This window comes from Dipteris shenzhenensis, chromosome 8, assembly GCF_047967505.1.
Source record: "Dipteris shenzhenensis isolate YYH24624 ecotype China chromosome 8, Dip_SZ_1.0, whole genome shotgun sequence".
In the NCBI taxonomy this organism is placed as follows: Eukaryota; Viridiplantae; Streptophyta; class Polypodiopsida; order Gleicheniales; family Dipteridaceae; genus Dipteris; species Dipteris shenzhenensis.
In genome coordinates this window covers 30,467,733-30,606,495 of record NC_141603.1, presented here as the reverse complement: position 1 = coordinate 30,606,495, position 138,763 = coordinate 30,467,733, and the positions used below count along the sequence as shown (strand labels likewise).

At 41.9% G+C, this 138,763-nt stretch overlaps 3 protein-coding genes across 5 annotated transcripts; 2 read left to right on the top strand and 1 right to left on the bottom strand.

Annotated features, from left to right (window-relative positions):
* Window positions 1-35,442: 35,442 nt before the first annotated feature.
* On the bottom strand, window positions 35,443-35,991 carry LOC147899370 (disease resistance response protein 206-like). The gene has a single exon (XM_087377713.1). The coding sequence runs from the start codon at window positions 35,989-35,991 to the stop codon at window positions 35,443-35,445; it is 549 nt and encodes a 182-aa protein (XP_087233839.1).
* Window positions 35,992-47,738: 11,747 nt separating this feature from the next.
* LOC147899369 (uncharacterized) lies at window positions 47,739-57,565 on the top strand. 2 transcript variants are annotated; one of them, XM_087378545.1, is made up of 8 exons: window positions 47,739-47,999; window positions 48,329-48,573; window positions 49,511-49,602; window positions 50,055-50,169; window positions 50,253-51,057; window positions 51,203-51,368; window positions 51,523-51,624; window positions 57,260-57,565. In XM_087378545.1, exons 1-8 carry the CDS (start codon window positions 47,856-47,858, stop codon window positions 57,400-57,402), a joined length of 1,812 nt encoding a protein of 603 aa, XP_087234671.1. In that variant the 5' UTR covers window positions 47,739-47,855; the 3' UTR covers window positions 57,403-57,565. The 2 variants fall into 2 exon arrangements, with proteins under 2 accessions (XP_087234671.1, XP_087234670.1); XM_087378544.1 differs by having other exon boundaries at window positions 51,517-51,624.
* Window positions 57,566-67,488: 9,923 nt separating this feature from the next.
* On the top strand, window positions 67,489-117,251 carry LOC147899368 (uncharacterized). 2 transcript variants are annotated; one of them, XM_087378299.1, is made up of 9 exons: window positions 67,489-68,307; window positions 68,756-69,068; window positions 69,345-69,490; window positions 87,475-87,768; window positions 87,886-88,574; window positions 93,576-93,813; window positions 105,827-105,997; window positions 115,937-116,160; window positions 116,398-117,251. In XM_087378299.1, the coding sequence occupies exons 1-9, from the start codon at window positions 67,981-67,983 to the stop codon at window positions 116,663-116,665; spliced, it is 2,670 nt and encodes an 889-aa protein (XP_087234425.1). In that variant the 5' UTR covers window positions 67,489-67,980; the 3' UTR covers window positions 116,666-117,251. The 2 variants fall into 2 exon arrangements, with proteins under 2 accessions (XP_087234425.1, XP_087234426.1); XM_087378300.1 differs by lacking the exon at window positions 105,827-105,997.
* Window positions 117,252-138,763: the final 21,512 nt, after the last annotated feature.

The window sequence follows — 138,763 nt, the reverse complement described above, 5'->3', positions numbered from 1 at the left end:
TTATTATGTATTATTTATTATTCATCATTTATTGTTTATCAATTTTATTCATCTTTCCCGTTAAAGTGCTGTAGCTTTAATTTAAGCTCTCACTATGCTATTTACATTATTTCCCCCCTTATTTTTCATCCTTTTTATTATTTTCTCTAGTACTGTATTTTAAGCTCTCACTTAGGTTATTTTCCACACTTTAATTTTTGCTCTCTTAGGATAATTCTCACACTCTTCCCTTTCCTTTTTCCATTATTGGTGCCTTTATTTAAATGCTCACTTAGGTTTTTTTTTTGCATCCTTCCCCCTTTTTCATTACTTCTTCTAATGTGCTCTCTTAAGTTTCTTCCTTACTCTTTTTTAAGCTTATTTTCTCCTTCCTTCTTCTAACCCTTACCCTATCATAGTATGTATCACTTCTATTTTTTAATTTTCATCTCATTAATTAAAATCTCATTGACTATTGTTCTCCTCTTAATTACTCCCCTCCCCCCTGTGAAAGTGCAAATCATGCTCTCCTAGTGCAACGTGGAATTAGAAAAAGATCAAGGGGGATCAAACCAAAGAAGAAATTCCATGAGAGAGACATATGGTAGGCAATACTCAATCTATTCAAATGTGTGTACTCAACAATACATGATAGGCCTCTTATATAGAGAGTGCCCTTAGAATAGTCAACACTTGTGGGATCCTCTGATCCATATCTCTCCTTGTGGATATCCTTGATCCATATCTCCACATCATGTAGTCCACATCCTAGGGTGGCTACTTTGATTCTTTCCTATACCATACCTTAGCCTCTAATTATGTGCTCATGGCACCATATCTCAACACCTCCCCTTGGTGCCATGATCCATTGGCTACTGCAAGGTGGTCAAATGTGATTTTACATGTCAATACCTCCCCTGGGTGCTTTCATAGCTACTCTCAGGTGGTCAGGCTTGATTTACAAACATGTGGGCTAAAGGTGGCAAGGTTTTTGCTTCTCAATGCTTGATGTCGATAGCATCCACTTCTTTACTTAACATAGCTTGATGCATGATGCTTTGTTCTTCATATTCTTTTAATGCTTTATGTGTGGATGCCATGTTCTATGCTATGGTCATCTTATACACTTGTGCTTTTGGCATGCTTATGACCGCAATGTGTGCATTCATGCTTTGATTTGTCATTTATTGCAAAGGTCTTACCAATTGATTTCTTTCAATATTGGCAATGTCTAATTGCATACAATGATTCTGACTTGACAAGCGCGTAGAGCTCGAAAAGACGGTCACTTTTCCTTTTTGGAGCATGTCCAAATTCTTCCTGGATTACAAGTTACATCTTGTCAAAAGAAGAGGGGCAATTGATGATGTGGCAGAGGGATTCACATGTTGCACTCACATTGTGCTTAGCAAGAGGTTACTGTGCTAAGGTGGCCCTATGCCATGTGGTAATTTTGTGACCCAAATAGTATTTAAAGCCGGTTGGGCTTTAGTCAGTTGTCACATAAGGGGAGGAGACTGTTTGTCATAATGCACAAAAGGTGAGGGTTGGGGGAGCGAATAAGTCAGAGGGCCAGGGAGTTAGTCGCAGGGGGGAGGAGAATGATTAGGAGAAGTGGGAAAAGGGGGGAGAAAAGAATAAACAGGGGAATAACTAGGGGGAGGGGGATAAAAAAGAAAGGCAACTAAAAATGGAATAAATAGTAATAAATTAAGGGGAGAAATAATAATAATAATAATATAAAAATTAAGGATAATGGTAACATTAAGGAAAAAATTAATGAAAATTGTGGGATTAGTTTAGATTTAAAACATGTAGTTAGGGAGAGACATGTAAAAAGGTTATTAGTGAGAGGGAAAGGAAAAATAAGAAAGAAAAGAAAAAATTAAGGTAATTAAGAAAAAAAGGAAATATAAAAAATAAGAAAAAATTAAGGAAAAACAAGAACATTTTAAGGAAAAGAAGAAAAAATAAGCAAAAATTAAGGAAAATTAGAAAAGTTAAGGAAATTTACAAATTAAAAAATTAAAAAAGAAAATTAAGGGAAGAAAGGAAAAAAGGAAAAGGAAAAATAAGGGGAAATTAAGGGAAATAAGAAAAAAATTAAAAAAGGGGAAATTAAGGGGGGGTCAGGTTAGGTGGGTTTTGTAGAGTTAGGTTAGGAAGAGCAATTTAAAATAGTGAATAAATTAAGGAATCAAGGGAAAGAAGGGAAAGTGGTAAAATAAGGAAAATCTTAATGAAAATTAAGAAAATTTAGGAAAAAGTAAGGAAAAGTTTAGGAAAATCATGAGAAAATAAGGGAAATAAGTAAAACTAAGAAAAAATAGAGAATAAGAAAAAACAAGAGAATTTTAAGGAAAAAAAGGAAACAAATTATGAAAAATTAAGGAAAATAAGAAAAAATTCAGGATAAAAGATGAAATTTAAGTATCTAACCTAAGGTCTATGAGGGATTAGGAACAATGGTGTCGAGACGTTTCATGGCAACAGAGATCAAGGGGTGATGGTGTAGTTCATTTGCCTTTGAGTCAAAGTAACTAGTCGTCTTGGCGTTCCACTATGTGCTTAGTAATCCTCCAAGTTATTTGTTGTTGATCTATGTGATGTTGATGCATCTTGTTGAGTCAACTACTGCTTCGTTACCGTATGCTTTAGTTGCTAGCTTGTAGCTGCATCGCTACTTGTTGAAGCTTGCATGTAGATTGTGGCACCCCTCTAGAGCGTGTCTGTCATCAATTTTTGTGGCCCCATTTTGCGCGCTGTGTTGCTAGTCTATCGACCAGTCTAGTTGTAGGCAAGAAAATATTAAGGAGAATAAGGATAATTAAGGAAAAATAGGAAAATAAGAAATAATTAAGGAAAATAAGGAAGATAAGAAAAAATAAGGAGAAATTTAAGGGAAGTAAGGACAAAAAAATTGGAGAGGGGGGGGGAAGGAAATCAGAGGAAGGGATAGAAAGTGTGTGTGCATGTATGTGTGTGTGTGTGTGTGTGTGTGTGTGTGTGTGTGTGTGTGTGTGTGTGTGTGTGTGTGTAAAATCACCTTTGCACCACTAGAGGTACATCACACTAGTGTGATGACCTACTGTCTACCCAAAAGGGAAAGAAGTGTAAATAAATATAGTTTTAGTTGGGGAAAGGTAACGGAAGAGATGTATAATTTCGTGAGGTTGGAAGCCATTGCGTTTGAAAATGTCAATAAGAAAGGATAAGTGAAAAAAGGCTTTAAAACTGTTTGAACAAGAATAGAGTATGGGGAGGACAAATTAGGTAGACTTTGTAGGAGGAGGAAAGTGGTCGATTACTATGACTACTAATGAGGGAAACAATGGGAAAATTAAGAAGTTTTTTCTTCCAAACAAATGTGGTAAAGAATTTAGCAAGAAAGGGAGGAGAAAGAGAGATGTGTGTGCTTAGAAAGTGGTAGAGAGGCAGATAAGATTTTGATTAGTGATGACAAAGGAAGAGGAAAGACTACATTTTAGAGAGAGAATGTGTAGTGGATAAATGGTAAATGGGTCATCTTCCTGGAGTGGCCTAGAAGGGTCAAGAAACTTTGTAATGATAGGATTGTTAATGAAGAGGATGTTGTCAACATATCTAAGGTTAGAAGTAAGAGGGCAAGGAAATGGGAATGACCAAGTCGTCATGCTAGTTTTTTAATGAATTCGAATTCATACAAGGTAAGATAAAGGTGACACCAAAGAGGAGAACAGGAGAAACCCATAGGAATACCTTTAGTTTGCGTCCAGCAACGTGGGCCAACCTGAATGATACAAGAGTCAAGTAGGAGGTGGTTGTAACTGAGAAAGGTGTTGAAGCAATAGAGGGTTTAAACATTTTCTGATTTAGTGACAGTTGTTTTTTAGGAAGAAACCCTTGAAACCTAGTTTAGTAGCAAGCTTGTAAAAGTAAGAGAGACAATCCATGAGACTAAAGGTGCCATGGTGGGGGATGGCTTCATAGTTGTTTGCAATGTTAGCAGAGTAAAAGGAGTGGATCCCTTGGGTAAGTTGACAACAAATTGTAAATTTGAATGATGCCCCACAACATATTGGTGTTAATATTGAGGAATTTTTTATAGGTGGCATGGAGTTTATCTCATTGAATGGAGGTAATGTTTTTCAATTCTTTAAATCCTGAAGCAATGAGGTGAGGGAGGAGAAGATACAATTTTGCACATTGGTAAGCCAATGAAAACCGTGTTTATGTGCCTTATAAATAGATATTCATGTGCTCACTCCAAAGTAGAAAGATGCTCGAAGGATAGGACACAATGCTCTAATACTCGTATCTTGGCCGGGTAGTACAACCATCGTTGTCTTTTTGTCGATCGTCGTGGTTGTGTGTCAAAGGGGAACCCTTTTGACTACCTGGTTGCTCGAAGCAAAATTTTTGACAGACATGGATATGTTTTGTTGTCACCAATTCACGCAAACGGGCTTGCAATGGATCCGAGCCATGTGGATTTCTAGCATCATCCCATAGTAGATTTGAAGAGCTAGCATCATTACAACTAGCACCTTTTGAGTGAAAGAATACTTCTTTGGAGAGGCCGCATTTTGAATGGTTGTAGAGTTTAGGAAAAAATGGGTTTTAAAGAAGTATTTTGGGTTAAGATGTTGATGCCCTTAGTAGGCATCTTCCTTGCATTGATCAACCTCTTTAGATGAGAGGTTGCAAATGAAGGCAAGGGATTGGATGGAAAAGGGTGCAAGAGATCTGAGGTTATCTAGGCAACAAATCTTATGATCAATAGATGGAACTTTCATTTTGATGTGTCTGGGAGAAAGAAGGGGCACACAAGAAGCCAGATTTTTGAGTTCTCTATTGTCCAAAGGTTTGGGAGGCTACGAGAACAACTGGGAGAGGGTTTCAAAGGAGGATTTATCTTCAGGGGATAAGAGATCAAGGTTAATGAAGCTATGAAAATTGCTATTGGAAGGGGCTAGAGGGAAAAGGCATCATTGAGAATGAGGATGTCATTTCTAAGGCCAGGAATGATAGAACGATACTCGTGTAAAGTACTACTATCATTGAGATTAATGGCGGCAAGGTTTGAGGCAACCCTTTCAAATCTCGCAAGGGCGCTATCACTTATGCTACACGACAATTTTAGGAGTTTAAACTAGTCATTGAGGGAGAGGGTTTTGATGAGCAACGAAGAGTTTTTGGAAAGAGCTTTGAGGTCGTGAGTTCTAATAAAGGCAAAGAACTCAGGTTGTTGACAACAAGAAAGTACCACTTAGGAGGCAGGAGAAGGAGTTAGCAGCGAGCTTTTGAGAGATTTGGACTAGAGCGTTGCGTCCCAGGAAGCAAAAAAAAGGCCTTAATGACTTAAGTATACTGTGTGCAATTGTCCAGAGTTGCAAGGGAAAGGACGTGTATGGAAGACAAGACAAAATCCCTTTGCATAGTGAAATGACAAGAGTGAGGACAATCAGAAAAGAAAGAAAAACTTTTAGAATTAAGGGAAAATTTGAACAAGTACTAAACACGTACTAATATTTATAAAAAGGCAACAAGAGTTTTGGTAAGAAAGTCAAATTGTTTTTGCAAAAATTTGCAAAAAATTTGAGCTTCAAAAGTCTTGGCAAGTGTCACTTTTATTGAAGAGAAGAGTATGCATATCTATCACGATCCAACAAGAAAGACATGGTGAGAACCTGCTTAAAGCTTAGTTGGGAGGACAGGTGTCATAAACACCCCCTCCCTTGTTATCGGGGTCACAATTAAAATTAACACTTAACCACAAACTTTTCAAGCTTAACTTAAACTTTATGAGTGTCGAGTAGAATGGAGAAGCCATAAGTGAGATTTGGGCTTTAGAGAATATAGACGATGGTTTTGGTAAACAAGAAATTGGTAAGAGGGTAAGTTTTTAAGTCATGAGAAAGAAAAAAAAGGGGTTGGAGGTGATTAATGAGATGAACATTACAAAATAGAAGTGTAAATACTATGATAGGGTAAGGGTTAGAAGAAGGAAGGAGAAAATAAGTTTTAAAAGGGTAAGGAAAAAAGTTAATAAAGAAGATTAGAAGTAATGAAAAAAGAGGGAAGGAAGCCAAAAAGAAAACCCAAGTGAGAGTTTAAAGAAAGGCACTAGTAATGGAAAAAGGAAAGGGGAGGGTGAGAATTATACTAAGTGAGAGCTAAAATTAAAGTATTAGTAATGGGAGAGTGTGGAAAATAACATAAGTGAGAGCTTAAAATAAACTACTAGAAAAAATAATAAAGACGATAAAAAAAGAGGAACGAAATAATGTAAATAGCCTAGTGAGAGCTTAAATTAAAGTTAGAGCACTTTAATGGAAAAAATGAATAAATTTAAAAAATAATGAATGATAAATAATAAATAATAAATAATACATAATAAGGTATATATTGAAGGGACAAAGAGGGAGGGTAAAAGGATGTTAATAAAAGGAAGGGGGGAGGGGGGTTTCAAAAAGGATTTTAAGAGGTGGGTGGGGAGGGTGGCTAATAAGAAATTAAATACAAGAGAATAAAGGGAGGTCGAGGCAGGGGGGAAGGGGAAGGATCACGAGTGAAGAAAGAGTGAAGGCCACGATGCACAAGGTGACAGAGTCGAGGTCGATGAAGCAAAGACAAGTAGGAGACCGCGAGGCACTGCAGTCGAGGCACATCAACAGGAAATTCATCCGGATGGGTATGGGAGCAAAAGGAAGGGCCTCTGAGGGAGTGTTGTACAAGGGTTGAGAAGTGGAGTAGAAGTAACATAGTACTGGGCCGGGCCATAGAGTAAACTAGAGGTCGCAGAGTGCTGGTAGAGGCTAAAGGCGGGTAGATAGAGCATAGAGCAGTCACTTAGGAGGCCAGCTAGAGGGGGCAGATGGGTTGGAGGCAGGAGGAGAAGTAGGTAGGTAGGAAAGAGAGGAGGGGGTAGTATTTATAGCATGTTCGGCTTTCGGTTACGCTTTAGTATTTAAAGCTGGTTGGGCTTTAGTCGATTGTCACATAAGGGGAGGAGATGGTTCATCATAATGCATGAAAGTCGAGGGTCAAGGGAGTGAATCAAGTCGGAGGGACTGCGAGTTAGTCGGGGGAGCAGGGAGAATAATTAAAAGAAGTGGGGAAAAGAGGGAGAAAATAATAAATAGGGGAATAACTGGGGGGTTGGGGGGGATAGAAAAGAAAGGCAACTAAAAAGGGAATAAATAGGAATAAATTAGGGGGAGAAAAATAATAATAAAAGATAGAAATTTTGAGGATAATGGTAAGAATTAAGGGAAATTTAAATGAAAATTGTGGGATTAGTTTGGATTTAAAAAATATAGTTAGGGAGAGATGTGTAAAAAGGTTATTAAAGAGAGAGAAAAGAAAAAATAAGAAAGAAAAGGAAAAATTAAGGAGAAACAAAAAAAAATTAAGGCAATTAAGGAAAAAAGGAAAATTAAAAACTGAGAAAAAATTAAGGAAAAATAACAAAAATTACAAGAAAACAAAAAAAATTATGGAAATTTCAAAGAAAAGAAGGAAAAATAAGGAAAAAATAAGGAAAACAAGAAAATTAAGGAGAATAAGGAAGATGAAAATCTAAAAAAGGAAAATAAGGGAAAATTAAGGGAAAAAGAAAAATAAGGGAAATAAGAAAAAAGTGAAAAAGGGAAATTAAGGGGGGGTGAGGTTAGTTGGGTTTGGTAGAGTTAGGTTATGGAGAGCAATTGAAAATAGTGAATAAACTGAGTAACTAAGGGAAAGAGGTAAAATTAATAAAAAATAGGATAAAATAAGGAAAAGTTTTAGGAAAAAAGAAAAAATTAAAAATTAAAAAAAGGGAAAAGTAAGGAAATAAAGAAAAAAAAGAAAATTTAAGGAAAATAAGAAAAAATTTCAAAAAAAAGTGAAATTAAAAAAAAAGGAAAGAAAAGATTAAGGAAAATAAGGATAGTTTAAGGAAAAAATAAGGGAAATAAGAAATAATGAAGGAAAATAAGGAAGATAAGAAAAAATAACAAAACTAAGGAGAAATTTAAGGGAAGTAAGGTAAAAAGAAAGGGGGAAGGGGGAGGAAATAAAAGGAAAAAAGAAGAAAGGGATAGAAAGTGTGTGTGTGTGTGTGTGAGTGAAGACTCAACAAAACCCGTTCATAGTGAAATGAAAACAATTTTGGTAATGGACATAATAGAGAAAATTTTCTATGAAATATTAAAAAAACAAGAGGTGTGCGAGATTGCAAAAGGTGCATGATTGTACAAAAAAGTTTTGCTTTGAGAAAGTCATAGAAAGCATCACTTTAATTGATGAAGAGAGTCTGCATAGTTGCCACCATCCAACAAGAAAAACATGATAGAAACAAGCTTTAACTTTAGTTGGGAAGAGAGGTGTCATAAACACCCCTTGCTTGTTATCGGGGTCACAATAAAATTAAAAATTTACGACAAACTTATTAAGCTAGATGTAAAATTAAGAGTATGAAATAAATTAGAGTATCTCTAAGATTAGGAGAACAGTGTAGGGCAAAGGGAATTATCTTGGGATCATTATGGAGGTAATAAATGGAGGAAAGGTAATATGGAAAAAAAGGGGGCTGGTGAATTAGGTATGAAAATATATGGAAACTTATCAGAAGTATCAATTCTAAAAGATGGAGGTAGAAGAGAAAACAAGCTCTATAACTAAATTTAACTACAAAAGGCTTTACAAGGGGTATGAGAAAACAAGGACGTGGAAAATTTTAAGTATTAGAAAATTATTTAAAAAGTATTGGGATCAAAGAATAATTTAAGTATTAGAAACTTATTTGCTATTAATTAAAAAAATGAGAAGGGTGAGAAGGGGTGATTAAAAATGAAACATTAGAAAGGGGAGGGAAAAAGGTTAGTGAGAGTGAAAGGGTTAGATAGAAATTAAAGGGGAGGGGTTATATAAAGGGAAGTAAAGAGGCGGCCAAGGGGGGGGCGGGGGCATCACCTTTGAGTCCCGAGGTCGCACAAGTGGTAGGGATGAGTTAGGTAGGTTGTGGGCTAAGCGCTAGAAGGAAGAGGAAAGGCATAACATTGTGGCAAGTGGAGGAGTAGAGCCGGCAAGTGGAGTACAAAGAATGTACATAGAGCCAGTGGGAGGAGGGGAGGTGTAAATGCAGAGGTGCACATGGGGTAGAGCCACAAAGCAGTTTGAGTGGCAACTCGTGGGGCGAGCTGAGCAACGGGATAGCCAAGATAGAAAGGCTTATGAAAGTAGAAGGTGACACGGCCATGGAGAATGGGGCATATTAAATAGAGGGGGAGGAAAAGGAGTCGGGCAGTTGGTTAATAGTCGGGGGGGTCAAATGAGGTGAAGGCATTAGTTACAAGCATAATATGTTGAAAGGAATACAAGATGCAATTGCACTCAACAAACCCCATCAAGAGCCTTTGAAGCAAAAACACTTTCTCTAGCCAAACTTTACATTACATGGTAGGACTATGAAGGATCTTTGCTTGTTGTAATAGAATGAGCTGCACCCTTCACTATAGCTAGGTGTGCAATAATGAATTCTTGTTTGAAAAAAATATTGGAGCATGGCCAATACTTCCTGACATAGCAGAAGCTCACAAGATACAATATTATCTATGGTGATAGGTACAAACCAAAAGACAAAAGCGGGAATGGGCAACTTTTGTGAGCTTGACTTGTTGATCCTTATGCTCTTGTGTAGTGTCTCTTCCACTATCTCCTCTCACATGTGAGATTATTCTCTTTTGGGCACTCTCTACTCTTTTTCAACATGGTATCAGAGTGTGCTCTTCTCACTTTTCTCTTTCTTGCCATTTGAATCCTTCCTCTTCCTTTTTCCAGTTGGTCATCTCCTTTTTTTAATGTGTTGTTTTCTACATGTCGATGCTTATGAAGATGTTCCCATATTTTGACATGCTATTTTCTCCCAAGACACTCAACTTTTATGTTGCCACTATTGTTGAATCATGCACCTTGCTGGAGGCTCTAGTTCTGTTATGGTTTACTTATTGCGATTGGCAAGTTCTGAGTTTTTTTCCTTTGTTTAGGGCAATCGTGTTTGATGGCTATAATTGTTAGGATAGTTTGTTTCAGTTCTAACGTTGGAACTTGATTGAGGGTTTTCATTGGTATTAATATTAATGCTACCTTAGAGTAGCTGTCGTAGTTTTACTTTACCATATGTTCCATCAGCTTTGTTTCTAGGAGTTTTCCAATCGTGGTCTATAGGTTTTTGTTGCAACACTATCAATAACAAGTTGAGTACCAAATTTTGGGGAAGGGCAGACCCCATTTTGATCGTTGGTTCTTATAGAAGTGGCTTGCTAACAATTTTCATCAGTATATTCTTGGATGCTAGAAGTTTTTCGCAAAAGGACTTTTAAATGTACTTTTTGTCATAGTTTTGCAAGTAAAGTTGATGAAGATTGTTAGAAGGTCTATGGGTCTATTGTTGCTATAGTCTCCTACAATTTCTCTATTTGCAGAGACTCATTCTACTCTTTCTTTGCTCTATGCTCAAGATGCCTACTTACATAGATCCACCATGACATTTTTCCTTCAATGACGTTGCTTTTTAGGCCTAAGTTTTGGGTGAGGTTTTCAATGGACCTTCTAATGCTAACATGTGGTAGTTTTTTAACCTTACCTTATGCCTCCCTACAATTGGGTGACTATGTTATTACGGCCTTTTTCTGGTCTTGTTTGGCCAGTTGAACGGAGGCTCTTTTGCCCTTTTTAGTGGCTAATTTTTTATTTTACTCCTTTGGTTTCAATTGGTTAGATGTTTCAAATATGGCACACATTTATTCATAATCTCTTGATAATTAAGAGCATATTGCCAGATGTTTATGGGAGGAATTTGATCCAAAGAGTACATTTGAATGAAAAGAAGATGAGTGTGCTTGTGCTTATGTTTTGCTTTGCCTAGATGATAGACTCATCCATCATAGGCAAATAATTATGGGATTAAATGGAGAAGTCACTACTCTCATATGTGTGTTTTGCACTTGTACTATTAAACTTTATGGGTGTTTTTAAACAAATGCCTTTATATATTCTCTACATTTGTAAAGGAGTAAAGACTATCCTTGCCTTCATGTAAGATAAGCAATAAGACCATCCTTCCTCATACGCATCTGCCATCACTCAGAGGAATCCCCCATAGCTATACAGAGGAGGGGATGCTATCCTCATGAGTCAGAGGAGGTATAATATGTAGAGAAGCCCTTAAGCATGTCTGTGAAATCCTGACTATATCCTTGTGTCTATACATTTAATCAAGGGTGGTAGCCTTGTAGAAATGTTTGAAAGCACAATGGGGAGTGCAAGGCGTATGGATTCAAAGAGGCCAAGTAAGTTTAAAGAGGCCAAGCAAGTTCAAAGAGTAATTTCTTTAACCAATACTCTACCCTACTTTTTTAGTGTGTCATTCAATTAATACCATGTCTCTTAGTAAATCCAAAACCTTGTAATAGCCTAGTTGATAAAGGCTTCTCCTATTTTTTGATATCATCTAATGTAGTGCAATACTGCTCTCTCATATTGTATTGAGGGGGCATGTTGAGACTTTATTATCAAGATCATTGGAGGATTGTATCTTGGATAGTGTTGTGGAGACTTGGCTGCCTATTTTATAGGTGGAATCATGAGATGATCAATATGACGATGATGTTTTATTGGAATTGATGGTTGCCTATTTTATAGCTGGGATTGTGTGATGATCAATTTTATAGGAGCCTTTCGTTTACAAGGCTGATGATCAATATGATCTTGATGTTTTGATACTTATCCTCTTGTGTAATCGCTCTTCCAAAATCTCCTCTCCCATGTGAGCTTCTTCTCTATTGAGTATTATCTCCTCTTTTTGTTGAACTTCTTCTCTATTGAGCATTCTCTCCCATGTGAGCTTCTTCTCTATTCTGCATTCTCTCCTCTTTTCTATTGAGCATTCTCTCCCATGTGAGCTTCTCTCTATTTAGAATTCTCTCCCCGTTTCTAATAGTAACAAATAGGGTAGAGAAATTGCTATACTAGTCCATGAACAACAAATCACTTAATAAGCTTGAGTATAATGTGTATGAAAAGACTAGGATGGAATGCACAAAAAGAGATGTGTGGGTCGCATTCTCATGATGTAAAATTGTACAATAGTTCATCTCCATATCTTATGCCCCATGGGGAGATCATTGATGATGATGACAAAGTTCTAGCCTAAAATTTATAGGACATGATGATAGAAGAAAGTATGGTGGGATATATAAAATATTTGGGAAGGAGTACTCATGGGCTAAGAGTTCCATAGGTGCATGAGTTAGGAAATCTTTATTGCATTTTGGAGTTGTCATATACATTAAAATAGTTTTTTGGATTATTTTTAGCCTCTGAGCCTTGATATACTAATTGTCATCATGATAGTCTTTGTCATTGATGACAAAGATCAATGACAAAGACTATCTTGATGACAAAGTCTTTGTCATTGATGAAAATGTATTGAAATGATCTTTTTTGACACAAAGAAGTCCCTATGACCTTTGAGATTATTCAACTTATCATTAGTTTTGAATCTTAGTCTCTCTCTCTCTCTCTCTCTCTCTCTATCTATCTATCTATCTATCTATATATATAAAATTCATGTGAGAAAACTCCATCCATAAATTGAAGCTAGTAAACATAAATGATGTAATAATAAATTTCCAAATATTTAGAACAAAGTCACAACAATGAGATTAATAATGTGTGCTCCTTTCATCAATAAGAAAAGTACAAATTTATTGGAAAAAATAGATTCTTCGTTGATAAATGCTCCAAAGAGAAAGTGATTTACAAGATACAACATTGGTTGTCAGGATTGCAACATTAGATGTTAGGATGCTCTCAGATTGGGCTCTTTTGATGAGCCTTTAGGAGGCCTTTGGATGTTTATCTGAACTAGGAAGGACAAAATAACTAATTGAAAAGGAAAGAAGATTTATTTGGCACCAGTCTCCAACCTTGAAGCACTAACTCACAATGCTCTAGTTGGAGGTCATGGAAAAGAAGTTTGTGAAGATTCTTAAAGAAGATGAGGAATATTGGAGGTTGACTGCTATGCTTATGAAATGGGAATTTGAGCTCCCCCTTCGATTATTGGGAATTTGAGGTTGTTCAATTTCTACCTAGGACATTTACCTTTTCTTTTTTAGGCAAACCCCATCTGTTTTGACATGGAAAGATGGATTTTGCATGAGCTGGGCTTCCATATTAACTCTATTTCTTATTAAAATGTGGGTCATGGTGGAATTAGCATCTGACTTTGCTCAAAACTCCACTCTTACCAAGTCATTGGACTTTTATGATGATGTTCTTCTTTCCATTATGTGCTTTATGTCTCTCCATTGAGGGGTTTTGCATACTAAATGCCCAGTTTGTGCAAAGTTTCTTAAGAGATATTTAGAGATGGCAAATGATGGAATCACACACACACTTACTATCCTCTTTTTTCCTCTTGAACATACTAATTACTTTTCTTCCCTTTATAATCCCTTGAAAACCCTTTTATCCTGCCTTTCCCTCTTTCTCCCTCTCTCTAGAATTTTCCCCCACTCTCTTTCTACTCTTTTCTCCCCTCTTTCTCCTAAACTCCCCTAAAACCTCTCAGTTTACCCCACTCTAGCACCTAATTATTTCTTAAAATTTTCCTAATTCTCTCCTAATTTTTTGTATTTTTTCCCATTCTCCCTTGTCTTTCCTTAATTTCCTTACTCTCCCAATCTCATAATTCCCCCTAATTATTTCCTGTTTCTCCATATTTCTCCATATTTATCCTAAATTGTTTCTAATTTCTCTCTATTTCTCCTATTTTTAAAATTTTCCCTAATCTTTTCTTTATTTTTCCTACTTTTCCTTTTCTCCTCATTTTTCTCCCTTTTCTCCTAATTTTTCCTAAATTGTTTCTAATTTCTCTCTATTTCTTCTATTTTTAAGTTTTTCCCTAATCTTTTCTTTATTTTTCCTACTTTTCCTTTTCTCCTCATTTCCTAATTCACCCTACTTTTCCTTAATTTTATCCTAATTTTTAATTTCCCCAAATTATCTCCTATTTTTTGTTTTAGAATGTCCTTTTCTTTTTGACTTCATTTATTTTAACGTGTCCTTATTTTACCCTTTATTTTCACAATTTATTACTTCTTAATTCTCTCTTTTTTTCTTCTCTTTCTAATTCTCTTAATTAATTTATTATTATGTCATTTTTTTCTCGATTTATTTCTTCATAAATTTTTATGTAATTCTGCCTCAATATCCCTTATTTTTCCTATTTTCTCTCTCTCTCTCTCTCTCTCTCTCTCTCTCTCTCTCTTTCTATGTATGTGTGTGTGTGTGTGTTACTTTTCATCACTACTACCTTTTTCTCTCTCTCAAAACCCCCTCTTTTTCCTTTCCCTAAACCCCCCTTGTTTGATCTATTCATCCCCTCTACTAAGAATTATTCCTAATCTTTCCTAATTTTCCCTAAATTTACTTAAATATCTCTCTAAAACACCCCCCCCCGCCCCCTTGGTGTTCTATCTTTCTCCCTCTCCCATTACTCTTCCAATTCTCGACTTTTCTACTTCCCCCTGACTATTCACCCTATATAAGTTCCCCTACGTTCTACTGCTATTCTCACCACTCCTTCACTCCTCTTTGCTCCTCCTACCGCAGCCTCTGCACTCTGTAGCGTTCAACTATGCTGGCCCCTCACCCGCCCATGTACCCTTAAGCAGCCTCTTTAGTATTCAACTGCTGTTGGCCCTTCACCCGGTCGTGTCTCGAGGTAATTGCACGCCATTAATTACTTAACTTCCATGCTCCTTCGTAGCCTGCCGTCACCTCCCTTCTTTATTCCCGTTAAGAGCATCTGACACCCCTCTCTGCACTATGCTCGCTACTCAGACCGACGAATTGGCAATTGCTTGTGGACCCCCATGCCCAATACCTACGCAGACCATAGACCTCCTCGTACCTCGACTGCAGTGCCCCTTTACTCACCGACTTCTATGAGTTCCATGGACTCTCAGGTCCCCTCATAAACTCGAGCGTCCCGCTACATTTTTCCCACGACCTCCTCGTATTTCTTTTGAAAAATATCCCCTTTACCTCTATTCCCTTCCTCACGGGGGCCCCCCACCTTATTTCTCTCTCACCTCTCTTTTTCTAAAGTTTACCCTTATATTTTCCCTCTTGTCTATTTCCCTTTTCTTCCTCCTTTTTCCCTTGTTTTCCCTTTTGATAATTTCCATTTAAAACATCCCCTTATCATTTCCCTCTAAAAAACTTTGGTCTTACTCTAGGTTCCCAATTTATTTCTCTACTTGTGTTTCTCCTATCCCCCTTAATTTTTCTTATAGTTTTGCAAGTACTATTAGCCTAATTTTCATCTTAAGCAATGGATCTATGATTCATTAACCTATCTACTGAACTTTACCAATCTTTTTTATCCTATCTTATGATTTATTAGCCTATATATAAAAAATGTTATTTTTTCCACCCTTCTTTGAGCTTCGTGTGCCGTGTTGTTAAAAGGTTTTATTTTTCACACACACACACACACACACACACACACATCGCTTTGGGGACCCTTGTGTGATTTAGGCTTGTCAACATACTGAAGGACCATGAAAGTAGGAAATCATATTGGAGTCTTTCATGTTGGGTGATGATGTGTATGCTTGAACATTGGATGCATTTATACTCAATGGGAGAATTTTGCTTTTGGCAATGATCGGATATCTGACATGAATTTGGATTGTTGACATGCACTTTGAAAAAATTATCTACATGTTTGACAATGAAAAGGGATTTTGCCTTGGAACCAAAATGGGTTGGATATAAATGGTGTATGATTAGACCCTATAGATTTATCATACCTTGGGGATCTTTATAGTTTCCTTGTATGGGGACTATGTATAAGACATAATTGGTCTTCCTATTGCCTCCTCTTTGGTATTGACCCCAAAAGTAAAAATATTTTGAGACCACATCATCTATAGTTAATGAGATGGATGACCCCACATATATTGCTTGGACAATATATGGATGACCACAACTATATAGCAATTGTCCTCATGGCTTGGACAATATCTATTTTTCCATAATGGAATGAATTAATTGAGAGGAAATCCTATATGCAAAGATCACATGTGGATACTTATTTAATTGTTATGGAAGGACATATTGTACTCAAGGGGGGGCCACTCCAAGTTATAATCCACTTGAAACACCCCATGTGTCAATAGCCAGTAGGAAGTCATTAAGTAGAACATGACATTTGTTAGACGTACTTTAATAGCCAATTACCCTTGGGGACCATTGCAAACCCTTGGGACCTTATGAGCATTCTATATGGACTAACTTGATAAACCCATTGGATCTTTTAGAGAGCAATCTGTACTTTGGATCCTCTTATAGACCCTCTATTTCATTTTTGACTATTGGGGATGGAGCATGTACATATGGATGTACATGCATTATGATATGAAGCGTGACAAACTGCAAAGTGCCATTGTTGGGACCACTACATTGATAATGGTGAGCAGGTATAGTAAAGAAGGAAGTGTGAGGACCAAGGACATCTACTCTCCTTCACCTTGAGAGTGATTCGCCCTTCTAGCAACTCATTTTGACCTCTTCCAAGACTTCCCCCCCTTTCAGAATGGCTTGCAGACAAAGCGAGGAGCTCAAAAACTCTTTGCAGTTTGGATAGCCGGCCCTCACCAGTATATTTCCTACGGGTTGGGGACTAGTAGTTTATCTAACCAGTATATTTCCTACGGGTTGGGGACCATGGACGGCCAAGTTCTTTTTTTATTTTCGTAATTCGACTTGAGTGTGTTCTCTATTCTGAACTGCGCAAATGTCCATTTAGCATCCTTCTCCCAGAGTTGCGCTAATGTCCTCTACGGGCAACATTGAACGCCTTTGTCTTGCGACATAATCCTCTGGTCCAGAACTGTTTCGAAGACCCGTGTATAGCTGCTATTAGCAAGTGTTGAACAATGGATTATCAAGCACTCGCCTTCTCTTTGATGTTCTTGGCCTGGGTAGCTTGGTGACCTCTCTATAGCTCTACTATGGCTCCTGGATAATCCATTAGAAGTCCACCATTTACTTGTCTCGTGTATTGGTGGGATCTCGAGACCTTCATAAACCACTATGTATTACACCTTGCTAAACAATGACATGATAACTATTCCCTAGGATCTTGAGCTTCGACTCTATTTGAAACACCCTCCCATATACGTATGTTCGACCGGACCTATCATTTGCTAATCATAGCATGAGGAAGATTGTCGCTTCACTTGAGATAGATACCTCCTCTATATGCACTAGTCTGCCATTCTCCTTTGCTTGATACTTCAATTCTTGCTTTGTAGCATGCTAGTGTTCTTCCAATTTCTTAGAGATACATGTCTCTAGCATGGCGATCATAAAAGCAAATCTCTAGCATTCTACTATGTGAGATTCGAAGCCTTGAATTTGCTCTCCCGATCGAGTGCATTCGAATTTGCACAAGAGATCCCTACTAACACATACCAAGATGCTGCTAACACTTATCGAGACACTGTGTATTCGTGTATACACTTCCCTACTAACACATACCAAGATGCCGCTAACACTTATCTCGAGACACTGTGTATTCGTCGGTAACACTTATCGAGACATTGTGTATTCTAATGGGTCGCTAAAATTCAAAAATTCAGAGCTATCAATCTACGAGCCATTCTCAGCCGAAATCAATTGCATGCGATTCGTAGTTTTGTGGAGAAAATTCTGAGCGCTAAATCAAAGTCCTCTGGTCTCCTCCATGCGCCTCCACTTCTCATCGGCTTGATTTCTTTTGCCATATCAGGCGATGAGATTATGGACAAAACCCAATCGCAAATGCATCAAAGGCCCGTAAGTGCGAGACAATCGGTAGAGAGACTAGTGCGAAAACTCGCCCAGCAAGATAGATGACCCACGATAGGGAGGGGGAGAGGACTTGGAGGAAGAACTGGCTGAATGTTAAGCATCCGAGGAGGCACGAAATGCTTAAGGTATGCTCTCAAGCAGCATGCTCTGTGTTGCCTCTCCCAAACTGAGGGGCGGCTGAGGCCAAGGTAGCAGGGGAAAGAAGGGGAGGAGGACGAATCGGCAATGCAGCTTCGCCCTCACTTTATATACGTGCTTCGGGGCTCGACAAGAACTTTTTGGAATTCACCAGAATGCGTCGTTAATTAATGTTAGATGCTTAGGTTTTTTGCCATACGAGATGCTACTAATACGAATTCAATTTTTCCAATATCGGGGTGACCTATACACTTCCCTAGAATTATTGATAGTAATCTTTACGTTTGTAGAATTCCATGTTTCTTACTTTTCCAAGAACAGTTTGAAGTGCAAGAAGAACGATAGCTTCGATTATGAAGCCCAAGAAACTTCGGAGCATACTCTATAGCGAATTATCTCCCAAGTATTGATAGATAAGATTGAACATTGCATCGGAGACTAGTCGTCAGTATTGTTGTAATTTTTGCAATATACTGACATGAATGTGAGTATAAAAATTGACTCCCATTTTGACACTTTGTCAGAAGGAACAGTATGATATGGATTTTTCTCACTTATGCAATATTAAGAGGTTGACTACTAATGGACTACTCTCACTAGGTGTTTGAAAAGGGCAATAGTGGATGTTTGCAATTGGTTTACTTTGACATTGGAAATCGGTCTAGTAGTGTAGTAGCATAGATTGTTTCATAGAACGAACACACACACACACATGCACGCACACGTGCATGCGCATGCACACACACATACACATGCACACGCACATGCCCACGCCCATGGCCACGCACATGCACTCACACATGCGTGCACACACACACACCCCCCCCCTTTCGGGACCCTCACTTTCTATCAGTGTGCCTACAAGCTAGCTGGGATTACACTTTGACCACACTTATAGTGAATGGAAGAATATGCATGGTGTGGTTTGTAACCATGCCACCACACTTGGACATATTACAAACTTATAAGATTGTAGCGAATGAACGGACTTAGTTCACATCTATGACTTGGAGCCTAGGCCCACTTACTTTTACTATACTGGTGAAGAATTACTAGGGCTTTAAACTTGGATGACCCTGACAACCTTTATTGGCACTTGCCCCAAGTTGAATATATTGAAATGGTGATGTTATAATGAATTAGTGAGATCTTTATAGTGCAATTTATATATTACGGGGTACCATAATGCAAAGGTTGCTCAAGTTCCATTGGAGGTAGTTCAACCTTCATTTTTCACTCAAGGTTGAAGCATGGGGCAATTTAGTGACACAACTTAGGAGATATATAAAGAATCTACATTTTGATTCTATGGTACTCCTCATGTTAAGTGATCCTCTTGGAAGTGATGGGGCTATTTCTTAAAGATGATAAGGATCACTTGAGTTAACTAGCATGACACAGATGCATCAAGTAGCCAATCTTCTCTATCTTTTACATTTTGTGTGCAGCTACGTCCATGGGATTCGGATCGAAGGTTGTCTCCTTGTTTGGGTTAAGTAGGCCATCTCCTTGTTTTTGAGTTTACGCCATCTCCTTGTTATGTTATATCATGGAAATAGGAGGCTATATGGTGAGAACAAAAGATTGGTGTCCAAATTGGTAGACTCTACACTTTCCAGTTGCCATTATCCCTAAACTTTGTACTTCTAGGATTCTTTGTCCTTTACTTACAATTAAAATCACTCCTAGTAATTTATACTCATGGGTTTATGGATTGATGAGTCCATTTCCTCTCTTTGATGAGGATATAAGTAGGACTCTTTGAGTTGACTTTGAGGTAATTAGTTTTTCATAAAAGAAAATGCTTTGATAGAGTCGTAATGCCCAGGTTGGACTACCAATGCTTTAAATTAGTAATTGTGTGACGCTCCAATTTTGTATATGAAATATTTTGGAATATATATCACAGATAGTGTTCAAAAAGGATGGTTTTGATGTTTTGAAGGTTTTGGGAAAGTTTGGTGTTGGTCGAAAAATTTTGGTTTTTGTCCATTATGATGTCAGCTGGATTTTGCGGCTTGATTTTGAGTTGGTTAGAGAAATAATTTGAAGAAACTCTGTATGAGAGAGTTTTAAGGACAAAGTTTTTCTACTCAATAAGATCAGTAAAAAATTTTTGGTTCACTCGTTTGCATGCCTGTATGGAGGTCAGAAGTTGCTAACAAAGTGGTTTTGAGCTAAAAGTGCATCTAGATTTCCGTGTCAAGAGTTGCAGGCATTAGACGGAGGTCGAGATGGAAGAATTAGCCATGAAAGGTCATATGCAAAGGGAAAGAAGAGGGTCCGATCTTTGAGATGAGCTATTGAGCTTGTCCATTGGATGTACGAGGCAGGCGTGGTGATGCTCCGAACAGGGCCGTTTTCATGCCTTTATTATTAAAAAAAGAGACGTCGAAATTCCATACGCGTTTGCTATCATAAGCGCACGCTAAAAGAAGGTGAAAAGCACACACATGCTTTTCGAGAAAAGCTGTTTTTGGTTGATTTTGGAGGTTTTTGGTGGCTTATTTTGGAGTCGTGAAAGGCTATAAAAGAAGAGGAGGTCGTGAGAAGGAGAACACAATCCAACGCACGCATATCGAGGCTGAGCGAAAGAGAAGAGAAGGCACGCATCTCGAGGTTGCTCGAGTGAAGAGAAGGCATGCATATTGAGCACTGCGAAAGTGGCAATAGCGCACGCGAATCAAGGTAGCGCAAAGAAGAAGATAAGATCAAGATATTTTGAGAGTGAGAGTGAGAGTGTGATTGAGATTTGATCATTTGATCATCTGATTTGAACATCTTCATGCGAGTGAGAGTGAGAGTGAGATAGCTCGGGGGTGGACGGGTGGTATCGAGCTCCTTCACGGAGTGATTCTTCTCCAAAATTATTGTAAAGACTCATCAGTTTGATTCATACTGCAATCTCTCTTCTTGTTCATTCGTGATTATTATCTTGCTACAATTTTGATCGTGATTGTGAAAGAACGGTGCGTGACAAATTGTTATGCCTCTATCTATCCTTCATCTGGGATAGAATTTGTCATTGAATAGAGTTTCTTGTGGGAAATTAGTAGCATAGATTCCATGGAGTTGTTCCCTTGAAGGATGAAAAGATTAACACGAGTGGTTAAGAGAATTTCTTTAACTAGTATAGCTTCAGTTGTGGCCACGTCAACTGTGACTGTGGAAGCTAATGAAAATTATATTTTAGGATGCGCTTTAGGACAATAATTAAAAATCAAAGGAGCATGCTACGTGCCTATTTGGATTGGATGTGTGGATGCAGTTGCACCCCCACCTGCACTGTTGGATTGAGGGCCAACTACGGTCCCACTTGACTACTTTATGTCGGTAATTTGTTAAGCGCCTGCCATGTTGCATCTAGGAATTCAGCCACATGAAGCTTCTCCCCACCTTGATCTCTGCATTGAGCTTCTCCCCCTGTAGCTCTTGTTTGGGTGCTTCCAACTTGTGCAGCTAGTGGCTCTGTTTTTGCAGAAGCTAATACATTGCCAATTATTTGAGGCCCTCTAAAAAATAAGAAACAACATCCATGTGACTCTTAATCCAACTCGATTTTTGTCACAATCTTGTCTCTACCTTTAGGTGTGGGACTTTCCACATCTATCAGGTTTATCTGGCCTCCCGATGTTTTTTCTGCCCCCTCTTTCTTTCAATCACTTTCTTGCCCGCTCTAGTAGATGTATGCGCCCCCACCTTGCTTGTTGCTTCACTTTCATGTAGCGTCAAGTACTTTGTAAGTACATAAAATAACTGGAAGATAAGTCTGCTTGGGGACACTTGATACCGTCGTTACAGGCTTCTGTGGTTCTTTGGCCCCTCGTAGTTTGTTGTATGTCATGTACATTTCTTTCTACTCCCATGGGTGCTCCCCTTCCAAGGTAGTCCAAGGATAGTGGGCACTTCTTGTACACTTCTTCCGGCCACTTTTGATCCAACTAGAACTCTTCATACATTGATGCGTTCGGATCATCTATTGTGGCCCAATCTTTGCACTCGCCCAACAAATGGCTAGCCGCAACTTCTGCAGACATGAAATACATCCAAAAGGCCGAGCTCGCCAAGTTAGTCTCTCCACTATGAAACACAAATACATCTCACAAAAAAACGTACACCATTAAAGCATACTGATACATATGTCTCCAGCTTGCGAGTTTTGTGCCTTCATGGGCTGTCAAGGTAGTGCCGGGCTTGAAATTTTTCTGGATGTGCATGAAGAGGTACTCCCTATGTTTGCACTTGATTTTATGCATGTGTCTGAAGAACTTATCCTCGTCGCACTAAATTGAGTAGAAATTTCTCCAGCATCATAAAATGTGAAGTCCAGCTTCATGCATTTTGGACCACAATGTCTCTCGCCTTAGCCAGACCCTAAAAACCACACTTCCATCTGCAAAAAAGTGCCCAAAACAATGATAACATGATTCAAAAGCAAAGTATCCTATTCATCGTGGGTTTAGGGTGTGCTCAGCATACACTTAGGAATGCCCATCATGACACGGATCTCCTTGTCGTCGCTTGCTAGAGCTTCCACAGACCTTACTTTATCATCCTCGGTCAACCCCGATGTTGCGAGGCTATATAGCCTCTCCTCGTTGATCGCCCCCAGGGGGCTTCATCCCCCAATCCATAGTGGTGTGACAGTCCTGCAGACCAAAAGTGGTTTCAATAAACAATCGCAAGCTTGTCATCTAATTGTTGTCGTTCCACATCTAATCCCCACAATTCACTTGTACCATCTTGCTCCTAGTGCAGTGCCAGGCAACTTTAGGAGTTGACATGTATGCTTCAAGAGCTTTTTTTTCACACTGTAGTATGCTTTGCTCCATTTCTTTTGAAAGTCGACATCCGACAACTTGCTACGGCTGTGCATGACTGGGCGCAAGTGTTTGTCATATGTGTCCTACACATGAATTCGTTGCCTTGTCATCAAACATATTTTGAAAACTAGAGAAGGAAAGGGAAAAGTGTCCCATTATTGATCCTTACCTTCTACACCACCTGTGTGATGATTGGAAGAGGGTTTTTGTACCGGTGCTCTTTCATAGCTACCTTCTTCCTCTAGGTGTCCAGCCACTCTTTCTGCTCGGTTGACAATCTTCGGTGGATTGCCACATCTGATGCAACACCCAACACTTTAAACTCGCAAATGAGGTGTGGAAAAGTGGTGGTGACAACCCCCTTCTGCACTAGCCTGGTGTCGAAAGCAACATATTAAACGGTCCTTCAGCGAGGGCGAGGCAACTAAAGACACAGTGTGTTCATCATGAATCATTGAACCCATGTGTTCTCGTCCTTGATAATGCTGACAAGAACTTTCTTCATCTTCTAAGGGCACCTCCACTAAATGGCATTGGACGTGTATATGCCGGCGCTCGTCATTAGGAAAGGCTGCCACTCAAAAGAAAAAAACAGAATTCACGAGTTGAAAGCAAATGAAACATGGCTACTAATGTTGAATCACCTAAATCAATGGACTACATTACTTACATGTCCTTATCCCACCCTGTATGGTGATGTTTCCCATCCCAAATGCAAAACAAGGAATTGGACAAGAACCCTACTTTGTGCTCCTAATTTCTTCCTTGAATTCTTCGTGCTTTTGGAGCCAATGCACATTCCACTCCCTTTTCACATCCTCGTCCACGTCTCTCTTTTGCATCTTTGGTGTGGTAGTGGACATGATGAAGACACCCAAACCTAGCAAGTACTCACATGAGAAGACTGTTTCATGCACCTCTTGGGTGTGGGATGTGATCTGGCGGCAGATAGTGGGCATTGGGAGCAATTGACACAAGGGGATTGGGGGCAAAGGGATATTTTTTCCCATGTACAAAGGAAAAAAACATATTTGGCCCAAACATTCATTCTCACTCTATGCCTTGAGATTATAGACCTTCAAAAGATTGAACTACTCATAGTGAATGATTGTAGCTGGTCCTTGATGCACTCCCGCATGATTGTCTTATCACAGGAGGGGCTAAGTGCTGTCTCCCTAAGCATACCCTCCTAGTCATCATCCTCGAACTCCTCTCTGGCTGATCGCTTTGGTGCACATCGACCTTTGCCTTTTCCGCATCGCCCTCGAGAAGAGGGTGTGCTCACACTTTTGCTATGCTCACCGGAGGAGCTATCCTCGTTTTCCTCCTCCTCCTCTTCTTTCACTGAATGCTCTTACATCACAAGTTTCCTCTTTCCTTTGGAATCTCACTTAGAAGTGTCGGTGCTAGCCCCAGCAGATGTCACCAAGGCTCCATGGAGTTCCGAGGATTAGGCCTCCCATTGATGATGCACTGATAGAGCCTGCTCGTCCAAGGGATTAAGTCGCATTGTCTTTCTTCGTCTACCTTCCCCTTGTGTTGAAGTAGCACCCTTAGGACCATGTAATCTTCCTCTCGCCGAAGTTGCACCCCTCATCGGAGGCATGTCCTCATCATTGGGCTGGGCTATATCATCAAGTCTCTGTTCACAGAAATTGGTAAAATGGGTTCAGGTTAATCCAACAAAGCCCACTCTAAGCTAGTGCAAAGGAAGAAGGACATGATAGAAGAGCTCACCACTTGTTCAACAAGCCACATGAGTAATGCGTTCTCTTTGAGGTCCACTTAAGCCCCATCCTTTTGATTCCTTTCAATACGGCCTTCTCATACATGCTCGAAATGATGACACCAACATCGCTGGATTGAATGCCTTCTGACTCATGTGTCTGACGGATGTGCACCTGAGCCATGGGATTGCGTTTGTCATCAGATGATGATGTCATCTTGCTTGAATACAGGTGATGCCATTCTTGCTAGGCTGCGGATTGAGGATACGGTCCAAAGTTAGGGTTTGCAAGACCTGCATTCATGGCACAAAAACCCTCATTACAAGACAAAAGTGGGAAAGATAGGGGGAGAAAGATATAGGCCTTTTTGAGGCAAAGAGAGAGAGAGAGAGAGAGAGAGAGAGAGAGAGAGAGAGAGAGAGAGAGAGAGAGAGAGAGAGAGAGAGAGAGAGAGAGGAGGGAGGGAGGGAGGGAGGGAGGGAGGGAGGGAGAGAGAGAGAGAGAGAGAGAGAGAGAGAGAGAGAGAGAGGAGAGAAAAGGGAGAAAGCATAGGAGAGAAAGGGGGCACCTTGAATACTCACTCACAGAGCTATCATGGGGGGGGTCATATAGCCAGAGGGAGGGGGGGGTAGCTTTTCCCAAGAGCTTGTTTTTTTTTGTTTCTTTGAAATAATTATTTTTAAACATCCCCCCCTAAAAAGGGAGAAGTTGGTGCCTAGACAAGGGTGTCGGTGCCCTCCTCTAGGTGCCAACTTCACCCTTTTTTTGGGGATTTTTTTGCCAAAAAGGAAGTTTCTAATTATATATATATATATTAAAAATAACAAAAAAAGGGCAAAGTTGGTGCCCACAGGAATTCTATATAATTTTACTAGTTTTCATGTTTACTAAGGACTTGCTTGCCTTTCACACAAATCACCTACACTTTCTAATTGTTACATAATTACGATTGCTATGCCAAGAGCCAAGATGCTCATTTTTTGGGGGGTTTTATAAGCTTTTTTTTTTTTTTGGGTGGAGGCGGGGGGTATAGCTGTTTTTTTAAATATTTGACAACAAACAAATTACAAAAAATGGCATTTCACCCTTACACCTATTCTTGCATTAAATACTTATTAAATGCTATTTGTCAGACATCAACTATATAAAGAGCACCTAAACCCCCCCCATCTCTCTCAAGCTCTCGTTCTCTGTCAACTCCTCCTCCATACCCTCGCCCTTTGTCCATCTCTCTCTCCCCCCTATCTTACACCTCTCTCTCTCTCTCTCTCTCTCTCTCTCTCTCTTCCCTCTTAAAATGGTTGGCCCAACTGGTGCAAGGTCTAGCAACCTCAATGAAGTGCGGATCTATTTGTACTCCCTCTCGTCAGAGGCGATGATACGATATGCAAATGGCAGAACTGTTGTGCTAAAGTGAGGATGACCTCGTGATCGGCAATGGAATTCGTGTGATGGCCATCACACATGTGAATGGCCACCTGCAGACTATGCAAGTGGAAGCCATTTAGGCGAGTGGATTGGGGTAGTCGTACATGTTGAATATGGAGTTGTCACTTGACTATGTGCTAGAGAGAGTTAAGAGAGCACTTGCCCACGCTCCACCCACAATAGATCTCACCCAAAGCCTAGCCAATTTGAGGCAGAGACCGTGCGAGTTGGATCCATCATTCCAAGCGCGAGGGAAGGTAGCAATTGCACAAGTTACACCCATAAGAGGTCTCACGGGGCTAGCCCAAGAAGCCTAAGCTCGAGGCCGAGTTTAAGCCATGTTGAACAACCATTAGAAGGCCATGGCACGGTACTGATTGATGATGACAATGATACAATAGCCGCAATGGAGGGTCCTCAAGAAGTCATTAGCATGTCGTCGTACATCAGGTCTTCTGGGGGTTGTCATCAACTGCTTCATCAACTATTGCACAATTCAACCATAGTGGAGAAGTCAATGGAAGTTTCAACAATGTACAACGGGAACGTTGCATTCGAGCTACTGCCCACGTTGCATGGAGCGAGTGCAATGGAGTGAGTGCAATGGACGGCATGGAGCAAAAGTATGACAGCCATTTCTGAATGAAACCAATGTCAACAACAATGACATTTCCTGGCAAAGTTCGCTGCAATAGTTGTGTGGGGGAACTAGAGTGTACAAACCCTGTTTGCTCTAGCAGCTCGATTAACGGATTGTCGAACCACACTGCATGGATAGTCAGTCCATAGCACACCCATTGCCAAGAAATTGAGTTAAAGAACGTTGACTGTGTCTCTTTGATTGCACGTTATAATCTTCTCTTGTCTGGTGTAGGAAAAATGAACAACATTCCGGGTGTTTGAATGTCTGCTACTGGCTTGGGAATATTGGCCTGTTTCTTTTGCAAAAGGTCCCCCATTCTTCTGAAGCAATGTGAATGTGTGATGTACTGTGATGGTGGGGCCCAAAATGATGAGACTCTTTTTCCACGTGGGCACACACAATCATGAGGTGCAAAGAGGTACTTGTAGAGCCCATATAAAAGACCTTAGGTGCACGGTCGAAGAGATGGTGAAGGACTTTAGTGCAGCAGGTCCCAGTCACCTACAAATGGTAGTCGCAAAAAAAAAAGAAGTCTCAAGTGTCCTCATCCGTGACCCAGGCGTCTCCCTTACGAATAATGAGTTGATGGCATTACTTGAGGAGTCCAAAGCCTCTTGTCCAAAGGCACAAGGAAACCATACAGGGCAAACCCAATGGCAAGTACATGCAAATGTGTTTTCTTTGCATTCTTAGAAGCAACATAATGCGTAGTTGAATGGACAACCTGGCTCACGTTCAAGCATATGGTACATGGTGCTCACACTGAAAGTGATGAAGGCATGGAGTCCAGACTCCTGAAGCTGAAGCAAAGATGTGATTATAGATTTTTCCATGGGAGCCTCTTCCCCAGTCAAGCAGTCGATGATGAAAGCAGATGCTTTATCTTCAAGATGTCAACAATAGGGCCTACTTCGGGGGTAGATCTGGTGAACTGCATGTGCCGCAGTGGTGGTGGAGATCTACGAAATAGCTGGATTGACCATGTAAGACACATATGCGGGTGGACAACCGTGGCTGCTCACGTATATGATCGGAGGTAAGGCAAATGCTAGTGTTCCTACATTCCCTCTAGCACCGAAAGGATGATGCTTATGCCTAACTTTAGTTGTATGATGTAGTGTCCAAGAGTTGATGACTATTGCCGTGTGCGAGATGAAAGAGGACACAGAGGCTTAGATCCTTTTTTGGTTGAAGCTAAATGATGTCATGGAGAAGTGTGGGCACCCCACTGTGGACTTTAAAGTTTTTCATGGCATACAAGATTGGCGCGAATGGAGGGTAGTACAAATAGTCTTCAATAATGGACCAGAGAATGTGATGCATGGATGGGAAAGGTCTTTCCTTTTCCATTGGGAGCAAATCCTATAGGTACACACCTCCCAGTACGTGCATAGGAGCTTCCAAGACGAGCACTTGTAAACACCTATACCGATTGTGGAGGTGTGCATCGACAGAGGATGACACAACCACACAACAAAGGTACATCCAGGCTTGGTGGGCCATAGGGAAGGTTTCTAATTCGAACATCCCTGTGATGGATTGTTGGCTGAGCTGGTGGCATGTTCGATATCCATGTTGGTGGAACACTTTGTTGGTGTGAGTATCCACTAATACAAAATTTTATTTTCACATCAAATTTTGCAAACGAACCACTCACTATACTTCATTCTTGATAAGACGTGGAGGACATATCGCACGTGCCCACATGACAAATCTTGTTGAGCCTGTACATGCAAGTTGGCTGGCCACACCAAACGCTTCAAGGTCATGTTGAATCTATATGATGCGTGTGTCAGTGACTTGGCCAATGCATTGTTGCAAAGCACCAAGAGACACGCATTCATTGGATGGAATTACCATGGTGTCGGCCCTAATGTAGAGAACCTTGCGAGGTGAACTTAGCAAGGGAAAAGCCCAACCCCTGTAGTAACGTCGAGGGTGCTCGAGGGTGGCATAAGCAGCACTCCTATGCATCAAGAGCTTAAATTTAGGGGCGACAACATAACAGTGGCTCGTAAGCATAAAAGCATCAATAAGGTGACAATAGAGGAGGAAAATGCCACTCATAGGCCATAATTTGTGGAAACAAACCGGCCTCGCAAGAAAGGAGCAAGACAACTAAACTTTGAAAGCACAGTGGAACAAGTGGAAACGGAGCTCACGACGGTCGATACATCCCTGGAGAAGGTGGTGGAGACTGAAGTTCACAATACCGTATGGGAAATTAGAAGGATTCCGCCGTGTAGAAATGGTGCAATGTCAAGGATGGCTAGGGGCACGATAGGGGAAGTGCAAGAAAAATATCATGAACACAGTAGTAGGAGTGCTAGCTCCATCCTTTTGGGGGATGATTGAGTGGTCCACCTTGCAAGGGCAATTAAGAAATCAAGCGGGGGCTCTCAAAGGCAATACATGGGGTTTTGCAATGACAACGTAGACCATACCTGGAATATATGCTCCTCGATGAAAAATTCCCTGGCCAGAGTTTTGTGAGTATGGCCAGTAGCTCGTGGAACAAATCTCACTAAGGATGAGATAAATTCCCTAGAGACGTGAGGATTTGTTCTACCACAAGGTGCTGATAGAGTGTCATTCGAATGCATCTTCACCAAGATATCAATCGGGAGTATCGGAAGCTGCAGCTATACAAGGATCAATTCCGCCCAACTCTAGAAGCAACAATAAAGGACCACACAAAGACTTGAAACATGAAGTTTTCAAGATAGAGACTAAAAAATGTAGAGTGATGGGGGAAAATTATAATGTTGACATTGCCAAGAACCCAGTATGTAGTTGTTGGGATTTCATGGATCGAGTGACAGAGGGGAAGGCATTCCTTGCATGCAAGAATTTGTATTTTGTGTACCTCCGCGTGTTTGGGATGGATGCCAATGTGAACATGTTCATACACCAACCCATGCTTTCAGATGACAAATTGCAAGTGATTTTCGACAACAGGAGATTATTTCCCAGAACCCCAAATATGTAGCAAAACTATTTATTTTCTTTTTTCCTTGGAACATAATTCCAAGCGCAATTATGTATCATACACAAATATCGTGGAGAAATTTGGAGTATTTGACAAAGTGCGGATCGTACTAGCCTAGTGCACACAAGATTAGCGGAAGAACTAAGGAGGCTCAAAGCACATTGAATAAGACATGAGAGGGAGATAGCAAATCTATATCTCTTGCAATGTGTGTTCTCAACAATACATGATAGGCCTCTTATAGAGAGTGCCCTTTGAATAGTCAACATCTGTGGGATCCTCTCATCCATGTCTCTCCTTGTGGATATCCTCAATCCACATCTCCACATCATGTAGTCCACATCTTAGGGTGGCTACTTTAATTCTTTCCTATACCATACCTTAGCCTTTAATCTATGTTCTCATGGCACCACAACTCTCAACACCTCCCCTTGGTGCCATGATCCTTTGGCTACTGCAAGGTGGTCAGATGTGAGTTACAAGTCCATCACCTCCCCTTAGTGCTTGCATTGCTACTTAAGGTGGTCAAGTGTGGCTTTTACGTGTCAATACCTCCCTTGGGTGCTTTCATAGCTACTGTCAAGTGGTCAAGCTTGATTACAAATGTATGGGATGAAGGTGGCAAGGATGTTGCTTCTCAATGCATGTTGTCGATGTCATTGTCTTCTTTGCTTGATGTCGCTTGATGCATGATGCTTTGTTCTTCCATGTACCTTGATGCTTTATGTGTGGATGCCATGTTTTTTCATATGGTCATCTCATTCACTTGTGCTTTCGGCATGCTTTTTGCATTCATGCGTCGCTTTTCCATTTGTTGCAAAGGTCTTACCAATTGATTTCTTTCAATATTGGCAGTGTCTAATTGCTAACAATGATTCTAATTTGACAGGCGCGTAGAGCTCAAAAAAGCGATCACTTTTCCTTTTTGGAGCATGTACGAATTCCTCCTGGATTGCAAGTTATGGCTTGTCGAAGTTTTGATCAAGAAGAGGGGCCTTTGATGATGTGGCATAGAGATTCACATGCTGAATTCCAAACTATGCTTGGCAGGGGCTATGTGCTTAGGTGTCACTTGGTGATGTGGTAGTTAACCAACCCTAACCCAAACTTAACCATGGCATATTGGGTTGACTTGACTGGGGTTGGCTTGACCAACCTTATCCATTGGTTGACCCAAGGTCACCCAAGGTCAAATACACCTAACCATGGTTAGTTTATCTTCCACATGGCAGTCAACCAGGTGGCCTAAGGTTTGAAACCTTAGGTTACTTTCAGAGGTTGAATGCGACAGAGGTTTTGAAGGCGCTACGCCATAGGAGATGCGGTGTGCAGGAGCTGCTCGAGGTCGTTGGGTTGTAGAGGTTCTTTGTTGTAGGCGCTGCTGCCTGGTTCTGCTTTCACATAATAGAGATTCAGTCACAGAGTTTCGTCATTTGTTGGAGGGCACAGGCATCGTTGGAGAGGTTCCGTTTGGTTCTGAGAGGTCTAGGGAATCCAGGTGCACGAGGTTAATGTTGCAGCTGCTTCCGTGCTACCAAGTGGCATCAATGTATTTGGAAGCCTACTTGCTATCCCATTTGAAGCTTTTTGACAGCATTAATCTACTATGGCTTCTTCTAGCAATAGTTGATGAGGCTGCTATACATAGCTCATGTGTGCCATGCATGCTTTTGGCTGTGCACAGTGAGCTCTCGCTTTGTATTTTCCTTGGCTTGTGGAGCTGCTGAGGCACTGGAGGTCTTCGGTCCTTCTTTCTTCTCTAGTCGTGGTTGCTGGATGTGTTGGAGTTTGCCCATGAGATTGTCTTTCCCGTGAGAAGGCAGTTGTGGAGAGTAGATGGCGTATTGAGCTAGAGGCTCATTGAAGTTGTCATTGGTCTATGAGAAGGTGGCGCTAAAGCATATGGAGGTCTTTGGCGGTAGCGCGTGGGCAGAGGCATTTGGAGCCGATGCAAGCTACGATGCGTGTCTAATAGAAAGACCTGGAAAGGTCAAATAACTCGAGAGTAACTTGAACAATTCGACTGTGTCAAATGTGCAACGAAATGCACCAGACTAGCATGGCTGTCCCTCATGCTTCGGCTAGCGGGAGCTTGCCACTTTGATGAAGGCCCACCTGTGTTGTTTAGGAGGGCACAATAGCTGAGTTGACACTCATTTGGTCGTTGAGGGCCCATCAGCTGAGTTGAGTCATTGTAGATGACAGTGGTGGAGCTCGCTTCTCTTTGTTGTTGATGTTGCTTGCCGTGAAGCTTTAATTGTTGAAGGAGCTGCCCTTTGTTAGTGAGGCTTGAAGGAGGCTTAGAACTCTCTGTCTCTCTCCTTCTCTCTCTCAAGAAAAAAGTCGAATCTCTCTTCCTCACACAGTTGCCTCATAGTGAAGGGAAAGCTTACAATACTCTTGAAAATGGACCTTCCACATCACTTAGACTTGCTAAATCTCTCAATCAATTTCTCAAGAAATGAAGGAGCATTTCTCTCTCTCTCTCACATCGACGGAATTGTTTGACGGAAATTTAATAAGAACTCTCCTTCTAAAACTAAAACTAACCTAGCAGAACTCATGAGCTCCTAAGGCATGCCTAGATAACTGATCTAGGAGACTAGACCTATGCTCTGATACCATGACAAAGTGCGGATCGTACTAGCCTAGTGCACACAAGATTAGCGGAAGAACTAAGGAGGCTCAAAGCACACTGAATAAGACATGAGAGGGAGATAGCAAATCTATATCTCTTGCAATGTGTGTTCTCAACAATACATGATAGGCCTCTTATAGAGAGTGCCCTTTGAATAGTCAACATCTGTGGGATCCTCTCATCCACGTCTCTCCTTGTGGATATCCTCAATCCACATCTCCACATCATGTAGTCCACATCTTAGGGTGGATACTCCAAAAAATAAGTGATTAGCATGGACTTCAATGCATTGCTTGTTCTTCTTTCATAAAAGTATTTATGTTCTTAATGGTTTCTTCTTCTTACACAAAACTGCAGCACAAACCCTAAACCATCATTATTAATTGGCCAATGATTGCAAAACCCATCATGCATAAATATAATGCAAGGCTTTTGAGTTTACAAACCACATGCCATGTACAATTGCTAACAACCAATGAGAGAGAGAGAGAGAGAGAGAGAGGGCGGGTGGGAGTTAAATGCGCGCACGCACACAGAGAGAGAGAGAGATGCGCGTGCGTGCACACACACACACACACATAGAGAGAGAGAGAGAGAGAGAGAGAGAGAGAGAGAGAGAGAGAGAGAGAGAGAGAGAGAGAGAGATTCACACACACACACACACACACACACACACACGCACACACATAAGAGGTTTGCCAAAACAAATTCGCTCCAAAACTCGCTCCTTGCACACACTCTTTATTTCAATAGGAGGCCTTCATTGGTTGCTGCACTATTACCAGCTTGGGATATACCCACAAAAGCTAAGTCTGAGCGATACGTAAAATTGAAGTTTTTTCTCTATCCATGGAATTGTGGAAAGATAGCATATACTTGTCGGTCATGCCACTGTAGGCTTGCCGTGTTTTAGCCTCAAGTTTCCTATGGCCATCTTTTAATTATATGCATTATTAACATGGTTGACAATCTAATCACAACTGAATAGGGAAGACACCATGGTAGACTAAAATAAGAAAGGGTTATGCTTCCAATGTCGAGACAAGCAGATTGCTAATCACATAAAGTTTGCAAACGTTGAACATGATTATAGAAATTTCAGAACCAGAGGATGAGTCTACCTCCAATGGTGATGAGGGTGCTGAATTTCAAGAATGTGCCAAGCCTGAAGGATGAGAATCATATTTTCAACCCAGGTGGGATGTTTGCAGGTGGAGTTTTTCCAATTTTGAGAGTAAATTTCAGGTATGTTTTATCATATTTTCAACCCAGGTGGGATGTTTGCAGGTGGAGTTTTTCCAATTCTGAGAGTAAATTTCAGGTGTGTTTTATCTCTACAACTTTTAGCAAATCATTGATATATACAAATCATATCATATGGAATATATCCAAGGATTCATCCATGACTATAATAGAGACAGCAGTGGTAATTTCTTTGTTTGAAAAGGCACAATTAGTCTGGGATAATCAGTTCAATGGGTCCTCGCACCAAATACTCTTATAATCCCAAGGGAATAACACTGATTGTGATGAAAGGAATATGAGCAATAGCATAGGTACAAGGGGTTACTGAGGCCATGATCAATCTTCACATTAGAGATAGGCTGGAGATTTGCAACGAACTACCAAACTTAAGGGAACAGACATTTGGATAACAAAACTCTCACCCCAACAAAACTTGAACAAAAAGCAACCAAATGAGGGAAGATGCTTACTTACCAATTTAAACAACCAAAATAACATAGATGCCTCTTGAGTCAGTTAAACTGAAAGCATTAAGGATAACTATAAGAGTAGCAATACTCATATAAGCCATAACATGAGCCTATTGCTTCTTATGTATCCCTACTTGGAGTCAATATAACATAAATTATCTACATACATGCTTTTCGTACTTTACATTCTGATAAGCTTTGTGTAGAACCGAGAACATCTCCAACATGGGAGAAACTGATGAAAGGGGATATTTGTATGTTATAACTACACCATACATGATGCTTCTTTGGATAGAGTGTGTATAGGTAGTATTGAATGGCTTTCTACCATATACATGGCACATATTAACATTTTTATTACCTGCATTATTTCAGTAAGACGGCTTGGGAGAGTACATGATCCTATAGAGGAGACAAATTGGCTTCATTTTGAACTAAAGAGGCTCACCCTATTGTTTTCAATTTTAAGGTATCATCATTCGCAGTATACGTACCATACAAAAAATGGTTTGAAATGTTCCTACTACATGGTATAATGATGAATGATATTTTTCAGAGAGGATAGAAAGGAAGTGCCCCACATATTGAGCATTTGGAAGTTGATGAATCTATTACAGAGGTGCCTCACGAGGCAGTGCTACCAAGGTGGTTGGAGTTTATTGAGCTTACATAACATATGCTATTGCGACATCGATTACAAGTGGAGTTGTACTTTGAAGGCTGCAATCCCACATTAAAAGCCTGCAGTCCCACATTAAAAGGTGCTTGTTTTAACATACCTTTTTTTTGGATGGATGCAAGTGAGTGGAGCTCCTTTGATATCATGTGGTATTTGTGAATTATCTTCTTATAACAATCTTGGACCTTCTTCATTGAGCATGACATGTGCCCTCATCCTTTTATATGTCTTGTAAAGATTTGAATAGATAATGTTGGTTTTGTGTGGGAACAGATACACATGCGTTAAAGGAGAGAGAGAGAGAGACGGGGGGGGGGGGAGAAAAAGTGTTGGAATTTAGAGTGGAGAGTTGCACCAATGATAAAATTCAGTACTTTTACAAAACGAAAAATTCCTAATTTTGCTTCTTAACAGAACGGCAGACCTAGCCAAGAGCAGGCAAAAAAAGGAAAATAGGGGCAGGCCAAAAAAGGAAAATAAAGAAAATTACAATGCACCTACAAGTGCTTTATGAACTCAGAGTTCTTGCGTGAAATATATCCGAAGCATCCCTTTGAAGACGATGGACGATGTCGAAAAACCAAAGATTTGTGAAATTGCCACGAATGTTGGAGGAAACCCGCTCGCAGAAGCTGTAAGAAGCACAATTTTCTATCGCAGCAGCGGTAGATGTATCTATGCACGCGCCATCCAAGCAAATGATTTCCATCACAAACTGCGACAAAGTTGCAAGACCAGAAAAGGCTTTTGGACCTCCTCTTTGCATAATTGGGCAGACGATGGCACAATCTTTAGCGAGCATACGCTGGCCAGAAAATATCCAAATCAACTCGGTAAGTTAAGTTGAACGTCTGAACGTGAACTGGGGTCATGGTGGCAGTTCCGAGACTGAATTGGAAGCTACCGGTGCCAGCGACGACTGGAATAGGAAGCGGTTCGAGCGCTCCGTTTGGGCCCATGAAGGAAAGTGAGCCAGAGTAGTCACTGGTGTTAAGAGTGATGGTGAAGGAGCTGAAAAAGGTGAGGCCATCAAAGGAGGCAGCGATGGCGGTTCCGATGAAAGAGCCGATCTGGGGAGAGTCAAGGTCGGGAAGCAAGGTGAGAGGGTCATTGTAACAGAAGAGGGTACCGAAGGGAGAGGTGGTAGGGGTGTCGATACCGGGAAGGCCATGGAGGATAATGAAGTCGGTATAATTTAAGGCGTCGTGGAAGTAGAATTGAAGGTGTTTATGGGTGAGGCGACCAGAGAAGAAACTATTGGCGAGGAAGGCAATGAGAAGGAGAGGGAGGGAACTGAGAGCCAGGCGAGAATTCAGAATGGTGCTAGATTTCTCTGCCATGGCAAACGAGAATTCTATTGCAATAGCCACACCGTCATCCCATTTATCTATCTATATATCACCTTTGGCAGCTCCTTTGGACAGATTCCATAGTCATTTAGATACCCTTGCTCTTTGTCACCTCGTTCGCATACATGATTCTCTCCTCCTCGCTCTCTATTCTCTCCCCATGTGCTTACACGATTGCCTATTTCCTATCACGAAGTCAAACCTTACCCAAAAAACAAAACAACACTCTTCATATCATTCCATCCGCCTCCCCACTAGGCTCCTCCATATGTTAAGAAAGGGTGTTTGACTCTCTTGAGTGGCCATTCGTTTTTTTGCCTTGCCACGTCTCATGGGGAAGCCTCATTGACGGCGGCCTAGCTTGAGAAGTGAAAGTAATTTCCGGTGTTTTTTTAATCCACTCCCCCAATTTCCACGTGATCTCCACCTCCACGTCCCAGCTTAGTATTTCACTCCCTAGTTTTTCTCTCTCAACTATTGGTGGACTGCCAACTTACCATTTCACCCATAGGGCAGGCCATTTGAATGACAAAAATCATTCAACTTGTTTTGTAAGGGGTTTCTCTTCGGGAGTTCCCCCTCTTGTTTTGCAATATAAGTCACCTTTTTTTATTTAAAAAAAGAAAAAACGAAGGAAAAAAGAAAGGGTTGTGTTTATTATTGAATGGTTACACCAATATGTGTATTGCATTCCCATAAGTGGGTTTTCGATAAATGTATTTATCCAAATATGATCCAAGGTGGAACCGTGAATTGTATTAGATTCACATATTAGTTGTTTCATGTTATAGAGTTCCATGAATATGAGGAGTTTGTCCATGTTGGTTATTCTCATTTTGTAGTCAATGTTAAAGTCTCCTAAGATATATGTGGGAATGTTTGTATTGAAATTGTTTAGTATGCATTCTAGTGAGTGGATTAGACTATATGATTTTGTTGTTGGTGGCTTATATAAATGTGTTATGGCTATGTTATGAGAGGTTTAACGTTGGAAAACTATTAGAAGGCATTGGAGTCCATCAGTCAAGTAATATTCTTTATTTATTAAATTTAGTTTGTTTTTGTAATAAGTTGAAATTCCAATGCCCATTGTCTCGATAACATGTTTGAAGTATGGAATATGAGGGTTATGACAAGATGTGGGGTGTGTTTCTTGTAGGCAAAATATTTGTGAGACAAGAATGTTGGCATCACAAAGTATGTCTTCTTTGTGTTTATCAAATGTTCTTGTGTTTAAGGATAGTAGAATTGGCAAGTTAGTGTATTGTTGACTGAGGTTCACGTAGTCAAATTTCTATGTGCGTGTAGTTTTCAAGCACTCAATTTCTTATAGCACAGTCATGTTAACTTTGATGTGTTTCATATCTAAAGTGTGCCACATGAAGAGGTTAGATGGATCTCGCACACGCGAGAGTGCAGTGTAAGCAAGGCCATGTGATTTTATGTTGGTAGGATCGAACGCCAAGGTGTCCATGGAAAGACCTTGTGAACAATGAATTGTTCAAGCATTTGCTGGTTATATCGGGAATTGATGCCTACAAACTGTAAATTTTAGAAAGTTGCTTCCTATTTGGTGCATTTCAATGAATATGGTAGCAACTTTCTAGCACTTAAGTGAAACTTGTTATGAAGAATTAACACAAGTTGGCTTTCATGTTCTTTACTCCAAGGCATGCATGCTCGTTTACGTGGAATTTCAAACAATGGGAAAATTTGCATTGGTATGGTAGTTTCATCAAGCAAAATTGTGTGCAATCCAATATTGTCGGTAGCGAACATGGAAGCTTTTGTATGCATGTGTAGGAGTTTTGCAAATCAATTTGAATGAGCAATGTAAACGCTCAGAGAAGTTAGTCAAACAACTATATAATAAAGATCTTGAGCTTGAAAGAGTGGTAGCCATTCTCTTAACTTCTTTGGCATGAGCAACATCATTATTCCAATCAATGTCAACATTGCGAAGAACGTTCCAAGGTGAGTTGATAAAGGTTGCATTTACTTGAATGCATTGAGTAATGATTTCTAGCAAAGATGAATATGATTGTGAAGGAATACGCTCGATTATACATTTTATAATGTTTGTATTATGAGCGTGCCGTTGTAGGAAAGCAAAGTTAGAAGCAAGGTCAATTACATTAAGATAGTCAAGAAGTTGTTTTTCAAAAGAGATGTCCATATTTTTTGTAACAATGAATAAAAGAGAAATGGGTTTTTTGTTCAAAGAAGCCAAAGCAGTGATGTCTTTCAAAGCACTTTTTTTGTCAATATAAAAGCATTACAAATGCCTTATTACAATCAAACATTTCCCTCAAAACCTATGACATGGCCGAAACTATTCACAGTGATAGTGCCACTACACTTAATGCAATGAAGCATTGAGCACACATGAAGAACAGTTTAAACTATGAAGATCCAAGAAAAGGGCCTCCAATGGTAGAATATTGTCTACATGATACCCACACAAGTGGATGGCAACATTGTCATGTACACGCTGCACTATCTTGCTTATCAAGCTACGTGTTAGGAATAATGGGTCGCAAGTGTAGCAATAATGATCTCGGCTCATGCTCCTACTAGTGCAATCACCATAGGAGTACTCCACAAGCTAAGAGTTGAGGTTCGTGAATTGGAGCACTCTGCTAACCTGCAAAATAATTTATATGACAATATCAGGCTCAAAATTCAATGGTCAACTATAGAGGCATAAGTTCAGGAATTACCATACGACCATATTGAAGATTTCCCACTTGGGTGACAAAAACTTGTGTAAGCTCTTCTTTTTCTAGTCCCTCTGGAGTGTCCGCCAAAATTGTGAAGTTGAACACACACAAGGTATTTCTCATGGACATGTAGGAGACATTCTTTAGTGTGTACATCACAATGCCTTCCTCATTGTATTCTTAGACTAGGTGTGCAAAGAGGCCCTTGTGCTAGTTCACAAAACTGAGCTGCAAATTTGAGAGCTTTAATATATAATTTAAAACAAACAAAATGTTTTAATGTGTTAGAAATTGCTCTTAAAGGATTTTACATACGTCAACACGATCTTCATTTCTTGGCCGTCCACAATAATTAGTTGGCCTGTCGCTCCTCCATCCATGTCAACTTTAATGACAACAAATGATATAGTGCCCATTGCCATATTGAGGTGCTTCAAGGACCTACAATTCTTTGCCACATAAGACACATATGTTGCAAGCTTGTGGTCATTCAATAGAGTGATAGTTCCTTCAAATGGTTCCCCTTTGAGTACACTTGTTGTGGCATCAAGGTTAATGGAGTACTGACAAGTACCTCCTTCGATGGCATATCTCTTTATCACTATAGGCCCTTCTATCCTATAGAAGGAATCTACTTCCAACTTGTCTTTGTATTAATCTACAAAAGAATGAGGCACAACAAATGTGATGGTATTGCACTTGTGCCTATTGAAATCAGCTCTGAGTACAACTACATAGTCAAGATCTTTAGCTTTGTAGGTCCCATACTTAACCAAGAGTTTCCCTTTGAATGCAAATCTATGGCTGATACAATTCGTGAGGTTCCATATATACAGCAATGTGAGTGAGTTGGGATCTTTTAGGTTGTACTTATTCGTAGGATCTTTTAGGTTGTGCTTATTCATAGGAACTATGGCTTGGAGGTTTCCTTCATCATTGGCCATAGGCAAACTTTTTTGACCTTCTTCATTCAATGAGTTACCTTCATCTTCACAAGTTTTGATAGGCGTTGCAGACAATTCGCTACCTGCAAATACTTGTGGAGCTTAGGTAAGACATTGAGTGTTCTTTTGAAGTTGTAATATTCCTAATTAATAGGAAAAAAATTGTTCTTATGTTAAGTGTTATAGAGACGACATGTGCTTAAAAGAAAGTCATGTTTTGATAATTCATTGCATTTGAATCATTCTATATCTTGCATGGAGTTTATGTTTTTGGAAAAGTAAATGACAATGCACTCTATTCAATGATGCATGTGCTTTGCAAGCCCATGCAAGGTTTCACACACAACATAGTGTAAAAGAAAATCATTAAAAGTTAACTAACTTCAATATCGAAGCAAGTCAATCAATGAGACATATCTTCTTGGGTCTATCAAAGAACAATTAATAACAATGACAAAGTAGCTCACTAGCAATATTGAGATGCAAGAGAATTTCTTGCAAGAGAAGTCATCCTAAGCTCTAAGTGTTACAAAATAAGAAGCCTTATATTCCATGGTAATATCATCATGGTTCCCAATTGTTCATCAAATCTATCACACAGTAGGCAAAAAAAGAAGTTTCCTGGATCTGGAAATTAGATTTCTGGCAGCCTATGCATTTTGTTTGTAATCACTAGTTCACTCAATCCCGTTAATGTTAGAACAATGAAAGTACAGAAAGGAAGACATGCTCACACATGGCAACGGAGGCAGAAGAAAAATTCAAAAGCAGCTAATATAATTTAGTAGAACACCCATAGACGCGCACACAGATGTGTTCTCTTAACTTTTAAAAAAACTTACAAGCACGTCTATTTGCATGTCTATTAGCTCATCTATAGACGTGCATCTATATAACAGAAAAACACTCATATAGATGTGCCTATAGATGCGGTATTAGATGTTATGTGGAAATTTTAAAAAAATAGAAAGACACGTTCATAGACGCGTTTATAGATGCTCTGCATATATTTTTTAATTTTAAAAGAAGAATTTTGTGTGGTTGAACATAATGCTGTGTATGTTGTGTATGCTTGAACATAATGCTATGTATGTTGTGTATGTTGTGTGGTTCCAAGAATCCCATTTCCACAGTGTGCAATTCAATTCTTACAATCAACCGCATTTTAATTAGCATGGTTGGCATTTTAATTAGCACGATTCCAAGTAGGTCTATAGCCAATGATTACAATTCCAAATAAAACATTACAACTCCAAAATGTTTAGTTCACAAGGCATTCATGATAGAACATTGCACAAGGAAATTGAAAGCCAAAAAAACAAAAGGAGTGTATATTAATTCATAGCCCAAAAATTGCTTCTATGTACATATATCATGAAGCCAAGCCACATCCTGTGGCTTCCAAGTACAAAAAATAAGAGGAGTGTATATACAAGAGAGGCACGAAGCCAAGTGCATGGCTTCAAGTACAAAAAGTAGTAGCTAGCACTACTTCTATGACTAATCTAAGTCATCCACATCCTCGCTCCCTTCTTCACTCCCTTCTTCGTCACCTTCTTCCTCTTCAATATCCTCACCTTCTTCCTCCTAATCAACCCCAAGGGCCTATAAATGAGGGACAACATGTATCATGGTATGAAAAATCAAATCTTTATTTAGAATATTGACATTATTTAAGTACTTTCAAATACCTGGGTGGGTGCTAAGCAAAAGAAAAATTCCAATGTAAGTACCAGGGAACAGACAATGATTTAGTACCAGATGAAGTAATACATAAACAAACTGACGTTAAACTATCACATCATCCAACAATCATTTGGCATTTTAGATACCAACTATGAGATTCACAAGGAGCCAACACAAACAAGTAAAGAGAAGCTAAATCCAATTTACTATGCTCCTTAGGAATCATCTAGAGACAAAGATATCATTCTATTGCAAATATTGTAAGTGCAATAATAGGTGCAGATTCTCCGATTCAAGTAGAAGACACTCATGAGAATCAAATAGAATCCCAAAGGACATGCAATCACAAATCGTATTAACCTTTACTGTATGCCACTTTCACAGTAGCTTGGAAGGCCTTTTGCAACAATGACTTCTTGGCTGATTTGTTAATAGTAGATTATCTCACCAAGTGCCCATCTTTTGGAGCTTTTCCAAAGGTTGATGCCAACATAGGATTCAAAGGAGATGCAATGCATCCAATAGCTAATGCAATGTTCACTTTGCCTGAGGTAGCACCATCTACATGCACAAAAGACTGAACAATGAACAACCGCTTTAGTATTATGCAATCAAAATATTCTCAAGCAAAGAAAATCCTATGATTAGCATAGACTCACCAGACAAATTTCTTGTTTCATCTTCCCCTTCATTTGCACTCTTCTTTTCATAAACAATCAATTAATTATGAAGGCACAAGAAGAATTGAAAGATTGAAAGATGAAGTTGTAGATGGAGGAATTGATTGGGAGTGTACCCTTGCCAAAAGTGTTGCTTTCTATGTCCATTGCTTCAGATAAATACTTCTTCTGAGCCATAGCGACACAAAATGAGAAAATAGATGGACTACACAGACGAAACAATACCTGCATGGTCTTATAGCTCATGGTGCATGCACTTGAGCTAAGACCTTGTCGTAGGAAATCTCTCCCGTGAATAAAGAAATACCTTCAGGTCCACAAGAGTCCACTATACCATGAATCGCAGGAATAATTGTGAGGGTAGATAGCCATTGAAGGAGCTCATCGCACCCAAAAATAGTGATGCAGAAGAGGAATTCCTAGAGCCTTAAACTAGCTATTAAACCTTCTTGGAATCCCCAATACAAAAATGCCACATGGAAGTCACATAAAAATCTTAAAAAAATCATTTTACATTTGCAAAGCACCTAATCATTCCTATAACCTTCTGAGAGGATAGGCAAAAAATAACATGAGTGGAGTCAACTCTTAGGTCACCAAATTTTCAGCTTGGCCACAAATAATATGAGTACAAATGGCAATATGAACAACGTAGAAAATAGGATCCAAGTTTCATGTGATGGCCTGACATTAGGATCCCTATCAGCGAAAGGATTATGTGCAATCTCACCATCCCAATAATTTAATGAGATATACTAGATATGGATTAATCATATGATCAAAATATCCATGAGTCTCATTCCTCAAATTGTTGCCTAGATAATTGTGTGTATTGATGTTGTAGAAGGCATACCTAGTGATAACAATGCCCACAATTGTGTTGTCATGTGCCTATGGATGCACCTAGAGGAGTGTTACAAGTTAGAAAAAGCCTCTTGAGTGGTGAATCTAGAACAAGATTATCTATTTCAAAGGTGAATGACCTTGATCATCTCATAAGATTGCTCTTTACATTAATCATAATCTCATAGTATATTTGCCAATTCTTGTCATTAGCCTCCCTTCTGAGCCATTTATTCAAGTGGATCTATGAAATCAAGGTAGCTTTGAAGAGCACTATATCCACCCTAGATGGCATTTCAGCCTTTAAATGAGTGATTGCAATGTATCATCCCTCCTTGATTCATATCAACTCCATTGCCTATGTATACAAGTAGTCTCGCAGCTTGCTTTTTGCATGTTTTTCCTCCACCTTCTTGTAAACAACATCTCTTGGGTGATGAAATAGTCTAGGGACTTTTTGGGATCCTTTTTTGGGTTGATCCTATATACAAAATAGAGCCAATGATTATAGCATCAACTAAATCGTTGCAAAGATGGGATGCTTTATATGTCACAATTTTGGAGAAAGAGGGCATTTAAAGATTTAGTGTGATAGTGTGCATTGTGCAACTTCCTCACGTGCACACCATCAATCTATGTCCTACTATTCATCAAAAGAAAAGGAGGGAAATTTGCACTATTGAGATTCCTTGTGGCTAATTCATAAGAATAACATGCATAGAATCAATAACAAGGAAGAAAATATTAATGAGTTGGTACAAGGATTGTAGAGTTATTGCTCAAATGGCCTTGGTCTTGGTGTGTGTGGCCCTATTTCAAGCTTGCATATTGCAAACTTGCTTGGCTTGATTATGTTTTCATTGATCTTGAATTCATGTGTATAAAGACTTGTAAGCTTTATATTTCCATGCATTAATGCTTAAGGTTCACAATGGTGGCAACTCAGAGAGTAACATCCCCATTAAGCACCCTATGGATAAGAAGGATGGTCCGGTTCAAGAGATTTTGGAGGAAGATATGCATGGTGCACATCACCGTAAAAGAGGCCTGGTGGAGGAAAGCCCTCCGCATGCCAAGTTGCTTGGTTAGTCAAATTTGAATGTGCCTAATCCTAAAACATTTTCAAAATGCCTCAAGGATGTAGCAAGAAGCATGGGGAGTGGCAAAGAAAACAAGTTTAACTTGCCAATTGATATTACCTCAATGATGCATACTAAACTAAATGTCAAGACAGTCTCGGTACTGTCCTGGAATATCCATGGGTGTTGTGATGCCTCGAAGTAGAAAGAAATTGTCTCTATGTTAGCGAAGCCTAGGGTTGATGCTGTGATGCTTCAAAAATGTAAGTGTGGTCAAAATGAGCCATTCTAGTTCATCGTGTGGAAGATGGGATGACAGATCACATCCGAGTAGGACGACGTCACAAGCAGAGCACGATGCCTGGGATGAACTATGCCTTTATCGTGGATTAGTGGACTTCCTACAAATCAATCCGAAAGGGATAGGAGGGTTATCCTTGAGTAATAGGAGAAAAGGAGAGGAATTTTGAGCAGGCAAGCTAGATAGAATGTATGTCTTGCGTGATGGATGGTGGTTACATGCTCCAATGAAAGGTGAGTACATCCTCGGTACTAGTATCTCAGACCATGCTCCACTCCTCTGGTCTTTTGGGACATCTATCAAGATGGAAAGGTCCTACGACCTTCCTTTTAAGCTCAATACTAGGCTTCTAGCCTCTAAGGATTTTTGTGTAGAGATAAGGGTAGAGTGGTAGCGTATAAGTAGCCAATATGGGGATCCTTGCTTAAGGTGGGATCATTCCATTCGCACCATTGTGTCGCTAGCTAAGCATTGGGTTAGAGATGTTTAGGCGAAGAGATGGAGGATGAATGATCTCATAAATATCAAAGTTGGTCTCAGGAAAAGAGTGTGTGAAATGCCCGATGATTTCACTTCGAGCACATTGCTTTCTGAGGTTGAGGAAGAAATCCATAGAAGGCAACTTGAGTTATGGCCTATTGTAAGGAGAATCAGGTCAGTGTGGACACTCTTAAGAGGATAATATCAGTCTTCTATCAAGCATCAAGGTCAGTCTGTAGCAACTGCCAAAAATCATTTGCCATTAGGTCATCATCGGTTACCATACTTGATTGGTTGAAGGAAATGCCAGTGCAGTGGATCCATCATAGATCACTTAGGAGCCCCTCTTGGGCTGAATGTTTAAGCAAGAAGCTTGTTTGATTGGTTTAAAGATAAAATAATCGTGACATTGAGGGCTTGGTGCAACCTTCCTTTAGGCTGGAATAAGGAAGAACTGGTTCTTCTTCATTTCCTGTAATGAACTCCCAATAGCCTTTTCCCATAAGAAAATTCATCATTCTAAACTTCCATGCTTGGAAGTCGTTCTTGTCAAGCTTTTCAGTGACAATCTGTGAAAGAGAATCAAATGCCATTATAGAACACTGCAAAATATTCTGTGATTGCAAAAAACACAGCTTCTGCCTCACACGAGCAAATCTGCAAAACTGACGAAGTGGTATTTGACCACATAGTCACTTCCCAGTGATGATTTTGCATCAACAGGCAATAAGGATGATTCTGTAACTCCCAGTATCTCTGCGCACAGGCATAAGATACAATTTCTGCGGCAACTTTTTAAGGGTTGTGTTTCTTACACTTTCTCAATAATAGGAGACATCAAGCAATTATTAAAAGCTGTAAACTGATATGGTTAAGCATAGATATGGTAGCTCAACAGGTATTCTTATTCCCATCCATGGTTTGGATTTCTTGTTTATGCATTTCTCATTCTTAACAAGATAGCTTTGCTGAAAATTGGAATTAAAAAGTAAGCTTTGTGTGAGAAAACGTTGAAGGTAAACTATTTTATTAGTTGGTCGAGTACAATGGCATTGTGTGTGCGATGATGTGGCACTAAGTGCTTCACATGGGATTTGAACCCATGTTTTGTCTTTTTGCAAAATTATTAAGCCACCTCCAAGCCAATTGAATTTTGATGAAATTATAGGCAAAGTTAGCAATTTATTGTCATAATTGTGAAGATTGGAGAGGCCATAACCTTCGATAGGAGATGAATTTCAAAATGTTGTAAAAAGGAGAAGTTTTCATTTTCTCGAGTTCTACAAGCCAAGATAGGTAATTATTGGGTGTTGTGGGAGAGATTTGTTGCGTATTCTGCTTGACAACTCAAGAAATAGCCTTTTGTAAGTTAATCTTATTTGGAGCTGGAGACATTTGGCCAACAAATTGCATCGAGGCTAAAGGAAGGAGAGTCTATCATTGGTTTATTGAGAAGGTTCATCTTAGAAAACTGTTAGAAAATTAATGGAGGGGAAAATGGAGACCGTAGATCTTAACAGATAATGAAACTTATGGCGTGCTCCGAGATGGTGGCATGGAAGATTAAAGAGATTTGGGGCAAGGGCATGCCAAGAAAATTTAGTTTTCTCCTTTGGAAAGTGTTAAATAAGTGGCTGCCAGTTAGAGCCAACCTGGCAAGGAAATTTCTTGCTAATCCCCTTTCCACGTTATGTGGTAGTAAAGAGGAATATATTTTGCATTTATTCTAGAACTGTCCAGTCTCGATGCAGTTATGGCTAAAGATTGGGTTGGCTGTAAGGAAGACACGTCTTATATCAAATTTGCAGTTAGGAACTAACTCGAAATTAGCAATCCTCAGGGACTCTTACAGAGTCCATTCAAAGAATGCTGGCCGTTTTTGAGAGGTGCAAACTGCTACACCATCTGGATTGTTAGGAATCAAATAGCATTTTGGGATAATCCTGGCCTTAGTAGTAAAGAGCCTTTGGCTTTCTTTTTTGCCAAATCAGTCATTCTCGACACAGCCAAGATTGTAGAAGTCTCCATCATCTGGTTAGCCAATATCTCATGGATATTGGACTTTTTCTCTAGTAGGAGCGTAAGTACACTGTCATAGCGCATGCCTAAGGCTATTGCCTACATTGTTGGCCACATTTGTAAGGGTCTTTTGGGATTGACCCCCCACTCGTTTGTAATATACTCGGTAGTTTGATTAAAAAAATAAAATAAAATCAAATTGCATTATGCTAAATGCAAATTGATATGAACCCAAGGAAGGGCACGTTCCTTTGGAGAGGAAGTATGCCAACTCTCCCCCCACACCAATGCATGGTTATGTGGTATGCAAAGTATCATGTGCAGAATACAAAGTGCTATGTGTTGAATGCAAAGTGCTATGTGCCAAATTCAAATTGTTATGTGCCAAATTCAAATTGTTATGTGCTAAATTCAATTTTGTAAAAATAGAACTTGTAGTTATATGCTAAACTTGCAAAGTTAAATAAAATTGTCAATATAGCTACTTGACCGGATCTAGTTTTTTTGACGTGACCTGTGTGGGAAGAAGGGGATAGTAAAGGCATCGACTCGGGACTTCATGATCGCCTGTTGCCCTTTTGTTTCACATTTTTTCCTTCTTTTTCTCTTCCTGCTAGCTATTTTTTTTGAGACTTCTTCTTGAGAGCAAGCCATTGGTATGCAAATTCAACGTGTTCTTGGGGTGAAATCCTTCATTAAACACACACACACACACACTTATTATTTTGGGTTGAAATCCATTACAAGAGAGAGAGACACACACACTGTCTTTACTTGGCCAGCACTAGAGCGTTTTATGAAACTCTAAAATCCTACGAAGCCATGTGGCACATTCAAAGCGTTTTATGAAACTCTAAAATCCTACGAAACCATGTGGTACATTCTAAGCGGGTAGATGAAGTGGCCTATGATTAACTACTTAAATAGAAAGTGGGAAAGAATTCTAGTTTGTAGCTTTGGAAAGACTATACTTTGTACGTTAGAAATGGAGGACGTTAAAAAGTTCAAAAACACAAGAAGAAAATCTCTTCTTATGTTCTTCGAAGTTCGTCGTCTTCACCAATTGCAAATTTGCTTGTTCTGAGCTCTGTCTGTGACTGGCTATGGCGATCGCTGTGCCTTCCGCTTCCTCTCCTCCCCCTTCCCCCGCTCCCTTCCCCTTCGATCATACCTTCCCCATCCTTCACCACCACAGCAACATCATCGACCTCGATTTCCACGACGTCCATCGCTTATTATCCCTTGAGGTACCCTCCTTGAGGCATCGCAGAGCATCTCAACGGTGAAGAATGCTGCTGCCTTTGCGCTTGTCTCAGCACTATTGTAGCTCGGGCATTCGTGCGACTCCAATCTCTTTTGAGTTGTCAACAAAGATTTCGTGCTGGAATTCCATGCGCTCTAAGATACATTTGGATTCCGGAACTTGACGCGGGCTTAAACATTTGAAATGCACGTGAATTTCGCTTCCGCTCTCCATCGCTGTGCTAACCAAGTTTTACCGTGCGGAAGATATTGCTAATCCTTTTTTTTTGCCTTCCGTGCTCCATCATTTGCTAAAGTATTAGCTGTTTCGTAGACATCCAACGATAACTTGCTCAAGGGCACGAACCAATCCTTGGCAACATATAGCAAGCGGAAGGACGGAAAAGTTGAGAAAGAAGGACAGAAAACATCAGATAAACCACATCTGTTGACTCGAAGGGAATGCCCGGATGGAAAGGAAAATGCGATTTCCGGGAAGATTTCTCGAAGGCACGGATCCCTGAGGCGGGAAGGGAGTCACCGGATTACCTCTCATCGTCCTTTCAAAGTAGATCTCAGGTACAATGTTTGGCACTTCGTTCCATATCGGGCTTTGCACTGGCACTCACATGGATTGTGGTATCGGATATATTAGATATTCGAGATTCAAGTACAGAGAACATCGAAGGAAATAGAGAATTCTTTTTGGACCAAAATTTTAAATAAATTAGACGCTGACAGTATTCTTTTTGAGCTACAAAACGAGCCTTTCAAGAGCGCACGAGAAAGTGGCTAACGACTACGGGTAGGCCTCTCATTTTCCTGTAGGTAAACTTTTGTAGTGGTACAGCTATCGGGTTGTTTATGACATACCTGCAAGGATAAAAAGACGTATAAATCATGAGCATCATTTGCTGCCGACTACTCCCACTCCGTCCTCATCGACCATCCGTAGTCTGAAGATTGGGCAGTGTGTTGCATTTATACACCACCAGTCCACCTTAGGTACAGAAACCTATCATGATAAGTAAAACGGAAATAACGTCTCCTTGTCATCATAGGCCTGCCGCCTGATAATCTATCTTGGAGCGTGTTCTTTGTAGGACATGGACTACTTGGACAGCTCCAATTTTAAAAAATTTGTCAATTGAACAATACATAGTCTCCCTCTAATCGATAGGAAAACCAAATTAGGAACCAGTATCAGTTTTTCATTCGCATGCAGTCGTCCTCAATGCCTTGTTCACCGAGTTTTTTGGATTATACAACTCTGTAAATCATTATCTGCAGTTAAATTTCACAGAAATTCAGAACATTACAAAGGCACACACATCCAAGCAAAGGAACGTTTCAAACACTTAAGGAATTTTGCACACTATAAAGGCGTGTCATGTAAGCAAGCCTGAAATCGTTAGTATATGATCTGATGTTACTCTGTTCTGATATGTTGTATGCGGCTGCTTGTTCTCATTGTATCTACAGCTTCTCACGTCTAGGGTTTTGTTAATTTCCTCAGAAGTTTTGGATCGATGAGCGAAGGTATGTTGGGAGACTTGCAAATTCCCCATGATGTCCATGCATTTTGGGAAGCTGAAGATGAAAGAGAAGGTGAATATTTTCCTTCTTTTATAACATGGAAGGAGATGCAATTTATCTTACTAGACATTACAGCAGAATTGTCATCCCTAGTCTAAGTTGTATCCATACGGGCCTCCATTTAGGCAGTGAATTATCTCTAGTACGTGAATCATCAGGATCAATGTGGCTTTCTGAGACACAAAGATGTTTGTCAATAGATCTATTTGCTAAGCATGTTTTAGATAGCCTTCAAGTCTGCAGTTCAGGAGGGCAAGATACGTATTAAGGCGTGTACTGCTTTGGGGTTTTAGGGGTTGCGTGGATTACGATCTTGAACCAAACATGCATAAAATTGTCTGTATGATAGAGACAGACATTTTTTGTGCAAGTGGAATGTATTATTTTGCTATGAAGAAAATATCTCAGAAAATGTGCCCAATGCTCTGAAGTTGATGTGTTGGAATTTATTTTGAGGGATGCAGCCTCAGAAGCTATCATGCGCAAAATCAGGGGAGAAGATGAATCCTGTAGTCAACAATCTGTGTCTGGAAACTCAAGATCACGTCGGCAATGTGCTCGTCGTGCAGGAAGCCAAAGGTGGTATACGGTTTCAGTGATATTTAAGCGATTCTGCATCAAACATGCAAAGAAACCTGATCAGTGAGCTATCTACTTTGCAGGAAAACAAGATCCAGGTGTATTACTCTTGAGCTTCCCTCATATGTGAATCAGGTGCAATCACTTGATGAGGAGCAGCTTGAAGAGGAAGAGGATACAAATGTGGAGTCCTGTACTTTTGTTAGAAGTTCAGAGTTTACAGAAGGAAGAGTTCGTGACATGCCTCATCAGGAGTCCCAACATATTCATTCACAGTTTATTCACTCCAATTCCGTGAGATCAGACACTTTGCATCAAGATGGGACTGGCAAACTGTTAGATCATGTGGATAACACACCTGACATGCTGATTACGATGTCTGAGGGGGGGTCTCCCGTTTCACCTACTAAAGATAATGGCCAGTGCATATGCAATCCGACAGACATGATTGCTTCCAACAGTGGGCCAAGTGGAGATTTGAAAGAAGTGCCAGAAATATTGCAGGATTCTGACAATGTGGTCACAGTCAAAGATCACGTTTTTTTGTGTGTAGACAGCTCTGCAGCTGATGAAAAGGCAGGACATATCAGCGATACAGCTGAGGTTAACCTTGAGGATGGTATGAAACTCACACCTTATGATAAAAGTGCAGCACTCAAGAGAACCCCTTACAGTTCCCCAACCCCACCTTCAAACCCTCTGGCAGCACCTAGCTTTGAAAGGGATGTGATCATGGAAGGTAATGGCAAGCGGAAGCTCAATTTTGACAATACAATGGGCTGTGCAATTTTAGAACCGTTGGCTGCATCAACAGCCAGTATAGAAAACGTTTCACCTTGCCTTCAGAAGTCATCTGCAAGCCCAGTGAACCCAGTAAAAGCAGTTCAGGTGGACATTCTAGACTTGAGATCAAAGAGGTGGCCTGTGTATTGTAGCACAAATGGCTGAAAATGACTTGTGAATTCAAAACACTCTTTTCTTGAATTGTTTTTGTTTTTATTGACTTGAGCAAACATAATGTTTATGATGACAGGGAAAGAGTCCACTGCTGTTGAGGGAAGAAACAAATTCTGTTTCTTTTAATGAAGCATGGAAAGTTACCAACGATAACATGGATCAGAACACACAATCAAGGAAGCTTCAAAGCAAAAACAGTTTGAGGAGGACGAAGGCCATGAAGACACGAAGTAGCCTTGCAGGTTTTCACTCAGACAAAACCCTTTGCTTTGAATTTTCTCGCCATCTTGCTGACCACTTTTGAACGTCTTGGAGTGTAGCTTAGTGCATATGCTGACTGCATAAGATGCATTGAAAGTGAAGAAAAGCAAATTTTAAATTATTTGGCAGGTTCAGGGACAGTATGGAAAAATGGAGCAAGGTGCAGCACCAGAATAAAATCAAGGCCGCTGGAGTTTTGGAGGGGCGAAAAGTTCTTGTATGGCCGAGTACATCAAAGTATGCATACGACACCTGTTTTTGTTAGTTAATTTATTAGTTGGGTTGTCAACCGCATTTTTTCAAGTGCTGATTCATTCCCAAGGCAAAGCTAAAGTGGTTATTAAGATCCAGACATAGTTATTTCTTGGAAGGGTCCAAAATTTGGCTTTGACCATTTTTGAGAGCTGTTTGGATGGATTGTGTGTGGATATGTGTATATGGGAGAGCATATATTTGTAGTATGGTCTATACCCACTGGTGGGTGCTGTAACATCGCTGAGGATGTCAGTCCCTGCCATACTTAATGAAGTTTATAGTTTTTAACCTTGCGGGTGGCTGTTATAAGGTTACAACTTTTTTGTTTTCAAAGTTTGTTGTAGAGGATGAGTTAAGGCATGCTGAATATGATTGATGGTTTTTCCTTAATGACTTCTCCACCCTTATAATCATGAAATTTCTTGCTCCCTTTTGAAAATTGATATTCAATGCGGAGGATATTCTTGTGAGACAAAAGCAAGACCATTTGAAGGGTCATTTGATCATACCTCTTTAAAACCGTAAACCAATTGACAACATTTTTCGTTTCTCTTCCATCAATATGAAAATCTGCTGGCATAGGGCCTCAATCACCTCCGTATATGATCATAATTTAATCAAGTACAGAGGATTATCGAGCAGTGCCAATGCCCTGGATACCCAAGCTACGGGATCCTGTCATACAGGATGTGCTTCCTGCATAACAAAGGTAGGTTCATTGTGTTTTGATCCGAATGCACTATCTTGGCAATCTACCACGAGGGTCACCTTCTTCCATGAGAGATAGAGCGGAGGGAGAGGAAAATGCTGAGAGTAAGCAGAAATAGGAATGTTTTCAATGCAGCGGGAGAGAATGACGAGGAACATGACCCATGATGGTGGAGACAGCTCAAAGTACCAAGCCAAAGGGGAGGGCAGTTGATGAGTCAGGAAAAGGGAGAGTAGGGGATTGGAGAGTAGGGAGAGCGCCTTGAGGAAAGCTAACTGAGAGGGTTCTGCGAGGGAATTGAAAACTTGGCGAAGCTTGTCATGAGAGGGCAAGAATTGTAGAGTTGTTTCTCTTATCACCCCCCATTGGATATACAGGCCTATATCGTCCATAGACTTGATCTTCCTTATTCATCACAGATTGCTCTCTTTTACTTATGCTATTGTATCAGGCTCCTGCAATACCTCCTTTACCCTCCTTCCACCTTCAAGCTGCATGCACATCCCCTTCCTGCTCCCACCATCTTCAACCTGCATGCATATCCTTCCGGACCAGGCACACACACTACCACTCCACCAAGCTAATGCCGTAAGGGAGGAGGAAACCTTTGCCCAGAAGGCCAGCGTGTGCCTTACACACTGTGTGCGCAATTCACAACTGTGAGATTGGAAATTTAGGATTGTGTATAATTTGCACTTCATGTGTGGACTACACACGCAACGAAAATCACTGCTTTGAAAAGTTTCAGCTAGCAATCGGTAGTAAGATTATTCCAATGCTTCAACATGTTTCTCCTCAACCATTAAATTCAGCCATTCAGTAAAATCTCGAGTCACCCCAAGGTGGGGAAGTTTACCTAGTCTACGCCAATACTGTTGCAGAGCCATCAGCTAGCAACCACATTACGAGAGGATCACAATATAGAACTTTTCCCAAGAAGTTTGCTCCCCAGCAAGCATCTATACCGGCTCAATAAGGCCATGGAGGAGTTTGAGATACATTTGGAGGAGTTGCTTCCAGCAAGCTTCATCAAGCCAAAGAATTTCCCATATGCAACCATAGTCCCTTTTCGTCAAGAAAACCGACAATATAGCCAAGATGTGTCTATTTCAAGGAGTGAAGATGAAAAATCAGCCTATCCGTTTTACTCTAGAAGCATTTACAAACTTTGATTTATTAAGGAAGCAACAACCACAATCTCATGCTTGGCCTTGGCTAAGTGAAATCTATCTTTTCATGTATAAGACCGATACTAGTGACTATGCTATTAGTACTAGAGCAGCACAATGATCCCACAGGGTTCAAAGGACAAGTTAATACCAACCTAAACCGAGTATTATGTATATGATAAAGGACTTTTTGTGATTATTCACGCCCTTAAAACTTGGAAGCATTTTTTTGTTTGTGCACGAGTTCATAGTTAGAACCCTATCACCAGGTATTTCGGTGGCTTCAAACCATGCTACTTGCTCAATGGTCGGATAGACAAGGTCAATGGAGCCAAATGTTCTAGCGATTCGAGGAATGATTACGTACCTCCCAAGAGCAGAGAAGAAGGTTGGAGATGCTCTTAGTCAAACTGGCATAGTAACTGCGAGTTGATTTTTCAAGAGTCCATGATTCCCAAATAAAGAGCCAATATCACGACTCCAAAGTTCAAGAAGTATTGGGCACAAGGTGATGTTGGATGACCAGCCCAATAATAATGCCTTACATGATGGGTGGTTATTCTACGAAGTCCCCCACATGTCCTTAGACATATGTAGATGCCCTTCAAGCAATTCTAGAGCTAGAAGCCTAAGGGAAGGTCCATCAAGCTGCTTAACTAGCAAAAAGTTTAAAGGAAGCACTGATCATGAAGTGTGGAAGATCATGACAATGTTGAGCGAGGATCAGAAGGCAAATCAGAGGTTTTGTGGGTGACAAGGATAGAAATAAAGTACAAACCTTTGTTAACAAAGTACCATCTACATTGTACTTGACTTTGTAAACCCTCTTGTTGGCATTTTCCTTATTTCTTGGTGGCAAGTTGCATAAATCCCCAAGTGTTTTTGTACAAAGCATCCACTTCTTCATTCATTGCAGTTTTGTCATTCTGCCTTGTCAATGACATTCTCAAAGTACCCTAGCTCTTTTATAGTCATCAAGATAGTCGTAAGAGCATAGTTTGTACTTTCAACTTGAATTGCTTTGCCTTTCTGAACATATGTCAATTCGGGTGGTGGTCTCCATTCCCTTGTAGACCATCTGACTTACTGGGATCTTTTAGTGATTCTTCTATTAGTGCTCATCACGTAAAGCACGTAAGGCTACTAGGTGGAGCAACGTAGTCTCATCCTACATCGCCTTGAGTGAAAAGTGCCATTTCTAGACATCCAATGATGGTGTGGGTGTTTGTCTTGTAGGCGTTAGATTACATAGGAGAGCATGTACCGTAAATGGTTTTGGTCGTACTTTAGCGTCCTGTCTTGTTCTTGACAGAGTTGACCACAACATTCATATGTTTTGTGTTGCAGCGTTAATATTTGATCTAACCAGGTTGACATTGCTAATAATTCTTGGGTAATCTGGGATTGTGATTGTTGATTTCCAATTGGAGTTGACTACAGCATTTGTGTGGTTAGTGTTACAGTGATGATATTTGACTGAACCATCGTTGATAAAGCCAAAATTTGTGTATGCACGTGTGTGTCTGTGTGGTTAATCTTGCAAGCTTTTATTTAAGAGGAGGGAACTACTATCAGTGTTACAGCATCAAAAAGAAAATCCTAATGCATTCAACCATCCTCTCTAGAACGAGATGGAGCAAAGTATTCTGAGCAGACATTTAAGCGGTTCTAAGAAGATGATCTGGTGTCTCCCCAGTCACTTGAGTATGCTTTCCTCTGAGCCCATCACTCAACTGTATATAGACGTGATATGATCTTAGCCCAACTCTGATCATGGGTTACAGCTGACACATGGTGAAAGGTCCACTCATTCCAGGCTGACTGCATAGATGAGGACAGTGTGCATCCATCTCCCAACAACAGTTTCATGTTACAGGAGGTTGGTCTTCCCCGCCCAGGTGCTAGTAACACCTTGATAATTGCTGCCACACACTTTTGGCGAGTGGGCACACCCACATCACATGCATAAGACTCTTTGCGGCCTTGCACATATGTCACACGATATAGCCAATAATTGTTGGGTAATCTGTGATATGGGATCGTCGATCTCCATTTTTGGAGTCGTCATGCTCCATGTCCTTTTCCTAAATATAAGAAGAACATAAGGTGAGTTTTGGAAATAAGAAACACTGATCTTTAATAAGATGGCCCCTACTAAGGCGTGTGCACCCCCCAACCCGCCGCGAAACTCCCCGCACGCACTCCTTCCCCCCCCCAGCCATTGTGTGGTTTCCCCTGCTCACTCCTTGATGAGTTTACGCCCATGGTCTAGACCAGGGGCGTTGGTTAAGGGATGGAGGTTTTATAGCTCAATGTCAATGCCCAGGGATACTGCTGCTTTGGGAGATTTCGCTAGAATCTCTTGAAATGTCAGTGGCTCCTTGCTCTAGTCGAGCATAGCTGAGAGCATAGAATTTTTGTTTGGAGCTTCATTCGCTTTTTGTTAGATTCTTTGGGAGCACTCACTCATTGAGCACAATGGCTTCATCTATATAGATTGACAACAAGTTCGAGGTAGCATTCTTGGTCTTGTTCAAGAACAGACTGTCTGCTTCTGGTACACTATAGTTGTAAGTGGCACTTCAAAGGTTCGACGGCGGTGCTTCTCTTGTTTTGAGGCTGCATTCAAGCTTGTTGACAACAACAATTCTTAAACGTTCCATCCATCTTGTTTGATAATGACAACACTTCGACACTGCATTCAAACTTGTTTGATAGAGACATCTATTAATAGGCACAAAATGACTTATTCCAGCCCACCACAGGTTGTTAGTAAGAGCAAACTCTATTCAAGCTCGTTCGTTATAGGAAGAGCAGTTCATAACCGCAACAACAGACACTTTTTCCCACTGTAAGTTAACATTAATAGCGATAGCTCCTCCATAGGTTTTGTTAATGCTCTATTTGAATTACTTCTTATTAGGTTCGTATATTTGAATTACTTCTTATTAGGTTCGTTTGTCTTGTTGATTCCATCAACAGATAGCTCAGAGTTGGCGCTGGCATATTTGATATTCAGGCCTCTACTTATTTTGTTTAAGTGCCATCAGTGGTTTGGTGGTGTGGTTGTTTGGAGATGGAGCACGGTTGCCGTTTAATTTTACAAATGAAACCAGAACTCTGGCAAGACACAAAATGAGACCCTCTTCTTGACCTGCAAAATTGTAGCATGCTTGTTCTTGATATCATTTAAATCACACAAGCATTCTGGTAAAGCCTTGACAAAAGTCTCTTCCACTCGAAGTGGAAGTTGCCATTTTGTATTGAGATTTCATATCCAAGTGTTGATGGTGAGGGATGTCAGAGGGAGAGGTTACATGGTGAGGTAAAATAACAAGTCAGATTCACTATGTTTATCTAAGTTTGCATGTCATTGTAATACAACATTGCTGTTTAAAATATGGATGCTGGAAGGGTTTTGAAGCCTCTGAATAAACGTATCTAGTGTCTGTCTTGAGGATGAATGCTGTACTTTGTGGACCTGGAGTACAGGGAATGTTGTGTGAGTGATGCTGAGCACCTGGCCTCTACTTTCTGTCTGGGCATTTTAAAAATACCATGACTGTTGAAGTTCATATGATATGCTGCTGCTTGTCCAATTTTTCCAAAAGGGGTCCCATTCTAGGTGAGAGCAACTGTCAATGGAAAAGGGCCTGTCAAAGATTCAATGTAAGCTATGTACCTTGTCACTAGAGTTCATAATTACTCTGACATTGCTTTGTATCTATAATTGACGCAGGCTTAACCACAGTAATTGGCATCAAATACTGTTCACCTACGCCATGTAGGCCCAAGCGCAGAGCTGCTGTACGTGCCAAGTTTAAGGTGGAATCATTTGTATCAGAAAAGTACGCTGATTATGTACGGTTTGCGGCGCTTTGAAGTCAGGTGATGGCACTTAACCCCTGAAGACAAACCGAGGATAGATTAAATGATTATTCTGCCTCTGGTTGTATGATAGGTTTACACTGTAACGTACAAAATGCAATTTATCCAGAAAACAGATGGAAATTACACAATATTCAGCTCGGATATTTGAAGCATAAGTGGATATATTGGTCTTGGATGTCGTCTTTGCAACTGCCTTTGCATCTCCTAGAGCAATTATTTTGAGTAGGATATATTTGAATAAGATAGCCTTCATGTTGATTCCAATAAAGTCGCTAGGCCTGCAAGCACGTGAAAGTTGCACATGTCTTTATCTAATAATAAATTATAGTAAATCAAAATTGGGGGTAGGTACACAAGCTTTTCATATGCAATGGCTCGCCTACATGCAACATTAGAGCACTAGGGAAAAATAATACATAAATTAATGCTTTCACATGTCCTTAATCCAAGCATAAATTGCAATAAGTCAAAAGAGGTGGTGAAATACAATTTGGGATACATAAATTGATCTTGAGAAGCACTTGAGAATAATTTGAAAGGTACTTGCAATTTCAAATGACCTCACTTCTGAAAGGGTTTCCTTATTTGAAAGCAAGTGCAAGTGTATTTTCATGGCATTCCTTCGATACAAATCATTATCGAGGCATACAAAACAATAGAGCATGGAATGCCTATTGGCAATTCGTTGTGTTTTTTGGGAGCAAGCTTGAGAGTTGAAGAGATTGTTGAGGCATACAAAACAATAGAGCATGGAATGCTTATTGGCAATTCGTTGTGTTTTTTGGGAGCAAGCCTGAGAGTTGAAGAGATTGTTGAGGCATACAAAACAATAGAGCATGGAATGCCTATTGGCAATTTGTTGTGTTTTTTGGGAGCAAGATTGAGAGTTGAAGAGATTGTGTGTGTGTGTGTGTGTGTGTGTGAGAGAGAGAGAGAGAGAGAGAGAGAGAGAGAGAGAGAGAGAGACTTTGGTAAGTGAGGCCATTTCTAACATTAATTGCCAAGGTGGAAGGTAAATATACAAAAGAACAAATACACAAGTTCCAATCTCCTAAATCACTAAGTAATGAGGTAGCCCTCGTAACTTGGGTAATCCTTAATTAGTGATATTTTGGAGATGTGCCACCATTATAGCCAAAGTGTTTCTTGAGTGAATCGTGTAACAATAATAAGATTTGGAAATGCTCAAAATGTACTCGAGCAATTGAGCACCTTGTTATCAGTTTCAAGGAAAACAAGGTTGATGCTAAGGTCTACACACATCAATAGTGGAGTTGCTCAAGAAGATATGCCATGCTTCATGGTCAAGTTGTTAATTTGCATGGTAAATGGATGACATCCACCTGATTAGTGTTGATAACTTTGGTAATTTCTTGCAACCTAGGATAGGGAGTGAGGTGGATCCTCTTTGGCTTTACCCCCTCCAATTCCTAGAAATAAAGGATACTACAATTTCCAATGCAATTGATGAAGAAGAAAAATACTTTGGCATAAAAGCTAATTTACTTAATGTGAGAATCACTATTACCTGTAGGAAAATGATGTAATAGTCACGATCAGTTTGATAAGACTATATCCCTAGACCACCCGGTTTGTAAATTGTAAAGTGAAGGTTAGGGAAGAAACGAATAGGAAGTGTGTGTGTGGGTATGTTTCCCATCGTTCGCATTCTCATAGGTCCAAATGCAATCCAAGTGTGGGCAGCAATCTGCCATCGTTTAGGGTTGGGTCAGACTACTGCCCTATTAAAATATCAAATCATTGCACAAATTAGAGATTCAGCTAGGAACTCCACGCTTAGCACATCTCTCTTATCCTAAAAAACGACCAGGGTTCTGCCTCAACACACCACTCTAGCACAACGGCTCACCCATAAGCATTGAAGTGCTCTGATATAATGTCAAAGAAAATAGCATAGCAGAACCGAGAACACCTAGGTATGAGGAAGAACACTAGGAGGGCAAGCAGCCTCCAACACACAGTCTATTCCATACTAGAAGGAAAAAGATAGTACATCCACCAAGTGAACACACTAAAAAGAACTAAAACCACAAGATAAGACCTAACTGGACTGATAAGAACTAACCATGGGTATGAACCATGGTCTAACTACTACTAACTACTTACACACCAATCATTAGTGCTGATAGGCATATCTAGCTATCCGTAACATATTTATGGGATAGCATACCCGAGCTTGTGTCTTCCAATAGTAGATAGGTTTCATTCAAGATGTAATATATTGGACAATATCTTCACTTTTTGGAACGCACTAGATTGGGCCCAAGAGGACTCTGAGCCTCTTATGGTCCTTCTTTGGATTTCAAGAAGGCTCATGACAAGGTGGAGTGGTCCTTCTTGGAGGGCACTATACAGAGTTTAGGCCTTTGAGACAGTTGGATTAGAGGAGTCTTGGCCTTATGTGGCAGAAGTTATTGGTGGCCACACGAGTGAGGCTTTCTCCCTCTCTCGTTCAATTTGGTAGGGATTCCCCTTTGACCCCTTTTTGTTCCTTTTCATAGAGTTGAGGTCTACGACTACCGGCCTCTTCCGAATGAGGCTCTCAATCCATCAGGAGGAGGAGCTTCTAGATTCAAAGTTTGTAGATGACACATCCCTTTATGTGGAGGTGTCAGCATAGAGACTTGAGATGGATAGGGGGGGCATAGATGCTTACTATGAGGCATTTAGGGCTAGGATCAATTAGACAAAATCAACCGCCTTCCTTCCAACAATAGAGAAGGTCTAGGAGATCAGGACTGGGGGTCTGTGCCTTGGGTTTATTATGGATTCCATGGGGGCAAATAGTGAGATACTTAGGTTTCCAAGTGAGCATGGATTCATAGAAAACATGGATCAAGGTGCTCAAAGGAGAGAAAAAAGACTCAAAGAGGGTGGAAAAGTCTCAAAAGAAAAAAGCTCTCAAGGATGAAAAGGAGAACACATCAAGGACTAGAGAACCACCTGATATCCAACTTCCAACTAATGGATTTCTCTTCCACACCGTACACTTCACCCATGTGTGTTCTTATACATAATTTTGGATCAAGGCCCTCATCCTCAATTGACAAACTTGCATCTCATTGGCTCCTCACATGCTAAGCCAAAACCCACTCTCCCATGCACTCTTCTTGCTTATGTTTTAAGGAGATTTCTAACATCCCCTCTCAATGCCAACATGTGGCACCCACATGTTGAGCATTGCATATAAGATTACATAGCATGTAGCATGAACAGGTGTTCTAAAAATGCCATGTTACAACATACATGTTCCTCCTACTCTTAGAAGATTCCATCTGCATTATCCTTTGAGGAGCTTACAAAGTTACCTGCCTCACGTGGTTCTTGGAATATCTTGCAAGTTGACTTGTTTCACCACAATTATGACATTTTTTTTGTGAAGGATCTTTTGAAAAAGAATGTGCCTCGTCATGATCCTTCTTTCTGCAAAAATTACACTTTTTTGACTCTTTTTTCACCATTTTACTAATAAAGAAACACCATCTTACAATTGTTTTGGTGGCAGATTGCACAAAGCCTTGTGCTCTTCTCCCCCTTCTATACCCTTGTCATTCTTACCTCTCCCCTTTTTTAGCCCTTTTAATTTGCATTGTTACGTGGTGTTTGAAGGTTGGCAAGGAGGTTTTATATGCTTGTTCAATTCGCTGCCACAAGGTATTTATATTGATGTTCATCTTGTCACTACAGCCTAGGTGTCATCATCTTCAAAAAAAGAACAACCAAGTTTTGCTTGTTATAGTTTTATCACTAGAAATAGACTGAGATATTTTTAGTAACTATTGAAGTTTCAGTAGAGAAGTTGATGGTATTGTTTGTTCTCAAAACATTTTACTTGCAATAGCAAAACTTCTTGTACAAGCCACTTATTGCCAACAGAAAAGCTTTTTATTGATGCTATCATGTTTATTCAGAAGACCTGTGGTCTTTGTACTACAGTTTGTTTCAAGTGACAGTTCAATGTTTATATGGTGGAAATAATTTGGTGTGCCTTAAGTTCTTGTTTCTTCAAAAGTTCATTACCAGGCTTATGTATGTTCTTCAGTCTCACAATTCTGTAGAAAGTCATGTACTATTGTAGTTTTTTTCTAGGACTACATTTCAATAAGCAATTCTCTCAACAATTATTAGAAGGTTGTTTATATGATGTTGTTTGATCGTATTTTAACTCAAAGTCAATATTAACTACTAAAGAATCTATTTGATCCAAGGTTTATCTTACGTGGTCAAACATAGTGTTGACTCTATTATTAAAGCTCTTTTTGATCTCATTGGCCACTTTATTTGGAGTTGTTTTTGCCACACATTGTCCATGCGTTATTTATTTTTTGAGTCCAAGAAAGTAAATCATCTCTTTATACTTTATTAGTCACATTATTGACTTTTATAAGCATCCTCCAAGTTTTTAATAATGATCTATAGTTTTTAATGGATCTGTTGAGGACTCTTTTCTTTCATCTTGGGCTCCAATGGCCAAAGATATATTTATTGGCAATAATTTCCAAAAATGGAAAAAACTTAATCACAGGCTCTTGTTTATCAAGGGTTAATTTTTGTATCTTCATGGGAGAACATCTAATCTGGAGAGTACATTTTGCAAGGAAGATGAGAATTTCTACACTTATGTTTTTCTTCATCTAGATGATATAATTGTCCATCATGTTGGCAAATTATTAATGGCAAAATGGTTATGGGATTAGTTGGAGAGATAAGACCATTGTGATTATGGTTATGGGATTAGACCTTTGTGTAAGGCAAGTGGTAAGACCATTGTTCCTTCTCCACTCCCACCATCACTCAAGAGGAATGCCCTCATTGCCAATGTTCAAAGGAGGTGTTTCTATCCTCTTGAATCGGAGGACGTATGGTATGTAGCGAATTGCTAGGCATGTTTATGGAAGCCAATTATATCCATGTGCAAATCATTTGGTCATTGTGTGAGGATGGTCGAGCTATAACACATATAGAGTATGAGGAGGTTAAGCAAATTTACAAAGTAATATTCATTAATAGATACACTAGAAAATTTTGCCTTTTTATAGACCATGCCTTTCTCTAGCATATCATTTTGCATTTCTATAGATCACTACTTTTATCTACCTGACAATTTCACAATTTTCCTTACTCTTCGCATGTAGTGTGTTGTATCATTTAACACCCTGCCATCTATTAAATTCAAAACCTTGTAATAAGCATGTTGATACTGTCTTCTCCCCCCTTTTAATCATGTTATATCACCTTTTGATAGTGCAATACTCCTCCCATTTTGCATGGAGTGGGATTGTTGAGACTTATCCATCAAGGTGCTTAAAGGATGTGTGTTGGAGAAATCATTGCCAAAGAGCGTGTGTTGGTGTGTTATACTAGGAGTTCTAGTAGTGGTTCATGTGTGAGTGCCACGTGCCATCTTGGGAGTTATCCCATATGCACTTAGTACTAGAGTGTGTGTGCCTAGTCTATAAAGCCTTGTACTTCACTTGTCACATTGATGATGATGAGTTAATGAAAGCCTTTCATTATGTCTTCATTTGAGTATCATTTTATCTCACCCTAGCACCCCCCCCCTCTCTCTCTCTCTCTCTCTTTCTAACCATGTTTCCATCATGGTATTAGGTCGGCCCTACCCTAAATCATCACATCATCTCCCTCTTCAGCCCTAACTCTAACTCTACTCAAATGCCTTCTCTCAAGAGGTTCATCTCGCCTATATTCTATCTCCTTGTTTTAGCCATTTGCTTCTATTTTTCCCTCCATAACCTATTGGCCTTCATTCAGTCTATCTAGGAGTTGTCCCCAAGTTCTCTAAGTGCTCTTGGCAGCCTATTAGCTTGCTTGTTGGCACACTATTTTAGACGTGTCTGATGTGTGGAGCTCTTCATCTCACCAAACTCGAGGTTTATGTGCTAATGCTGCATAGTCGCCTACATCAGAGCTACCTCCAAGTTGTTTCTAGGCCTCAAGTACACCTAAAACAATTGACTTTCATATTGGTGACCTACGATAGCATTTCAGAGTGCCTTGGTGAGTCGCCTTGCAGAATTCGGACTTGCCTTTTCATTTGGAGCACCTACACACATCAATCATCCTACTATAAACATCTACAGGAGCCTGCTATTGTGCTTTGGAGCTCTAAACCATCATCTGGTGTTGCATGTTTTTTAGCTCAGTTTGCTACCGGTCTTGCACACATGGAGCCTCATCCTTGTGGTGAAGACCAATCAGCACAAGTCATAGCTTGGGATGAGAAGAATGACAAGGCATTGGCACTTATTGGTTTGAGGTTGGCTGACAATCTACTTCATCATCTTGACCTCAATAGTTCATCCAAGACGGCATGGGACAAGCTCTAGAGTCTTTTTGCCACATCTAGGAGCAAGTTTTATATGCTATATTGGATGATCTATCCCTCTTTGAGGTGGTAGATGATGTTTAGTGCTACTAGTCCTTTTGTGTTGAGTCGATAAAGGTTCATAGCAAGTATTTTGGAAGAAACCATAAGGGAGATGGCCCACAAAGTTGTGCAGATCATCATGGATAGTGCGAAGAGTTGTAAAAAGGCTAGTATACTATTACAAAGAGAGTCACAACATTGTATTCTTAGTGTGTTGAAGTAACATGTTGAAATTGGTGCTGAAATATTGGAACAAGGATGTGTCATGGTTTGAGGTTATTATACATGATGCTTGTGAAATTTTAAGTTCATACAATCATGTCAATGGCTTGAGACAATATATAGTTCATGATTTGAGTCCACAAGATTACAATTGCCAGCAAGAACAAGATATTGCACACACTTTTGCACATTACAATTATTGATAAAAAAGAATATTTTTAATTGACACATCCGATTGTTACATTTTTCAAGGATGGATGTCTGAGGTAGGGAATAGAGAAAAGATAGTGTCACTAGCATTATGGACGTCTTTTGAGATCTCTAATGTTGCTTGTCACGATTGCACTAAGATCTCTAGACTGAAAGGCAACGGAAAAGCTTATATGCACTTTTGGAGCATAGAGCAAGCACTCTTTGCTAGAAATCTGCTGATTCATCTAGTTGAACAAAATGTTGTAAGGCTTGTTAATGTATAAAAATGGAGAGATCCGTGGAATTTATTTAGAAAGCGATGGAAGAACGCTATTCCTTCATTGCATAGTGTTGGGTATAGAGTGGTGGAACATGAGTCATGATGATTTCCATAAGGTGGTTTAAGCATATTATCCATCAGATGGTCAATTTACTAGGTGTTGTCATGAGCTAGCTAAGTATCGATTTAAGGAGGGTTTATTTGCATCTGCCAATTTACAAGCACTTGTCAAGGCTACACTTGCATGGAAATGGTGGATGATCAATGTGCCAGGTGTGAACTCCTATGTCCACTTGCCATGAGGATTTTGACATAACATGCTCCAACTTAGGTGTTGAAAGGAATTGGACTAGAACAAGTACATCCATAATACTTTGAGGAAAAAACTCCTAAAAGATAGAACTAAGAAATTTGTATATATTTATTGCAATCATAAAATGTTAGCCACCTTAGGAGTGTAGGATATGAGGAGCAAACCCGAAAATGGACGTATGATGTTGTTCCCAATTCCACTCCTTGCTAAGAGGTTTCTCCCATCATTGAACCTAGCATTACAATCCAAACAAATGAGGAGGATCAAGAGGTAGAAGGTGATACTATCAATGAGGAGGACGAGGAAGACCTTATCGGCCTTCCAAACCATAATGATGAAGAGCATAATGATGATGACTTTGGTGCTTAGAGCCTTGATGATTTGTGAAAGTTGAGTAAATCTTCGAATACTTTTGAAAAATGATATAAATGTTTTGAAAGTTGAATCTTCTTTTGGGCTTTGTGGGCTCATTTGTTTTTAAAGTTAAAACTTTATACTTTACTTTTCAAAAAATGTTTTTTGTTAGATGTTTTAATGTATCGCATTCTCCTATACCAAATTGATTGTATTATACACATTATCACTAGAGTCAACCTTGTGACTTGCAAATAGTAGCTCAAAGAGTCACGTGGCAATACAATTTCGATATTTTCAAGGTATATGGTTTGCTCTAGCGATGCTGTGCACTAGCTCAATGTTAGAGTTGTGTGTTTCGATGCATTGTATCTGCATTGGTTTAATGTTGAAATATATGCTCTAATGGCTTTCTCTGGAATGTACGCATGTTGGCTTTGATGGGTTTGCCTCAACAGGTTGCTTCGATGCACAATAATATTAAACTTGGAATATGTTAGACAATTCAACATTAACTCAAGAGTGAAGAAACATTCTCAAAAAACATATACATGGTATATATTCAAATATTCAAAGGTGTACAATTTAAACGACTCATGAGCTAGCGCGGCAAAAATGCCAAGTCCCAAAACAATACAATTATGGTGAAAACTCATGATAACAAAGTGGAGACAGCCTAGTTGCTCACATGGCTTGTATCAAACAAGTAAAGTGGAGACAACCTACTTGCTCACATGGTCTGTATTCTATTGGACACATCCTGAGAGCATGGATCAAATGGTGCACATAAGCACAAACGAAGTTGATTCTCTGTATCACGTCTCCTCCTATGATTGCATCCTCTAACTTGACTTTTTCCTTCTCATCTTTGGGCCCTTCAATCATAACACGTGAAGGATCTTGTTTCATTAAATGGCCCTCCATAAAGTCCTTCCTTCGATCATAACACTTGAAGGACCCTTCATTAAATGGCAAGGAAATTTCAAGAAAGGATCCCACCATTGAATTATGGTGTGTTGGTCCAGATGAGCTCCTTTAAGGTTGCAGTTATAACTCGAACGAGGACAGGGTGTACTATTTGCATGGCCACCTAAGCATCATGCTTCTCATTATGAGTCCCAACAGTGCCTTTGTACCACTTGCCAGCATACCATTTGTGGTTAAAGAGCTAATAAAGCAAAAAGGTTTGGGAAAGATATGTAGGAACTAAGGAGAAGATGCCTCTCACACGCACACACACTTCCGTGCATGCCAGACGCAGTGCGACCATGCACATATAATGCGCATAGGGCATGTTTTCATGTTTGACAGGTGTGATGCGAATAGGAGTAGCAGTGGCTCGATGGACAGCTGCAGTTCAGGCACACGAAGTTCAAAAAACCTTTGAGTGCAGTGCAGAAAATGACATGGGCAGCCACACAGAGCAGGGAAAGGTGAACACAACAAGCTTTAGAAGGCTGAGGCTGTTGGGTGCACAAATGGGTCCTCCATTTCTCGAAATATCCAATTTGCCACTCGAGTGCTCACCTTGCTACCATTGATTGATTAATCATCATGGAAACTGGTGCGAGGGCTTATCGCAGACACAAGGGCATGCATTTGAGCCCCATGGAAACATGTCCATATACGTGCAGTCCTTTTGACAAGTAGTTTAGGCATGGCTTGTGATTTTAATATGGGGTGGGTTCACGCCACCCACCTGACCATTGAGGAGGAGCTAGAATTGGAGGATGGCATCCAAGCGTGGTGGTTCACACGAGGTAATATATGTTACCAAGGTGCGATTGATGGTCATTGGAGGAGATGGAATGGGCCAATCATGTAGTGATTGGAGGAGTTGACCACAGAGAGGGTGGGCTTCGAGCTTGTCCTTGCAGCCCAGATGCGTGCAGGTGCGAGCTCCAACTGTAGTTCACATGATGGGTGGCGGTGGCGTGCAAAGCATCCGGGTGCTAGTTTCAATCCACCTCTTTTGGTAAGGCCCGTTTGAACACCCGGGTCCAATCGACGAAAGTCTGGAGTATTTGCGAACGTCCTTTTCCACCATCTCCGCAAGCATGTAGCTTTGAATACCCTCCTGCCACTCTCATACTGCCATCGGTGTGAAATCGGCCATCGCACCCATGATCGCGGAAGCAAGCCCTGGATACAAATCTTTTGCGTCAGTGTGCGGGCGCGTCCCTTGTGAACTAGGACAGCAAGTCCGGCATGGGGGACCCTTGGGAGGCTGGTGTGAACGCAGCCTTCATATTTTAATGATACACACTGGATTCCGTCAGAATTGCAACGCTGCAGATTCTAACGAGGATCGCAACGATTCTAACATTTCGCGAGCAACCCAAAATTGCATTTTGATCTGATCACTTGAGCCCTTCGAATGATTTGCGCACCGCAACTTTTCACGATTCCAATCGCTTGCCCATAATTAGTTGCAGATTCCAGGACCATTGTAATATTTCAACGATGGTACCATTGCTTGCGGATAAAGGGCAATGCTGCCGGATAACATGACAACGAGTAACGATAACATGACGAATCATAATTCGCTGTACAACATTTCGTTTCGAAAGATTTCGTTTGGACGTAATGTGATTTCTCTTTCGTCTTCATCGTCCAATCAACACCTTCATGGCGATTCGCTACCTCTCAGTATCTCCAGATACCCATTACAGAGAAATCATGAAATGCTCAATGGCGATTAGAGGAAGGTGCACAGATCGGGAGAGAAGGAAAATTCGAGATGTAGGCTCTTGTGAACGAGGGGGCAGAGTCTGATATAATCGAGTTGCACAGGATAACATGGCTCCCGACTCGCAATCATACGGTTCTGTGGACTTCCCTTTCGATGGAGGGAAAGCTTCCAAAGAGAATCAGTACACCGTGAATCTGCGAGAGGATCCCCTTCTCGCGAAAGCTCAGACAACTCTTAAGGAGCAGCTCCTAGAGAGGCAAAGGGATTTGGAGGAACGCTTGCGCGAGAAGCGCTTTGTCCTCAAGAACGCCAGAAGGAAGAGGGAAGATGCGGGCGTGAAGCTATACGGTTTACAAAAAACTCTAGCCACCCTGCAGATGAGTTTAAAGTCTGCTAATGAACATCTTGCTGTCATCAATTTGGGGCACTTGAAGGTTTTGCTTTTGCTCAAACCCCTTCCTATCTTTTTTGACCGTAATCAATTTGGACGTCCTTTGCACTGATCCTCGAATTTGCTCATTCCATTCTGCTCTGTGTTCTTGTAATGTTGACGTATTTGAGAAAAATATATCTTCCTTACGCTTGTCTCCCTTGATTTATTTGAAAAAAAGCCTTTCCCACCTGCCCTGCGTTGCAGTTTGTACATAAAAAGTTATTACTCACAGGTCCACCCTTTTTTACGCCACACTACGTCAACAGAGGGACTCTGTAGCCGATTCTGTCAAATCTGGGGGCATTCAACCTTAAAATCTATCGTAGAACAAACTTTTTGAATGCAATCAGACATGGTCTTTCCGTTTTTACAAGCTTTGTTCCGGTCTTGTCACAAAGAGGATACCAAGCGACAAGTTTCAAACTTCCAGTTTCTTTCCTGTCCTGTAGGCAGACGAGGAGCTTTCTCAATATCAAATGCAACATAAGGATAAGAGTACGGAATTGAGTCTTGTTAAAGAGAAGCTGGAAAAATCGAAGCACGAGCTGAATGGCTTTGGAGAAGCATTGAGGCAAATAGAGAACCACAATGAAAAGCTGAAAGGTGATATAGCTGTAAGCAGGAGAGTGACTTACGCAACTGAAGAACACATTGTGAAGGCAGAGAAAGAAAAGAAAGATCAAGATTTTCTAATTTCCCATCTCCAACAACAAATCAAACATCAGCTGGAGAGAAAGGCACTATGTCAAGCCAAACTAGCAGGCATATAATATGTTCTTTAGCTCTCTCATTTGCCCATGCTCATTTGTGAATAGCATGCAATTTCATTCTTCAATGCGAAAGGCCTGGTTACTCTTTATCGCCAAGAAACAAGTATTTCTGGCTCTTGTTTATCAAGATCATTGTTATAGATTTTCCTGTCTCCTGCAATAAACTGACTGTGTATACTTCAATTTGTGTGATTGTGGAGGTCTCTCTCTCTCTATATGTGAAGAAGAGCTAAGTACACATCATGATTATCTTTTGACCCCTATGCAGCTCAACAAAGGGAGACACAAGTTGCTCGTGATGCTCTCACAGAAGCTGAAATTGAGATGGAAAGTATACAGTCAGAGAAGAAGCAGATTATGATGCAATGGAAATCATCTCTAGTTGTGCTTGGACGTTGTGATGAGGCCTTGCAGGTTGGTGAACTTTCAGATAATTGCCACTTACCTTATGAATGAGATTGATTGTCTGACGTCATGCACATGCACAGTTCATCATAGCTGCACGTGTGTGGGTGGGTGCATGCATGTGTGTGAGAGAAAGAGAGAGAGAGAGAGAGAGAGAGAGATGCCAAGAACAAACCTTTATAGCTTCAAAGGAGTTAAAGCAAACTTTGAAACTCCAATGCATCTAGCTGCTGTGCTAAATTTTCTCCTGTGCGTGTTCATGTTAGTCTCAAAGAGAGGAGAAGAGAGAGTGTCTTGTCCAAAGACCAAAGACAGCCTATGGGACCCAAAAGCACAGGGCATCCATAGATACCTCCTCTTTCGCTTCTTTCTGAAAAGGGTCTGGTTCAGTGAGTCGAAAAGACGATAGAACCCCCACCCAATGGTCGGGTCTCCTCCTGGAAAAGATCTGACAATCTCATCCATTCTATGTGTGAGGAAGGTCCGCCTCTTACGACGTGTCAATCGTTGAAAGATCCTCTGCGCCTCAGATGATGTCAGATAACCCAAAGCTCACTCTTGTGTGAGGTGGGCTCTCGCCTCTCTGCACCCGTCGTTGAACCAAGGGTTTTGAGGCATCTTCCCATCTCAGATCCGCATGGATTGGGTTGTGGGAAATGATCTGGTAGCAGCGTCCTATACCACTGAGACAAGGCACGGACAAGGCCTATATCATCCTTGAGTAGGGCCGGTAGCTCCCTGGCTCACGTACACGGGGTCGAGGGCATGGTCAAAGCGGATTTGGATACCTATAGGTGTGGGGGGAGCTCTCCCTATGGCTCGCATAGTGGTGGCAGAGATATGGAAGGCCAAGTATGAGTGGTCAGCTCCGAGTGGGGGGGGGGGGGTATATGGCGAAGTCGTGTATCCGTGAGACAAAGTCTTGTTGGCCTAGTAGGTAGTCCACTATACTAGACCCACCACCATGCGGGAAGCAAGTGAGTCTTCTAGATGATGGCCATCTCTGAGACCATTATAGATGATCAAGTCGTGGACTGCCCCCAGCTCAAGTAGATGTCATCCATATCCTTGAAGAGACATGGTAGCTAGCTAGGAACAGAATGGAAATATGGAAAGCATAATGAAAGGTAAAATGGAAAGGAAGGAAAGTACAAGTGCAATACATTGAGTACAAGTGCAATCACAATGTATTGATAGCTTAATGTTGACTGATATATTAGATAATAGACAAGTACAACAATATATAGTGTGCCACTAGACTCTAGAAAGTCACAATGTCTATGGGATATCTCCCAATATGACACGTGGCATGTCTAGGACTCACTACACTATAGTACACTCATTTTTTACTCCCTTTGGCTTCATATTCCAACACCCCCCCATGAAGGCAAGGTGAGAGACTACTGGAATGGAACCAAGAACAGAACATGACAATGACGGTCTAAGGTGAGGGACTATTGGAATGGAACCAAGAACAGAACATGACAATGATGGTCATCAAATTGTGCACCCTATGTAACTCAGAGGCTAAAGTCTGAGCGTGCCAAGCACTCTCATGGCTTGAGACTCAACATGCTCAGAGGCTCACGTTATAGCATGGCTACATGACCAGCTCATAGGTCTAGGAATACATCAACATCCTGGAACTCGGCCAGGCCTGATAACGAGACCTATCAAAGCCAATACATGGCTCCCACAATACATCCCCCTCTAAACCTATCAAAGCCAATACATGGCTCCCACAGTACATCCCCCCTTGGCTTCATAACATGACATGTTAGGAAGCCACACACCAAAATAGGAAAAACAACACATCTTTTTTAGGAGGACTATCCAAGGCAGAGGAGCTTTAGACTCAATGATAACCAAACACTCAATACATATCATTTTAGGGGGACTACCCAAGGCAGAGGACCCCAAAATACATCAAGCTGCAGGAATAATAAAAATAGATCTCTTAGGAGTAAGAGATGTCCTCCAAGTAGCCATTGCACATGTGTGCACATCCCTGCGAGTCGATGAAGCACTAGGAATGGATGCCCCAAAATATGTGTTGGTGAAGTCCATGGGGTAGCTACATGGAGGGGTCATGGCATGACTCTCAAGATAGAAGATGGAGTGTCACCTAAAAATTGATGTAGAGGCCGGAGGTGCCACAAGGACTAGTAGAGTCTCTCAATGTGCAAGCCTAGCACCACGGGCAATCAGAGAAGTAATCAGAGAAGCCGGGAAGTAACCGTACCTCACATCAAGATCATTTCTTTTAATCTTCTTGCTGTAAATTAGTGTGGAGTCTACACACCGTTATAGAAGGCGGATGAGGTGTGCAATGTGGTAGCTCAAATGGCGAGAAGATAGAGCTTCGTGGGCAATAGGAGAAGCGTGAGTAGCAGGAGCAGCAGCATGGGCATCTAGAAGCAGTGTGGGCAGCTAGATGGCAGGCAGAGAGGATAGCTACATGGGTAGCAAGAGAAGCTGCGTGGGCAGCTACAGCTTAGCTTCGTGGGCACCAACTGGAGCAGAAAAAGATGGAGGTGGAGATCAAGATAGTGACAGTAGGCTGGAAACTATCATCCCGTGAACTCAAGAACAAAATCTGCGCGCAGGAATAATTTGTTGGGGTAAAGGCACTGGCCACCCTTGTAACAGTATTAATCTAGTACTACTAAGTACACTAAGTACATATTGTACTTAGGTACTTAGTGACCCTAGTCTTATCCATATATATATACTTGTGTGTACTTGGGGAGGTACCACTCAATCTTTTATCCCCACCTACTGGTGTGTGACTACTGTGAGTGTGTCTCTCTACTCCCTACTCTATCTCTCCCTCACACTCTCCGTCAACTGGTATCAGAGCCTTGCGGGCTCTCTCCCTCTGCTTCCACTCCCTCTCTCCCTAGCCTACCCCTACCGTACGGACAAGTCCGTACGGCCGTACACCGTCCGTACAGCCGTACGGACGGATCGCGGGCATCGTTGCCAGGACGTGGCTGCAAGACGGATCGCGGGCATCGTTGCCAGGACGTGGCTGCAAGGCGGGATCGCGACAGCCAACGCGTGGCTGCACGTCGCAGCCAAGGGCTGCTGCAAGGCGGGAGCGCGTGCGGTGGCTGCAAGGCGGGATCGCGACAGCCAACACGTGGCTGCACGTCGCAGCCAAGGGCTGCTGCAAGAAAGAGCGCGTGTGGCGTAGCCAGTGCGCGACTTTGCACTACGCAGCCAAGGGCTGCTGCAAGGTGGGAGCGCGGGCTGTGTAGCTGGACAACATAGCTGGAGCGGCGTAGCTGCGGCGCATCTGCAAGTCACAGCGTGCGAACGACGACCAACAGGTCGACCAGAGCCAAAGCTGCAGGACGTAGGGCGTGGCTGCACATCGCAGCCAAGGGCTGCATCTGCGCAGACCAGAACTTCAGGGATTTGGCATTAGTGACAGCCTGTGAGAGCTGTGTGACTGAGTTGGGCTTCCAGTAACAGCTCCGGGTTGTGTGCAGGCCTTTTGTGTCTGGGAATTGATGCTGGGACAGCCCGAAGAGGGTGATTATGCTGTGAAGGTTCTTGTGGATTTGCAGAGCAGCTTACCAAAGTTTCTGTGCTAGAAGTGTGTATGCTTGACACTTGGGCAGAGGTTTATGCTTTTGTCAGTGTGTACCCGCACATGCCTTGTGAGCAGTAGCAGTTGATGCCATTTACTGTGTTAATGCACGGAATGTGCAGCAAATTCAAGGGGCTTTTGATGCTATTATGCTTGGGACAAATGCTTTAGTTTGTTGCTGCAAGTACATCCACATTTGGTACAGATTTAGTCGATTTTGACCAAGTTTGACTTTAGTCAAATTTGGGGCTTTTGTAGCCTGACCAGAAATCTGTCAAGTGGGAGCACTCTACATGCATCAGGCTATCTCGTAAAGCACTACTATGCTTTGAAAGTGCAAATTTGACTTACAGTTTTTTTTTTTTTTGGTCAAAGGTCAATCTTTTAATTGGGGTCAAATCTCTGATTTTCTTCATGCTTTTAAAGGGCTTTTAAGCAATCTCACTTCCAAACTGTGAATTCAGTTGGGGGGAAGTTTCTGGAGCATATGGAGGTCTAAAATCAGAGATCTTCATCCACAATCTGAGATTCACTGTTTTTTTTTGACAGTCCGGGACTGTCAACCAGCAAGTTTGACCAGATTTCACTGTCAAAAAGGTCAAAAAAGTACTGCTATTTTTTCCGAAAATAGTTCTGGGATTTTTCTGGAGCATTTTGAAGGAGCTGTACCGCACTTTCGCCAGCAAAAAGACAGGAACAGATTGCTGTACTGTTTCTGCAGCAAGTGGGAGAAAGACTTTCAGTTGGTTTTATGCCACTGAAACAGTACCCAGTTCATTTTCTGATCGTACTTCCGCTGCGGGGGGAATTTTCTTGGAGTAACTAGTGCTTAATTGCACGACTACAGGGAGTCAAACTCTATTCTCTTTACCATGAGTTCCGGCAGTGATGTGTCGTCCTTGTTTCAGATAAAGAAGCTCGAAGGAGCTAAAAATTACGACATATGGAGGACACAATGCTACAATGTGTTGATGCAGAAGGACCAGTACAAACCTATAAAGGAGAAGGGTGTTAAGCCCTCCAACATTACTGATGAGCAGTGGGAGAAGATGGACGGCTTGGCCAGGTCGACCATTATGCTTACAGTTATTGATTCACTGGTTGTAGGCATCAGGGATGAACCTACTGCGTGGGAGATGTGGCAACGTCTTGAGGATACTTATGCCAAGAAAAGTGCCACGGGAAAAGCTTACTGGCTAAAAAAGCTTGTTGGTCTTCAAATGAAGGAGGGGACAGCTATGTCCACTCATATTATTGAGTTTAACAGCATATTCAGCCAGGTGATCAACCAGGGGTTGAAGCTCGATGATGAGCTGAAAGCTACACTCATCCTATGTTCTCTACCTGAGTCATGGGACACATTTAGGACTTCTACCAGCAACTCAAAAACCATTCTGGTATTTGCAGATGTGGAGAGTGCTCTTCTACAGGAAGAGATGAACAGAAAGAACAATGCTATTGGGAAGTCAAATGCTTTGAATGCACGCAGCAGGTCCAAAACACGTGGTAAAGACAAAGAAAGAGAGAGGAGCAAGTCCCGCTCTAAGAGTGATCTTGTATGCAACTATTGTGGCAAGAAGGGACATATTGAGAAAAAGTGTTTTCAAAAGAAGAATGACCAGAGAGCCAAAGAAGGCAAGGCTCAAGGCAAGTCTAAGGGCAAAGAAAAAGAAGAGCTGAATGTTACTTATGTTAGTGACAGTGACAGTGGACATGAGATATGTTTCACCTCTTCACTGGAGGCTCATACACTTCATGCTGGTGATGGATCAGATATGTTTTCCTGGATTATAGATTCAGGTGCTTCCTTTCATGTGACATCCTACAGAGATCTGTTTGTCAGATATGCAGGAGGGCAGAAGGGAGTTGTCTTTCTTGGTGATAACCATGCATGTTCTATCATTGGTATAGGTGATGCCAGACTTGTTCTTGAAAATGGCCAGCAGTTAATGCTTAAAGGGGTCAGGCATGTTCCTGAGGTGAAGAAGAACTTGATTTCCACAGGGTTGTTGGATGATGATGGTTATCTTACCACCTTTGGTAATCAGAAATGGAAAATCAGCAAAGGGGCAATGGCTATTGCCAGGGGTCCTAAGGTTGATACTTTGTACTCACTTCATGCTGGACATTGTCCGCATTCTGATGTAAATGCCACCGAGCTGCCAAAGATTTCATTGTGGCATAGCCGGCTTGGCCATATGAGTATTAAGGGAATGGAGCAATTGGCTCATTTTGGTTACTTGCCGAGTCTAAAATATTCAGATTTGCAGAAATGTGAATTTTGTCTCTACGGTCGTCAAGTACAAATACCTCATAAGAGAAGGTCAAATCAGAAATTACAGCTCTTGGAGCTAGTACATACAGATGTGTGTGAGATGCCTACACTCTCTTTAGGAGGTTCAAAATACATACTATCATTCATAGATGACGCCACCCGCAAAGTGTGGGTTTACACTCTCAGAAAGAAGAGTGATACGTTCAAGGCTTTCACTAAGTTTGTTGCACTAGTTGAAAATGAGACAGGCAAAAAACTGAAAGCCTTACGATCTGACAATGGTGGCGAGTACTTGTCCAAAGAATTTCAAGAATTCTGTGAGGCAAAGGGTATCCAAAGGGTTTTGTCTGCACCATATGATCCTCCACAGAATGGTACAGCTGAAAAAATGTTCAGGACCATTCAAGAGAAAGTCAGATCCATGTTGTCACATGCTGCATTGCCCCACACATTTTGGGCTGAAGCTGTAAAGACAGCTGTGCACCTTATTAATAGGTCACCAAACAAGAGACTATGTGGTGGTGTGCCTGAACAAGCATGGACGGGCAAGCCTCCGTCTTACAAACACCTACGGGTCTTTGGTTGTGTCGCGTATGTGCATGTACGCAGGGAGGACAGAACTAAACTGGATCCAAAGTCTCTTAAATGCATATTCCTAGGTTACGGTGACAAAGGTGAGATGGGCTACAGGATTTGGGATCCCAAGAACAGAAAACTTATACGCAGCAATGATGTCGTGTTTGATGAAACCATCATGTTCAAGGAACCTGTTGTACAGCAGGAACCTTTAAAAGTAACTATTGATGATGACAGGCATCATGGGCAACACAGACAGGCTGTAAATCAGCCACAACAGCAGCATAATCAGCCATTAAATGATGCTGCAGCAGATCCTAATGGACAGCCAGTTATGGCAGAAAACATCCCAATGGATGAGGCACAGTTAGGTAATCTTCCTGACATGCAAATGCAGCCAGGAATCATGGAACAGCCACCTTATCTGGGTGATGAACAGGCTGGACAGCCAGCTCAAGATGATGGTCTTTGGGTTAGAAGGTCAACCAGACAGACGCGGCAGCCAGAAAGATTTGTTCCAGGCATTGATTATTTGATGCTCACTGATTGTGGAGAGCCTTCATGCTACAAAGAGGCTAGGCAGAGGGTAGACAAGGTTCAATGGGATCTTGCTATGAAGTCTGAAATGGACAGTCTTCACAAGAATGGCACTTGGGAATTGGTACCCTTGCCTCCTGGTAAGAAGGTACTGCCATGCAAATGGGTTTATAGACTTAAAGTCACACCTGGTGAAAAGCCAAGGCATAAAGCCAGACTGGTTGCCAAAGGGTTCAAGCAGGAATATGGTGTTGACTTTGAGGAGATATTCTCTCCCGTTGTCAAGATGACAACACTCAGCACTGTATTAGCATTGGTTGCACATGCAGATATGGATTTGATCCAAATGGATGTCAAAACAGCATTTCTTCATGGTGATTTACATGAGGAGATTTTTATGCAGCAGCCAGAGGGTTTTACAGTGAAGGGCAAAGAGAAGCTTGTATGCAGACTGAAGAAAAGTCTTTATGGTCTAAAGCAGGCACCCAGGGAATGGTATCATAAGTTTGATACATTCATGCGAACCCAGGGTTACAGGAGAAGTGACATTGATCACTGCTTATATACCAAGAAAGCTTCAGATGGCAGTTTACTTATCCTCATTTTGTATGTGGATGACATGTTAATTGCTGGAAAATCTCATAAGGAAATGAATGCCTTGAAAAAGAGATTGCACCAGACCTTTGATATGAAGGATCTTGGTGATGCCAACCATATATTGGGTATGCGCATACTTCGGGATAGGGAAAAGCGGTTGCTATACTTGTCTCAGAAGGAATACATTGGCAAGGTCTTGCAGAGATTTCACATGGAGGGGGGGAAGAGTATTGGTACTCCATTACCTCCTTATGTGAAAATCAGCGCTTTGGACAGCCCTCAGACAGATGCTGAGAGAGCTGAGATGTCAAAGATTCCGTATGCATCAGCTTGTGGCAGTCTCATGTATGCTATGGTTGCAACCAGGCCCGATATTGCGTTTGCAGTGGGAGTGGTTAGCAGATACATGGCTAAACCTGGCAAGAAGCATTGGAATGCAGTGAAAGGTGTCATGAGATACCTAAAGGGTACACAGGACTTGTGTATATGTTTCGGCAGTCAAGATGCAAAAGTGCAGGGTTATACAGACTCTGATTATGCCGGTCACCCTGATACCCGGAAGTCTACTACCGGCTATGTTTTCACTTTCACTGGAGGTGCAGTGTCGTGGGTATCTAGAATGCAGCAATGCGTTGCTTTGTCTACTACAGAAGCTGAATATATTGCAGCCACTGAGGCGTGCAAGGAAGCTATATGGCTATCTCGGCTAGTGGCAGATTTGGGCTACTCTAGTGATACTCCATTGTTGCATTGTGACAGTCAGAGTGCCATACAGTTGGCACGAAATCCTGTTTTTCATGCAAAGACGAAGCACATCGACGTGAAGTATCATTTTATCAGGGAGGTGCTTGAGAACAAGCAACTTCAGCTTGTGAAAGTTCACACTGATGACAATCCAGCAGATCTGTTGACAAAAGGATTGGCTGCTGAGCGGTTTGCACAATGCAGACGGCTTATGGGTATTGGATAAGTAGACCAACTGGTCCTGTACATAATGATGTATATTGCTGTTTTTTCTTTTACTCTCTCTTATGGGCACACTGCCTTTAAGTGGGAGGTTGTTGGGGTAAAGGCACTGGCCACCCTTGTAACAGTATTAATCTAGTACTACTAAGTACACTAAGTACATATTGTACTTAGGTACTTAGTGACCCTAGTCTTATCCATATATATATACTTGTGTGTACTTGGGGAGGTACCACTCAATCTTTTATCCCCACCTACTGGTGTGTGACTACTGTGAGTGTGTCTCTCTACTCCCTACTCTATCTCTCCCTCACACTCTCCGTCATAATTTTCGTCACTTTTTGCAGGAGCTATATCTTTTCATAGAAAACTTGGATTGCAATGATGTAAAAACAAAAATTGTAGTACTCAAGGTCCTCTACAACTTTCCTGAAGACACAGTCGTGATTTTGCTTCCAGATCCAGATAGAAGTGTCACATCGTTCGCAGGTCACAGAGAGAGCAACAGAAACAACACCACTTTAGGACGACTTTGTAGCTGAAGGAAGGAGAAGAGCTCACCAAGGAAAGGGAAGAGAGGTGGCAGAAGCTCAAGTTGGAGAAGACAACATTGGAGGAGAATCCCAATGTTGATGAAGCCTTCAATGGAGAGGAGTAGGGAAGGGGAGCTCCTCCAAGAGAAGAGAGGGCAGCTTCTCTTTCTGGCCACCCTCTACCTCATGGAGAAGCAAGGAGGAAGGGAAGGGCTAGGAAGGAAGGCTCTGATACCATATGAAGAGACATGGTAGCTAGCTAGGAATGGAATGGAAATATGAAAAGCATAATGAAAGGCAAAATGGAAAGGAAGGAAAGTACAAGTGCAAGGCAATAACCAAAATACTCACAATGTATTGATAGCTTGATGTTGACTGATATATTAGATAATAGACAAGTACAACAATATATAGTGTGCCACTAGACTCTAGAAAGTCTCAATGTCTATGGGATATCTCCCAATATGACATGTGGCATGTCTAGGACTCACTAGACTATAAAACCACTAGTACACTCATTTTTTACTCACTTTGGCTTCATATTCCAACAATCCTGTCACCCGTGGGGCATCTGCAGAGTGTCTCAATATCCCGAGCTCAGCTGCATCTAGCTCCGAGACTATATATGTGGATCTCTGTTATCTGTGAAGTCAAGCACGCCCACCTGTCTATTTTCTGTCCGTGCATTGAAATCCCCCAATAGGAGGGTGTCTCCCTGTCTGAAGAACTCCATGATGTGATCATGGATCGTCTCATATGGGCTGTGTCCATCTGTAGTGACCTCAGGATCCCGTGTCTGGAGGAAAGTAGCACACCACAATGAAGAGAGGTCGAGCATCTGGCAGCTGAATTCGTATCCACATGTGTCGTGCATGCTCCTCTGTCCGTACCACAAATATGAGTGGTCTCAGGTGTGATTTGAAAAGGACAACCACTCCCCTGAAGCCTCGTACTCCTCTATCTCTCCTCAACTTCCTCCTATGAGCTGACTCCCATGTGTATCTTGCTACTGTGGGCAGCCCTCTCTCTGGGCTCTCGTGCGTCTCGGTGTAAAAGATCATATCTCTATCATTATATGTTTTTAAGAAACCTCCTAGGTTAAACTATAATGTGCCATTACAATTCCATACTACTATTTTCAGTCCAGTATGTACACACATCCCATGGGCTCGACACCGTCATAATTGTCCCTCTTCCTTCTCTTCCTTATCCTCCTTGTCTCCTCTCTCTCGGATGATCACCTTTCCATCCCTATATGCAGCCCATTTCCTTGCTTCTCTTGCTGCCATTACCCGTACCATACCTTCCCTTCGGTGCTTCTGTTGTAGGAGTGTGAGGTCGTCATCCAGGTAGGTCCTGGTTTCTTTCAAAGTTGCTCTCGTGCTCATGAGGGTCTTCCTGTCCATAACTGTCCGGAACTTCAGCGTTAGTGGCTTTGTAAGTGCCTCAGGTTTGCCCAGCCTCCATGCTATATCGCAAGGGGATCATGTAGTTGAAATCTGCCATTGGTAGGCCCCTCACCAAGACATTTAGCGCTTTGCTGGTCCTTTTTTTCCTCCTCAAGTGCTTTGGAGATAAATTCTTTCTTTGGGGCTGTTGTGCCCTTTGTGACCACATCTTTCTATTCCAAACATCTTAGCTTCCCCTTTGCTGATTTGTTGTTTAAGCTCAGCATGTGTGCCTTGCATTAATTCCTCCATGGCTGCAATCTCCTTCATGAGAGTGGCATTTTCTGTTTTCAGCTCTTCCATTGCTTTGCAATTTCCTTCCGGGATCGCTTTCATGTCCTTTATTTGCTGCAATTTAATCTTCAGAGCATGCACCTTGTCCTAGAGCTTGTTTTTTTCACATATCCATTCAGCCTTTTCTTTCTCCCATTCCTCCTTTTTGCCTTTTCTTTTTTCCACTCTTCTTGCATTTTCAGCTCCATGTTTTTTCACTTCAGTGAGTGTCTTGTCTACATGTACTTTCTCTGCAAGGAGGGCCACATTTGTAGATTCCAAAATGTCAATTTTTTCGATCAATGCAAGGCATATCTTTTGGAGGCTACTGAATGGGGGAGATAAATCTAAGTATATCCTGGAGGATCATAAAGCCCTCATTGGAAATGGGCAAACAATGACTCTATAGAAGCTGAGCTTCACTAGGAGCTCACTCAGTCCTGAACATGTGTAGTTGTAGAAGGTCCTCGTGTATGACCTGGTTGACCTCATCATATCCAAGCAGGAGAAATGGCGCATCAATGCTGTACTGGAAGGGGGGTAATCTGTCCATGGGGAACCCCAATCTCTCAAACCACCCACATGTGTGTGGATACTAGCATGTTTGATCACCGTGAAGGTCATAGTAGAGGATAGTGCTAGCCATGGTAGTCTTCGTTGCCTTGAAGTGCAGTCGCCGTATCCTTTGACTAGGTATAGATGAGCGATGACCTAGAATGCCACATCAAGCTACAGTGGAGACGACCCAAACTCAGCCTGAATGATTTGATGGGGGACTGGCGGCTTATTGTGTATAAGCCTCAACAGCATGAGAACCTGGAGATGTTCCACTCGAGCCCACTCTGCATAAGAGAGATCCATAAATGTCTCAAGCTCGTCTATATGGAAGCCAAATAGGGTTGGTGAGAGAGGGAACCCCTGTTTGACCCTGATAGTGCTCATGATCTCCTCTATCTAGCTAGCTCTTGTTTGGACTCTGCCCAGAACCCTCTCATAGAGTGCCATAACAGCCCACATGATCTCTTGCTCGTAACCCAACTCTTGTAACTGTCTAAAAAGGCAAGCCCTCGGTACTGTATCAAAGGCTTTGCGGAAATCCACAACGCAACAATAAACCCTATGTCTCCATGCCCTAGCCTCCTCAATGATACCTCTGAGTGTGAGTATGTGATCCATGTCCTGTGGTCACGTCGGAAGCCGCCGGCCTGCCCCTTTGCTGTGAGTCCTTGCATCTCTGTGAATTGACTTACCTCATATTGAGTACTGATGGATATATGTTAGACATGACATGTCCGGTCATGATGGTCCTATAGTTTTTCGGGCTCATGAAATCCCCACCTTATGAATGGCTGCGATGGTGTTAAGAGTCCAGGTGTGTGAAAGCCAAGACAAGCTGTCTCATTGAAGAGCTTTTCTAAGATCCGGGCTAGGATGTCAGTCTCGTATGTATTGAATTCAGTGCATAAACCCTCCTGATCTTTTGTTCAGCCATTATGAAGCTTTAGCACTGCATCTTTGACCACCCCCCTTGGTGAAAAGAGTGTAGGAGGTAGGACAAGGTGAATGTGAGAGATCAGGAGCGGGCTGGTGCGGAATGTCGCATAATGTGTGTGCATAGGTGTGCCAAATCCGGGTGCCTGTGAGAAGTGATGGGGATCGCTACTGATGGAATTTTCGCCAGAAGTCCTTGGAGTTGTTGCTAAACAAAATGTTTAGTAACGCCTCCTCATTGCGACGGACAAAAGCTTGCTTCTTCTTGCGTACCAAACGGCGGTACTCATGTATCGTCTGTGGCTTACTTGGAAGGTTATGCTTGGTCTCGAATCTAAGTTGACGGCAAAGGGCCTTGCACTCATCATTGTACCAGGAATTGTAGGGGACATAACAAAAGGGTGGAGGTTGTGTGGAGCAAGTGGTGTAGAGAAAGGCGTGAAGGGCAGCCTCGTGCAGTGGGCGAGTGATCAAAGCGGCACGGTCTATTAGTAGGGGTATGTGATGGAGTATGTAAGCAGTGTGTATAGGTGGGCATAATACTTACGTGAGAGATTGTGGTCAAAGTGTATCTCATGGAAGGTAGTGTGAGTGATTGGTGATGTAAGTGGTATTGTGAGACAAGGGGTGGAGATGCTAAAGAAGAGGTAGGTATGGTCTTCCCTTGGGGGAGGTGGTGCAACAAAAAAGTTAGTGATACGAGATGTGAAGGCGGGGGATCCGATGACGTAGTCAACAACGTTGGAGAGTGCATGTCCGTATGAAGTAACGGGGGCCCACCTGTTAGCGGAGACTCGCATCATACCTGCATTGTCTATGGGACTTGGCATACGCCTGTCCTTGCATTGAAGTCCCCCATGAGAAGGACTTCTCCGTGGCTGGCGAAATCGTCAATGTCTGGATGAAGGGCTGCATATGGTGACGTGTCGGCCTCCTCATGAACATCTCTGGCAAAGTGGAACGTCTCAAGTGGATAGTGGCATACCGCAACAAATAGGTGCTGTGATTGGCCGTACATTGGATTTGGACCCAGAGAAATCTGAAGTGTACGTTCCTTCTCTCTACTGAGATCGCCCCAAAAAGAGATGATCTATAAAGTACTGCTACTCCTACTTGTACTCCGCCTGCATCCCTCGTCTCATCTCTATAAGATGCCTCCCAATTGTATCCACTAACTACCGGTAGTGGGTGTTGTGGACTTAGTGTGTCTCTATGTACAAGACTATGCCTTGTCCTGTGTAGGACTCCGAGAAGTTCCCTCGCTCTGACCATAAGGTGGACAGGGTCTCGGTGTCTTGAGTCTCATAGACCCCGGCCCCCTAGGTGGGAGGATGGGCCGGTGTTCGACATGGGCCAGTAAGGAGTCGTCCATCTTGTACAACCGCCCACTTCCCCTTCTTGCATGCAAATATTCTGTTGCTAAATTAGGATGTGCTTCTCGTCAACCTATAGGCGTGTTAGATCCTCATCCATGGAAATCGATGGATGGTCCTGCAAGACCGATCTACGATGTAATGCTGCTAGCCAAGCGTGAGTGTCTTGGAAGTGTATGACAAGGGGTTGTTCACGGTTGGGGTCTCTCCCCATATGCCAAGCTCCCTCGATCGCGTGCTTTGCGACCCCCAGGGTGGTAGCTACGAAAGTGGTCACATTGTCCATCGGTGTAGCCATTGTGCGAGGGATCCCACGAACCATGATATGAGCCTTACTAGCCCTCTGCTCTGCTGCTCCAAGAAAGTGGCCGAGACAGTTACCTTTGCAGGTTCCTGTTTTGCCACATCCACCCATCTGGATGTCTCCTCGATCACCGATTGCATGGTGGCTATCTGGGTCTCTACTGCTGGTGCACTCCCCAAAGCTGTCCATAAAGCAGTCACCGCCTTTCAGAGATGTAAGAGCTCCTTCTTGAGCTTTGTATGAGGCCAGCCTGGTCATGTATAATATAGGCCTGCTTCTGGGTGAAGCGGGCGGGCCTGCTCTTGTGCGAAGCTCCACCTCACGTGCTCGTATGTTATGCACCTCCATCACGAGGGACTCCCAAGCATCTGGCAGCTCAGCTTGTGGGAAGTCTGGTCCTCGTGGGATTTGAAACTGTAAAGGAGCTGGCGCAAATGTAGGTGGATGGGGCTGGATAGTAGGAGGTGATTGATTAAGAGGGATGGAGGAGATGTTTGAAGGAGTGGTGGGGTACTTCCAGCTGAGGGCTGGGAGAGCGGCTGGCTGAGAGGGAGGGGTGAGAGGAAGGATGAGGAGTACTGTGGTCTTGTGTAGGTCATCCTTCGTACGGGTGACATGGGTGATGACACTGGAGTCGAGTCCGTACTAGCAAAAGGTCGAGAGGTCGAGGTCGAGGTGGAGAGAGAGATTTGATATTGTTTTTGGTTCTCTTTTGTTTCTTGGTTTGTTTGTTTATTTTTGCTTAGTCACCTTCTTCCTTTCTTCTTCCTTTCTTGTTATCTTTCCCTTTTGTTATTGGACGTATTTTAGTACGCACTGGGTTTGCCCAACATGACTGCTTATGCTTGGGCATTGATGACGACATAAGGATTGCTTTGCGTGCTAGGTATGTCTACCTTTTGTTTTTCAAAAAAACTTTGTTAGCTCATTTTTAATGTCTTTCATATTCTCTTTTATTGTCATTGTAGAATTCTGTACTTTAGAACAACAAAATACAATTAGATATATTCTAGTGTCACAAAGGTATATACTAAATAAAATATGTGAGGGTTGATACCAAAGCACCCCATCCTTGCCCAAACTATATGGTAAACAACGCATTGGACTTCAAGAGGGACTTTAGTTGAGAGAAGGATCTTGTCTAAAGTGCTTGGGTGTCCTCTTTTGCTAGACATAAGCCTGCTCTCTATATGGTTGCATCAATCTCCTCTACTCCATGTCCCCATGAATTGGAAAGCATAGCTGTCCCAACTGTGCCTTACCAATGAATTTCTTGCCACCCAAGCTGACCTCCTCTACTGCTAGACCGTGGGTTCCAAGTGAGTGGCTGCCTCTCAAATAGTGTCTATGCTGACCCAGGACAGACCTACACAAAGGTGCCTCTATACCCTCATCAAGCTCCTCATGATGGGGGAGCTGTTCCCAGTAAGGGGGGCTTCCAAAAACATCCATTGATGAGAAAGTTTGCAAGCCCCCTCTCATTTTGAGGGTTTTACGGAGTAGACCATGCTGAAGTAGGAATTTCTAGGGCTTTGAGCCTAGAGTAATATCTCACATTGTAAGCTTGCTCAAGAGGGCTCTATTATGCATCTTCGGATTAATGGCACAAATTTCCCTCGCATTGTAGGAAGATCAATTCTCAGCCAAGTCACCAAAGCTTTGGTGACCTATATGTCATCTAATCTTGCTCCAAAAAGTATGAGTCATTGAGGCCGTCTCATACATCCTTGGTGAAAACTCCAACGTAATAGGCAGTGGGCCAACAACACTCTAGGGGGAGCTTGGCAATCTCCAATACATAAGCTTGCTATTAACACTCTTTAGGACAAGATGTCAATTCCTACTTGGCACCCTAAATAACGTGTTGTCTACCCTCTAGGGATCTACTTAAATCGTACAATTTCACCTCAAGTGAGAGAGCTCTCTGTCTCCATGTAGAAGTCCACTGACTTGTGCTAGTTGAGCAAGGCCCCCGAGGCCAAGCATTACTTGTCCAAGAGGAGTTGCACGCTCTCTAGATAGAGTAATACTCAAATCCTTCACAAAAAGGGGATGTATTGTGTGCAAACTCAAAATTGAGTAACACGTCTTGTTAAATTAAGGAGGCACATCCCAATGAGACCTTCTTGTTGTGATCTCAAAATTTATCCTAAGGCCCCTACGGCAGATAGAAAAATAAGGGGGTCTAGTGGACATCCGTATCACACAAAATGAGTGAGCATTGTCATCAGTTCTAGCTCCCCATTGTCTTCTCCATTATCAGCTCATTGGGATGATAGATTAGTGGTGAATAAAGCCTTCATGGACCAGCTGAAGGCTTGTGATGAGCCCTCTAATCTAGTTGGCTTTAAAGGGTGTTTGGAAGGTGGGTAATCCAAGCCATAGGATAGTGCACACATCACCATCTCTTGACCCACTTGTAGGCTGAGGTCATTTCTATGGAGCCTTAACCCAAGCCTTTAAGCAATTTGATTCAATCATTCCAAAGGGGGAGGAATTGCCTAGGATTCTTTAGTGTGAGATGAAGCCACTATGGCAGGGAATGAGATAGGCTAGAGACTTTGGTGCCTTCAGTTTTGGGCTTCTCAAGAAAGGTGGGAGGAGTGGCTTTGAGAAAGGGAGAGAATTTGGGGGGGGGGGGGGGGGGGGGGAGGGGTGGTTGTGAGAAGGATTTGAATGGGGAGCTTGCTTGTAGCACGGATAGAGAGGCAAAGGGTTTACTTGAGGATCTGGCTGGACAAGGGGGACAAAAGGTGGGTGGGTGAGGTTGGGTAAACAAGGGAGGACAAAGAGATGGTGGGGCTCTCCATGTGGGGAGCAACTGTCTTAGGGAGAGGATTCAAGGGCAGTGGTAGTGAACTGTCCCCAAGAAGCACAAAGGGGGTTTGACTACGCTCCAGACCTCTAGGGGGGGGGGGGATGCTTCTTTGGGGCTACAATGGAGTGAAGGATTGAGCTCTCCGACGAGTCTATTGGATTGATAATCATGGATCCTCCGACTGCTCTATAGCTATCTAGTCCTCGGCCTTTTGTCTGCATTTTGTCTCCACAAGTCTCTTCTTTGCATTCTTTGTCATGTGTCTACTCTTCTTCTTGCCTTGTATCTTTGTCCAAACCCGACCTCGAAGGCTCGTCGCTCGGGTAGGGACCTTGTGGAGCTAGCGGGGTTGAGTGGGTCCTACCTACAATTAGCTGATGGGGAGGATCCACCCCTTTCCTAGATAAGTGGCACCGGTGGAGTAGGGGCAAGTCTTGGCGAGGCTGCCAAACACTTTACAACATAGACATTAAGTGGGTAAACCTACTCTGGTAGAGCTCTCCTCTTCCCAAGGTCTCCAATAGCAAAGTGGGGGATTCCGAGACTACTCGAAAATATCCACCAATAGAGTAAAGAATGCTGCATGTGATATTTCATTTCCATGTCGTCCACTGTAAACCCATGGTAACATGGTAAAAGAACGACCAAGTGTGAGCTCAAATAGATTGGATTCTGTTGTAGCAAAACTGGGGTAGTTAATGGTGAGGTAAGTTACAGACAGGAGATCCCTCAGATGGTGACCTTTTAGATGTGGTCTCCTCCTAGGATGAAGGTCAACTAAGCCCAATCCTGAGTTTGGCATCTTGTGGGTGTGAGACCAACAATCAATCATCCCACCATTGCCCGATCTTGAAGCTCCTGAGAACATGCTCTAGAGCTGCTTTCATCAAATTGAGAGTTGGAAATTCTTGTTGTCTATAATGTTTGGGGAAATTCTCACCCTCTTAAACTGCCTCAAGAACATACTTCGATCAATAAGGTGTCAAATTCGTGAGTTGCTCTTATGTTAGCCCTCTCAAAGATAATTTGAGGTAAAGACAGGAGGAAAGTGAGTTTTAAATCGTTGTGATTTGTAAATACTACATACGTTTCAAATCACATCAATTTTTGTGTATTGAAGTAGATAACCGTAAAAACATATTTACTGACCTACTAGATACCTAAATTGTGCGAATTTACAGATAGCTGTTTGTTCATGACCTTGCAGGCTCTATATGGAGCAATCAGTAAACAAAAAGAACAAGTGGCAGCTATTGAGGGTGAGAAACACTCTCTTAGGAAAGCCGTTAGAAAAGAGCGTGTGAAAGTGGAGCAACATGTTGCTACGCTTAGTTCTATAGATAACCGAATCAAAGTGACTCAGAGGAAGATGCAGCAAATTGTGGCTAAGCGATTGAAGTTCCTTGAGGAGTATACCAAAATCTTGGTTTCTGTTCAAGACATTGAGGCAAGCCAGGATAAACTCGTCAAAGAAACTGAAAGGATCCAGGGAGAAAAGCAGGTTCTTTTCCACATCAAGCAGTCTCTTTACAGTACTGCCTACACAATTCAAGTTTGAATAAAATGAAAATAATAGATACAGCTACCAAATGCCATGATATTTATTTGGCGAGTGCAGGTAGTTGAGAAACAGTTACTAAAAGAAAGTCAAGACCTAATCGATTTGGAGGATAAGATGATCAGAAGCTTGGGGGAACAAGTTACCTTAGAGAATTCTCATCAAAAGCTAGTACAGCAAATTCTGAAAGTTAGGCAGGAAGTGAACAAAGAAGACATGATGATTACAGAACTGGAATTCGAGTTGGCCCAAATCCGCAATGATATTTTGAAGGTCCAAAGTTATAATCAGAATGTGCGTGACACCTTAAATTCCCTAGATTCAGAGATTGGTCAGAAGCATTTAGTAGTTTCGAAGATGGAGGCAGAGATTAGAAGAAAGCGTTCCGAGGTGGACATGAAAACTAAAGAGATCGACAGATTGAACAAGCAGTACGATAAGCTAACAGCTAATTTTGTAGATAAAGACTTTACACCTTGGGATCATATGATCTCAAATATCACATATGAGATTTCTGCAAAAGTGAAAGCTTCTACTCAACTGCAAAAGCAATGGTTGAGTATGCAGACTGACTTGGTTAACTTGACAAGTGAGAACAGTTGTCTTTCTGAAAAGACACATAAATTAGAAAGTGGAATTGTGTCTTTAGTGCAACAAAATCAAAGGCTTGAAAACGAATTTGGATTCCTCACCAAACACATAAAGGATCTTGATGACTGTATGCGAGTCAAGCACAATATGATTATCAGGTATCTCTGCCCTGCCCTTTCTTTCTGTATTATTTTACCTGTTCTAAATGATAAACCTCAGAGATTCAGATTAGATTGCTGTCTTTAAAAAACCATGGAAGTGCTATATATATTTGCAGCATTTAAACTCTGTTCGTGCTCTGTTCTAAGGGCATAGATCCTGCACTTTTGCATGAAAATGTGTATGTAATTTTAATTGCTAACCTTCCTTTCTTAGTATGATATTAGATCTGTCTCAATTTATCTCTGTTTTCATTATTGGTTTATATCAGTGTCATGATTCGGATAATTGATAATGATTTACATTCTCTTAAGGTCTTTGTGTAGAGGCTGTATGAAGAATGACTGATCATTTCTTTTGAAGTGCTGAATTAATATATATCAATGCTCCTGCATTTGCTCAATACATGAAACACGATTTTATTTGTATAATCAAACATACAAGGGAAGAAATTATACCCATGCTGACTAGAGCTAGAATAGTACCGCAAGGGCTGGCGATGCTCATCTCCTTAAGTTTCTCACGGTGGAGATGGTTAGCGAAGCATGTAGGCCAATTTACATGCCAAGGATCATAAGTTTAGTTTTAAGCTTGAATATCATCTTTCATCAAGTTATTGCATGATAAAATCAAGAGAAAACATGCCATAAATTATTTTAGTAATGATGGCAAAGTTGAAGGATGCCAGTGAACCAGAAAAGAGCAGGAATACAAGAAACAGTTAGAAGCTGAAAGATTCTTATTTACAGCAAGAGCAATCCCCATTATTAGTTGGCTTCAGGTCAAAAGCATTAAATAGTAGATCAATTAGATACCATGAGGTTAGGGACAGAGGAGCTCAAGGAAAAGGATATTTTTTCTTCTACATTTTGAAAAGCTTTTGAGGCGATGTCAAGGTACAAGCTATGGGACAGAAGGGCAACTATATCGGAAGGTTTGGCTGAGCTGTTAGATAGCTCAGAAGGGACAAAAGAAAGTCACCAGTAACATATGGTGTGGTCACTGACTCCAAATACATTCAATTGAGAGGGACAACTCAAGGCTGAAACCTTTATTGACTCAACACAAACACACATAGCATAGGGGCCTAGAAAGCCCAACCCTGGTCGAAAGGATCCTCGTCCTCAAGAGAGAGGCCATGAACCTCTGCTGTAGCTGCATGTATCTCTTCGGGGGGCTCTTCAGGTTCAGCTTGTCTTCATCCAGAAGATTTGCATGATGCTTCTCTTGCTCATGTTACTTCTTCTTGAAGCAATGGGCTTCAATGTGTCCTTTCCTCTTGCAAAACCTGCAAATAATGTTCTTGTTGGTCTTCCATTTGCTTGTGGAAGCAAATACGTGATCATGAGGAGAGGCAAGAGCGGCTTCCTTATTGCGACAGTCCTTCTCAATGAGGAGTGCCACCATATCATCAAACATGGTAGTGGCAAGGCGAAGGACTTAAAGAGTGTGCTCAAAGCGAGAAATTCCATGCATACTCTTCATAAGGAGAGCCATCCTACCTTCATCATTAGGTGGGCTCTTCAGACTTGAAAGTTGTTGAACAAGAGATTGAAATTGGGGATGATCACTCAACTTATCGTTGTCTTCCATTTTCAAATCATAAAACTTGAGCTTTAGAAAGACTTTAGAGGTGGCGATTTTATTACCAAACAAGGTTCCAAATCTGCTTAGCTGTTGACTTGAAATCCACATGATGGATGAGAGAGACGGCTAAACAAAGACCAATGAGGGCAATGGTCTTAGCATTCTGCTGCTCCCAAATCCTTTGGTGTTGTTGATCAAGTAACTCAGCCTGGTCATCCTCAACAACATCCAAGACAATCTCTTTCGCTCATAACCTCGTCCTGGGATATTCATAGGTGAGTTAACAAACTAGATAGAGAGACAAGGAGGAGCATGAAAGACCATCGGTGACAACCATCCTCCCCTGAGCATTTTTTTAACGAAGAGCCTTGAGGCTTCCAAGAGCTCCTCATCTATGAGGGGAGGGGCTCTAACTGTGCCATGATGTCTGGGGTGACCATTGGGAGATTGTTGGGCCCATTGCATGTTTTGAAACCTATTGAGAGCACTTTCTTCCCCTCTCTCTCAAGGGCAGTGTATAAGGAGGAGCTGTTGGATAATAATAAGACTTCATAGTTATAAGATTACGTCAACTCAATGCGTGACACAAATGGAAGTGGAGTAGAACCAATAGACTTGCATGTTATTACTAGATTCCCATTTTACTAGAGTCTTCCGGAAGTCTGTTAAGAGCTCTGAAGATACCAGTGGGAATGCAAAAAGCGTTCGCTATAAATTTTTCTTCATGAATATTTATAGAAAAAGAGAAGATGACAAATAAAATTCAATACCTTATCAACATGGCAGTGAATTTATAGTGCCAGGGAGATCATTGTACAAAATGAGCGCTAGAGATATTAGATAGAGAGTGGATCATTCATGGCTGGCTACTATAGGCAGATGGAAGAATGGAGCTAAGCAGATTGTAGTTGGAAGAATTAACCAAAGAGGACCTAGAGATGAGGATTTGAAGGAAAAGCGGATCACCTTTACGAACAAGCGAATCGCAAAGCTGGCCTTACAAACCCAATATATTCCATGAGGATTGCCCAAGGAGAGCAAATCATAATTGCAATTCCATTGTGAAGTCAAAGGAAATCTCTATCACGCAGTGGAGTTAATTGTTCTGCAACCCCAGTGACTTAGCCATGCATGTTTGAGGATGATTATCCAACGCTTAGAGGAAGAGGGATAGAGCCATCCAAGGTAGTGGAGGATGCGATTGGATCGGCCAATGGAGGAGTCGTCCCACTTGACAGTGAAATGGTGAGAGACTCCACAAGGAGGCTGAAGGAGACACCATTGTCTAGAAAGAAAGTTTATTAACATCTATAAAAGACCGAAAGGTATATGAGACTTAAAAAAAAAAGATATAATAAAAGCTAAGTGGTGGGGCCACTAAACGGGCACCCCCACCCAATGCTAGTGTTTGAGATGATAAAATAAGTACATCACATTGTCACCTATGAGAGAGAGAGAACACAAATGTAAAAGACAACGAGGGGAGGTTTATCAGATGTATGTATGGTGTCTTTGGGACCAACTCCACCGATTGGATGAGGAGGATCTGGTGAGGGCTGGCATTGTCGGGGAAGACAATCAGTATAAATCGCTGCTGATGCTCAGCATGATCTGTCTGGCCAGGTCCCTCCCTCCTCTGTACTCTTTGAGAGGTAGAGGAACTGATGGTAGTGAATGTTTTCAGAGAAGAAAGCAAGAACTACAAGCTTTCTAGATGTAACCTTTTCTGAAGTTAGGTGAGAGTTTGTCTTCCAAGTTTTCCAAGTCGTGGGTGACTTTAAGGAGTGCGACTTCCAAGCTTCCCAAGTCAGTGTGACTTAATGGAATTCCAAGTTTCAAGGGCATCAATTGTTAGAAATGACCCAACAGAGGGTACACACACAGCGGAAGACTTATAGTAACGTCCAGGAGCTCACACTGTGTGTGTGTGGGGTGTGGAATCACAAACTTCTTTACTTAATGTGCGTAACATAGATTAGATGTTCAGACTCATCAATAGACAATGAACCAGCCAGATAGAGAAACCACCAAAATATATTTCTGTCCAAAACTATGGACACAAAACAAAAGATATAGATCCAGAGTCCCACCAATGGTGTGGTCCTCTGATCTTACCACAAGGTCCTCCTCCTATCAACCAGTTATCTCTAGACTCGAGTCCGCGTGCTCCACCTCGAGCTTCTGTAGACTATCCGTCCAGATCCTTTCCACCTTGCTGTCTTTGCACCAGCCTAGGTGGGCAGCACTCTGAGCTAGGTCTGCAGCTCTACAGCTCTCTTGTCTCCTTCTGGATAGAAGACTACAAGTAGCTGATCTGCTGCTCCTGCTCCCTGAACTGCTGCTCCAAGTGATAATGAATGAGGCCAAGAGCCTCTCCTTATATAGGCCCTAAGGCCTGCTGAGAAAACCGACCAGTCTGTCCCAATCTGGGCCGACTGGACAGACAGGTTGGCTGGCCCAACCGACCTGGTTGGCTCAGCCCAACCAGCCCCAATAGGGCCCTTTACTGGCCCCACAAAATCACCCTCCTGGGCTCTCTTTTCCAGGGCTTGCTGGCCCACGATTCTATGCAGGGGCTGGCCCTTGGCCAGCCCTAGATAGGGCCTGGTTGGCTGGCTTTGCCCAGCCCAACCAGCCCTCCATATGGGCTGCCATGTGCTGCCCCATCCCCCGCCATGTCAGTGCCTGTTCTCCCTGCTGGTTCTGCCCTCTGCCAGGCTCTCTCCAGCCACGTATGCAGCGCTGTACTGTTCCATACATTGCTGATGTCATTGCGCCTTTTACCTGGGACACCCCGCCAACCATGAATGCTCCATATCTCCACACATCCAGGTAATCTCTCTTTGGGCACATCCTGCCCTAGGTCTCCCTCCCCCATGCTCTCCTCATTTGGGGGCTAACAGATGGGGAGGTGACCTTTCCAACATCAATGACTTCACAAGCTTCCAAATTCTATATGTCATGTGTGACTTCCAAGGTTTATAAATCGAAGTCACCATTTTACTTCTGATAATCTCTCAGGGCTACACTTTGACTTGGATCCTCGAATGTCTTCATCGTCATCTTTTGGTGAGTTTTATGTCCTTGATGGTTTCCAATGGTCTGGAAAGTTTAAGTGAAATCTATCTTATGATTATCTTTCAGATATGCTCCTAAGAAAGAAAAGTGTGTATACTTTGGAGGGTGCACTTCCATCCAAGAGGACTGGTTCCATAGATGCCTCAGGAAGACATCAAAGTCTCCGATGGACTGATCTTACATTCCCCAGTTTAAGCTTTTCCTTGTGCCAATTACTTACGAGAGGGACTTTTCTTTTTCTATTTGAAAAGGTCATGACACAAGCAAAGACAAATTTGTGGAATATTGTAAATGGATGTTTTTAACATTCTGATCCTCTAAGTTCTTGTATGCAGACTCAATGACTTAATTGCTAAAAACACTGCCCTTCAGGAATTTCTTGAAAGGGAGAACTATAACATTCATACAAGCAATGCATTTTCTCTCAAAGATCTAGAGAAAAATCTTGTTAAGCTAGAAATACAGCTGAGGGATTCTTCTAAAGAAAAGGATGAGGTTAGCAGAGACGTGGCTGAGCTTCAGTATCACATCAAACTTTGGACCAGTAAGATAGCCTTTGAGAAGCAAACACAGGTACTGAAACAGACTTTTAAGCTTAATACTGTATGAGCAAGCCACTTCACTTGACTAATTTATGACATTAAGGTATACACCACTTGATACATAAATGTGCTATGACTACTTTTTGAGTATGCAGGAAGAATTCGCAGTATGAAAATGGAGTATCCTGCAACCTCTATCAGAGATTTCCCGTTTTTTCCTCTTTGGAGGAATAGCTCAGGAGTACGCAGAGCTTCATCAAATTCATAATGAAGCTTTTCCGGATCCAACTCGTTTCCATAAGATGGAAACTCGTGTGATCACTCTAGGCTGTATGGAATTGCATACTAGATCCCATGAGTGGGGTAACCACCTTGAGCAAGTAACCTTCAACCTTTCACGTAACAGTGAAGAGTCACGATCGCAATAACCAATCCATGAGGGACAAGAAAGTGAGCTCACCTCCCGCACCCAACCATACGTTCCAAACTTTCAGTCACCCCCAGGCCTGAGGTCTAGCCCACAAAAGCTAGTCCAATTGATAGTCAGAACATGTGTCCCATACCACATGTACCTTCCATGAGGCTAGGGCTCCTGGCTAATAGGTCCCCATAGTTGGGAGCTACTCAGTCAAGACATCTGGAATAATGAGCCCTTGGCTTGCGTATATAAGTCCAGCTCTATGTCTCGCACCCAGTTTGGCTTGCCTCAACCCTAGATCATCCAATTTCAGGTTAAGTAGAGGCCCATCCCTTTGTGCACATACTCTATTTACCCCCTTACACATAGTCCTGATAAATCAAGGAATTATAATTGCCTCCTTCAGCTTTTTATAAGTTAGATGCCTCATAAAAACAATTCACACCCCGATAATTGAAGTCGCCACAGCTTATTCAGCTATAACTAAGGACAAAAAGCAAGCTTTGCTGCACAAGCCAATGCCCTGCTTCAAGAAATCTCTGCTTTCTTTTAACAAAAACTCTCTTGTAAGCTATGTGCACCACATTGTGACTATTTCAAGTCTTTCAGGATCTAAATTGCTTTCTTCGATTTTTCCCAATTTGAAGGTCCCATCTTTGACATTTGGACACACACATTCCTTCTACCATCAATCTGGAAAGTAGTCTTCAATGTGATGTGCTTTTCCAACGTTCCCCTTTTAAAAAATGACATTTGATCTAAGACAGGATGACGAGTAGCAAGAGAGCAAAATGGAGTCTTCTACAAATTGACAAATACAAATTCAAAAACGCATCTCAAGCTTGGCTCTAATACCGATATATCCCACACTTGGGGTAATCACCTCAAGTAAGAAGATGTTAACCTGTCAGGTCACAATGACGAGTACATGATCACAATAACGGAATGGGCTAGTGATCTTCATAGTTTTCAAACCCCCTTCTTACCATGAGTTTTTCTTCCCATGAATTTTCATTTCCTAAGGGCCTTTCCAATTGGTGATTTTGTAAAAAGCATCTCAAGATCTCAGCCTGTTTTGAACAAGCATTTTCGTCATCATTTGTGATGCTAGTTTTGTATGTACCCTTGATTGTTTGTTGCTTGATTTAGCTCAAAGAGAGGTTTCTCCATTTTTATGCATTCTCTAAAAGATATTCTGAAGTGCTGATGTCTTCACAAGCGGTGTGCAATTCAAGAGTTCAGCCTATCTTGGCATAAACAGAATTCATTACTATTTGGAAGCCTGGTTTCTCTATGTTGCATGTTCTAACTCAAAAGTGAGATCATTACCATCTCAGACACTTTACTCCATCTTCAAGTTAGTTTTCCCTTGCAATGCATACCTAACTGTATCAGCACAATAACGTATATGGAAGGTCATAATCTTTATTGCAACAAAGAATCACTGTTTTTTGTTCAAGTGTGCAAGTTATGACTATTCTTCCCAACCAGATCCTAACCAGCCTGTTGTCCCATACCACCAGCAGGTGGCGCCTAGAGGCATGGGATCTGCTGCTGGACCTTGGGCTACGCGAAGTTGCAGGTGTGCATCCGTGACTCAATCCAGGATCAGACCTAGTACCTGGGAACTAGACTTGCTTCCATCGGCTTTCTGAGAGCTGAACCTCTCGGTCTCTTTAATAGACTCGGGCCCAATGCGCCAAAAATAGAGAAAACCTCTAACTGGTTCGTACCCTTGCCACTCAACCCGAGAATCAAGCCTGCCTAGCCCTAAGCCTCCCCAGGCTACCTGAGTTAGTCTTGTGTACCCCAGTACACGTTAGATACCAATACTTGCACATGACATACTTACGTCAAATACCAATACGTGCACATGACATACTTCCCCTCCTCTAAGAACTCACTCCTGAGTTCGCTAAAAACCTGGGAATGTCCTCTGAAGGTTCTGTAATGTCTCCCATGTTGCATCCTCCTCAACATGATTCTTCCACTTGATCTTGTTTTCCTGATAGTTCTATTCACAAAATTCAAGAATACTCTCAGGTTCGTGTGGAATAAAAGTCAAATCTGTAACTTCTATTATTTCTTGAGGAGAAACAAGTGATCATCCGCACCTAGTAACTCTTTCAATAGTCTACTGACATGAAATACTGGATGTACTTTAACATTAGGAGGCAATTTTAGTTTATATGCAACTGGTCTAATTCTTTTAATAATCTTGAACGGACCACAGTATCTGGGGGATAATTTCGGAACCAAACTAGTACTTAGGCTCTTGGATTCCTTGGGAATACGTAAATATACCATCATCCCTTCATAGAACTCTTTGGGTCAATGATGTCTATAAGCATAAAATCTGTCTCGATCTTAGGTACTTCTAATAGACTCCTTGGCAAACTGCAACATTTCTTGCATGTCTTGCAAGAATGTCCTGGCAGCATCATTTTGAATTCCCTTGAACCTAACCATAACTGGTGACTTAGATTGAAACCCGTACAGAAGCATAAAAGGACTGTAACTAGTACTCGAATGCTTTGCACTATTATAAGCAAATTCTATCATGGGGAAATAATCTTCCCATGAAGACTGTCTCTTAGAAACTTATGCCCGAAGCATATCTTCAACCAATTGGTTGACCTTCTCTGTACGGCTATCAGATTGTGCATGATATGAGGAATTCATACTTAGAGTAGTTCCAACTTCTAAAAAACAAGTGTTTAGAAGCTACTTATAAACTTAGAGCCCCCGTCGTCGGTGACTATGTCAGAAGCAAACCATATAGCTTAAACAAGTGGTCCACAAACTCGTGAGCCAACTGAATGGCTGATACGGTCGATCTAGTAGGTAAGAATCAAGCCATTTTTGTCAGACGGTCGACTATGACCCAAATGGAGTCGTGACCCTTATGCGTTCTAGGCAAAGCGGTAATAAAATCCATGGAAATACATTCCCATTTATTACCCAGGATTTGTAATGGCTGTAATAAACCCGTGCTTCTAAGGCGTTTTGCCTTCGTAACTTGACAAACCCGGCAACCTACAACATAGTTTTCAATAAATGCATTCATCTTAGGCCAATAAAAGGTATGTTTCACAAGAGAAAGAGTCCGATGTATACTTGGATGTCCAGCACCCACTAGAAGATGAAGGACAAATTGATGTAATGGAGTGTACCTAGGGGTACAAGGTTTGTTTGTGTCACCACATGGTGGCTAGTGTGACCAGGGTTGGTGGTAGAAGGTTCTAGTAGGTGTGATTGAGAGATTCATGGAGATGATTGTGGATCTAGATGCTCTACTGAGCTCACATATGATGTCATACATGGAATGCAACCAGTGCCTATATATTGGCCATCTCTCATGTGAATAAAGACGCTTTTTCTTCATCTTGACTCCACACCATGTTTTCCATTGATGCTCCAATTTGTGGTATCAGAGCTTGGTTCATCCTCCTTGAGCCCTCCTTGAGTGCCATGTGGCAGTCTTCTTCTTCATCTTCCTCAAGCTTACCATGCTCACCCACTTCAAACCTGAGTTTGCAACAGCTTGATCTTCCATCTCACTTAGTAGTTTGCCTAGACCTTTCAGCCCCATGATCTCCAGCCTAGGGCGACTCTATTGATTAGTGGGATGTGGAAAAGAAGCCGCCATTTCGCCATGGCAAGCTCTACAAGCTGGAACAAAGCTCAGGCCTGTTCTACTCTCTGCCTCAACCATTTGCGAAATGCTTTCACAAGGAGCTGGGCGACCTTACTGCTAAGCTCTCCATGAAGTTTGGTGGCCATTGGTCTTGATTTCGAGCTGTGGTGATTGAAAACCAGTTGAGTTTCCACCTCCAATGCTGGGCGACGTGTGTAAGGGCTGCGCCTTTGCTTCCTGGTGTTGATAGTCCTTGGTTTAGGCTTCCAATTGATGCTTTCAGATTCGTTTTGCTGCTGTGTGTATGGTGAAAGCTGAGCCGCCTTCTTGTGCTCTTGGTTGTCTTTTGGAAGAGATAGTCAAAGTTTGACTTTCAGTTGACTACAGTTAGTCAAATTGTCAGTTACCACTCAGTTTCAGATTGCTATACTTTCACTTGAGGTGTTTGCTTTGTGGATCCTCCAATGAAGACTATGTGAAGACAGAGGAGAGCCAAATATCAAGTGAAGAAGACCCTAGTAAAGGGACTTGTGGGAGTCTCATTCACCTGCAAACATTCTACTGTGTATTCATGGAAAGATAGTTATTGAACATGCCTTCTTCTTGTGGTTCTAGCAACACTCCATGTGTTAGGAAGATAAAGAAGAAGAAAACTCCAAGATATAACAATAGGAAGGTCACTAAACTCCAAGGCAAATCCCAAGTCCCTCACTTTATCAATATGCAAAGGACCTTGGCTTTTTAGATTTCATTGCTTGTAACATGCATCTATATGGTGATGGTTCTTTTTGAATTGTAAGGGACTAGACACTGCTACATTAGTGGTAAGACCTTCCCTATGGCCTCCAAAATCAAGATAGATAAGTTTGAGGGAGAGGGTTTTCATACTTGGTAGACCAAACTGAAATTTATTCTATGAAAAAGGGGATCTGGAATGTGGTTAATGGAAAAGAAAAGAAACCAACCACTAGGAAAGGAGAAGCTTTATGGCTCCCTAAGGATGAAAAAGCACTAGCCATAATTGCTCTTGGATTGAGTGATTCTTTTATCCACCACATTGATGGCTGTGAGACTGCTCATGCTGCATGGAATCATCTTGAGCTTGTCTTTGGAGCACAGGGGAGGTGTTTCAAGTTTAGCTTACTCATCAAATTCTTTGATCTGAAATTGGATAGAGGAGAATCCATCTCTTTATATTTAAACTCCATGAAGAGCATACTGACTCAGTTATCTACCATCACGTTTAATCTTGATGATGACATTGTAATTGCTATCTTACTTAGAAGCCTAACTGAGGAATATGGCACTATTGTCACTACTCTCACCAATATACCAGAGATTAGTTTGGTGGAAATTTAGGCATCCCTCTTGGAAGAGGAAAGGAAAATCAAATAGAGGAATGACTACAAAGAATATGGGGCATATTTGGCCAAAAGCAACTTCAAGGGCAAGAGTAAGATGAAGTGCAACTTTTTTGAAAAACCTGGACATTTTGAGGAAGAGTGCTATGCAAAGAAGAAATGTTCAGCAAACCTTATGAAAGAAGCAGAGACAGAAGAAGAAGAAGAACCAGAAGATGTTGACGCTCTCACTGCTTTTGCCACCCAAGTCAATCTTGACAAGGGTAACGACCCATATGTTTTCTAAGTTGTTTGTGTGTGTGGTCAATAATGGTTCTCTGCCATGGATAGTCCATCCTTAAATGATTGTCAGTCCTCTGTTTGAGGTTTTACCTTGTTGGACCCATGGGGATTTCCATACATAGTCATTGTCAAATCCTCCAATTGTAAACCAAGAGTCCTAGGAGTGAGTCACAGGTTGGGGCCATGTGTGTTGCCACATGATGGTGGGCAAGCCATGGAGCATCCCATGTACTACTGCTGAGGGATGAGGTCATCAATTTGTAGAGAGGAATGAAGGACAAATTGATGTAATGGGGTGTAGCTAGGGATACAAGGTTTGTGTGTGTCACCACATGGTGGTTAGTGTGACCAGGTTAGGTGGTAGGGTTCTAGTAGGTGTGATTGAGAGATTCATGGAGATGATTGTGGATCTAGATGCTCTACTGAGCTCACATATGATGTCATACATGGAATGTAACCAGGGCCTATATATTGGCCATCTCTCATATGAATAAAGACGCTTTTTCTTTATCTGGAGTCCACACCATGTTTCCATTGATGTTCCAACAGAAGACCCTCTGGTTCCATCCTTGCGTCTAGCAATGGCTGCGCGATCCATTCAAAGTATGTGTATGAGGGGCAAGATTATACCCTCTATTACCACAACACCGCCGTGTACCAAGTGCTCAACAATCCAGAGGTACAGGTCTCCCTGGTGATGACAGGTCTCAAGCCAATGGTGGACCGCCTGCCATGTCACCTCAGCATGAAGCTCCTCAGGGAGTTCATCGACAGGTTGAGAATGTTGGATCGAAGATCCGAAACATCTGGCACACATATCTTTCCATTCCAGAATAACAAGCCGTTCCTAATCATCCACTGACCTCCGGCCGCCTGTACCGTAGGTGGCACAATCCCTGAGTCCTAGTTGACCATGGAGCTTCCATCTTGGACCTTTTGCCAATAAGAACTGAAGTGACTATTAATTATGCAAAGCCCCCTCAAGGATTGAAATAGGTCTGAGGATATTTTCGTAAATGACATAGCATTTACAAACTTGACTCAACTTGAGGCATCCGCCACACTATTCTTGGAACCCTTTCGATAACATATTTCAAAATCAAAATCTTGCATTAACTCTGCCTATTTAGTCTTTCTGCTCCTCAATTCAGACCCGTCACACACATACTTGATTGACTGATAATCTGTCAATACAAGAAACTTCGAACCATACAAGTAGTGTCTCCAAATCTTTAGAGCATACACAACTGCATAGAGTTCTTTTTCTAGTGTGCCGTGTGGAGCTTCGGTCTGGCGCTTGCATGTGGTTCTTGCACTATATCGACTTTATTATCGACAACCATACCAACTAAAATTTGATCGTCAACACCGCCACTTTCCCTACTCACCAATCTTCGCATTAACGCGCTCAAACTTTTCATCGAGAGTAGTGGGGAATTCACTGAAGGCATTCTTCGTAATCAGATCATTGTAGAGGCTCTGGTCATCATCTGCATGATAATTCATATCTTGGTCTCCCATCGCAAGCCCGGGGTCTATGGAATCAGCCACCATGACTGAAATTTGATTTAATGAAGAAGGTAGACTAGAGAAGAGAAGCAATCGGGTGGGCTCGGAGCTAGGAGGTAGGAATGAAGTGAGAGCTGGCCAGATAGGGGATGACTAAAGAAGGGAAAGGGTGGCCGATGAAGAAGGTAGGTTGGTACGAGCTGACGATCAGCTCGAATCTCTTGACCTGGAACTCCCGCTCTTGGCTGTGCCGTACGGACGTCTGCAACAGGCCGTATAGCATATCTGGATCCCGAACTTGATGGTGTAGAGTAGCTTGGAGCATGCACAGTCCATAGGCTGGAGTAGAGAACGAAGTGGACAAGTTTATAGGCTGGTAAGCAGGCTTTTAGGAAAGCCTTGCTTTTCAAAAGCCCTCCCTCCAAACTTGGAGAGGATGGTGCTTTTTTAAGCCTCTAGGCCCCCCTGAAAAGCACCCGTCCCATATCGCGATCTGGCCCTAGCGTGCTGTGGTACAGATGGTTGCCCCCGGATCATCCGTGAGAGCATGAGGATCTGCAAGCGCTCCACCCGTGTCCACTCTATCTCTGACATGTCAGGTCCCCAACAAGGGCTGCCATACATACTGGCTGGTCGGACCAAGGAGTCGAAGAGAAGAGACTTGGTCCGAGGGTCCTGAAAGTGTGAGTGGAAGTATTGTCTCTGTAGCCGAGCCAATGAGGCGTATCCTCTGCTCAGTCTGGCCTGCATCGCTGGTCTCATCGTGAAGATCGGGTCAGAGAAGATGACCCCCAAGCAAGTGTATGAGAGAGAGAGAGAGAGAAAGAAAGTCTATTAACGTCCACAGAAGACCAAGAAGTCTATGGGACAACATGAAAACCAATTCGTACATCAGCTTAGGGAGGGTAGCTCCTAGGGAGTGCATAAAGCAGCTCCATTTATTGAGAGAGAGAGAGAGAGAGAGAGAGAGAGAGAGAGAGAGAGAGCTATGAGCTCACTTGAGTGTAACCTTTTTCACTAGTTTGTTTGCCCAATATCGTAGCTACAATCTCCATCAACTCTTCCACTTCTCTTCATTCCACTGCATCTTTTTATACTCCCACCTCAACGATTTTCATTGTCAAGGAGGAGGATGCTTTCATCATTGTACTTTCCAAATGATGTAGCAATCTTTGGAAGGTGTCCACTCCAAAAGACATTGTTACACCTGCTACCTCAAAGAGTAAGAATAACACGCATGACCAATGACCAACAAAGCAACATAGAATTCTGCACAGCCTAATATCTGGAGTGGATATGGAGCAAGGTGAGATGAGGAGACGATGGCTATGGCGGATTGAAAGTAGGAATCACAAGAAATGTAGACAATGTGTAGACACAAAGTGTGAAATATTAGATAGGATTCGGGTACATTCTTGTATAGTTATAAGGGCTCATTCATTGAACATCACCTATGATGTCACATATTCCACCTACCATGACCCTTGTAATCATCGAGAGGCATGACCCTTACACTTTTTTAAGTGAAATCCATGTATTTTAATATTACAAGAGGCTGTCCCCAAAGTGGAGATCAGAAAATTTCATTGTAAGACAAGTAGATAGAGTAATCTAGTTGACAAACAAACAGCCAATCAAAAAAGGATTGGCATGCCCCTACACACACACACACCCCCCTAGCTCTGAATTACCCGACAACCCCCCTTTGGAGAAAGCAGGTGCTGTTTGAGAAACCTTCAATAGCCATAGTGATTTGGATGCAAAACTACAATCATGTGATACAAAAGAACACAATGATGCCAGCACTTGATCTCTCATGTCAGGCCTGGTATAAGAGCTTTACCGCTTATGAAAACCTATGTTAGTCTACCAAAAATAATAAGCAGTTGTATGCAAATGATGGAGCCGTTTTATAACATCAAGACAAAAAGGAAATACACAGGATTATTGCATTCAATTTTGGGGGACATCCCGGACAGAGAACCCTTGACACTCACACAACAAGAAATGGACTCGAAACACATAAAGACTTTTAGAAAGCCCTATCATAATCTTCCTCACTAAGAAAAAGATCTGGAATAGTTGTAGCCTGTGAAAGATTTGTCTACTATGCTGTGAATACTTCCGTTTCATCTTCATCTTCTCCTTGCACAAGGTTAGCATGATTCTTTGCTTCCCCTTTCAATCAACAGCCATAGATTTGTTGGGATTGAATGCTCCTTTAGCTTGTTTTTTAAGCCGGCCGTCTTCTAAAAATATTGCAAAATGTCATCAAAAGGCGTCCCTTGAGCCACTCAGAGATAGGTCATAGTCTTAGAGCACCTGGATGTATCTTCTATGTTGGTTAGAAGCATTGTTTTCTTATTATGTTCAACTCCCAAAGTAGAGAGTTGTTGCAGAATAGAACCAAGTTTACGTAAGTGTTCTCCCAAAGCATCAATCTCATTCATTTTTAGACCCAACAACTTCTGCTTGAGAAAGGCTTTGGGCCCTATAATTTTGTTGCTGACAAGATGTTCCAGCTTATCCCATGCTTCCTTAGCAGATTTATCAAAATCCACATGATGAATGAGGCTATCTGCAAGGCCAAGTCTGATGAGAGCGAGAACTTTGTCATTCTTGTCTTGTAAGACACGAGTCTTCTCAGCACCTTAAGTGGTTGCAGCAGCTTGCTTGTCAATGCTGTTGATGACATTCCATATGCCATCCTTCATCAAGAGAAGGCGAATCTTTTTCTGCCATATTGGAAAAATCTTTACGAATACACTTTGTATGGCTCCATGAAGAGGATTGCAGAGATGATATACAATAATATTGCTATATGGGAAGGTCTTACCAACTAGTGGCAGTGTCTATTCCCTTAGACACAATGCTAACTACTATTCATAGAAATATCAGAGCAATACATGAAGTTAATGGTGGTGCATGTTTGGCAAACAGTTAAGTCCATAGCCATAGTGGATAGATCCTTAAGAGACACTCTGCTTCCATCTTAAGTGACAGAAATCAGGCATGGGCAGAGCCTCATATGATCACGATGGGCTGTTTTCGGCCATGGGAATACTAGTAGCTTTGACATGCTGCAACGAGAACCATTTGGAGATCAACTATATGAAGCTGCAACCATTTTCAATATATTTCTGTCATTAGAAAAACCATGTAAGAAGCGTTTGATGCACAACTGTGCAGAGGCTGGTGTCGTATATTCATGTAGAGGAAAAAAGAGAATGTGGCAGTCAGACTGATATGCAGGCACAGATGGCATATCTAACGATATGCGGATGACAAGATGGCTGTGGGTGATTATGTGGACAAGAGGGAAATGATTGAGAGGCCTGTTGGAGATGGCGAAACCAGTAAAGATGGCCGAAGTAGAAGGGGTTGGGCATTGTGCTGGTCGGCGGACAGTTCCCTGGGCATTATAACCGTCATGCAGGAGGAAACAGGGCATAGTAGAGAGGAGAAAACGAGTGCAGGTCTAGCATAGAAGGAGAAAGGGGCGGCCACATCATGAGAATAGAGCAGTCTGCTAGAGAGGGATGTATCATGTATGCAACTAAATGGAAGCAGTGATGGAAGTAGTTCACCCATGCTCTGATACCAATTGAAGGAGATGTGGAGCAAGGTGAGAGGAGGAGACAATGGCTATGGCGGATTGAAAGTAGGCGTTGCAAGAAATGTAGACAGTATGTAGACAATACATGCTTATAGAGCCACAAGTGCAAATCGATTGACATCACCTATGATGTCACATACCTCACCTACCATGACCCTTGTACTCACCAATAGGCATGACCCTTTTACTCATCAAGAGGCATGATCCTATCCACACACACACACACAGTTTTTTTTGGGGGGTGAAATTATTAACAGTAGTTGTCTCCAAGAAGGAGAGCAATTACATCTTTAGAAAACTTGCATATATGCCAGCAAATGAGAGTAAACCAACTGGCCCGCATGCAGACAATCATAAAACGACTGCCTAAGGGACGCTCAGAAAAAAGAAAACTTGTTTAGAGAAGGATCACCAAAAACACAATGGTTGGGCCCAATAGTGAACCCAGGCAAAGAAAGGATCATATACCTGCCGGTCAAGTGCGCGCGCATACACACTTTTTTTTTTTTTTTTGTGGGAACATACACACACACACACACACATGGTCACACACATACATAGCTCCGACTTGCCCAACAATATCAAGAGGTATGACAAATGAATGTGCACATCTGTTCAACTGTCATGTTTCCATTTATCCACCGGACCAAAAAAAATGCAAAGAGAATCCAGCATCATCATGACAGCCATGCATGCCTTTTCCATACCATTTGCCATTGGCCACTACCATTTCTTCATGTTTGACATCGAAGAGGTTGAATTTATGCCTTCTCTCCTACAAGATATTTGCGAGACAAATAGCCTGTTACTGCCATTCCAACATCTCCAAGGGACGATGATGCCCCAACAACACATAATACAAAGATGGCAATTGTTCTTAAATACACACATCAAGTATAGAATTACAAATATACACAAGCATGGACACATATATGAGCAGGAATGAAGCCACCACTGGATGTTCCCAACGATATTGTGCTAAGAAAATTAGATGGTAGAAGTGTGTTAATACATGATACAACCACACAAACCTTTAATTCTGCAATTGTGCTATTTTAGGGCTAATGTAACAACTTTTGTGGTATTTTATCTTGCATCATTACAGTACGTTTGCTCATTATTTTCCTTGCAGTTATGTTATAGTTCCCATTTAAGCACAAAGAGAACTCACAATTACTTCACTAAATTAGAATGTATGTTTGATGGAATCTTTGTATGCAGGATACTATTATGAAAGCAATTATGAGTCCCATGGCTATGACCACATCTCTCAAAAAGGAATTGGATCGTTTGAAGTTGAAGCTAGACAATATGGGTTGCATTAGAGAAAGGCTCCTTTCTAGTGTTGAGACAAGGGTTTCGAATCGAAGAGCAATATCTGTGAAACTAGAGGTACAGGCATCAATATAAGGTGGCTATAACCTGAATGCATTGTTAACATAATTGAGACTCTGAAATATTTCAATCATCAGAAATTCATTGGAAGGAACGATAAGGTCCAAACCAAATAATAATATGCTCTATCATCTAAAGGGCCCTTTCATGATCAATAATTTGATTTTGATAGAGGGAAGAACCTTAAAATAATTTAATTTAATTTATTATTATTTGTTGGGCAAAAAAGTGAAGTATGACCAAAATACATAGAGAGGTTGAAATACTGTGAGCACCTCATACAAAATCATGCAGGAAAGAAATGAGGCTGTTGTAACCAATCCGTAGGGTGGACATGCAATGATGGCCTATGGATGGATATGTAAAGAATAAACTATGATCCCACTCTCTCTTGGAGGAAACTCTTTGTCATGATCTGTGACGTATTCCTTTCTCTATTTCTAGACTTATGGATGGTTTGATGAATGGACACTTGTGGAAGGGTATGCCCTTTCGACGGGACACTTCCTATGAGGACCCTTGCCCTTTCGAGTCTCGACGGGACACTTCCTATGAGGCACAACCCTTCACAAGAGACATCCTATTGAAGAGACATTCCTACTGTAATGTACCCTCTCATCAAGGGACACACCCTTCACAAGGGGTACACACCTCTTCATGCACATACCCTTTGGAGTACACACCTTTTCATGTGTGACTCTTCACTCTCTATATAAGAGAGGCCCAATTGTATGGATGACACACAACATCTACCCTACAGACATTCAAGCAATACAATTATTCCTTGTTCTCTGCTATTTCAGTCTCCTTTCTGTTCCTTAGCACATTTCTAAATATAGTAAATCTAGGATTTCTTACAGTGGTATCAGAGCAAAATTCGCTCCTACCTGTAGGAAATGCCCCCTACCTTCTAGCGCCGATCTGATACATCTTTTCCGCTAGAAGGATATTCCGTGCACATTGTGCATGGAAGAGATGGAGAGGATGAGCGTAAAAATTTTTAGCGCCAACCCTGCCTAAAGTCATCTATGGCCTCTCCATCTCCCACACATCACGAGTTGATGTGAATGGACACGACAAAAATCGTGTCTTTTCAGGTGCTTGGGTTGTCCCAAAACCAAGGGATGCACCTTTTCCACCATCGGACACACCTTTTGATGAAGAGTCTTGACTCCTTACTCAAGGGACACACCCCATCGTGGACAAAAGGACACACCTATTCATGTAGGGACACCCCTTTCAAAAACAAGGACACACCCCTTCATGAAAAGGTGCACCTATTCCAAGGGTCACACCCCTTCGAATAGGCACACCTTTTAGGCACCAAGCACCTATAAAAGGATACCTAGAGGGGTTAAAATGGGAAAAAAAAAAACCCAGCCCCTACCCTTAGGTTTACCCTAGCTACCCTAGGGTTAATTAAACCCCCCCAAATAATTTTTGGGCAACTACCCAACCTTAGGCAGCCCCCAACGAAAAGAGACGAACCTCTTTGACGTTCCGTACGGATCTGCACCGTACGGATCTCCACGCAGCAGCAGCCCGCCTCAGCCCCTTTCCGTACGGATCTGCACGGTATGGATCAGCCCCGTTCCGTACGGATCTGCACCGTACGGATCTCCACGCAGGTTCGCAGCCCCTAGCCTCGCCATATTGCAGTCTCCCTGCGTATCCCCTAGCCTTGCCATTTCGCTCAGCCTACCTGCGCAGCCCCTAGCTTTTTCGCTGCCCTGCCTGGCCTCGCCATCTCGCTGCCAGCCCGCGTAGATTTGCTGCACGCCTTGGCCTCGCCATCTCGCTGCCAGCCCACGCCACTTGTTGCAGCCTTCACGCGCCATCACGCTGCCAGCCGTGCCACTTCTGTTGCCAGCCCTCGCCTTTTTCGCTGCCAGGTTCTTTGCCTTTGCAGCCCCGCTGGTTTTGCAGCCCTGCTCCTTTCCAGCCTGCAACGTGAGCACAGCACCAGCCAGCCTTTCGGTGGAAAAACAGCCTGCAAACAGATTTTCGCCATGACAGCGGCCTGGTGTGCCAGCCTCTATTGTGATCCAGAATCGGGTACCTGCAGCCTGTTGCGCCATTGATAGCTTGCTCTCCTTGCCAGGTGGAGTCTTTCCATTCTGCTTTTAAGGATTCTCTTGTCATTCTCCAATTACAGCAAATGAAAGAATCTCCCTTAAAGCATGGAAACCCCTGGTAATTCACCCGGCATTTCAAGGACACCTCAGGCATCATCTACCACACAATATCGTGTTCAGATTGCACAACCAGCCCATTTCGGAGCTTTTGCATCTTGGGTCTTCTGTGTCACGTGCCCTCCTAGTGATTTGGACCACATCCTATACCTTCTGCGTGAGGCACCTCAGTTACATTACTTCCTCAGCACAGTACAGGTTGTGTTCCACGAGACACAAAGATATCCAGAACCCGATATTCCTCAAGAGTTTGCTGTCCATCTTTGGAGAGAATTTTACCCCTCACCTTCGGCATCTCCAGGGTACTCTCCACCTCCTTCAGCTCCCAGATATCCTCCTATACAGGTTGTACCTTCTCCAAGATAGTATTTACACTCCGAAGGCACTCCTTCTCTTGGATATCCTCCACTTCCGACAGCAGCTCCTTATACCTTCTCAGATCCGTGGACTCTGCAACCTTCTCCTGTCCTCTCACGAGCAGTAACACCACTTTCGGCATCACCAGTGTTACCTCAGACAGGACCTCCTTTACCAGACTTCCACGGGTGGTTCCATCCTGCCTCGCCTGCCCCCTCCAACATGAGCAACCTCAGGGAGCAGCCCGAATCTTCTTCCAGGAATGGTACAAACTAGAGCGCAAGTTCGCGCTTTTCTCATAGGGATCTCCGATATGTCGCAACGCTCGCGTGAAGCCTCTCCAGAGATCAAAGACTCAAGTCCAAAAAAGACCCTTGAAGTCAACGTACAAGGCGAATCACTACTGCAACTTCAAATATCCCAGCTTCAAGACAGCATCTCCGACTTGGTCCAGAAAGTTCAACAACTTCAAGAGTCTCGCAGTACCACACATACAGAGGATGACGTGATGCAACCAGACGACTATGCGGATTCATTCCCACCAGAGGTAGAAAACACTGAACTACGTGCCCTCTACCGTTTACTTCAAGCTTCCAAAACTAAAAGACTTGACATCAAACTTCCGGAAGCCTACACTGGTCAATGCAATCGCTGAACAGTTGACCAATGGCTCGCAAAAATGCGCATGTATTTTGATACTGTTGACCTCACTGAAGGCAAAAAGATCGCCTTGGTAGCCTCCCTCCTCAAGGATACAGCTTTTCTATGGTGGCAAAGACGCTTAAAGGACGGCAAAAGTGTGTTAACATGGGAACGTTTTGAACACGTTCTCCGTAAGCAGTTCATACCTGCCAATGCGGACTTCCAAGCACGTTCAAAACTCCGACAGTTGGAGCAAACGGGCTCCCTGTCTTCCTATGTCACTCAGTTCACCACATTGGTGCTGGAGATTGATGGTTTAACTGAGGATGATCGCCTTCATGCTTTCATCTCAGGCCTAAATCCCTCGTTACGCATTGATGTCCTTAAAGCAAACATCACCACCACAGCTGGCGCTATTGCTTACGCAGAGCGCATTACAGATTTCCAAAACACAGGGAAGTAGTGTGCTAATCGCACACAGAACTCTACTATGGCCAAAGGTGCTCGCCCTCAAGATAACACCAGGTTTCGAAAAAACTCTGGTAATCAAGGTCAGCGACAGTCTCAAGATCCCCAGAAGACTCAGAAATCATATGCTGGATTCCAACAGAAGCACTCCTCCAAGGATCGCACCTCTTCTTCTTCACAAAGTCATTACCGACATCCCCAACATAAAGGTGCGGCCACTGACAAGAAGAACAACTCCAGCACAAAAGGACTTTGTACAATCTGTACAGGCGACCATAGATGGTTCGATTGTCCCAAGCGACCAAAGCAAAATTCCAATATGAAACCTAGCACTTCTCAAACAGAAGATGGTATCCCAGCACAAGACAAGAAAGGAAAAGCTGTTCGAATGGCGAATACCATCCACCTGAGCCTTGTCAGCAACCCCAAACCTTCCCTGGCCACTCAAGTACTTTGTGTTCAAGGATCGATTCGTGGAACAACGGTCACTATCCTCATCGACAGTGGCTGCTCTCATAATTTCCTAGCTAGTTCTATGGTCGACAAACTTCGGTTGACCACTAGTCCTAGTCTCATGGACTATCAGATTGAACTCGCAAATGGAACTACTTTCTTGTGCAACACCAGAATAAAAAACTTGTCTTTTCGCATCCAACATTATACGGACAAGTTGAACTTCGACATCATGCCTCTTTCTCGGTACGATGTCATACTTGGACAACAGTGGCTCTACGACTATGATCCTTCAATTAGTTTTCGCAGCCATACTATCCAGTTTGTCCACCAGGGAAAACTTATTGAGCTAACTGATTCTAGGGACTCTCCTTCAATCCCAGTTGCCTCTGTCCTACAAGTAAAGAAGTGGGTTCGTAAACGTCAAGTAAAGACTTCACTTCTGTTGGTTACGGCAGTAGAGGAGACACCAACTAAGGATCCTCCTGAATACCTCAACCAACCTTTTTTCCAGCCTTACCTCGATATTTTTCCACAGGAATTGCCAAAGCAGTTACCACCTCGATGACCAGTGGATCACCCAATCGAACTTATTCCCGGCAGTAATCCACCGTCGAAACCTCCTTATCGGGTTTCTTACACTCAAAATGAAGAAATCCAAAGACAGGTCACCGAACTACTCGACAAAGGTCACATTCGGCCCAGTCGCAGCCCTTTCGGATCTCCTGTACTACTTTTGGAAAAAAAGAATAAGTCAATGTGCCTCTGCATCGACTACCGAGCCCTCAACAAGCTCACTATAAAAAACAAGTATCCATTGCCTCGCATCGATGACCTCTTCGATCAACTTCTACATGCAACACAATTCTCAAAGATTGATCTTCGTTCAGGTTATCATCAAATTCGCATTTGAGAAGGCGATGAGTACAAGACAGCTTTTCGAACAAAGTATGGACACTATGAATGTTTGGTCATGCCTTTTGGGTTAAACAATGCCCCGGCCACATTCATGACATTAATGAACGACATCTTCAGGCCTTTCCTCGATAAGTTCGTCATCGTTTACCTCGATGACATCCTCGTTTTCAGCAGATCCCTACATGAGCACAAACAACATCTTCACCAAGTTTTTGAAGTTCTCCGTGCAAATTCTCTCTACATCAACATTGAGAAGAGTGAGTTCTTCAAAACCCAACTCTAATATTTGGGACATGTTATTTCAGCTCAAGGCATTTCTGTGGATCCCAAGAAGGTCGAGGTAATCCGAAATTGGCCTACTCCTAAGAATGTTCATGATGTCTGCTCTTTTCTCAGATTGGCAAACTTCTACCATACAAAGGTCTATGAGTTTTCCGAAATTGCAGCTCCTATGTCCGAATTATTGAAAAGCACAGCAGTTTTTCAGTGGCTTCTTGAAACAGAGTATAGTTTCCAACAACTCAAGCAAGCACTCACTACCACAGTAGTTATGGCTATTGCTGACTCAAACCTTCCATTTGCGGTCATGACCGACACTTCCGACATCGCTACAGGAGCAGTCTTGATGCAAGAAGGCAGAGTTATTATCCAAACCCGATACCCGGTTTATGATAAGGAGTTTCTTGCCGTTGTACATGCTTATCGCTCTTGGAAACATTACCTCATGGGAGCCGACTCTGTGGTCAAGACAGACCATCACTCTTTAAAGTATATCTTTACTCAGCCAGTCATGAACGCTCGAGATTTGGATGACTCCGACGCTACTTGGCAATCTGATGAAGACTTACAGCAGTACCCTGACATTTTACAGCAGTATTTTCAGAATTTACAGTGATATTTTCTACATCAGTTCATTATCTCCACCAAGGTCTTATTTTGAGTGGGAGGGGATGTCACGATCTGTGACGTATTCCTTTCTCTATTTCTAGACTTATGGATGGTTTGATGAATGGACACTTGTGGAAGGGTATGCCCTTTCGACGGGACACTTCCTATGAGGCACAACCCTTCACAAGAGACATCCTATTGAAGAGACATTCCTATTGTAATGTACCCTGTCATCAAGGGACACACCCTTCACAAGGGGTACACACCTCTTCATGCACATACCCTTTGGAGTACACACCTTTTCATGTGTGACTCTTCACTCTCTATATAAGAGAGGCCCAATTGTATGGATGACACACAACATCTACCCTACAGACATTCAAGCAATACAATTATTCCTTGTTCTCTGCTATTTCAGTCTCCTTTCTGTTCCTTAGCACATTTCTAAATATAGTAAATCTAGGATTTCTTACACTCTCGTAGCCATCACAGCATAAGAGGAGCCCTGAATCGTGCCCCAAGTGGCATGGTGTTTACAATATCTTGCCAGATCACCATTGAGTACCATCTAAGACCTTTGTACATTTGGATCTCCAAATCTGCCATGTTCAAAGATTGGCAATGATCTCCCAAGATGAGTCTGTAGAAGGACATCAAGGTCTGTGCAAAGAAATAGAAACTAATCCAGAGTGATAAGCTGGGGGCCTCCTCTGGTGGTAAGGATTGCTCTATTTGAGTCTCCGCCCTCAGAGAAGATCTAGGGACCTGAGTATGGGAGGTAGGACAAAACCCCTTCAAAGAAACTTGGGAACAGAATGAATTATACTCCCAAAGGATTATTACAATTAATTTTAGTTTATGCAAAAGGGTGTTCTAATGTGTAAAGGTGTAACCCCAATTCGCCATGGAGTGTAGAGGAAAACAGGGCATTTTGTAAGCTTCAAGATACGACATGAATCCTGAAGATGGAAGATGTCTAGTGGGAGATACAGTAATACTTGGTTCATATCGGGTTGTCTTACCAGGGGGGGTGGAGTGATAAATTTGTAAAAGGCTTAAGTATAGAGGAAAATCTAGAGGATAAGGGAGCTGGAGATTTCTAGAAAGAGAGAGCAAGCGCAAAGGGAATCTCGTCATGTAGATGCCAAAGAACACATCGGTTGATGAGAAGCTAGGTGGATTTCGGAGAGGGAAGTGCTGCACATATAATTTTTTTGGAATGGAGTGCAAGGACTAGTTTTTGGGAAATTTCATTATCCCTCCTTTACACTGCTTGTATCCCATGAATGAATAATGAATCTGTGTGCTTAATTAAAAATCAGCTGTCATTTCTGGTGGAGATGGTGGTGGGCGAGCTTCTGTTACAGGGTTGAGAGTGTGCCTATGGAAGAGGGCTTCTTTGTGTGGTGCTGCGGCATGAGATTTTGCACATCTGTGAAGTGGGATGCAATGGAGCTAGATAGCAATTAGACCAGTGACCTCTATGAATGTGGGGAAGGACGTGGAATCTGTTTAGCTCAGACCTTCATGTAGATACTGGATTGGCTTGAATGGAGCTTGTTTGGCCATGTGGATGACTGAACTACAAAACATGAGTAGCTGCAATTGGCTGTGTGGAGGTATCGATTGGAACACTGGGCCAATTGTGGGGTGGACTGTGTATGAATTGCAATTATTGGGATAAAGTTTTGCTAGGCGGGTGACACGTGGATTGATTGGCATCAACGGAGACCTCACAGAGCTTCCAACGGAGGAGTAAGTCGAAGTTTTAGAGGACATCGTTGCCTCAGATGGCTCTCCATTATAGGGAAAAGCAGTCGGGCAGAATGAGCAAACAACGAATAGGGGGGCTGCTTGGTTCAAGCACCAAAATCAGCAAGAGAGTGCTGAGGTCGAGGAGGAATGGGGATAGGAAGAGAGATCAGGTATGGTGCCTGGGGGCCAAAAGAAGAATGCAAAACAAAGCTGCCAAGATAGGAAAGGAAAGGCATTGAGGAGTTATGTTTATGTAAAGGACAGTCTGTTTGCTAGTTCTTTGCCTATTTACATGCCTTGATGCTGGGGGACTGCTGGATGAGACAGTCAGTAAGATGTGGTGGTGTATTACTCAGTTCAGAGTTTTGAGAGTTTGTTGTGGAGAGACTGCAGGTGTTCAATTGATTGCATGTGTGAAGCGATTGGAATACCACTATAGAAGCTTACTGTGTGAACAATCCACAAAATCTAGCCCCCACTTTTCAAAAGCGTTTAATGAAAGTATAGGGTGTAGTGGGAGCTGGGGACATGCATTCCGAGTCATGCCAGTTTTTTGGTCAATGTGGCAACCACCTTTCAAAGGTTTACGTATGAACCCCTATATGAGGGGGACAGAGGTCAGTAGACAATGGTAGGAAGTGTTATCTGGCAGTAGGTGAACTCCAGCAGCATCAAATAGCAGCAGTCGGGTCAAAAACTGTCAGGTCAGGGTCGGCAGATCTGAGTCTTCTTCAAACACCCAGTCGGGCCATTTGGAGACTGGGTCGGCCATTTTGACAAGGGATCGATCCCTTCCTCCTCCCTTATATAAAGGGAGGGTCCTTGCACTATCCATAGCAAACACTGTGGACTGACGAGTGTGTAGAACTTTGCCTTCTGTGAGGTCTCAGCAGTGCATTCTTCTTTGATAGCTGTTTTTACACAGCGCCTTTGTTGGAAGAGTTCAGCTCTCTCGTCAGCAGTTTTTCCCACATTTGTGGGAGAATAAAGCCTTATTTCTTTCTCTCCTCTCTGCTATTTTCTGAGTGAGGCTTTCGATTTGTGAGTGCATCTATAAGTTTGGAAAGAGGTTTCTAAATCTATCTGCTGTGTTAGAGGCTCAAGCAATGAGGCCTCTAGTTCTAGCAGTTCATTGACCAAGCTCGTAGTTCTATCCTCTCTTGGTCACAGCTACTCGCGGTCACAGGTGACTTCTCCCATTGGCTGAGTACATCCTCACCCAACTGATTTGGGACTGTCTTATCTCATCTTTGGAGCCATTGTGTTTCACCACTTGGTTTCTGGAGGATCTCTAGGTGTCCTATCATCGTCAGACAGCAATATGGTCTCCCCTTGGTGCCATAAGTTCATAACTTCTTCATATATGGCTCCCCGTTTCTTTGAGATGCTCTGCTCCTTCCAGTACGGTATGGAACCAATGCCTAACTTCGTGATCCGCAAGTCCTAGATGGACTTAGTGCCTCTGATGCCTTAACTCCTTTGATTCAGTCCCATGGGCATCCCTTAGACTTTGATCTCAGAAATTGTCATGTCTTTGAACCTGTAATATCACCACACTTTGTGGTATGCGATGTCACCTCGTCTTTTGGACTCCAATCTCACCTCGTTTGTAGGCCTCCGATGGCAACTCGTATTTTGAGCATTGGTGTCACCTCCTCTTCTTGGGCTCTGATGTCATTCGTCTTCATCTTAGTGTTCATGACCTTAGATGCAGTCAGACTTTCACAGCCTCCCTATGATAGGTGGCAAGATATAGAAGCTCGTTTTCAAAGATGATGCTGTTGGAGACATGGAGAAATCTGCATTGAGTCTTGAAACAGACTTAAAAAAGAGAGGGTAATGTCATTATAGATTCAAAGTTGTGCTATTAAACTATGGTAGATTTTTTTTGAAACGTGATATTCTTTTCATGTCAGAGGCTCAGGAACAGGAACTTGAGAACTACACTCATTTCTGAGTAGGTCATGCACCTTAAAGGTTATTCAAATATGTGAGCACTGATACAACTTTCACAGTCACAAGATTACCAAATTGCTTAGCTTGAAATTAATCTGTAATATACTATGAGATAGAACCTTAGCTCCAAAATGAAGTTCAACAAGTAAGAGCATGCAAGTGTGGATGCCCAGGTAAACAATTTGGAGCCTCAAAGAGTAATGTTGGCCATTGCTTTAATGAAATGCACAGATTGATGGACCTAAAAAAGGTAAAATGTTTTCAGATTCCTCAACAATATACTTTAGCTTCATTGGTTGTGCTGTAGGCTGTGAGTCAAAGAAGGGGATCTGATAGACCAGATGGTGAAGAAACTTTGAGCATCAAGATTGTTGCTGATTTGCGTCAGCAGATTAGGCAGTCTCAAAGGTATACAGCTGCCCTGGATGGAAGACTTGAAACAATGCAAGAAAAGAGAGAAGGTCTCAAAAAGCAGCTTCAGGAATATGATCAGAGCATACTGAAGATGGCCAACCAACAGGATCATATGAGGTGATGTGAAGGATTCTGTTTTTTAATCTGCATCTGATATCTTGCCACTTTAAATGGTGCAGAAAACTTTGACTTCCTTGCGATTGTGCGGAGCAATCCCTGCAAGTTTCTGTTCAGTATCAAAATAATAATCTCTGTTTAAAGTTTAAACCAATTAGGGGGCAGCAAGCGTTCTTTGTCATTGTGGTGTCACCTATTTAAATGAATGACTTCAATAAAGATTGTAAATGGATGCAGGTTGAAGCTGACAGAGGCTGGTGCTAACAAAACCAGTCAACTTCTGGCTACTGCCCTGCAGCAACGTATGGTCAAACGGCATCGTGAGTTCAAAGCAAACAAATGGAAGGTGAAGATAAAGCTGACACTTGAAGAAGATTTACCTGAATCCCACAGAAAATGCGTTGTCTTGCATGAAATGGTGCAAAAGTTTTTAAAGGATATTCCAGAACTACAGGCGAAATTAGACATCATTGCTTTACAACTGGACCTAGTAATTAAATTGTGATGCTAGCCTCCAGACTTGTCAAGTTGGCATCGAGGAAAGAATACATTTTGTAAATTTCTCCAGGGCAAATGTTAAGTGAGTTCAGTTGGAGGCATACTTTTAGAACAAAATTTTAAGATACCACCTAACTGTGTTAACTAGCCACCATAACTAGGCTTCAAGAGAAGGCGGCGGCTTGGATTGTCCAAATTGGGCCTTTCTATTTGGTGACCCTTGGTCTGGTAAGAAGGCTCAAACGGCAGCTCCCTTGACTCCCACTGCCATCAGGATACGGATTATTAAGTTGAGAGCTCGGTTTAAAATCTCGATTGGTGGTGGGGTACATCATTGCTTGGACCCCACAAATAAGTAGGTCTGGGATTGGGTTTCAGGGCAATCTTTCTCAGACACAGCCACATACTTGAAGTGATATAGATAGGGCATGTTCCTCCACCTCAACACTAGAGAAACGAATCAAGCACACCCCCTTTGTATCTCAGCACTCATTTGGTGTTTACCCTCCCTTGGTTCCCCTGGTACCATTGTTTCACATTCAAGGACAAGGAGGCGATGCACCACATCCTGCACTTTTTAATTACTCTTGTTTCCCCAGGTGCGTCGGGATGTTCTTGGTTCTATTGATACTGATGTGGCACTATCAACAGCATACAATAGCTGCAAGCAGGTTCGTCAGAAGGGTGGTTATCAAATTATTTTCTGCTCATCACATCAAATGCTCTTCTCCTCAACTACCTTCATATCAGTCCAAAGGTCCACAGGTCGTAAAAGGAGCTTCAACCATCGTGTATATTTCTTCTTCTTCTTTTGCAAGAGGACTTCTATCAAGTATGAAAGAAACACCCAGAGCAAAGCTCATGGGGAAATTACATCATGCAATCATGAGAAAACATAACCGAAACAGGGCAAAATCAACCTCTTGTAAGAGAGGTAGAGAAAATTCAAGGTTGAGGCTGAAAATGCCACCTCAACTTGTGGGTATTCCAACAAGAACGGCAAGCCGCTCCATTCTTTGATGAATATTGTCCTCCTGGTAAAGGCTGCCCATGAAACCCCTGCATACTACCCCAAATGGCCATCAAAGTGTGTACTACATTATGGCCAATGTATGCACTGAATGGACGTGGGAACCATCTAAAGTCTCTATGCATCTGGATCTCCAAATATGCCACGTTGCTATGCTTTCCAGAATCTCCCAAGAATTGTCTACTAGGGCAGTGGTTAATGCGGATAGCCAGGAATGTCATCCAATGAACATGACTCAACCAAGTGTCATCGAACCGAAATAGTCCAAGAAGAGTCATGTCTCTCATAAAACAATTGAGGTTCAGAGAGAGAGAACCATGCTACCCAGCCCCAGGTCATGAAGAAGGGAGAACACGTAAAAGTACTTAATAGCCCAGCGATCCCTTTCCAAATGATCCTCACGTGTCTACAGTCCCATAAGCAATGTTGAAGAGTGTGTAAAAGCAGCAAATGCATGTGAAATCTATCCTAAGCTACGAAGCACTGATCCACATGACCTACGACCCTCACAGGTTGAAATGAAAAATGCATAAGTATATTCTTAATAGATTTGGACAGCTTGCTCCCAATGTGGATATCAAAGACCAAGGCATCCCTGTCTAATCCTCGAAGTCCTTTGGCTTGAAGTGGAATCCTTGATCTCATGAATGCCTCCAACTAAGTAGACTTAGGAATGAGGTCTATCACGTGGAAGAGCCCAATCCAAGGATGTGGTTGCATCAATCTGTTGGGTTCTTGCTACATTCCCACTAAGGTGACATACTGCCTCTAGTTTGTGAGATCGAGAAGCTTTTGAAGATCTTCCAGAACCCATTGAGCAGGCATGACCTCTCGTCCATATAGACCACTGTAAATAATGAGATGTACCAAGTGCTTTGCCATGCTCATCAAGTATACTGTCATTTCACATGACAGATTGTCTATCAATCTCTTCTTGAGAAGTAAGGGAAACTCTCTTAAGAGTACTCCTAAGGCTGGCCCAAGCTTTCAAGATAGTTGCCATAAGGAGGAGAGAGTCGTGAGATGGGTTGAGGTGAAGATCCATCTAGCACTATCCATCCAATCTCCACTTGAGGATAGAGAGCAGGATTATATAATTCTAACGAAAAAAATATTTCCATGATTCTTGTCTTGACAAAAGTCCTCTAACCACAACCTGACATAATAATGCTCTGCTCTGCAAGTCTGGGTCTATTATATTGAGGCCTCCTTTCTTTGTATCAAAGTCTCTCAAGCCATCTGGCTTTGGTGTCTTCCAAACCATCCAATCCACTCCAAAGAAAATTTCGTATAGCTCTTTTTAACTGTGTGACACAATCTCTAGAATAACACCAACAAGAGTAGACAAGTCATGTCGTAAGCCAATAGGACCTGGTTGACCTTGGGTTCAAGGTAAAAACCCACTACCTTAAAAGAGAGGTCAAGTTTGGTGTGTTGAGGAGGCTTGCATGGCTATGGGACAAAGGTCTAGGACCCCTGTAACTAGTACATCCCATGTTGATGCATGGTTTGTTTTGGTATCTCATATGGTATTTGTTTGTTCTAGCTTACTTTGTGTATTATTCTCTACTTCGTGTGGTTGTTTTACATTGTTATCTATGTTTACTTACGAATCATTGTGTGGCTGTTGTAGGTTGCATTTTGCTACTACTTGTGCTTGTGTCAGCCTAACCCTGTGAATTTTGATTGGTTGGCTTGGCCTTGTGTCATGGCCAAACTTTGTACTTGGTATTTTGCCAATAGGGGGATCATTGGCATGTTGGCCCTCATCGCTCATGGCGTGTAATTAACTTATTGAGCAATTGAAATGTGAACACACTATTCAAAATTTTTGGACTTTCTCTCTTGGTTTGGACTTTTTTTTGGAGCATATCCTTTCCACTCAACTTCACTTAGTGAGCTAAAAAATTGGGTTTTTTGAGCACTTAATGGGTCACTTATATACAAATATGGCCTTATTAAGCTAGTAAAAAGTCAAGTGGTAACCTCTAATTTTAAAAAAAATGGCTCGCTGAAGCTATAATTCCCAAACTCATGCATGGTGCCTCCATCCAATAACTATAATAATAATAATAGTAGTCTCCTAACTCAAGTTCAATTTTAACACTATGAAGTGAAAATATGACACCATATGAAAAGAGTTTGTTGAATTCAACATATAAGTGGTGTATAGATACACCATTTAAAAAAAAAAAAAGAGTTTGTTGAATTCAATACATAAGTGGTGTATAGATACACCCTTTTTTAAAAAACAAACCATACAATAAATTATCTTATTGGTGGTGTATAGATACACCATTTGTATGGAAAAAAGCATACAAAACATTATCTTATGCATCTGAATCTCGTTATTGGTGGTGTATAGATACACCATTTGTATGGAAAAAAGCATACAAAACATTATCTTATGTATCTGAATCTCGTTCAGAGTCATCAGACTCATGTAATGTATTTGAGCTTGATGGGTCAAGTCTTGCCAAATGATGTTTAATATGGACACGACTTGGATCAGGGATTGTGATACATTTTTCAACATTGTATCCATGCTTCTTTTTAAAACTTCGTGTCCTCGATTTCCAGCAATGAATAATGCTACTGACTTCCACCTCTGTTAATCCCTCATTATTTGGAACCCATTCACGTTTCTTTTGCAAGCATCCCTCATAGAGTTGTTTTATTGTATATCTTCTCGGGAGATTTTTTAATGGCTTTGGTTCATACCATAAAGCTGTAAATGTTATAGGAGTTCCCTTGTCATCCCTTTCTATCTTAGTAACCTTTGCAACCCAAATTGGGCCACCTTGGTCATCCAACTCTGAACCCGGATCACATGCCCAAACTGCAACAAATAGACCCTCTTCAATCTCATTACATGGTATAAACTCTGGTAAGGGTTTGTCTCCCTTCCTGCCACAATATTTTCGAGGTAAAAGGCATTCCTCTGCTTCCTCCATATCTACTAACATATTTATATCCAAAGGAAAACTTGGTGACCTAGCTTGTTCCGGCCAAAAGGATTCAGAGTATTCAATGCTCATTAAGTTTTCTTGTCTTTCTAAAGATTGGATAAGTGCTTTAGTTGATTTAATTGTCTCCAAATTCTTAGTTGATTGCTCAGGATATTTCTGCATTCATACTTTGAAGATGTTTAATGAAGGCTTTCAAGCCTTTCATTTCATCTATGTCAAGTGATTTGTTTTTTGCAAGAACAAATCTAGTTTCCTCCAATGGAATTATTCGTTGTAACAAAGCATATGACTCACTCCATAAATGATCTCCATCTACTGAGTAGTGCTTCCATTGCATCACTGGAATATTGTTATGCATGTGAAACCGAAAGTAGTGTGAATTTGTGTGTCCTATTAGGGCATCATCTCCTGTTTGTAAATGTGGCTCTATAAATGCTCTCCAATCTACCATCCTCTCTAAGATAGCCACTTCTGATTCTTCCTTACGAGAACCTCCAATTTTTTTCCCAATTCGAAATAGCATATCCTCCATTGTCAAAACATCCATTGCCTTCAACTCACCAGAGATAACACTGAAGATTTGATCTATGTCTTCATGTGTATGGCCGACAAGAAGAAAGCCAACTTCCACTTCTTCAAATATTTTCAAACCAACCAACATAGAGCATAAAGCAAATATATATTTATTCTTGTTCTCTCTCCAACAATTATCAGCTTGTATTCGCAATGTGTTAGGCAAACATCCGCGAGCATCTCTGACCTTTCTTATTGCTTTCATGATTGATGTAACAACCTGGTTACTATCATGGTCATGCAAACTATCAATCCATACATCACAAAAGATTCGGTATCCATGTACTAATACTCCACACAAGTGTGTTTTTAGTCCACGTTTGCCCTCCAATGCCGGTGGGATACGTCTATATCGTGGCAAAGTGGTTGTATTCTGGTCCATGCCATCAATGGTGATGCACATGGACTTATTGACATGTGAAATAGCTGCCTCTCTCCAAGAAGCATACAACTTTCGAGCATCCTGCACATGACGTAAATGGATTGATCGCCATTTAATATATCTTCCTCGCTGCTGCTCACATTTACTATGTTCAATGGCATTTTTTAATTCATCACATGTCTTACATTTTGACATCCTTTGCTTTGATGGTGTCTTGACATGGCAAAAATCTCTACGCCAAATTTTGTACAAGGTTGATCGTGAAATCATGCTCTCGTCTCTGTCTTGTAAAGTTTTATTGACAGTCTCTAGGACGACCTTCTTTGTCATTCCCAAAGGAAGATGTTGTTGGCATTCGACACGTCCATCTAGCATTGTTTGTTGAAGATGAGGCTGCGGTAATGCATGGTCTTCGAGAACTTGCTTTAATGTTGCGGTTGCATTTATAGTGCTTCCATGGCATTTAAGCTTGTACGTATTTCCATGAATTGTATGAATAACTTTTTCTTTCACCTCTGCCCAGATGGTCCAATATGTGCCATGTGATAGTCCAGTTAACCATTGATATCCTCGATTGCAAATGGGTCTCCCATTAACCATGGGTTTCAATCTAGGTTTACAGTGTCCTGTGCTCAAATCTTGATTAGTGCCTTGATGAAGAAAGCATGAAAACTCTTGAAGAAGATAGTTATGTCTATTAGGCGCTGTCTTACTCCAAATACCAAGGCGTATGGCTGCACAATCATCTTTCCCAACTTTTCTAATGCAAAGTCTCTTGCAACAAACTCGCATAAGCATCCTTTCCATATTCTCCTCGGATAGCATCACATGTCTCTTTGGTTCTGGAATTGATGCCATGATTCTTCGCCTCTTCACACTCACATACTTTCTTTTTGTAAATAGTGTCTTGCGTTTTCTAGTTGTAAGACCATCAAACCTCGAATCCATTTCCCTTGAATCTTCATCTTTATAATCAAATGCTGTGTAGGCTTGAGAATTATTTGATACCTTATAATATCTTGGAAATGGCAATCTGGTCGACATGTTCATTGATGTCAATTTGTTGCTAATGCCTCTTGAATTTTGTGGTTGAACTGTTTCTCCTTCGTAACTCAAGATTCTCCCATCTATATTCTCTGGCATGCTAGCAACAATATTCTCAGATTCTCTGTCCCTTTTGCCTTGTATTCGAGTGGTAACATCATGATCATTGTCACTAATATCATCAATTCCTGTTATTGCATCACTTATCCCATTGATCTTTGCGTGTATTTTTCTTTGTGGTCCCATCTTATTATTTTCAACACATCTTCTGTCTTTTATATCAATAAGCATGTTTGAGTCACTTGCAGCACAAGACAAGTCTTCTATACCAGTGAGCCTGTTTGAGTCACTTGCAACACAGGATAAATCTTCTATACCAGTGAGCCTGTTCGAGTCACTTGCAACACATGACAAGTCTTCTATACCAGTGAGCCTGTTCGAGTCACTTGCAACACAAGACAAGTCTTCTATACCAGTGAGTATATTTGAGTCACTTGCAACACAAGAAACCTTTTCTGCATCAACATCTGTTACTATAATGTCCTCGATACCTGTGAGCATGCCACTATGATACTCTTGATTACTACTATAGCTTCTTATCAATTTGGATCCCATTTGTGTTATAGTCTTTTTCTTCTGATAATATTCTGTTGTGTCTTTCATGACATTGAAGGAAACTGTCTTGGGCAAACTTGATTTCAAGAAAGCTAACCCCCATTTACAAGTACTATGAACTTGTAGTTGAGACGTAGTATTATGGACGTCTAATTGTGAAGTACTATCCATTGCATTTTGAATGACACCTGCACTAGTCAACTTAATTATCTCCACTATACAGAGAAAACTCTGAGCATAGCCCTTAAAGTTGCCAATTGCTAAAACTTCTCGGAAGCGAGATAACATCTGTACTTTTTCCCCCTGGATATAAGTTTTCTTGATATCTTGAAAGTATGTCTTTGGAACAATTTCGTCTTGGTCCCAGAGTGTTCTGTGTGCTTGCATATCAAATATATCACATTGTAAGATATCTCCCAATGTTTCAAAGTCTCCATGTGGATATTTTAAATGTACTTCAGGATTTACAACGTTGGTGATTATCACTACACATCTTCTCTCACCACAACGTTGAAAATGACACACATTCATAGGATCAAGACTATGAATTCGTCCAAAAGCCACCACTTCATTCTTCTCATATAACACCACATCCATACCCTCTGTTAGGGTGAATACCTGTTTTATGTATAAAAGTAAATTAGCAACTCAAAATGAACATTTAATAAATAGTCATTGAGCTTATTATTACTTAATAACTTCTATATCAAAACTAGCAGAGAAGGCATTAACCTAAACCCTACATCCTAAACTTTAAATAATTAATACCAAAACATCTTAACCACCGTAAATCCTAAACTTTAAACATTTAATTCTTAAACCCTAAACCCTAAATCCTAAACCCTAAAAATATAATCATAAACACTAAACCCTAAACACTAAATCTTAAATCCTAAGCCCTAAATCCTTAACCCTAAATACTAAACCCTAAACCCTAACCCTAAAATACAATCAAAATGTTATGATTTTTCTCGATTTGTGCAACATGTTAGATATACCCCCAACTCAAGCAACACGTTGGGGGGTATATCCGACCTGTTGCACAAATCTAGAATTTTCTCGATTTGTGCAACAGGTCGGATATACCCCCCAACCTGTTGCTCAAGCAACAGGTTGGGGGATATACTCGCAACCTGTTGCTTAAGCAACAGGTTGGGGGGTATATCCAACCTGTTGCACAAATCGAGAATTTTCTCGATTTGTGCAACAGGTTGGATATACCCCCAACCTGTTGCTCAAGGTTGGGGGGTATATCCGACCTGTTGCACAAATCGAGAATTTTCTCGATTTGTGCAATAGGTTGGATATACCCCCCAACCTGTTGCATGAATCAAGTTGGATATACTCCAACATGTTGCACAAATCGAGAATTTTCTTGATTTGTGCAACAGGTTGGATATACCCCCAACCTGTTGCACAAATCAAGAAAATTCTCGATTTGTGCAACAAAGTGTTTTGTTTATAGGTATGATACATTGCAAAGGCTTTACTTTAAGTAAGTATAAGTCTACCTAGTCAAAGTATCCTACTGATTAGGGACAAGCACATAGGCTAAAAGCACACTGATTTTTTACATTCATGCTGCATGGTGTATCAAAAGGTACGATCCTTTGCAAAGGCTTTACTTTAAGTAGTTACAAGCCTACCTACTCAAAGTATCCTACTGATTAGGAACAAGTACATAGGCTAAAAGCACACCGATTCGAAGAAGTGATGTATGCACACTGATTAGGAAGAAGTGCATGGTGTATGAGAAGAAATGAAAAAGTATTTGATAAGAAATATTCGAAGAAATATATATTCCATATCATGGACATTCTAAGAAATATGTATTCCATATCATGGATACCATGGATATCTGGTGCTTGCTAAAGTAAAAAAAAATGATATGGATGCAATGATACTGTAGTCTTCTAGATTCTATGGTTTTAAATACCTACCTTACAAATACATTATCTAATTTTGCATTCTTTCGACTAACCAACAAGTATTATACACATGGAATCATGGATATCTGATGGTTACTAAAGTAAAAAAATGATATGGATGCAATGATAGTGTAGTCTTCTAGATTCTATGGTTTTAAATAACTACCTTACAAATACATTATCTAATTTTTCATTTTTTGACTAACTAACAAGTATTATACATATGGAATAAAAGCATACATGCTAAAAGTAAGTGTGTAAATTTTAATATTTTCTAAATTTTAAAATTAATTTAATTCTTTTATTGACTACTTTTTAAAATTGAAAGGTTATTAGTATATAATCTACATAATTTTAAATGTTATTAATGTATAATATTAATTATTTATATATTTATTTAAATTTATATAATAATTAATTTATATTTATATTAGTTTTTAAGTTAATAATGTATAGAAGAGCAATATATTCACTAATTCTTCATTGTTTTAAGACTAAGTATTATATAAAGCACATATGCTAGAAGATCTCCTTTCAATTTTTTTCTTAAATTAATGTATTTATATATTTATTTATATAATAATTATATAATATTTATATTAATTTATAGATTAATAATATATATTTTTAGTAAAATTATATTTTAACATTAGTTAATAAAAATTTAATTTATTATATTATGGGATAAAAATATTATAAATGGATTTCTTATATTAATAAAGTGTAGTGAGAAGAGTTTTTTGAAAAGATTTATGATTGAATTTTGTTTTGAAGTTGTTGCGTACGCAATAGGTAGGACATTTGAGTGGTTTTGAGATTGATAGAGATATTTGTAATAACGTGTAGTGAGAAGAGTTTTTTGGAGGATTTGTGATAAAATTTCGTTTTGAAGTTGTTGCGTACGCAATAGGTAGGGAGGTTTGAGTGCTTTTGAGGTTGAGAGAGAAATGTGTTATAGATTTTTTTTTTTTAAAAGGAGTTTTTTGGAGAGATTTATGATTGAATTTTGTTTTGGAGTTGTTGCGTACGCAATAGGTAGGGAGGTTTGAGTGGCTTTGAGGTTGAGAGAGAAATTTGTAATAGATTTTTTTTTTTGGTTGATGAGTTTTTTTGAGAGATTTATGATTAAATTTTGTTTTGAAGTTGTTGCGTACGCAATAGGTAGGGTTTGAGTGTTAAATTTTGTTTTGAAGTTATTGCGTACGCAATAGGTAGGGAGGGGTTGTGAGAGTTTGAGTTAAAGGAAAATTTATGGAAAAAAAGATTTAATGCTAAAATGGTTTTTTAAGTTGTTGCGTACACACAAGTTTTTTAGAAAAAGATCGGATTTGAAAAAAAATTCAAATTTATAAAAACTTGATTCTTAGAAGTTCTTGCGTACGCAACAACTCACCTCTTGCATCATTTTGAAAATTTTTGAGAATCCTGCAACAGGTTGATGAGAGGAGAGAAGCGTGGAGTGTAAACGAATGATCTTTGAATGAAAGAGAGAATGAAGAATGTTCTACTTATAGTGAACCTAAAAGAACTAAAAAAACCTTAAAAACTAAAAAAAGCTGACTTGATCTAAAAGCTATCCATTTCCTATAAAACTCTACTTCTCCTCATTCGGTCTCACAACTCTCTTATTCTCTTTCACAACTCTCTCCTGGAGCTCCACCACCTCTCCACTCAGGTACTCCCTCCCTCCCTCTTCTCCAACTTCCTCTCTCCCCTCCCCTTCCCGTCCCTTCCCCTCTCCTCCCGCTTCTCCCCTCCCTTCCCTTCCCCCTTCTCCTCTCCTCCCTCCCCAAGGCCCCTTCCCCTCCCCTTGCCTGCTCCCTCCTCCTTCCGTCCCCTTCCTTCCCTTCCCCCTGTCGTCGCTACCCCGCCCCCACCCCCCTCCGCCCCCCTTCCCTCCCCTCCGCCCTTCCCACTCCCCTCCCTCCCTCCCGCCCTCTGCCGCACCCCCCTCCCGCCCTGTCGTTGACCCTCTGCCCCCCCTTCCCTTCGCCCTCCCCTCCGTCCCTCCCTCCCTGCCGCCCGCCCGCCCTCCCCTCCCTTCGCCTCCCCCTTTCCTCCCCTCCGCCCCCAAGCCCCCCCTTCCCTTCGCCCTCACCTCCGTCCCTCCCTCCCTGCCGCCCGCCCACCCTCCCCCCCTCCGCCTCCCCCTTTCCTCCCTCCGCCCCCCAACCCCCCCCTCCCCTCCCGCCCTCCCCACGCCCCCCCCGCCGGCGCGCCCGCCCCCTTCCGTCGTCGGAAGGGGGCGGGCGCACCGGCGGGGGGGGCGTGGGGAGGGCGGGAGGGGAGGGGAGGGGAGGGGGGCGGGCGCGCCGGGAGGGGGGGCTGGGGGCGGGGGGCGTGGCGAGGGCGGGGCGGGCGCGCCGGGAGGGGGGCTGGGGGTTGAGGGAGGGGGGGGTGTGGGGAAGGGGAGGGGGGGCAAGGGCGCAACAACAGGTGGGGGGGGGCGCCCTTGCCCCCCCTCCCCTTCCCCACACCCCCCCTCCCCTCGCCCCCCGCACGCCCGCCCCCCCTCCCCTCCCGCCCTCCCCACGCCCCCCCACCGCGCGCGCGGGGGGGGGGGGCGTGGGGAGGGGGGGAGGGCCGGGCGTGGGGGGGGCGGGAGGGGAGGGGGGCGTGGGTGGGGCGGGGGGCGTCGCGAGGGCGGAGGGGGGGCGGGCGCGCCGGGAGGGGGGCTGCGGGGGGTGGGGAAGGGGAGGGGGGCGAGGGCGCCTCCCAACCTGTTGCGTGCGCAACAGGTGGGTGGGGGGGCCGACCCCCCCACCTGTTGCGCACGCAACAGGTGGGTGGGGGGGCGGCCCCCCCCACCTGTTGCGCACGCAACAGGTGGGTGGGGGGGCGGCCCCCCCCACCTGTTGCGTGCGCAACAGGTGGGGGCTTCCCCCTCCCCTCTCGCCCTCCCCACGCCCCCCACCGCGCGCCCGCCCCCCCTTCCGGACGGAAGGGGGGGCGTGGCGTGGGGGGGCACGGGAGGGGAGGGGGGGCGTGGCGAGGGCGGAGGGGGGGCGGGCGCGCCGGGAGAGGGGGCTGTGGGAGGCGGGGTGTGGGGAAGGGGAGGGGGGCGAGGGCGCCCCCCAACCTGTTGCAACAGGTGGGGGGCTTCACCCCACCCGCCCCCCTTCCCTCCCATCCGCCCATCCCTCTCGCCTTCCCCTTCCCTCCCCTCCGCCCCCCCTTCCCGCCCCCCGCGCGCTTGTCCCTCTCCCCTCCGCCCCCACGTGCCCTCCCCTCCGCCCCGTTCCCTCCCCTCCGTCCTCCCAACCCTCGCACACCCCCGTCCTCCCCACGCCCCCCCCACGCGCGTTGGGAGGGGGGTTGGGGGCGGAGGGAAGGGGGGTGGGGGAGCGCGGGAAGGGGAGGGGGGCGAGGGGGGCATCGATGCCCCCACCTGTTGCGCACGCAACATGTACCCCTTGCCCCCCTCCGCTTCCCTCCGCCCGCCCGGCCCCCGCTCCTCCCTTCCCTTGCCCCTCCCCTTCCCTCACCACATGCACACGCACGTGTGGAGAGGGAAGGGGAGGGGCAAGGGAAGGGGGGCGTGGGGAAGGAGCAAGGGGGAGGAGGGCGGGCGGAGGGAAGAGGTGGGCGTGGGTGATTAAAATAAACTAACTAATTAAAATAAAATAATTTAAAAAAATATTTTATTTTAAAAATTAAAAATAAATAAAACTTAAAAAAATATTTAATTAAAAATTTATTTAATATTTTGAGTTTGAAAATCATTGTATTTCTCATTTTTTATTTTTGATTGTTTTTCAGAAAACTATAGCTTTCATGGCTTCCAGTTTTGGTTCCAAGGTGTCTTTCAAATACCTTGAACATGCTTGGTATTTTATGGAGCGGAAATCAAAGTATTTTTTGGTGATCACTTCAGAGAACATATCAAGCCCGAAATATTCTGCAGAGGCATAAGAAATGGTGGCATGGTATCAAACATCAATATTAAAGAAAACAATTTAATAGAAATTGTGTGCCAAGGAAAGAATGACGAGGTGGTTTACAAGTTACGAGTTACTCCGAAGCACTTCTTGAAACCGTTACCAGATTCAATTGAGGGATCCCAAGAATTACTTAATGCCTTAGAAGCATTGAAGAAAATGTGGGATGCATTTCCAAGTGGTGGTGTTGAACCTTCAGGGGCATTAATTATGCCATCTATAACACGCAACCCTCAAGTATCGTCAATATCTGTGGCGGTAACTCCGATAACTCCAACAAGTGTAACTACAGTATCTCCAACTGTACCTACGCCATCGACTGCTGCAACTACAGGAACAAGAAGGAGTGATCATGGAGTAGACTCAAGTGCTATAGCTATTCCTAGAAAGAGAGCAAAAATAACTCCTACTCCACGTGGAGATCGCTCAAGTGCAGGCTATTTAAAACCTGGCGAAAAATTGGATAGCGATGAAGAGAAAGATCAGCAAGAAGAAGATACAAGTCTCGAAGACTTTTCTATAAGTGTGGCGGACTTACATCCTCCAGAGGATGAGGGATACATTTGGGGATTTTCACAATTCAGCGTGGCCACAATGCTTATTGATCGAGCTTCATTGTTCACAAATCAAAGAAAGCTCGATAAGATATTTGCACGCAAATTGTATGAAGATACAAGGAAAACAAGAACTCCCGTTGCCACTAATATCACTCTTCGTCCTATGGCGTTTAAGAGACTTCAAGAAGATGATCCCACATTGCCTGATGTCACATTTCAAAAGCGCGTGGACTTTCTTGATGCTTTTGAGAACTTTAGAAAGAGTGACTTTGTTCGTGGAGAGGCTTTGTATCAAAGCCGATATGGGAGTGACATCGAGAAGAGATACATGCTGGCAAAGAATAGATTCTTAGAAAGATGTAGGTTTGAGCCCATTGATGGGCAACACTTTTGTGAGGCTTGCAGGATCGCCCTTGATGAGGGAAGAAAAGGAAACTTGCCACAGATTGAGTGGATGGAAAAGTTTCAACGGGTCATTTGTCATATATGCATATTTAATGATGACTCGAAGTACATTCTAGAATCAGAGAGGCTGAATTCTGCTCCATTTAGGTTGAAAAAAAGCTCTTCTCCTTCTGAGATCTTGATAAAGGCAAGGGAGTTATGGATGGGCTGTGGAAAGCCACAAACAGTGAAGGGCAGGAGACCTACATCGGAGTACATGACAAAGAGGACTCGGTTCTATAGATGCTTGAAAGGTGTTGTAAGCAATACGCAAGGCATACCAGGTAACAAGGTTGAGGCAAAGGATTTGAACACCGCTGTTGCAAGATACAGGGATGTTACCTGCATTGTCTTCCGTGAGGAATCAGTGTTTCAGAGCATCGTGGATGTTTGCCAAGCATATGAAACAGGAAAGATATCCTTTGAGGCACCAGAGCACATTGCAACTCAGAGGAAAGAAATAAAGAAACCGATGTCTATTGTTTGGTGGAGAGCTTTAAGGTTTGTTCCAGATGCAATAACAGAAGAAGTATGCAAGAAGATCCTAAGTGGTGACTGCTTCTTTGGAAAGAAGAGCAAGCATAGCAACTTAGATGAAGTGGTCACCCGAATGATTCAAAGTGAGGCTGCTCTCTCGGCACTATTATTTTTATTGAAATCTGATGATGAGTTAGCTGGCAAGTCAATTGATGTGGATAAGAAGAAAGCACTTAGCCTAGGTCAACTCCTTGATAAAACATGGGCTAGAAAGTGGTTGGCTTCAATGGATGCAGATGCCACACCAACAAAGGATCTAAGAGCTAAAATGCCAAAGGTTGTTGAGACAGAATATATGGACATTAAGAAAAAGGCCTTGCAGTCCAGTACCCAAGGTAGAGCAATTGGTGGTTTAGATGATGGTTCTTCATTCAGCTTCTCTTATGATATCCTGCTATCAGAGAATGATACAAAATTTGCACACATCAATGGCATTGATACGGAGCATTTCATAACAATGAGCGGTCATGCTTGGGAGAAGCCATGCGTATTTTTCATAAATGAATTGCAAGACCTTGCAGTGTCACAGATAGTTGAACTTGTGCGGTTTATTGTTGAAGGTCCTATGGCAGATAAGAAAAGATCAACGTTGGTCCTGTTCGTGACAGAATCACAAAGGGATGCCCTATATGCGAGTTTGACATCTTCATTTGGGTATTTACTTTCAAAAGTATACCATGGTATAGTCCTGCGTAATCATATGACTGTCTTGGAAGGCACTGCCATTCAAGTCTTGCAGCCTTTCTTGATGTGCTTCTTATCGAGGGGTGGTGGTAATCTAATCCAAACTCCTTTAAGGACTCTCGAGCTTCATTACTTTGAGGACCATAAGGTTAAGCTTGATGCAGCAATGGTGGATTACAGAAAGCCGATGGATCCTGATGTGATACTAGAGATGACAAAGAATTTATTGAATGATGGGTGGGAAGTAGCATTGTATCGAATGGGTTTTGCTGCTGAGAAATTGCTACGGCAAGGTAAAAATGTAAATGTTATTGATACCCCCCATCAAATTGAGTTCTTTGACACATATTACAGTTGCACTACTTTCTTTGAGGAGGAAAATGTCAAAGAAGAGGGTAGTGAGTCTGAGGGTGATGATTCTAGCTCAGGTGATGATGAGGATGAAAGCTCTGCATCCGATGACTTATGGCAAGAAGAAATCCGCACAAAGAATAAGGGTGATCAATTGTCAACTAGAGTCAAGGAGGTTCCACTCATCATACGGGAAGGTTCACGGCAACAAGAAGTTACAGTAGTACAGCACGTCACAGGTAAAGGTAAGGCTAAAGAGGTGGAAGCACTTCCCTTAAAATTAAAAGTGAGGAAGGCACCCTTGATCTTGGATGAAGGACAGGAAAGTGGATCGATCTTGGGTGAAGGACAGGCAAGTGGATCAAGCAAGGAAGCCTTACTCAAAGAAGGTATGGACGAGGCAAAGCATGACCAGGAGGAGTTACCAGGAGGCATAGATGGTTCTTCAACCATGACCTTACAGACTCCGGAGCAGCCTACTAGTCAAGAACCTAGTAGCCAGGTCCCTACTTACCAGGAACTTGGTCATGAGACTCTAGAGCAGCCTACTAGTCAGGTGCTTGGAACTGAAGAGCAAACTAGTAAGGACCTTGCTACTGAGACTCCAGTCTTAGAGTAGCCTATTAGTCAGGACCCTGGTAGTCAAGGGCCTGGCATTGAGGACATTGGTACTGAGTAACATGTTGGCTAACGGCTTTGTAATCACAAGTTTTGAACTTCTATGTAAAGCTAATATCTAATGAAAAGTTTACTACTTTTTTTATTTCTTTACTCTCATTATTATGTATAAAGATTGTTTATGAGGGCCATTTTATACTTAACGGTGTTTTTAAATACCAAGTGTGGTGTATATGTACACTACTTACACATAAAAGGATTTATCTACACTACCTTTCTAAGGGCTTTATGTACACCACCTTTCTAAAAGAAATGGTCATAAAGGTGTGTGCACACCACTTATACATAAAGGTGTTTATTTACACCACCTTTCCAAGAGAATTGGTCATGTATTGGTCATCTATTGATGTTCTTACGTGATTATGAAGATGTTTATGTAGACCACTTTGTAAGAGAATTGGTCATCTATTATTGGTCATGTATTGATGTTCTTAGGTGATAGTTGCTCAATTCACAAGAAGTTATGAAGATGTTTATGTAGACCACTTTGCAAGAGATTTTTGTGAAGTTATGAAAATGTTTATGTAGACCCCTTTGTAAGAGATTTGGTTATGCATTGATTTTTGTGAAGTTATGAAAATGTTTATGTAGACCCCTTTGTAAGAGATTTGGTTATGCATTGATGTTCTTAGTACTTAATTATTAAATCTTTTGTTTTGAGTTGGCAAATCTAGTTAAAAAACAACATTACTAGTATATTCAAAATTTTTGGACTGTTTTTTAGTCCATTTCTCAAATTGGACTTTACACAAGTCCAAAAATTTTGAATAGTGTGTTTGTGACACTATGGTTCAGAGAGAGAGGGTGTGTCCAATGAAAAAGCCTTCTAAATCTAGTGGCTAAGAAAAAACTACAATTACCTTAAAATTCTATTTAAAGACATGAAAATTAATTCTAAGGGACTTCCCAATATCTACTAAAGCACGTCTGTAGAGAGAGGCATTGCTAACAAGGTAACATTTGAAAGATGTCATTATTTTCTGCCCCCCCCCTTAATGTAGAGCTCTTCTCATTGCTCTACATCATTTCAGCTATAGCATTCTTCTTATAGCTTTCATTTTGTAGTTGCGTTACAACAATGAGTTTTGGATTTATTTGATAAGCACTAACAATGGTGTGCATATGTCCTTGGGTTAAGGGCATGTTAAAAGGTGTAAGAGCTGTTAAGATTTTTGTTTGAATCTCTACTTTGTACAAGTTTCTAGGTTTGTGGCTAGCCCAAGTGGGCCCTAGGCCAATGTGGGATTTAGCTTTCCCTATCATTTGTGGGAGTCTGCTAAGGTCTCACATATTATGAAAAATATGTACAAATCTTAAAAAAATTTCACCACTAAGGTCTCACCACTAAGGCTAAGGAATCATTTGTGGGTCTCACATATTATGAAAAATATGTACAAATCTTAAAATCTTGCATATCATTCAAGGTCAACTACACTGAAGGCTAAGGTCTGAGAGGAGAATATCATTAGAGTGATACACCATGATAAATTTGCAGGAGAGGACACAAATGCCTATCCGTATGAGAAAAAACCCCTCCAAAAAGAAAAGAAACGAATCCCCGCTAGTGAGCCAACTGATTACTAACCAGTTGAGTGATGGAACCTATGAGAAGCAACTCCATCAGTTGGCTAAGGACAGAAGACATGATCTCAATTGATAGTGGCTTTGGATCTAGTGTGGGTTGGCCTTATTGAAGGAAATCAATAATAGATCACCACTACTGGTGCTCAGCCTAATCCTTTTATTTAAGGCCCTCTCTACTCTCTGAAGTCTCCAGCTATAAGTGGTACCATTACTATAGTGTCTATCTCTCCAACTCAAATAATAAAGACGATATGTCTATGATCCTCATGTGAGGGTCAACTTGAGGGTGAGTCTATCATGTTGTGCACTACGGATCCTAACTACACCATATCTCCAATTGCCTTTGGCTTGAGTCACCAAAGAATAAGTTTGTGATCATCTTTGATGGACACCAAGAGACCCTCTTAGTCTCGCCTCTACACTCAAAGGAGTCAATCTCTATGTTGCTAGGCCTTGAGGAGTAAAGGCACTATACATTGCTGATCAAAACGCGCCAAAAGCATCTCAGAATGGTCCAAATCCACTCATGAATTGACGTTGATGTCATCCATAGATCTAATAGTACACAATGCATTTGAATACAAAGTGATCCTTTGTCTCAATATCCTATAATTTAGATCCCATCCCTCACATGGGGCCTTGCGCTCATACTATCTTAATAAATAGCCAATGAGAATATTATTGCAATTGCCGAATCAAGATTCTCATGGCATGTGGGAGATGGAATCAAGTATAGTGGATGGATCTAAGTATGGCTAGGGGGGATTGGTAAAGACATCCTCTAAGATCTACACGACCAAAAGCTCATGGGGTGCTAGAGCCAAGTTTGTATGAGTTGAGTTGTATTAATTCCTCCACTATTACCTATGATAGAGCATCATGCCTATGCTAAGATGGTATATGGAGTTTTAACAGCTACATGTCCAAGGGTACGAACTACTCTAATCACCCTTGGCCTCTAGTGCCATGGATGAGTTTTTCAAGGCCAACCATGATAGCTTGCACCATTTGGATGTAGTGGTGGTGAAGTCCTTCACTTTTTGACCACTTGGAAGGATGCATCAACCTATAGAGGGATAGCCCCAAACTTTTCTAATAGGATATGAAGTGAAACTGATGGCTTGCTACAAATCACTTGGGCAAGGAGTAAAACTTATAGTTTCTCAACATGGGATCACTCTGCCTCAGACCCCCAAAAGGGACTACCATACATCCCAACTAGATAAGAAAGAGAGTCAAATAGGAGAGACTTGGTCATGAGTATAGGATGCAACAATATCAATCGGTGCCTCATGAAGATGAATTGCTCTAGATGTGTGGCCATCTGAGATGTATCGAAGATCATGATATCAGTCTTACCAAGGTTTAACTTTTGTTTAGGTGTCTCATAGAAATTTTTTAGTGCATCCAAGTGTTGCTAGAGACCCTTGGCTAAGGAGCACAGTAGAATCATGTCATCTACATATAGTAGAGTCAAGATCAGATATTCAACCAATTGGGTGAGTTGGGTCCATCGAGTATCATGATAAAATATGAGAACTCACCAATGTATAGTCCAAACAAGGTAAGTGATAAAGGACAACCTTGTTTGACCCCAATCATGCTCATGACTTCCTTTGTCCACCAAGTTGTCACACCAACACTACCTGATCTCAATCATACAGTGTTCATACTATGTAGATGATGTCCCATTTGTACTCTAGATCATATAGTCACGTGAATAGTCACACCCATGCCATTGTGTCAAAATCTTTGCAAAAATCCACAAAGCAATGATAGACACTCTTCTTCCGTGCTTTGGCCTCCTTAATGACACTTGTAAGTGTGAAATTGTGGTCCATATTTGCATGGTCTACTTGGAAGCTTGCCTATCCAAAGGCTCTAAAACTTTCATGGTCTACAAAGTAAGTAACTTGAATATTAAGTGCTAAGGTGCTTCAACGTTGATGGACGAACATTTTGATCTTTGACGTTCCTCCCAGGCTATGAGGGATAAACAAGCTTCATGCGTTCTATCAGAGTGAGCCAGTCGAACTTGGCTACAGAGATCTATCATGCATATCATGGAGTTAGAAAAATAGTGGAAGGCTCCATGAGTTAGAAAAATAGTGGAAGGCTGCCTTCCGTAACTATTGGAAACTGTTCTATTGTGAGCCTATATTCCATGCAGAGCGCAAAACTTCATGTTGAAGTTGAAACGCAATGCCTGGGCAGCATCCCCCGTACCTGCGTGTATCTTGGATACAGCAAGGATCGCTCTGCAGCAGCTAGCTGTTTGCAGCGGAGTTCTCTGTTAGAACTGTGAAGTGGTAAATAGGAGCACTATTAGGCCAACGGGGCTAGCGAATGCCAGCTTATGATCTCGCTAACGGGCTCACCGTTTTTGAAGCACTTAGGAGACAGCGCTACAGCATTAAGAACTATAGACAATGTCACAGAGTATATACTGGCTACGTGATAACTGCCAGCCAGTGTTTGTAGATATGCGGGTCGTGACGTCCGCTAGGAAGCTTTAGCACAGAGTGGAGAAGGCTTGCTAAGGCAAGGCATCTCCTCTTGTCGGCATGCGATACATATATTGAGGGACGATGATCAAAGGATGTGCTAGCCACAATCATCGTACTTACGCTAAGCTACCTCAGTCTAGGGAAATGTAGCTTGATGGCTCCACAACTATCTACCGGAAAAAATTGCCAGCACTATAATGTTTCTCGCAAGTGGTCTGAGGTCGCAGGTGGGCAGCAAGTATCAAGCAGGTTCCAAGCCATGACCACGAAGTAGGTAAAAACACAGTGCAGATTGAAAAAGTGAGCTACCATTGCTTGATCTCACGCAACGACATAGAGGCAGTCATACCTGGGGGGCTCTATTGCTCCTCCAAAATCCCTTCAAGCGTCTCAGCTGCATTCCTCGAGCCTTGAGGCTCCCTCAAATCGGAACTGCAAGTCGTGATCCGTGTGCAGTAGTGTCAATTCATGTGCTGTAGGTGGGTTTTAGAAACTCCTCTCAGCTTGGTTGACCAAAAATGTGGAGCTTCTCGACTCTTCAAAGCAAAGAGCTTTGCTGGCGAGAAGATGTATTCAATTCCCCAATAGAACACTTTGGTAAATCTGTAACTCCTCAAGTACAAAGAGTCCTTCCATAACATTTAAAACGTATCAATATTTGAATCTCTTCCCTCTATACAATACTACAAAACTATCTATCTGGTCCCACTAATGTCATCTAGGGCATATTCTTATGTCTTACCCCAAATCCTTTTTGTGGGTCACAATGCCAATAATATATACCCCAAATCTATCTTGTAAAGTGTTTTCATGTATAGACTTTACAGAGGTCCCCTAGGGGGATGAGTATGCATACTCAAAACCACTGATTAGAAAAAAAGGAAGCTCATTTTGGGGCCTTTTAGAAGAGAAAGAAAATAGGCTCTCAACCAATCAGGAGTGGACCAACGTAACGTTGAAAATTCAACAAATGAAGATGAAAATAAGAAAAAGAAATAGTACTATATGTTCGTAGAAGCATGTCACATTAATGAGGTGATCTAATTTGAATCTTTAAAAAATTTATTTATTGTGCAGAATTTAGTGATTCTGACATCGTAAACACGGCCGGAATAGCCCAAAACCCCAAGAACGGCACTAGAAACGCTAGAATCGGATATCCGGAGGCCTGGAAACGGCCAAAAAAGGCAAAAAAGTGAGATTTGCTGATAAACGTGATTTGGTACCTTTCTCAGGGGCCAAAAAGTGAGATTTGCTGATTTCGGCCTTTTTTGGCCGTTTTCGGGCCTCCGGATGTCCGATTCCAACGTTTCCAGTGCCGTTCTTGGGGTTTTGGGCCGTTTTGGACGCATCTGTGGTGTCAAAATCACCAAATTCTGCATAGAAAAGTGTTGCTCTTATATGAACATTGAATGTAAAGTATGTGAAAGAATATATTTATTCCTTTTCACACTGACCTTTCTCACGCAAGTATCCATATTTTCTTGCTTTTGTAGAGAGAGAAAAGAGAAAAGAGTGAATTTCTTACACGGCCCCAAAATGAGCTTCCTTTTTTTCTAATTAGTAAGGGGCCCCAAGGGAAAGTGTGTGTGTGTGTGTGTGTGAGAGAGAGAGAGAGAGAGAGAGTATTAAGGTCTTTGAAAGAATGAAGGGTTTATAAGACTAAGAAAACTAGATACAATGAGTTGAATGGGTGGAGCTGCTAAGTGACCATCTGGACCCAAGAGAAATATAAATACTAAGTATCGAAGCCCACAATAATAAAGATAGATTTTCAATGTGGTAAAATTGTGGAAGTACTTTCTACGTTGTCTAATGAACCCGGTCCACTTAGCAATTGAGAATGGACAATAGGGTCTTGATCGATAGATGCTTGGGTGTCAACTAGTGCTGTGGAGGGATAGAAACTATCAAAGAGTGAAGGTGTTGTTGATACGGCTACATGGTTCATTGTGGTATGCTCATAGTATCTCTCCATTAGATAAGTGTGAATGTCACCCCTATTAGTTATATCCTCGATCCAATAAACATGAAGGGGAGAAACCCAAGTGTCATCTATGTGTCAACGCACTAGCAAGTGTGTCGCATTATTGGCTCTTCAAGTCTTAATTGCATTCTCTCCTTGGGGACTATTAATCCATGCTCTTTGATTGAAAAAAATAAGTAATCACTCATTGAGTGGATTGTGGCCAGGTCTCATGATCTTGTCTGTGTGTCTTGAGTAGCTCGCCTCCATATTGTATGCCCTCATGAAGGAAGATATATACATTATTATGTGCTATAT

What these genes read in the sequence shown, in the direction of transcription:
- LOC147899370 (XM_087377713.1), bottom strand. Translation starts at nt 35,991, where the DNA reads ATGGCAGAGAAATCTAGCACCATTCTGAATTCTCGCCTGGCTCTCAGT.
- LOC147899369 (XM_087378544.1), top strand. Translation starts at nt 47,856, where the DNA reads ATGGCGATCGCTGTGCCTTCCGCTTCCTCTCCTCCCCCTTCCCCCGCT. An exon ending in CGTCGTGCAGGAAGCCAAAG is followed by an intron (nt 50,170 to 50,252) that starts GTGGTATACGGT and finishes TCTACTTTGCAG; the next exon opens with GAAAACAAGATCCAGGTGTA. An exon ending in ACCCAGTAAAAGCAGTTCAG is followed by an intron (nt 51,058 to 51,202) that starts GTGGACATTCTA and finishes TTATGATGACAG; the next exon opens with GGAAAGAGTCCACTGCTGTT.
- LOC147899368 (XM_087378299.1), top strand. Translation starts at nt 67,981, where the DNA reads ATGGCTCCCGACTCGCAATCATACGGTTCTGTGGACTTCCCTTTCGAT. An exon ending in ATGTCAAGCCAAACTAGCAG is followed by an intron (nt 69,069 to 69,344) that starts GCATATAATATG and finishes ACCCCTATGCAG; the next exon opens with CTCAACAAAGGGAGACACAA. An exon ending in GGATCCAGGGAGAAAAGCAG is followed by an intron (nt 87,769 to 87,885) that starts GTTCTTTTCCAC and finishes TGGCGAGTGCAG; the next exon opens with GTAGTTGAGAAACAGTTACT.